General features: G+C 41.5%; 5 protein-coding genes across 9 annotated transcripts in view; 3 read left to right on the forward strand and 2 right to left on the reverse strand.

Moving 5' to 3' along the window:
- MICU2 (mitochondrial calcium uptake 2) overlaps positions 1-3745 on the forward strand; it is a 146186-nt gene extending 142441 nt beyond the window's left edge. For both annotated transcript variants that reach the window (XM_027652522.1, XM_027652513.1), the window contains exon 12: positions 1-3745. This exon is cut by the window's left edge and continues 2887 nt beyond it. The gene's annotated coding sequence lies outside the window, so the exon portion shown is untranslated.
- A 2015-nt stretch (positions 3746-5760) lies between these two features.
- Positions 5761-52921, forward strand: ZDHHC20 (zinc finger DHHC-type containing 20). Of its 2 annotated transcripts, XM_027652532.1 has the most exons (13): positions 5761-5933; positions 21766-21792; positions 26699-26793; positions 30789-30909; positions 32280-32349; positions 33551-33583; positions 34405-34525; positions 40583-40715; positions 42297-42423; positions 43687-43776; positions 44640-44755; positions 45178-45255; positions 47368-52921. In XM_027652532.1, the coding sequence occupies exons 1-12, from the start codon at positions 5816-5818 to the stop codon at positions 45213-45215; spliced, it is 1089 nt and encodes a 362-aa protein (XP_027508333.1). In that variant the 5' UTR covers positions 5761-5815; the 3' UTR covers positions 45216-45255; positions 47368-52921. The 2 variants fall into 2 exon arrangements, with proteins under 2 accessions (XP_027508333.1, XP_027508338.1); XM_027652537.1 differs by lacking the exon at positions 45178-45255.
- A 756-nt stretch (positions 52922-53677) lies between these two features.
- On the reverse strand, positions 53678-55244 carry MRPL57 (mitochondrial ribosomal protein L57). The gene is made up of 2 exons (XM_027652557.1): positions 55177-55244; positions 53678-54161 (listed from the first exon to the last, which is right to left on the reverse strand). Exon 2 carries the CDS (start codon positions 54154-54156, stop codon positions 53845-53847), a length of 312 nt encoding a protein of 103 aa, XP_027508358.1. The 5' UTR covers positions 54157-54161; positions 55177-55244; the 3' UTR covers positions 53678-53844.
- Positions 55245-55289: 45 nt separating this feature from the next.
- On the forward strand, positions 55290-66278 carry SKA3 (spindle and kinetochore associated complex subunit 3). Of its 3 annotated transcripts, none has more exons than XM_027652499.1 (9): positions 55290-55499; positions 56951-57015; positions 57929-58094; positions 60045-60459; positions 62171-62271; positions 63051-63241; positions 63447-63656; positions 63792-63910; positions 64762-66278. In XM_027652499.1, the coding sequence occupies exons 1-9, from the start codon at positions 55292-55294 to the stop codon at positions 64793-64795; spliced, it is 1509 nt and encodes a 502-aa protein (XP_027508300.1). In that variant the 5' UTR covers positions 55290-55291; the 3' UTR covers positions 64796-66278. The 3 variants fall into 3 exon arrangements, with proteins under 3 accessions (XP_027508300.1, XP_027508286.1, XP_027508294.1); XM_027652485.1 differs by having other exon boundaries at positions 55305-55499; positions 63444-63656; XM_027652493.1 differs by having other exon boundaries at positions 55305-55499; positions 60048-60459; positions 63444-63656.
- Positions 66279-73852: 7574 nt separating this feature from the next.
- SAP18 (Sin3A associated protein 18) lies at positions 73853-77145 on the reverse strand. Its single transcript, XM_027652545.1, has 4 exons — positions 77026-77145; positions 76670-76779; positions 75008-75130; positions 73853-74339 (listed from the first exon to the last, which is right to left on the reverse strand). The coding sequence occupies exons 1-4, from the start codon at positions 77137-77139 to the stop codon at positions 74183-74185; spliced, it is 504 nt and encodes a 167-aa protein (XP_027508346.1). The 5' UTR covers positions 77140-77145; the 3' UTR covers positions 73853-74182.
- Positions 77146-104374: the final 27229 nt, after the last annotated feature.

A 104374-nucleotide genomic window follows, 5' to 3' on the forward strand; every position in this document is an offset into this window, starting at 1 on the left:
TTTTAATATCTTTAATTGAAAGAGCTGTTTGTGTAAGTGTTTAGATAAACATTGTCTTTTAAAGAATGCATCATAATTTTAGTGTTCAGTGTTTTAGTTCCTTTTAGTCACTGTATGGTATTTGCAACCTGAGTGTCAGCATTACTCAACACAATTTTGTTAAAAGTTTATGCCAGCTGCCAATCTACTAAATATATCAACTACGACTCTTTTAAAATTAGAAACTCATCCTCTGAATGGAAATATATAGAAAAACTAAATAAAATGGATTTTTCTAAAAAATTTACCACATGTGGAACAAAAATGAATACATTGCACATTGCAGAAATCTCAAAAATTGATTTAATGTATTTCAAAAGGAGACACAAGGGCGAGTCATTCACAGCATATAACTCATTTATAGAATTTTAGTTGTTGTATCCCCATAATAATACTTTATACGTTTCAGTTTGTTTAAAGATACTTGTTTAAGAACCATTTATTCTTCATTTCCAAAGGAAGCAAAGGCAAACATGCAGTGTGATATACTAGAACTAACAGAAACTTATTGGTTGTTTCTAGAAATTAATTCTGGTGACTTCATTTGTACAAGCCTCTTTCTGAAAGCAAAATTCCCTCTGGATTCAAACCAAGTTGGCAGGTTTTAACAAAATAATTAGGAGTACATATTCTGCACAGAAGAACTGAAAAAGAAAAGCTTTATCACAGTGTTATACATCAAAAGCAAATCTCTCAATTACTCCATCTCCTTTGGTGTATTGTCGTGTTGCAGAGTTCAGATGGGTCACCACTGATCGTGCCTGGAAACACTCTGATCTGAACTCAGGTATTATCAGGATCTGTTGGCTTGTCAGTTACCCAGATGTTATCCAAAGGACGAACAATATGTCCATTCCTAATTTCAAGCTTTTGGTGGAGAATATGTAAGGTCTTTATCATTTTAGGGATTATAAATATTCTGCGTCTGGACTTCCAGGTGTCTCAGAGCTCATGGAGTTTTGGGTGTAGATACCAGACCATGTCTTGGCTCTGAAAAGTTTACAGATTACGCTTCAGTTACCTACAAAGCAGAGACAAGACAGTCAAATAAACAAAGCTAGGCCATGGATTGTGGTTTCATGTCCAGTGTGTATAATGAAAAAGGATCATTGTCCAGTAAAGGACTAGAATGGTAACAACCCTGTTACTTAGAGGAAGTATTATAAATTTCAGGTATATTGACCATACTTTGACTAAAACATAGAAATGGATTAATAAATGTACATCAAAATTTAAAAATACGGTTTTCTTCTCATGCAAGAGTTCGCACAGGAGGGTGCAAGCATGTCTCGTGCCTTCAGTTTTAATGTTTCGTATAAAACAGTCACAACTGGGTCAGGAAACTTCTCCAATGCAGAAAAAAATCTTCAGTCATTCTAAACAGAAAACACATGTCCAAATGATGCTGTGGTCATTATTTGTGAGATCCAAGATGACAAAACCTGTAGTGGACCTGGTCACAAGGGAAGCATGAAGATAAATGTGGTGGATGTAGACACACACTATGAGGCCACCAGAAACTCCTACAGAAACTGAAGATGTCACCCAAGAAGAAGTAGAAGGCCCTTTGCAGGACAGGAAACCTGAGAGGCTTGGCCATGCACAAAACTAATCAGTAAACATGCGCATGTCTCTTCACTCTCCTGCTTTTTGAAGGTTTCCTGTTGGCTTTGTTGATTAAACAATTCCTAGTTGGTTCAATAATTTAAAAAAATTGCGCAACATATGCGAAGGCAGATTTTCCATTAGGCTGGTGGTATTGGCTTAGTTAACAATGTTTTCAGTTCATTAACTGGAGTACCCTAGCACAGAGCTCTGCTCACTGTCCTCGGGAGCCAAGCTGCTGCTCCTGCATGCCAGCATTCCCCTGGAGCCTGCTCAACAGTGCACCTACCTGCATGCTTTTAGAACACCTCATGCCCTGAAAAGCAGAAAGCCATGTTTTTCCCCACCCGTGTACCCAATGTGAATTTAGGTTGGATATTAGGGAAAATTGCTTCGCATAAAGGGTTGTCAAACTCTGAAACAGGTTGGCTGGGGAACCTGGAAGTGGTTGAGTCCCCATCCTTGGAGGTAGTGAAAAGACATGTAGATGTCTTTTCAGTGGCACCTTAGGGACATGGTTTAGTGCTGGATATTGTGGTGCTGGGTTGGACTTGATGATCTTAGAGGTCTTTTCCAACCTAAACAATTCTAGGATTCTCTCCTGCCTCAAAGAGTGACCCGCCTCTCCATGCTGATCAGGTGGTGAAAGTAACGTGGAAGGCAATGGGCTGTGGGAGGGTGGACATGGCACCCTGCAGAATGCTCTTTATGATGGGCATTATGTTGGCCACGTTTCAGACACACAGGTTTGTAACGCTGGGAGGAGGGATATTCCATGAGGATTCTTCTCATGTGATTTCAAACACAAGCTAGCTGCTCTGCTCTGAAACATCCTCTGGAGGGCCTGGCTGTTCTCCATGACTGCAAAGGGCACACAGAAGATGAACCTCACTGGACTAAACCTGTACTTTGGGAATGCCACCTTTCTTCATTGTTTTTAATGGCCCCCAGATACAAGTACTTGCATTTGGCCACTTTTTGTTAAATTGATGTGCTATTTTATGTGAAGGGTGAAAACTCTTAGAGAGGAGCTGTTTTAAAACTGTTGTGAATTTGGACCTAAAGGAAGTAGATTCTGAAATCAGAACCATCCAATGACCAATTTCCTGGAGAAAGGATGTACTACAGAGGTGTTGCACCACAACACTGTATGTCTCAGGTCCACTGCTTTAGAGGAAATTTATCAGTTTTAATATTACCCTATGGAACAACTGGTAGCTCTAAATCACCCCCAAGAAAACCAATTGTTTTAATTTAACACTTGCCAATAAAGTGTTTGAAAATTCTTTTTTCTGGATACAGATTTTTTTTTAATTATGTGGCATCTAACTGTGTTTTAATCTACTTTGAAACTGATACTACTAGAATGACAAATATTACTGAAAACATTGGGTACATCTCTTAAATAATGCACAGAAGGCAATTCCTAGAGCAACAGCAGATGAGTCACAGGGTAGATGATTACATTTGCTATTGAAAAGAAAGGATAACAAAATGTGATGTGTTGCCACTAATCTTTAGAAAAGGAGACTAATTAAATAATAGGTCCTAAACTTAAAAGAAACAAACCTAGTAGAAGAAACAAAATGCTATTAGACTAAAGGAAAAATTCAGGAAACATGAATATCACTGAACAAAAGTAAACTAGGAAAGCAAGGAATAAATCAATATGGCTGAAATAAAATTTTTCAAAATGCTGTTTGACCAAAAATGCATCTTCACGATTTAGAAATTTGACGTAACACAAACAAGGGCAATTAGTGACTTGCAGTTGGTGTGTACAAGATTACATGAGCTTTACTGGAATGTGAAGAGCAAATACTTGCACAATCTCAGTTGGTTTTATGTCTACATCAGAAACATGAAGCCTCCAAAAAATTGACTTGTCTCATATTACAAGAAATAGAATTCTGAATGAGACAAATGATCATTTTGCATCAGTGTCCATCTAAGAGGCTGTTGCGATGCTTCTGCCTGGGGATTGCATGATTTTGGAATTCAAGATGAGCTACTTTGAGAGGAAAAACATACAAAAGCAAAACGGAGATGAAATTGTTGTAGAATGTAAGGTCTAAATAGTAAAGAGAGAAATTCTGAACAACTGGAGAGTTTGCAGTGTCTTGCTCTAGGACCAGTAAACATCTGGAAGACTGTGAAATAGACCCTGATTGGTGCTGAGGCTGCAAAGGGAAATATTTCACTTCTCTTATAGATTTTTTTCCTGTGGCTAAAGCAGGTGGGCAGCCAGAAATGGAGGTGTGATGTGAAAATGGACAGGGGACATTTTTTTTTCGCTATTTGATAGTCATGGGATCCAATGTGATTGTGGTGAGCAGCCATTCCCATGTGGCATTCTCAGTTCCTGTTCAGCTTCCCAAAATTTGCTCCAAATGTCATCATTTGTCCCTCCCCACATCTGAGGCGGCAGGGTTTGCACAAGCTGCACTGCAGCCATTTGAAGCCAGACAGGCCCTTGGTGATTTCTAGCAGAGCTTCCTTCATCCTGCTTGGTTTCTATCCAAGGAGCTGTTTTCTTCTCCAGAGGTCCTTGTAGAGATGTCCCAGGCGGCTTTCAGAAGTGGAAGATATTAGTTCCTGACAGCTGTGCCAAGGGGCTCCTCGTGCAGCATAACTCCTCAGCGGGGGGGGCGGGGGGGGGGGGGGGGAAGGGGGCTGTCTGGGTATAAATAATCCCTCTCTGTCACCTCACAACCACCTCGATGTTGTCCTTGTTTAATTCAGTTTCACTTCAGTTTCTGTCATTACGGAAACACAGCCCCGGCTCGGCCCCTCCTGCAGCCGCCAGATGGCGCCAGAGCGCCGCGGGAGCGGCGGCGGAGCCGGGGCGGCGGTCTCGGCACGTGCACCCCCCGGTCCGGGAGGGAAGTGGGGATTTTGGTCATGGCACGAGCCGTTCCGACCCCGGGATCCCACCGATAGCAATGCCAGAGTCAGGCTAAAGATTTCAGGCGTCGGAAACGCCCGCGCTCGAGAAGCTTGGGCCCCGCAAGGCAGCGCCGGTGGCGGTGCCCGCCGAGGTCGTGGCGGTGCCCGCCGAGGTCGCGGCGTGCCCGCGGCTGTCAGGCTCTACACGCCGTTCAGAAAACAGCCAATAAAACAAATAGCAGTAAGTTATTTATAAATAAATATCATTTTGAGGCACACAACAAGCTGTCTGAGCTCTGTACGTGCTCGGTGAGCGGGGAGAGGCAGCAGCCCGGCAGCGCCCAGGCAGGACTGCGCGGACTCGTCCTCGCCTTTGTGCCCCACACCGACCCGCCCGCCCGGCCAGGACCGCGGAAAAGAGCAAAAGTGAGCTTTAACACCAGCTTTTATGGCTGGGGAGGATCCCGGCCCGAAGCGGCCGGGCCGGTGCGAACACCCCTCCTGTGAGAAGGGGGGCGGGAGGTGGCGGGAGCCCGAAGTGCACCGGGAAGCGTGGCGAGCAGGTCGAAGAAGGTGGTCCTGTCCCTCTACTTGGCCCGAGTGAGGCCACGTCTGGAGTGCTGTGTCCAGTTCTGGGCTCCTCAGTACAAGACAAGTGGCTACTGGAGAGGGTCCAGCGGAGGACCACACGGATGATTAAGGGACTGGAGCATCTGTCTTATCAGGAGAGACTACAGGAGCTGGGCCTGTTTAGTCTAGAGAAAAGACTTAGAGGGGATCTCATTAATGCAAATCAATAGCTCAAAGGCAGGTGCCAAGAGGATGATGCCAGACTCTTCTTGGTGGTGCCCAGAACGAAGAGCAATGGCCATAAACTAAAACACAAAAAGTTTCACCTCAACATGAGCAAGAACTTCTTTACATTAAGAGTGGTACAGCACTGGAACAGGCTGCCTAGGGAGGGCGTGGAGTCTCTCTCTCTGGAGACATTCAAAACCCACCGGGATCCATTCCTATGTCACCTGCTCCAGCTGCCCCTGCCTTGGCAGTGAGATTCGACTGGATGATCTCCACAGGCCCCTTCCAACACTAACAACTGTGTGCTCCAGTGAGACGTTCCGGCGGTCCCAGGAAAGAGGCGGTAGCGGGCGCTGGGGCCGCCCCTCTCCCGCCCACTGCGGCCCGCCCAGGGCCCGCCCGGGGCCGGCTCCGCAGCGGCGGCCGGAGCTGCAGCCGCCGCCCGCCCGTCGCAGCGCCGGCGCTGCCGCGGTGCCCGGCAGGGAAGATGGCGCCGTCCCACGTCCTCAAGTGCTGCCAGAAGGTGCTGGCTTGGGTGCCCGTGGCCTTCATCGCCCTGGTCGTGGCCTGGTCCTACTACGCCTACGTGGTGGAGCTGTGTGTGTGTGAGTGCACCGGGAGGGTGGCGGGCGCCGGGAGCTGCCGCCCGGGCGGGCAGGACCCTCCGCCGCCCGCCTCCTCCGCTGCGCCGTGGCGGGCTCCTCCAGGCGGGCGGGAGGAGACCCCTGCCTCGGGCGTTCCCTCCCTCCGGGGCCGGGTTTACCTGTTGTCCTCCCGCCCTCAGGCGCCTCGTGGGGTCCCGGCCCGGAGCCGCCTGTGGAGGAGCGAGGAACGGGTCTGGGGGAGAGAAGGAGGCCCAAGCGGGGGGTCCGGGGCGCTTCTTCTGGGGACAAGGACCTCGCGAAGGCTTCAGCCCTTCGTGTCTCCCCAGGAGGGGTTTCCCCTCTCTGTTTTTCTGTTGTTCATCCCTCTTGCTGATATATCAAATAACTCCTTATGGGTGTATAGGAGTCTTCCCTCCCTCCTCTTCCCCCCTTTAATAAGATGCCCAGTGTCATTGAAGCATAATGAAGCTGGAAACATTCAACTTAAGCGGGCTGGGGAGAGGATTTAGGGCTTATGGGGTTTTGTCAGGCCGTGTCCAGGCTTTCTGGACGAGGGCTTGTCCTTATATAAATCTGACTTGCAGCCCGCGTCGGTCAGGGTGATATTTACCCTTTACTGCCTTCAGGAGGAAACTTCAGTTCGGGAGGATGTTGGCTTTCTCTGGGCAGCGTAAATGGAGTGGAACTGTGATGTGCAGTATTCATCAGACTTGGTAAAACTTGGAAGCAGCATAGGAAAACTAAGGAACGCGTTATTGAGCGTTTGGCATGTTTGAGTAAGGAAGCTGAAATGAAAAAAAAACAAACCTCAAAATAAGAACTATTTTAAGCTACATATAGGTATGCCTAGTATCTGTAAGTCCTTGTACTTGCTATTTGTGTAGACTATGTGCTTTGTTAGCCCTGGCTAGAAATAAAAGATTTGCATATACTTTATATCTGGGTAAACTTATAGGGACGTCAATTAGAAGTAATCAGTTACTTTTCTTTTTCTGCAAGGAGTGTTTTTAATAACTTTTCTGAATGCTGATGTTATTTCAGAGCCTTTTGTGTTTAGAGATGTGGACTGGAACATGAACCACAGGCAAAAAGTTACTTGGGCTTTAAATAGTAGAGATATAGTTGTAAAATAATGCTTGTTGAGATACTCTGTGAAATGTTGACATGAGAGAGTTGTTAATACGTCTGTATATTCAAAAATCGTGGTTAAAACTATAAACACTTGGAACCAAGTTTAAGACAATCTTCAGTACTGGAGGTATGGGTTGTTATCGCAGTAGTCCTGAAAGGGGCTTACATTTTACAGGTTTTCTGTACCCGTTACAGTCTGATCAGCATGACAAAAGGCAGATTAGGGCTATTCATTTCTTCTCTTAAGCAAAGAACAAAAACCAAGATATTAAGAGACTTGCCTAGGGTTGCACAGGTGGTCTCTGGCTGAACTGGGAGCAGAACCTCAAGCTCCCGAAGTCCCAGCTTTGTGTTTCGATCACAGAGTGGGTCAGGACTGAGTGCTGGTGAATGATTTCTCCTTCGTAAGCAGAGAGAAGCTGCAGAGAGCCCTTCTGAGTTCGTTAGAATGTCACTTGTGTGAAAATTATTGAAAGAGTTGGCTCCTATTCGTGCAAGAACTTTTGCAGCTATAAATCTGGTGCTTTTTGCTCACAAATCAGCTTTATTAACGTCTGCACATACAGACTATTAAGAAAAGATGTCATTTAATAAGAAAATTACTTAATGGCTTCTGTTACCGTCACTGAATTTTACAGTTGGTTTGTGTTTTTATGAGGTCTTTTTGGTGTGATGGGTTTTTTCCTTTGTGTGCTTTTCCACTGCAGTTGAGTTCAAAGTAGCATAAAAAGGATTTATAGTGGAATACAGGATTTTCTGTTTCTCTTGGCAGGTATGTTTACTTTCTCTCAATGCTCCTTATGTTCTATTTGTTCTGAGAACTACTGCACTACATACTATGAAGAAGAGCAAGGATGTGCCTTCAGCACACAGCTGATGAATGAGGTGATACTGGTCTCTGCAGATGGTCACATAGGGCGGGTGCAAAAGCAGGGCTTGTGGCTTTGGTAAAAGGCTGATGTGTGCCTGGTGAAGGAAAAAGAGATGGAGGAAGGAAAGCTTTAGAAAAGAGAAGACACAATAGAAAGTTTCAAGTAAATACTAAAAGAAAAACTGGAACCCCACAGACACCAGTACTTTTTCAAAAATTATACTTAAAGATCAGATAAATGTTAAGATGCGAAGCTAACAAGGAAATGGGAAGAGAGAAAGCCTTTATTTCCTCAACCATTTCTTCTTCCTGGTTTTTTTTTTCCTCCTTGTAGTCCTTCCTCGTTTATTAAAGGTTAAACATATATAGTCAGTTAGTAAATCAAGTGGGAAGCCAAGCTTACTGTAGTATCATAAAATATTACTAATAAAGAAAATGGTAAAGTTGGGCCTCTTGCTTTCATCACATCACCCTTTCCCTTTCAGTTTTGCTTCTCTGTGCTGCTTGCCACATCCTCCTCTGCTGCAGCAAGACATATTGCTCAATGTCTTGCTTTTGGTGTGTAATGGACTCAGTCTTACTCTGTAATTCACTGCCAATGTGTATTTAGTTCGTTAGGTCTCTTCTATAACCCTGAATTGTGTTACTTACATGCCAGCTGTGAACACTGAGGAGAATTGGTATGGATAAGATGAAAGGAGACTCGTGAGCTCGTCTTTTGTTTTCCTCCCTTGGAAACTGCCAGCGTCGTTATCTCTCTCTGAAGCTGTTGAACACTGGCTTATTTAGACCACTGTTGCTGTGTAGTTGTGATCCATCAGGTAAATTAGCTATTAAGCTAATTAGAAAGGTGAAAACAGCCAAATGTGTGTAAGCAAATGTGTGAATGTCAGCAGAGTATAAAAGTTCTGTGAACATGTGTAACTGAAGGAACTGCAAAAGACTCAAGGCAGCATGTCATTCAGAGGTTTAGGTGCTTTGAAGTAGAAAAACATGAACACTTTCTTATTAGATTATTTCTTCTTTTCATGCATAACTTGCCCACAGCTCTGTTTACAAGAAAGCACACCTAGCAATACATAAAGGGTGTTGTAAAATAGCTTTTTGTTAGTTTAAAACTATTTCATGTGTTCTTTCTTGTCATCAAAACATGTTTTGCTTGTAACATCGCTTTTGTGAACAATGGCTATACTATGCTGTTGTTGAATTGGACTGATTGTGTCTGCTTACCACATCTCTCAGATGCCCGGAGAGAGTGGAGCGCTGCTCTTGTGGTGCATTTTCACTTATGGCTGACTTGTATTTTATTATTTATCCCCTCTATTGTTTTTGTAGGTGATGGGCTCTAATACGGACTGGCTGGAGGGTGGTCAGAAGACACTGTTTTGTCACACGTAGTCAGAGTTGGTGGGTGAAGCCAGCCAGTTTCCTACCGTTTTGCTAAAACATTAGCAGACTTTGGTAGTGCATTCTGCACTGAGAAAAAGAAAAGTTAACTTTGGCTGAATTGTATGCAGATCTTAACTAAACTGTATTGGCTAGTTTTATTTAAAAAAAAAAGTTAATAACTAAAAATCTTGTTCAGGTTAGGTTTTTACTGAAAAACACAGTCCTAACTCTTCTCCTGGGGCAAGAGTTTTAAGGACAATGACTTGTTTTACCTATTTGCTAGGCTTGAGAATGTATGACTGTTTTCATGCATCATACTCTGCTAAGTATGGGAAAATGGGATTTTCAAAGCTATGGGAGTAACTAGTTATGTATTCTTTTCATAGCATCTAGTTGCAGAAGGGTTTGCTTTTTTTCTTAATAAAAGGTAATGTCTCGTGCATCTAAAATCCTGGCAAACAAAGCAGTTTGTAATTTAGAATGCATAACTTCATGTTAATAGTTCAAATTACACTCCTTGCTGTTCCAGGAGACTGCAATAGCTCTTGTCAGTAGGGAGATAGCTCTGATTTCCCCAAAGCACAATCCATATGAGAAACACATGGTGATCTGTTGTAATGCTTCCATCTGAGGAGTCTGTTGTATAAACAGAGAGAAGGTAACTCCATCTGCCTCCTCCAGAAGAAATCTCTACTGAAAATGCTAATGCAGTATCTCCCAAGCAATGGCAAGGTGATACAGCAGAGTGTCAGTAACTTCTGATTTCAAAGTACAGAAAATGCTGAAGTGTCAGCACTGAAGGACAACATTTGCATGTTAAGCATGTAAAAAGCATTCCCGTAGGAAAAGAGGGTTACCTTTGCAAGAAAAGGAAAGCAGATTAAACAAGTTAGATCATTAGTTACATTTAACTATGTTTATGTGCCTCTCAGGAATTTAAAAGTACAGACATCGAACCACTCTGAGTACAGTTAGTTGTGTTGTCATGTCTCAATGTAAGCATGCATATTATCATCTTAAATGAGATCCTTTTCTCTAACTATAAATAAGTAGAATTCCTGTTGAGGAATGGGTAATCCTGCTCAGACTGGATAAAAATTATTGGAAAACTAAGTGCTCAGCTTGAGTAGAAAGATTATTTTCTTATATGGTGCTTTGCACTGTATTGATCATTCTAGCTTATAGGAACAGGTGGGCATGTGCCTTTTGTATGGCATGAAATGTGCTCTCTTGCCAGTCCTCTAATGAAAAAATTGTTCCAAGTGCAACAGAACTAGTCAGCCTTGTTTCTTGAGGAGTTGTCTTGTGTCAGCTCTTTCTTCTGCCATCAGGACTCCATCCCTTTTTTTCCTCTCAGCCTTTTGTCTGCGGTGCCCGCCCCAGCCCTCCGTTGTCAGTTTTCCCCTGCATCTGCTAAACCGTTCCTGACAGCTCTGCAGTAGTTGGCATCTTTTCTTGATCCCTAGTTAAAAAGAAGTGTGATGCAGTGGCCAGTTTGGTGTTGCTTGGCTTGCCCAGGGGACGAGGCAGAGAATGAGCCATCTGAGCTCAGAGCAGCTGTTTGCTAACAGGTAGTGTGAGCTTGTCTCTTCTACCCTTCCAACAGCTTTGATGAAGCTTATTGGCATATACTTAGTGTGAGACCTCCACTGAGCCTCAACACTTGTCTGAAACTGGTCCATGGGCAGGATGACTTTGGAGGAGGGGAGAGAAGGGACTTAGGGAAAGCAAGGAGTTGACTAAGTGTCTGAGCTGAAGCAGGAAGGCTTCCTGTGGTTTTACATTCTTGTAGCTGTGATCACTCATTGCTGCAGCGCTTTCTGATTGCCTTTTAGGTGTGGATTATAAAGCTTTTCTTCTTGCTTTCAAAGGGCTCGGATAGTATGAGTATTTAAGATTATGGAAAATAAGTTCTCTCATATTTTTCTCTGGTAACAACAGTAGGAGGTTTGTGTATACCTTGAGTTACAACAGTGATCTAAAAGTCACTTTCTTTTTTAATCAGGGGCTTTACGTTACTTGGTCACTTCTGAGTCTCTCTTTTCCTACCAGATGCTGTGGATAAAAGGACCAGAATTTCAAGTGTATGCTTTCAGTAGACATTACTTTGAGGTCATTGACCCTCTGCATACTCTGAACTTCAGGCTCTGAAGTTTTGTTCTCTAGTGACTCATATTTTTATGAGTTAATGTAGACATGCTTTTCATAACAGAATACTTTTCAGTGTTAAAAGATGGATATCTGAGCTGAGTTCCTGTATACCTGTGACAGGTGAAACACTTGAATGACACTGTACCTACTTTTGGAACTTGAGACTGCCTATGATGGAAAATGGGAGTAGGATAGATTCTAACTGTCTGTCTGAAATTGTGCCTGTAAATGCTGGGGGTTCATGTCATGCATTTTTCATCCATTCAGTAGATCAGTGTTTGTTCAACAGTTTCCTACAACTGTAAGAGTCTGTGCTGGTTTAACATGTACTTTCCTTACAAGTGTTATAAACTATAGGTTCCTGAAACAGCTTTTATGGAGTTTTCAATTCAGTTGAATTGTTAACTCCTTCTCAGCTGGTGCATAATCTTCCTGTAACAGGATGAGTATCTGTTTTTCTCTCATTAGTATGTTTGAAATTTAATAGAAACATTTGAGAAGTAAGCACAGACCACTTTTTTGGTGTAAGCTGAATCTTCATCAAGGTGTGAATCATGTCTGAAAGGGATAATCAGGATGTAACAAATATGTTTGTTCTTTTAGCCGCTTCCCCAGTATTACCTCCTTCTGCTGTCACTAAATTGTTTTCTGTGGGATGTGCTTAACTTCTCCTGTTCCGGGTCACAGATTTTTCCCCCCCTTCTGCTCCCCCCCCCCCCCCCCCAGTCCTCAGTGGAGTGCCTCCTACCTAACCTTTGACTGTCTTCTCTTATCTGTGCTAAAAATCAAGTTCTTCCTGAAGCATTTCAGGCTTCTGCTTTTCCTTTTTTTCCAAAAGACCAAATGCCTCATCCATTCCTTATTCACATTCCCTTTTGGCTATTAAAATTGTCTTACAAGATTAGCAAAGAGAACTGGATCATGAGGCGCAGCTTTGCCTCTGCAGTTTCTGCAGCAGTCTCTCTGATGCTGTATATGGTGCAGCATTGTCTCAAATGTGAAGAACAGAAGCATTTTAATCATATGATTTGCAGAGAGATCAAGTGAGCGTTTTAATGCAGCAAGGGTTTTTTGTTTGTGGTATTTCACTTGTGCATCTTGATGTGCATTTGTCTGCAGAGTGGGTGATTTTTATGTGTCTGTTGTGAAGCGCTAAGCATGGAAAGCTGGCTTGTTTTGTTTTGTTTTTGTTTTCCTTTTTTTAAGCCTTTTGCAATGAAAAAAATTTAGAGGTGGAAGTAATAATTCGTCTGGAATTAGGCAAGCTGCCACTGCAGAGAGAATGAAATAAAATATAGATTAAATCTAATCTTGAGAGGAACAGACTTTGTGTTTGAATAGACCTAAACAGATAGTTACTGTATAAGCTGGTTTGCAGTTGTCTGTGGTAGACTTAAAACTTAAATGCCTCAGCTACTGCCTTGTCGTAGAGTGAATGTGGAGAACCTGTTATTTTACCATTTCTGTTGACAACTAGTCATTGCATTTGGCTTTGTCAAGTTTGGATTAAAAAAAACAGAGAAGTGATGTATTGTAGGTGTACAATGCTGCAATTGATTGTACACCTAGGCTTTCACCTCTTTGGTTTTTGACGTGCAGATTTACCCAAAGGTTGCAAAGGAGCCCAAAACTTGTAGCAAAATTTGGTTTCTCTTATGTTTTCAAAAGCCCTATGTAACTAACATTCAAGTTAGTTTTTTACAGTATCTGAAAAAGGTTGCAAGTTATGAATAGGATTTTTGTGGGAATGTTGTGTGTATGTGTATTTTTATCTGTTTAATCTGCTGCTCCTTAAGTTTCATGTTGGGGGGGGTTAAATAATTGTATTTTTTTTTAAAGATTGAGTTCAGCGTAGTAATTGCATAGAGATGTTACTTGCTGTGTTTCATGGTGGCTACCTGCTGACCACACTGTCCCTGATGCAGGCCAGGATGCCCCTGGCCTTCTTGGCCACCTGGGCGCACTGCTGGCTCATGTTCAGCTTCCTGTCAATCAGAGCAAGAGCAATAGAATACTAAATATTTATTAGGATTTACATGTCCAGTACATTGAAGGCAGGAGGTCCCCATCACTCAAGTTTCCCACAAGTAATATACGTGTTTATAAATGAGTGTTTTTTCGAAACAACTTCCTTAAAGGGCTGTGTTCAAAATCTTGACTTATTAATATCATGATGGGAGTTCATGTAACTTACATTACTGGCTGCTCTGTTGTTAATGTGTTGCTGGCTGAAAATTAGCTCTTATCATAGGTATGTCCCATATTTGATCTCAAGTGACAAATACCAATCAAACCTGACCAATGTTACTAAGTTAAAACTTAATTTGGGGAATCCAGTGACCTAATGCATGAGAGCTTGCTGGGCAGTTTGGTTTCTTCCATTACTCAGTGAACTTGGTGACACCAAAATCCTTCTCTGAGAAAACAGAGTGCCTAATATTTTGTAAGGAAATTTACAAGGAGATTTTCATCCACAGAGTTTTGCGAGATTTTATTCCAGTATTTGAGGAAACACTTGTTGCAAGCCAGACCAGTAAGTGAGTGAGGAGGCAAATGATTTTGGAGAAGTCTGAAGCCAAACATGAAGAAGGATTCCTGGTGAACAAAGCAGGTCCCTATCATGGGATGAGGGTCCACATCTGCAGGTCACAGCAGCTGTGTCTGGTTGGGGGGAGGGGTTGTTTGTTTTGGTTTTTTACTTTAAATATACTGACAGTATCTAGTATCACCTGCAGAACATCAAATCCTGTGCAGGGTGTGTACAACAACTCTGCCCAACATAATGATGACTAGCAGTCTGTCAACACCAGCTGATTATCCTGTTTGTCACTCCTGTCTCTCACAAGTGTCCTAGTAGTATCAACTACAGATCCACTGGAGTTATTCCTAACACAGAAAGCACTTTCACATATGCAGATACTTGAGTGTAGTGTTACTATGAGCTTGATCTGGCCAGCCTGAGTATAAATATGCCTCCTTAAAATGTAATTAATTAGTGGTGTGGCCATAAGCTAGCTCCACTCATGCTTCTGAGCTTCCATGCCTTTCTGCCGATTCTGCTTTTTCCTGTTCCCAATGTGCCAGAGAGAACACAGCTCACTGACTGGTGCAAGTAAGAGCTCTCTTTGTCTTTTGAGAAGAAACCAGGCTTTCTTGTGGCTGTGTCTGATAGCTTAAAGGCAATATTGGAAGCAATTTATGCACAGCACTTCCAAGCTACTGAGCGATAAAGCTGTTACTGTTACAATAAAGCAGAATTTTTCGTAAAGAATTGAATGAAGAAAGTTCAGTAATTGGAGTAAGCAGCTGAGGAAAAGTGTGTAGAAGTAACACTAGGGTTTAAAATCCATCAAAATGCAAATAGAATGAGCAGTGGTAATAGTGATTAAATAGATTAAGAAAATCAAGTTACATTAGATGTTTTTTGAGCAATTATGGTAAATTGAAAGTGAACAGTGCTTCCCGGGGAATAGTGTTTTCAGGGACTAACCTGGTACATTGCTGAAGATAAATGCTAACTTCACTTGCAGAAAAAACCTTTAGTTGTTTGGGCTGATAGATCTCTTAGCACATTATAGTTGGTGTGGACACAAGTGTGAGACTGTGAGGTTAAGACCTGGCAACACTTCCTCCTGTGTGTTAACCAGCTGTAACTTTTGATTTTGAAGGCATTTAAAACGTGCAGGCACTCTTGCTGAGAAGACCATTGGGAGACTTTTGGTATAACTTCCAAGAATATTTTGAAGATGCAGAGATAAGGAGCCATCTGTAGGATTTTGTGAGTTCCAGAAGTCAGCTGCCTTTGTAGCTGTGTTTTTGAACTGTGGAAGCGGTAGCATAGAATTTACTGTTCCCAGAATATATGGCAGAAATCGTTTCAGTTGTCATAGCTAAATTCATTGCTAAATGTAACTCAGTACCCAAGGAGTATCTTGCCTTGATTATGCTAATTTCTGCTGTAGCCTGTTTGTATTTATGCACATACTCTTTGCATTAAGACTGAAAAGACCTTGGCTAAATCAAAAGCCCCTTTATTATTGTGGTAAGAGAATGTTTTCTGGGCAGCAAGCCTCTGGCTGCTCTAAATTACTTGTTATAGTGAAAGAATTGTGTTAATATTGTTTTAACCATGCAACAAATTATAACGATGGCTGGTAACAAATAACAGAAAAGTTCTGCAGCGCAGCTTGAACTGCCTTATTTGAAATATGAATTCATTTTACCTGTCCCTGTGATAATGCTTCTCTGAATCCTGTAGCAGTGGGTATGGCCATCGTGGACGTGGAAAATTTGGTGGTCATAAAACACAGAGCATCCCCCTTTGCACCAAGGTGTCTCTTTTCCGGGTGCATTTTCTTCCTGCTTTCTCCCCACTTGTCACACACACACATTACCTGCAGTGCCTTTGAAGGCATCATCTTGTGATCACTTGAAGTGTCAAGGTAGCTCACTCAAGTGCTCTTGCTGTGCATAGTGTGTGTGAGGAGTTTAGGCTTCAGCTCATGTGCTTGTGGAAACAGCTGCACTGCTTTAGGGCATCGGCAGCCCTGACAGGGCTTCTTTTCCCTCTCATGACTGACTGTGCATGACCCAGGACAGCAAGAGGCCATTCACTGCCATTAACCCTTTTTCACTGCAGTTCCCTGCTGTTTGTGGTCATGCAAACTTACCTTCCTTCATTGGCAATTCAGTCCTGTCCTGAAGTGTCTGGGAAGTGCTCACTTTTGTTATGTTTGTCTGACATAGAGGAGCGGGTGGGTGGTTGAGACGAGTAACTGCATACATCCCTGCAGCAAGAGTTGTCCACCACAAGTCATGCCTCTGAGACAAGCATTGTGTTAGACCTGGGCCATGGTGCCCCTTTGCTGCAGATCAGCCCCAGGCAGTGCTGAGGCACACTGTGTGGCAGTGCTTGACTCCTCATGCCAGCACAATAAGAAGGCCTGTGGAGCCCCATCTCCTGCACTGCCGTTCTATAAAATGTTGCTTTCTGAATCACTTGGCAGTGCGCTGGGAGGGGGGATACCTGTGTCCTATTCCTGGATCTCTGGAGTTTAAAAACAAAGTATCAGTCTAGCACCACATGAAGATAAAAGAATTCTAGGCTTGTGCAGCTCAAATTTCTGCAGAAGACATTCATTCCAGCTGGTGGCGGTTGCGTGTGCAGTTCCTGGGCCCCCATAGCCTTTCAGCAGGGACCTGGCAGCATCTTCTTCCTGCGTTGGCTTTTGGCTACATGATGCTGTCAACTCAGTCATCTTGAGTCATTTGTCTAAAAACAACTCCCTGCTGCTTAGGGAGGAAAGCACCTTGTGGGTGCCTGCCAGTTGGGAAATAAGAAATAACTCCGTGTGGAAAGGTCACGGAATTAAGGCTTTTAGAGAACAGTGGAGAAGTGGTAAGGTCTTCATGCTCTGACGCTGCCCTGTAACAGAAGCCAAATGAGTATTTTCTCAGGGAAATTCACTCATTGTCTGTCCCACTTGCGTCAGTAAGTACTGTTTCTACCATCTTCTTGTGGGTGATTAAGGTCTGCATTTGCAAATGAGAATTATGTATCCATAAACCTAAGTTATATTTCCAGTAAAGTGCCATTTTCTGTTTTTCTGAACAAATGAAAAACTTGAGATGATGTCAGTGGGGCTTGCCTTTGCAGACAGGACAGTGCCTGTGGGGAGTTGCCGTTGACTTCAGTACTGGTAACTTCTGGAAATATATGTCGTGTGTGTGTATATATATATATATATACACAGATGGATATATATTATTTTTGTTAATATTTTTAACCCTTTTCCTTAAAAGCTGAGAAAAGTTAAGGCTGTACATCTGGTGAAGGGATGCAATTGCGCATTTATCACTCCTTCTTCCCACCCATGAGGAATGTCAGCCAGAATGTGAATGTTACTCTTGAAATTTGTGGAAAGGCTATAATAACCAAAGTGTGACTCCTGCTGGGAGCCATCGTGGGAGGGGATGGGGAACTAAGCATAGCTCTTCAGTAACAAGATCAGTTCTTGTCCTTTTCTATACTTCTATGTTAGTTGCAGTTGAATTTTTTGCTCTGCAGAAAGAATATCTGGCTTTGGTTGGAGCAGGGCTTTTAGGGGAGTAGGAAGATGTAATGTGGGGTTTTTTTCCTTCAAGGTTGAAGTGAAATGTCTCATCTTTTAGCATGCCTCTTGAAAGGTCTTGGCAGATCATTGCACCTTTTTGCCTCAGAATAGAGAGGTTTGGCTTTCTCCTATTATGCAGTGATTTGGAAGGTGCTTGAACACTTCCTAGCAATTCTGAAAATAAGCCTGAAACTGAAAGCAAACCAGCTCCGTAAAGATGCTTGTTTCTTCAAGATGTTGTGCAAGGTTTCCTTGAAGCAGCTTAAAAAATTCTCCAAAGTTTTCTGAAGTTGACACGTTTGTTGGTTTGTACTCCAAGAAGAATGCTTCCAGCAAATGACATTTTCCTCTACTTTAATTTGTTATTCATCTAACGATGGCCCTATGTCTGCAGGATTGTTTCCTCTGATAATCTGTAGGCTTCCACCTCTTTCATTCTTGTGACATAGGTGAGATGAGAGATAACGGGCAACAGTGTAAGGAAGAGTATCTAGAAAGGTGTAACCAACGACTGGGGTCGTGAAGGAAAAAGTGGTTTTGCTGTGAGGGGTGATGCTAGGTCTCTAAATCAAAACTAAGGCAACCGTTTCGTCTGCTAAAGACAGAACTGCAGTTTCTGCTTATCCTCTTAAGCAAACTGAGTTATAAAGTACATTCAAATCTAGCCTGATAAAAGGCTGTAATGTTGTATTCTGGAGGTAGTGTGCTGTAGGATGTGAATTCACGTACTTTGTATTGTGTGCTTCATGTTTCAGTGACCCCAAAGCAGTGGGAGTCCCCAGTGTGTGAGCTGCTTAGTGGTACAGGACCAACTGACAGTGTGTTGTACATCCCTAGACAAGCTGCAGCAGCATGAAGTTCATTCAATGTAGGCCTGTTACCCTGGGGAAAGAGAGACAGGCTTTGCTGAGCTCCTTCCTTAGGCTGATTTTGGAAACCCTGAGGTAGCCAAGGTAAAGCTCTCACTGCAGTCAGACCGACAGGGCTTGTTCACTTTGTTTGACTTTGGCTTGCTTGACTTGCTGTAACTCTGAGATGTTAAACCCTTTGAAATATGAGGCCATAGTGAAAACTTTGTGTGCCTTAGCCCCCGAGGGCATGCTTCTGAGCTCTTTGCATTGAAGTAAACTGCAGCTTTCACTGTCTAGTCGTGTTTTATCCTTCCCTTGCATACTTTTCTAGAACTTCATAAGTCTTCTTGCAAAAAAACCAGCAACTTAATATTAAGAAACCAACCCAAAGAATATTTTTCCTTTTCTAGCTGAGCAGTAGACTGATATGGCAATATATTTTAAAATCATCAAAGATCAGCTGTTTTGCAATACTTACATTTCTGAAATACGAACAGGTTTGTGTTGACTGCAGTACTGAAGGCAGTAACTTGTGCTGGTGCAGATATATCGTGCAAAGTGCTGTTGCATCCTGAGGTTAACATCTAAATCATATGCAGTGTTTATTTTGTTCAAAAAAATATCAATAAGCAAAAAGGCAGTGCTGATTTTTCCCCCATCCCATGCCCCAGACAAGAAACCATGTTTTAGAAATGCTTGAAGATGATACTAAATTAGTGGAAGCTGGCAGCAGTATCTTAATGGTTAGAAGAAAACTATAAGGGAGAAAAGTGATAGAGAGCTAAGCTACAGGCCAGGGATGGGGAACCACAACGGCAATGTCTTATGTGGTTTTGTTTCCCCTGAACCAGAGTTCAAAAGCTAGAATTGATTTCTTGGTGGTGTAAAGCTGCTTATTAGATGGCCAGCCTAGCTAATATTTAAAGGGGGGCTTTTTGCATAAAGATTGGATATTAACTTATGTGAAGGAAGGCTTTGCATTGCAGTATAAAGATCTTGTGAAACTGTTCGTGTGCCATTTGCTGAGTGCATTTGGACAAGTATAGTAGGGTTGCTGTTCGTTTAATCTACCTGACAATGGGCATAACAACAGTGAAAAGAATAGAAACAGAAAGACAACTTCTTCTGAGACAGAAGGGAACTGGACATCTTTTATTTCATTTGAAGATGATAAGGCAGGATGAAAATCACAAGTGTTTCAGTGTTGGCTTTTACCTCAAACTCCAGGAGTTTGTTGAACAAAAGTTGTTCTACAGAGTCGAGTAACTGCGTTCTGACCTAAGGGACCTAAGTATGAAAGAGAAATTATCTTCCTGGTGCTGTGAAGCTTTAATTAATTTTTATGAAGATTTTTTAGGGACTATTTTGATTAAGTCTCACAGGTGATACAATATTAAGCTTTCATTTTGTTTTGGTTTTACTTGTAAAGCCTGTTCATTATTTTGAGTCTTTAAACATCAAATTTGGTTTGCAGTTTTGTTTTGCGCTGAGAGCAGAAGTGAGGCTACAGACTAAGAAGTGCTTTAATCAGAATTACTTTAAAAAAATATATTGATGTTCTTCCATCCCATTAGAGGATAATAAAGAACTTTTTTATATTTCTTGTCTAAGGAAATGCATGTTTATCCAGCTGTGTGCAAAGGTGTTTACTTTAGATATGAGGAGTCAAAGACAACGTTTAATCTAAAGTACTTTTAGTATTTTTCTTAAGTTGAGCAAACAACCATACTTGGTGAGTTTATTTTAATTTTCACCTTTTTAATGATTTTTATCTTCTCCTTGCATTGTTGAAAAAGTGTTAACTGGAGAAATAATGCATCGGTAAAATTTCAAGCGAAAACACTCACAGGATTTGCTTTAAAAATAATTAGACTTCTGTAGCATGCGGTGGAGTTTGACTGAAACATTGGAGGAGGCTGTGCAAGTGTCCATAACTAATGTGAAATTAAGCTATTCTTTAGGGTTGACTTCCTTGAGTTTGAAGCCAACCGTGTTCTATTCTAAATGATAATTTCTTCCTTCCTTAGGTGGAAGGAACCAGAACCTTTTCCATTAACTTCATAGAGACTTCTATAGACAGAGAGAGCATGGATATTAAATAAAAGGGGGAGAAAAGGGAGGCAGGGGAGGGGGGGGGGAGGGGGAAGAAGAAAAAAACCCCAAAACATATCTGAACAAAAAGAGGTCATCTGTAAATTGAGATATCACTTCATTATGTCTCTTGCTATAAAAAGAGGCGCAGTTGCATAATATAGTTGCAGACCATTTAACTGTAGATATCAACAGGTGAGACACATGCCACCTCTGTAACCAGAGTAACCCTACAGAAGGAAGTCTGCAATACGTACTGAAGCCCTGCAGATTTAAGACTCTAGTGTGCATCAGGTAAAAGCTCTTTTGAACTGGGGCACTCAGGCTAATGACAGTCAAAATGTCAGAGCCAAGAGAGGGGAGACAGTGTGTAGTGAGGTACACTGCACTAGCCAGGGTGTGCTCTGTTAACCTTTTAGTCATGCTGTTGACCAGAAGCTTATATTTGCTGTGTAAGATGAAGAGTCAGGAAAAGATCCTTTCCTCCTAAAATTTCAGTAATTCAGTGTGCAAAGAAGAGATCCAGCAAGAGAAGTGATATGAGCAAAGTAAACCAGTAAGTACAGCAGCTCTCTGTTCAGTGTTGTACATGAACTGATGAACTAAGTGTGAAGGTTTTGGAGAAGCCTGCGGGCAGGAGGATGTAGTAGTCAGGCAGTATACAAGGTAGATTTGAACAGTAGAATTTGCTGTTGGCATGAAAGGAGATGAGGCTGTAGGAGATAGGGAAGTGGAGAGGTTTTAACTATGCCTGGAGAATTCAGGTCAGGGAAAAAAAGGTCAAAAATAGTATGTGACAGCAAGAGAGAAGTGATGGGAAAAACTAAGAGAAGGAAGTAGGTAACGTAACAGTTTCAGAAGGACTTCTGTAAGAACTTTTTAATTTTCTCTTTTCCAGTGGTACACCTGTTGGCCTAGCTGTTGACTCAGAAAAATGAGCTAGATACATATCTGAAGGGGGTATGCATAAAGTTAGTCTAATGATTGTCTGTGGAATGTGCTTGCTTCGTTAGTGCAGGGAACTGCATCCCTTCAGCTCTTCCAGTAACTCACCAAGCATCAAGGGCTGGCAGGAGGAATACTAGCTCCCGTTTTACCCCAGTGTTTGGTAGGGAGGCTCTATTAACACCCAAAGTATGCTCTGGAACAATCAACTACCTCATATATCTTGCTTTTAGCCAAACACTTGATTCAATACAGATTTACTTAACACTTTTTTTTTCTCTCTCTTCCAGTTACTATTTCTTCAACTGCAGAAAAAGGTAATTTTTTTTTAATTTTTTTTGAAGATGTGAAAGCTGCTTTGCACACAAGTCCTAAGGGACATAGAATATAAATGTGCTCCTTGATGTGTAAGCTCTGTATAGTGAGTAGATTAGTGCTAAGAAACAAGGCAAATATTGTACAGTTGAGTCTGTTTAGCTTCTAATATCACAAACTTGGGATGATGACAAGACCTGTGACTAATGCAAGTAAGGCAGCTATGATTTAGGTTTGCAAATATTTTTAAATGGGTACCTTGTAAGAACAGAAAAAGGAGAGGAGAGAAGGAACTGCAGCAGATCCACAAGTCCATTTTCTGTTTAGTTGAGTGACCTGAAAGACTTCTGGAAGATGAATTGTTGTTGAACTGCTTGCTATTTTCCAAACAGCTTACCAAATTCCTCGGAACCCCATTCTTTAGGACTAGTTAGAAATGTGCAAAACATAACCATTTCAAAAGTGGCTACACATTATAATTTTAAATTTCCAAGTCAAATGGTTAAGACCTTGTTTTGACAAATGTTACTTTAATCTTCATATTGGCTTTGGCAAATATGTGTCACGGTGGGTCGTACTTATAGAGATATAAACTGACTAAAAAAAATTCTAGCATATTATTGATGGGGTATTTGTTTGGGAGTTCATTTCAGCTTATAGGGGAACATGAGCAGTAGATTAAGCATAGATTTGACTATCCACAGAGGGCTGTTTCAGACTGGTAAGAGGTTCTCACCTCTTAGATATTTTGCAAAACAGCACAGAATTTGAAGCTAATCTAGCAGTTTTCTTCCTGGTGGGGAACATGTACAAGACCACTGTAAAATGAGGGAACCTTGGCAGGATTTGTCCTCTTTCATCTTCTAATGAAGAGCTCAAAGAGTGGGAAAACCTTCAAAGTATGAACTGTAAGCCATTCAAGATGTGAGCTTGTCTTACCCTGGATTTTTACATCCCATTTCACTTCTGGGCTTTACCTAGACTTCACAAAATTCAGCAGGTTGCTCACAAAATTCAGCAAGTTGCTGCTGTGCTTACTGTATATGCTTACTTGACCTGTATATGAATAAGTTTTACGTGCTCATTTCTTCTGGAAAAGCAAGATCCATGTCTCAGCTGAGGAAGCCTGGCAGAGCAATGATGTTGGTGTTACATAGTCAGATCTCTGGCTTTATTACAAATGCAGCACCTGTCTCACTGAACCAGGTGCTTCTAAATCTACCACAGAAGAAAAATGCTACATTAATTAGTGAGACCAACAGTGTCATTGGAACCTGACTGTTAGGCTTTTAATAGCTGTCACCTGCACGCTTCTTGCACCTTCAATTCTGCATCATATCATAGGCATCCTGTATGCTTGGATTTCTCAACTGTGAAGGTTGATTTTAAAATGAGATATGAAGTCTCTTCATTTGAAAAGAAAGCTGGCATAAGTTTTATAATGTTCTTATAAGCTAACTCCCAACAGCCAGGAGTCAACATCAGAAGAGTCAAAAGGCCAAAGTTCCAGCAACATTGCTGTGTAAATCAATAATGTGCAATCTTAGCAAGTGTATTTTGCTCCATATTTCAGCGTACTATGTTCAGATCCTTTTACCCCGGTGTGTAATTGCAACCTTTGATTAAATTAGCGGTGATTTCTTCACCCCGTTAAGGCTAATTTTTTCTTCATAATTTTATATTCTTGTCTGGATTTATATCCATTAGGATAGGGGAATAAAGGCAACTCTGAATCTCTCTTAACAATATAATATACTGCTGTTATATTATTACTTCTCTGTAATCTGACTTTGTCTTGGAAGTAATGTTAAGAATGATTCAGAAAAGGATGTTAAGGGCAAATCTTAGGAGGGGCTTAGCATATTTTAGGAGGATTCTGTGAACATGTCTTAAGACATTGTCTTCCTGAGGCCATAAATTACAGTCTAGTATGCATCAGTGCCTTTAAAGAGAATTGACTTCACTCGGTCACAGCACGGCGCCAAGAATCCTGGTTTGCCTTAGCTTAGCCAGGACTTCCTCATGACTCTGAGTCTGGCTAAACTGTCAGATATTGGGGTTTGAGGTTTTTGTTGTATTTTCCATCTAGCTTGTAAATACAAGAAAATGAGCTCACTAGGAATGAGCCTGGTTTTTATTTGTACTGGAAACAAGATGCTTCGGGGAGCAGTCTGCAGAGGAGATACTGCTACCCAAGGTGGAGGTTAGATGGACTGCTAAAGTAAAGCTGTCAAAAATGGTCTCTTCCCTCCCTCTCATTTCTTGGGGAGCACTGACTGTGACCTGTAATCACAGTAGGAATGGCAGCATGGGAGTGGGAAAAGAAGCAAGAATTTATTCAGAGTGGGGACAGTATGGTCTACCAATGGCAGGGTCTTTCCCTGGGTGGTGCCTGTCACTGGCTACTGAAGTCAGGCCCTTGGCTTTTGATGATGATGACAGATTGCAAGATCTCAGTTACATGAAGAGTGCAAGGGCACTTCAACAGCTGCCTCTTTCTAGTAAATACTGGTATCACTGGCACAGATCTGTACCCTTGCTGCAACCAGACATGGTACCTGTTGTTTTTTGTGTTGGGGCATTTATAGTCTGTGACAAGACTGAGGTTCTGTTGTTGGAGGTATTGTGTGTGCACTAAAAATAATCCCTCAAAAGAATCTGAATTCTGGGGGTGATTTTTATGGACAGAATAGAACTGTGGAAGTTAGTGTTGCTGTGCCCTGCTCTGCCCTGTATCTCATTTCCTCTTTCCTTCTATTCAATTCCTCCCTCCCTTTTCTACACCAAAGTCCTGATCTGTGCTACTGATTCCACTCCAGTTTTATGGTCCTTTTCTCCTCTCTTCCAAACCATTTTCTCATGCTTTAATTGCTTAACCACATTGTGTTTGAATGTAGATTATGTTTTTAATAAAAGACAATTTCTAGTTTTGCAGTGCCTAGTACAGTAATACACAAGTTCTTTCCTATCAGGATGACAGTTTTAGGATGGCTTTCGAAAAAGGTTTTGCTTCTTGAATTTTCAATCAGCTCCACAGCTGAAAATTTGCCAAATCTGTCTGTAAGGTTGGAGGAGTCGTAGGCAAAGGTAAAAAGCATAATTCTCTGAAGAAAGCTCAAATGCAGTTTGTTTTCATTGTAATAAGCCCCATGAAAATCCTGAAAGGTAATAAATTAAGACCACATCATCTGTGGCTGTGTACAAGGATTTTCTGAGCTGTGTACAAGGAGGTTCCCAAAGTTTGGAATAAAGTTTGGCAGAGCCAAATTCTGCCATCCATAAAGTACATCATACACCTTCTTAAAGGACTCTCTTCATCTGTCCAGAAAAGTAGGCCAATTTTCCTTCTTCTTGCAACAGAAGATAAGTGAAAATAATGTAAATATTTAATATGACTTTTTTCTAAGAGTTGCTCTTCTGGCACAATTGATCTGTTTTCTCTTGACAAGTGGTAAAAGAAACTGCTGGAGGAAACAAGATTAGAAGAGGCTTCCTGGGTCATAAAGTCTGGTCTTTAAGGCAACCATATCACACACATCCATTAGTAAATTGGTTAAGTTCCCTATTAAAGCCACCTACGTTTTGTTGCCACTGTGACTATAACAGGACTTTTCCAGGTTGTATTGTATTCCTCAGGTGATTTGAAGGAATGTAATAACACAATTTTTAACTCCCAGCTAGCATGACTAGAGTGCAGTCCTCTCCAAACCCTTGTTTGGGAATTTTGACTGTCATTGATGACCAGTGCCTTCTATAATGGCACAATATTGTGCTGTTTTTATTAGAAGTAGAAATTAAATTGAATTATGTAGGCCAGTAATCAAATTTATAATCTAGAACAGAATTACAGCATCATCATCTTTATCCAAAAAGGTTAGTCACTTATATGCCACAGGTAAAGCTATGTTCAGTTCTGGGGGGAGTTTTGGGGGATTTTTTTTGTTGTTGTTGATTTGTTTTTTCCCTTCAAAATCTGTTTTGGAAAGTTCAGCAAGGCCAGGTACAAAGGCCTGCACAGGAATCAAGATGATAATCCCATGCAAAGGTACAGGCTGGGCAGAGAATGGATTGAGAGCAGCCCTGAGGGGAAAGACATGGGGGTGTTGGTTGATGAGAAGCCCAGCGTGGCTCAGCAACGTGCACTTGCAGCTCAGAAGTCCAGCTGTATCCTGGGCTGCATCAAAACCAGCATGGCCAGCAGGCTGAGGGAGGTGATTCTGCCCCTCTACTCCACTCTGGTGAGACCCCATGTGGAGTGCTGCATCCAGCTCTGGGATCCAGAAGGACATCGGCCTGTTGGAGCAAGTCCAGAGAAGGCCTTGAAGATGATCAGAGATCTGGAGCCTCTCTCCTATGAAGACAGGCTGAGAAAGCTGGGGTTGTTCAGCCTGGAAAACAGAAGGCTCTGGGGAGACCTTATAGCACCTTCCAGTACCTAAAGGGCGTCTACAGGAGACTTGGGGAGGGACTATTGGCAAGGGCAGGTAGTGACAGGGCAAGGAGAAATGGCTTCAAACTGAAATAGGGCAGGTTTAGATTAGATGCTAGGGAGAAATTCTCCATTGTGAGGGTGGTGAGGCACTGACACAGGTTGTCTGTAGAAGTTGTGGGTGCCCCATCCCTGGAACTGTTAAAGGTCATTCTGTGATTCTGTGATAAAAACATATTATTTTCTTGAGAAATAGCAACCATCACATTTGATGGGGGGTTTTGTTGTGGGGTTTTTTGTGTTGTTTTTTTTTTTAAGTGAGCAGTCCTAGATTGCTAAGTCTACCCAGGGAAAAGTGATTAACCTAATTGTATCAGGTAATTTGTAGTGTAGTAGTTTAGCCCTCCTCAAAGATCAGGGGTTAATTGCTTGTTCCTTTCAGCTATATTCACCAAATTCTTACTTGTATTTTATTGCAGTTGTCTACCTTGTGGTTTTTCATCTGTCATTTGTCATGTTTATATGGTCCTATGGGAAGACAATTTTCACATCTCCTGCAACCCCCTCTAACGAGGTAAATATGTTAGAAAAATGTCAATGCCTTTTTTATAAATAGCTGAACTGTATTCAGTGATGAAACTCGTTGGCAGTACCGCATGATTCACCTTTCCCTTCTCATTATCTAAAATAGAACAGCATGACAGTGCATCATGAATGAAAATGATGAAGTTACTCTTAAAATACCATGTACTTTGTGTCATGACATTTCCTGATGTGAAATGTGGGTTTAAATCATCACAGGTTTGGCAGTCATGTACAGTGATCTGCTATGAAATAGCTTGCTCAAAACCTGGAATTTTTAAAACTGATAAATCCAGCGACAATGTTTTTATATTTCCTCTATAGGCAGTTTTGACCATTGTTTGGGTAAGAAAGAGTAGTAATACAGTGTATACTCATGACCTGGAGGACTGAATCCTTATATTAGTAAGTCAAGGGTTAAAACTTAGGGACAATTGAGAAGTGACTACATAAAGAAGGTTTATATAATAGCAGAAGAATGCATGATGACTGTAAGTTTTGTTTTGAAAAAGAACTGTATTAATTGCAGTAAGCCTAAAATGGATTACCTTGTTTTCTGTTCTCTTTAATGTGTGTGTTTGTAAGGATTAAATACTGGCACCAAATTTAAAATATTTCCCTTCTCTTCCTTGTTTTTAGGAAGTTTTTTAAACTGGCTAAAGTGTTTGAGGCTTTGGTTGCTCTGTGGGTGTTGAATTTTTAATCTGTTTTTGGCAAGACTGATGTTTAGTGCTAATGTCAACCTGAAACATTTTTGAGAAGAGTTAAACCCATGCTTCTAAGGAAAAGCAAACACTGCTCTGCAGTGTTTAATTATGGCTTTAAGGTCCTCTGTGTGCTAAAGCTACAGAATATAAAGTGTAAAAAAGCTAAACACTATTCTGCTGTTAAGCTAAGCACTAAAAGTAAACAAAGCTGTTGAAGGGTCTGGAGCACAGTCCAATGGGGAGCATCTGAGGGATCTGGAGGTGTTTAGCCTGGAGAAAAGGAGGCACAAGGAGGACCTTATCACTCTCTACAACTACCTGAAATGAGGTTGTAGTGCAATGGGGGTGGGTCTCTTCTCCCAGGTAACAAGTGACAAGTCAAGAGGAAATGGCCTCAAGTAGTGTCAGGTGAGGCTTAGGTTGGATATTAGGAAAAATTTCTTCACTGAAAGGCTTGTGGTGAAGTATTGGAACAGGCTGCCCAGAGAAGTGGTTGAGTCCCCATCTCTGGAGGTCTTTAGAAGATGAGCAGACGAGGCACCTGGAGACATGGTTTAGTGGTGGACTTGGCAGTACTGGGTTAATGGCTGGACTCGATGATCTTAGAGGTCTTTTCCAACCTAAATGATTCCATTAATTGCTAAACCGAAAAATTCAAAGGGACTTGTCTTCAAGGTGATTGTTTTTGCTTTATCTGGAATGGTTCTGCAAGAAAATTACAAAGTAATTAGTATGTCAGCTAATTAAAATGTGGTTGGAAGTGTGTTATTCCACTTTTTATAAAGCTATATATGTACTAGAGCTTCTCATAAAGCTAATGCTTAACAACTTTTAATGTCTGCTTGGATTCTTCATTAATAGAAAACTTTTTCTGACAGTACTTACCCTGTACTTACAGTAATGTTGTAGCAAGCTTTTCATATTCAGCAAGTGAAAGGGATGGTTTGGGCATATGGCGTGTGATGACTTCTTTGTATATCAGCTGTGGGGGGAAATCAGGTTTAATACAATTTTCTTCTACAGCTGGCTTTAAACAGAAAAAAGGAGGAAAAAACCCCACCATAACTACAAAAAAAAAAAGCACACAAAATTTTTTTTTAAAAAGCACAAAACCCAACCAAATTAAAAACCTAGCACCACTTTTTCTGTGTCTGGGCAAATCCCTTCTGTTCGTATACCAGTGAGTAATTTATGCTGGTTATACTTAAAAACAAAGCCAGACTTCAGAATCTCTCCATTGTGTGAGTGTGTCAACGTATATATTTTTAGTCATTCAAATTAGCCATTCTTGCAAAACAAATAGCATCCTGTGATCTTACTATTGAACTAAAAAAAGATTGTGCAGCTGCTGTTGTCTTGGTGTAATCCCTGTACATTTGTCATAAGAAAGAACAATCAACATTATACAAAGAAAGAGGAAGGAAACAAAGGGATTCTTTCTGTTTTCAATAAGAACTGCTGGAACCTCATTGGAAATTCTGTTTGCTGTATGGTAACAGACAACTTTTGATGTCTTTGAAGGTGTCCTGCCATTGTCCAAAGAGACTGTGGTCTCATGGCCCTATTAATTTCTGAAATTAAAACAGAAATGTAGCTTTTTTGAAAACTGAAATCCTATCCAGGATTTTTAGAGTAATATTGCAATGTTACTTGCACAAATTTTAAAAAGTTTTAAATCTTGTGATTTGGTTCCTTTTCTGTGCATTAATGGTTTGCCATGGAAATGTCATCTAGTAGTAGTACTCATATTTCTTGCAACCTCTGCTTGGTTGCAGGGCATAGAGACAGGCATTGAGTCAGCTGTCAGACTAAAATGGGTAGTAGGTATGAAGGCATATCACACCACTGTTTGCTGGAATGATGCTTTACATCTGTCTTAAACTTTTGATGTGACCATCTCCAGTTTTCATACTTGAATAAATATCTGAGTGATTAAGATTGAATAATGAGGTGAAGCTCTTGGTGATGACTGAAATGTTAAACTTTCATTTCACCCTTTGCATAGATTAATTCTAGTGTCCAGTTATTAAAAAGGGCATTATTTAAACATGTTTCATGTTTCACCTTTGAAGGGTGGGTAGGTTCAATAACTGAGGTGATGCTATATGTGACAGGAGGCTTAACTAGATCCTGTGAGCTATGAGGCAGCTTGTTTGCATTCTGGGTTGGGAAATAGCACAGAGAAATTGCAACACTGTCTTACTGCTCCCTCTTTTCTGTAAGTGGAGTCTTCATTGTTGCTTGCCAACTGACTGTAATCCAAAAGAGGAAAAACTACAACATGAGGGAAAAATCCATGTGAACTAATCATGCACATGTTTTTGGTAGGACAATACGGTCATATTAAATCACACTGAGCCAGTTTTTGTTCCAGCTGCACACATAGCATTTTCCACTCATTACCATGAATACTTTGTCTGTGTTTGCTCATAAAAAGGGCTCTTGTAGTCCATGCAGGAAGCTCAGACTTTAGAAGTTCTTTGAAACAGAAAAATACCAAAAGAAATAGTGAGTTCAGCCCCCACCACAAGGGGCCTTGTCAGCACACTGGGTTTTGTAGGGCTTACTGGTAAATATTATTTCAGCAGATACCAAATTAAGTGCTTCACAAATGAGTAAATAGTCTCCAGGTTCTTCTGGTAAAGGCTTACATTTCAGTGAGGTTTCAGCAAGAATGCTTGTCAGGCTTTACTTTAGAATTGTAACTCACTCTCAAACTGTACAGGCTTTGCTGAAGTTGCATTCAATGCAACTCATGAATTTTGAGACTAGTCTTGACTACTCCTAAGTAAAAATTTCAGTTAAACTCTTTTAGCTTCTATGCTGAAGTGATGAAGCCCACCACAACCCCGCTACCTGCCTTTTTTTCCCCCATCTGATTTGTACTCCTCTCTACATTAGAGAGGAAGTGGGATAAGGGAACTTTAATGCCTTGTAGCAGCAAGGGACTGTTGTGCCTTCCTCTTGTTCACAGATCACTTAGTTCATGCTTATCAGGAACTAAAGTTCCCACCTTAAAACTCACTCTGAGTCTTTACCTTCCCTTGTGTTGAAGAGAAAATGCTATAGATAATGGAACAGAGATAAAGATTATTTTCTTTAAAATACATCCAGGAACATCTTGGACTTTTAAGGATCTCCTGTAATTCTTGTAGGAGTCTTTTTTTCTTTATGTGGCACTTTTTGGTCAGTGGGTAAGGGCGTCTGAAAGATCTTTTCCTTGGAACACAAGGTAATAATTAATCTCTTCCCTCCATTCCATTTTCTCCATCCCTTCTAGTTCTGCTTGTCAAAAGCTGATAAAGAACAATATGAAAAAGAAGAGAGACCAGAATCCCAGCAGGAGATTTTGAGAAGAGCTGCCAAAGACTTGCCTATCTATACGACAACAGCATCGAGAGGTGAGATATAAAGATCATTCTATGCTCCTGAAGTTACTAGTTTTAATTCAGTGAAATTCATTTATGTCACGGAATGATCAGTCTGTTAAGTACATATTGCAAACACCATGACCTTGTTTTGTTATTTGTTTGGGCCAATGTTTAATTCCCCCAAGAGAAACTGCAGTCCTTTTTCTGGCGATCTCAACATAAAACCACTATTTGGAATTTAAAAAAAAAAAAACACCTTCTAGCAAGCTGATGAGGACATTTATCTCTAGTTGTCACTATTAAAAATAAATACAGCAAAGAAATATAGCTAACACAGCCAGGGAAAATTAAACTTATTGCTCAATTTTATAATCACTTTTGTCCCCACTTTAAACTTCTCTTTCTGAGTTGTTTCGGTTCAGCAGGAGGAGAAATGTACTGAAGAAATGTACTGTACTTTTACAATGTACAAACAAATAAATGTTATTTCATTCCCATCTGTAATTCAGTACAGAGTTAGTTATGGGCTATTTCTGTATTTGCCTTTAATACATATAGGCATTTTTATTTCAACTTATATATGAATATCTGTGAAAGTGCTGTCTTATGCATATGTATATTCTTTGAAAACCTATAGCTTTTTCATATATATGTATCTCTCTATATATATCTTTTTCTAGCAACCCTGTAGAATTTTCAAAAGCATGGACTATTTGGAATAACTGTTACCAAAATTTACTGTGACTTTTCCAAACAAAATCTAAGGACACCTGGCTCTTTCGAATACAAGCCTCCCTTTAAGGGAATCCCAGTCTTAAGTTCCTGGAATGGTCTGGGAAGCTGTTGCCAGCTCTTATCAGTACTGTTCAGCTGGAGGTGTTGGCTTTCCTCCTCCTTTCAAACTGCCTCTGCTGGTGTCTTATTTCCATTAAGAAAAGCCTGAAGGCTTGTTTAAAAATATCCAGGAAAGATGAAGAAGAACTGATTTACTGAACAGTCTACTAGATTGCTGTTTAATAAAGACGATAGAGAAAGCCATTTGGAAGGTTGGCTTGCTGAAAGAATGTTGTTTCACAATGGGATGCCTGAGTACCCTGTGCAGAAGTAAAAGGGGATCAGTCCCAGAAGATGAAGGATGGGAAGACTTGGGAGCCAAAGAGTAAATGAAAATGGACTCAGTACTGTATAGTCATAGTTTTTTTTAAATGCTTTTATATCTTATATTTCTTTAAAAAAAAATCGAAACTACATATTATATGAGAGTAGGCACATGACAGTCTTTGAGAACAGGTGTGGCAGGGAATGGCAGGAAGCTCTTGAAGATTCAGTTCATGTTAAGGGGGAAAACTTTTATTAAACTGAATCAGTTCTAATGACTTGACCCTTGCACTTGAATGCAGCAATCAGATACTGCGATCGATGCCAGCTAATCAAACCTGACCGCTGCCACCACTGTTCTGCATGTGACGTGTAAGTTACTGAATCTGAAATTATGGAGTTTCTCTCTCCTGCAGTCATCACTTTAGTGTGTTCATGTCTTCAGTGTGTCAACCCTTGCATAGCAGTTACGATTTGTTCTCTCTCAAACCCTCAATACTTGGATTTCATGAAAGAGCAAAGTTCCTTCTGTTGGTGCAATATTATGGTACAGCATCATTGTCTAAAATGGCAGAACTTTTTAAGAAACCTGCTTGTAGCTTTTTGAAACAGAGCTTATATTAAAAAATAAAGGAACTAAAAAGTAAAAAATCATAGACTGAAACTAAAGGCTTGAGATACCAGCCCCAGCAAATGCATATTATCCAACTCTTTTATCTTGCTTCTGCAGCCTTGAAACAGATGTGTGCTACTAATAACACTAAAAATCTTTATCTCAGAGATTGACAGTGGAATCACATGCCTTAACCATTCCAAAGACATCACTGCTATCTATTCCCTGTTTTCATTCTGAATCATCAGAGAAATCTGTACAAGCACTGAAAACTGAGGCTATGCATGAGACTTCAGTAGGCTGAACTTGAGGAAATCTAGTTAACTGAGGAACTTAATACACATCTTTTGGCTAAAATCAAGTTTATTAGCAAATACAATGAATGTCTCTGTCTGAAATGTCTAGTATCTGTCCTTACAGTAAAACGTGATTAAAACGGCATGTGGACTGTTCAAATTATCCACTGTGCTGCTCTTTTCCTCAATTAGCTTAAAAAAAAAACCCTAGCAAGCAGCAAAAAAAAAAAAAAAAAAAAACAAACCAAACAGTAGCAGATACAGCCCTAAGGTAGACTTAGTTGAAGTGAATGCCAGACTAACATACTTATCCACACAGCACTGAAAGGTCCTTTGGATTTGTTTCCTCTCAGTGTGCACATAAAATTAGTGTGGCTTAATGAACTGGTACGTGGTGTTGCTCAGTAATCCTCCCCGTGCTAATTTAAGAAGCTCTCTTCATAATTTTTCTGAATCTCAGTTGGTCTTCTTGGGTGAAAAACTGGCTGCTCTAATATAGAGAATTGGCATTACTGAGAAGTACTTAGAAAAGATACAGTGGGGCAAAATACTTCAAAAAATAAATAAATAAAAACCAACCCCCAAGCCTGTAGAAGCTAAAATTATGTGTCTTAGAAACAAAATGTGGTTTTTGCTTTAACTTGCTGGAAATTATCTCTTTCAGATGTGTACTAAAAATGGACCACCACTGTCCATGGTAAGTTTATTTAAAAAAAAAAGAAAAACCTCAGTATAATAATAATGAATTAGATGCTGCTTCAAAAATGCAACTGTGAAGTAAAATTTGATTTTTACAGAATTTCTTTAATATGTGAAAATAAATCTTGTTCCTAATGTGTGTTGCAGTGTAGAGTTGTAAGCCCACTAGTCCAAATCATGCAGTTTCTTCTTATGTAGGAGAAACTTTGGCTTTATGAGACCTATGAGAAAAGACATTTATTTATTTTGTTTGCTCTGGTATTTTTACCAGGAGAGGAGATACTCTCTACAGTGTGAAAATCAGTTTTTGATTATAGATGATACAAATGATCCACTCGGATAGTTACTCTTCTGCAGTTTGTATTCACTGGTTGACACTAAAAATATTATCTGCTATCACTATGAAAAATACTGCTATCAGTAGTTGACTTAGAGGTGAGTTTGTAACCAAAGCAACATCCGCTGAAATTGATGGAGAGGTTTATTTTGCCTTCCATGATGACTGCAGTTAGTTCATAGTGTGAGATACTTCCTATGCAGACTGTATGTATCATAACACTTTGCCAGCTTGTGTCCTGTCCTGTAGAATCATGGGGGCAAAATCTATTTGAAGGGCCCAGATCACTTTGCTGGAGGAAAGAGATTTCCTTCAACATAGTGGCTTAAAATGCTTCTGAAACACTAGTGCCAGGATGTTTCGGACATACCACTTGAAATCATACACATTATGCTCTGCAAAAGCTGAATGTATTGTGGGGTTTTTGTTTGTTTTATTTTTTGTATATCCTAGTAACCTCTTTCTCTTTCCCCTCCTTCTAGGGTGAATAATTGTGTGGGATTTTCTAACTACAAATTCTTCCTCCTGTTTTTAATGTATTCCTTACTGTACTGTCTGTTTGTTGCTGCTACAGTCTTGCAGTACTTCATAAAGTTTTGGACAGTAAGTTCTAAGGCTTTTTTTTTGGTTGTTGTTCATTTGTTTAATCCTGCATGTGTTATTGGAGGCTGCATCAGCATGTTGTCACTCACCATTTACTCTGTTCTGTGGTTCATTATCATTAACAACATCAATCAAAGTGACTGAAACAGAAGAACCTTCCAAATATTAATAAATTAAATGTATTACACTGCCCAGGATGAGTTAACTGGGGGAGAAAGTTTGGATGAGGATACTGTGCAATTTCTCTGCTCTGTCAAAATTGAGTGGCACAGCTTGGGTTTTTTGAGACTATTGGAATATAGATATGTAGATAAAGAAAGAACTGACCATCAAACAATTACATATGTGTGTGTGTGTGTGTGTGTGTGTGTATATACATCTATATATAACAATACTGACAAATGTGAAATATAAGTAACAATTTTATATCTTCCTAGACTTGTCTATGGACAATCTGCTTCCAGATAAGGCAGGCTAATTTCTTGGGAACTGACTGAGCTCTGTTTTGGAGTCCCTACATAGGCATGTCTAAACTTAATTTTAGTAGCTTTTGTTGATCTGATATGGATAGAATGCTAAGATATGTACAGTGTGAATGCTGTACATCTTCCTTGCAGCTATTATCAGTTGTCAAATGATTGATACACATATGTGCATCTTAGTGGATTTAATAACATTTATGTCAAGGGCAACCATCCTTGTATGTCAGTCTTATTTTCCTCCTATCAGTTTTGTTCCAGTCACATTCCAGGCTGAACAGTGTCTTCTGTACTTGTTCCCTTTCATCTACAAAAACTTGTACTGTACCTTCCTATCTCTAGGCTGAAGTGCTAGTGTAGGAATTCCCTTTATCTGTTTCCATTAACTAGCATATGAAAAATGACTCTTAGTGGAAGGGTCTTTATCACATCTTTCTCAGTAAATAACAGCACATATTTCTTAGATGCCAGTTGCTGTCAGAGTAACTTGGAAAAGCAGACATTGTCTGCAGCAGTAGAAGTAATCTTGATTGGAGCAAAATGTTGCTGTTGTGTCAGGGTAAGAGAAGCTTGATCATGTATTCAGGATAGCTGTACTTTGAGACAGTTGGCATTAGGTAAGATAAATGGTGCAAAAAAGTATGTTTGTGTTCATCTGAACCTGTGGGTCTGATCTGCCAAAGTACTGTGTTTCTATTAGTCTGTCAGTTCTTTACAGAGGCCTGTCACTGGAGAGCAAGGAAGTATGTGGGCATTGAGCTGTCAGTACTGTGAGATGAAAGCCATAAATATGTTTGTCAGTCTATGCTGTGGCTTGACAGATTCTGCTGTTCAGTCTTGCTTGACTATAAATAGTTAAATTTTTAATTTGTGAATGTGCTATTCCCAAACATCTGCCTGGCTGCTTTCCAGTGCTTTGTATGCAATTTCTAGTGAAACTGTAGATGCGCTCTTACATATTTACCTGTCAGTGCCTTCTCATCTTACTTCGTAAGTGTTAGTGCAACTAAAGTCCGCAGGACAACTGAGTACAAAGAACATTTAATACCAGCATTTGCAGCAAGACTCTTCCAAAGCCTATCGGACATGACAGTGAAGTGGACTCTTGAGCAGAGGAAGTAAACTTAAGAGGGATTATTTTTTTATTATTGATTTAGTTGTTAGAAATGCTTCCTGCAAGAATGGGCTACTTCTGAAATGCAACAATAGACAGTGTAGTTGTGTGCTTGCGCTTCTTGCTTTCAGTTCTGGATATTTCCAGTACGGAATCTGGTGATGCCCTGATCTTGCCATTAGAGTAGATCTCTGACTCACTTTACTCATATTAAGTCACTCAGTCCACAAAGCCAATATTCCTCTGATCTTATAACCACCTGATAAAAGTATATTCCAAAAAGAGACAGCAGCACCATAATCATGTAGGCTTGCAAAATATTGTATGTGTCTTGTATGTAAGCTTTTAGACAAGTGCTGTTATCTGCAGAATAGAATTCTGGAAGCTTCTCTTTACGTCTGTATCCAAACCAAAGCAGAATGCTGCTGACATATGCTGTCTGTAGACTGCTTCAGTATATTGCTAGTGCTCAGCTTTGTCTGCTGCTGTATCAGACAGATTGCTGTTTCGACTTTTGAGTCTCTCTAGATGTTGCTTTTCCCCCTAAACTTGAGTATCAGAAATGGTATAACTTCAGAAGATTTTTTGCTTCCTCATAGATGCTTTACAGAGACCGTGCAACAAACTGCTGGATATATTTAGTGTTGGGAAGGAATATGGACTGCTTCTTGGGGAGTGTAGCCTTGGTCACTTCAGAACTTGTAATGAGGTTGTGGAAGTGTATGTGCTAACTACACAAATTTAGCAATCCATTGTTTTGCATTGTGGATAATATTTGCATAGAGACATGATGCGCATACGCAGATACTTGGAAATATTGTGACATGCACATCTACTGAACTCTTCTGTTGAAGAACGTGCACATGCAAGACTTTTACATAGCACCTTTCATGTTCTATGCAGAAGTGCTGAAGAAAGGTCCTGATGCTGTTCATACAGTGGTGCAGCAACCACACTGGCCAGAAATGTTTACCACAGCTTGCACCCTAATGCTGCTGTTAAAATCTGTTTTGTAGATCAAGGAAACATGACTGATTTCTTTATTTATATCATAACTACTTTTCCTATACTCATGTAACTTTTATTTCTACCTAGGAAATTGTTAAACATGAGCAGATAACACATCAGTTTAACCAAATGTATTTGACACAAACACCAGCACTGGCTGAACGCCCAGTCCTTCATGCCTTGTTTACATAGTGCATGGTGGTGCTTCCCAGCTTATATTTGTATCTACTCTTTTTCTTTCTGCACTCCCTACTCCTTGAAACTGTTCTATTTTCCAGTTGTTTTCAGTGTCTTTCATTGTCCTCCAAATTAATTTGCAATCCTGAGTATAGCTAATTCAAGGATGTGATATGTGTTCTGGGTGGATGGCACATGCTTCTGCAAAACTTCCATTGTATTAAGAGCAGCACAAAAAAAAAACCTCATTCCTCTTGCACATACACTAGGGATATAGACCACGTCTAAGGGTTTAATCAAGCTCAGACAGCACTTTTTTGTTTGGGGGTTTTTGTGACCTGACACATGCTCAAATGACTCTGTTCTTGTGAAGGGGTTTGTAGGGGACTCTTTACAATAGGGACTGGCTTCAGTCTATTATGTGTGCTAAGTAGTTCAAATTTTATTGTGAAAATTGCTTCCTTTTGTAAGCTCTACAGCACTCTCACCTGCGAGTCTGTGCTTCTGTGCTGTTCTGAGCATAATGACTTTAAATAACCCACGTGTGAAGTTTCACTCTCTTTTCACATGCTGGGGCATGTGGACCGCTACTAGAACACCACTGTGAATAAGCCTGTTAAACATACTCAAAGACTGCAGGCTTCTCTCCAGGAAAAACTGGCCTTTTTTCAAAGATGCTTCAGTTCTGCAACTCTCATTCAAGAACTTACCAACCAGTGGCTGAAACGGGGTAGTCAGAAGAGGTAAATGTTCCTTGGGGATCATGCAGATCAATCGTGCATGATGCAAAAGACCCTTCTCCAGGTTGATAGAGCTGCTGAATTAGGAAGATACAACTGAAATAGATTTTCTGGCCCACAGAAAACACAAAGACTAAGCTGCTACTGCTCTTCGAGCTTCAAAATCAACTGACCTGAGAATTCTTTGTAGAGAACTATTTTGATTAAATATGCAATTCCAAAAGAGTCATAGAAATACAGGTCGCAAAAATCAATTAGGAAATTGAGGAATAGCACAGTGTGCTCTGAGGCAGAAAAAAATCATTATCGCTTCCACATGAAGTTTGGAGTATTTTGCTAGCCTGCATTTCAGGGGATCACATAATGCAACATGTCCCTACTGCAGGGGGAAGACAAAAATTGTAAGTAAATAAGTAATACAACAGGCAGTAAAATAAGGAGACTGAATTTAGATGGCAGTTTAGAGAGCTGGACTCTGCTTACCATTTGCTTATGTAGCATGATCTGACTGTAGCCAGCATTTTTGAAAACAGTGTACGTCTGCCAGACTCCAAGGTAGATCCCTGGGCTCTCCCTAGGCTTTCTACACAGATTAACGTAGCTTAAAACCCATACATCTTGCCTACAACAGATTCACTAAGTGCTAGCATCTTAGCTAGGATGGCTACCACTCTTTAGGTGTAAAGTTTGGAATTTAAAAATGAATTTAAACTAACTTTTCCTGTTTCTTCCTTTATTTTCTTAAGTACTGGTTCAATTTCAGATGTTACGCTAAAGATACATCCTAAAAACATTTCTGTATTGAAGGAAATGGGGAAGAATTACAACTGTACTGATGTGCTATGGGGTTTTTTTAAACAAAGAAATATGTGCAAAGAATGGCAATTTATTTTTTTATGGTTTTGGCTGAAGTTACATCTAATGGTAATAGATATGTTCTGAAGTCAGAAAAAAATTCTAATTAATAAACCATTACTTTATACCTCAGGAGTATTCTGAGCTTTTCAGACCTTTATGAATGGTTTCATCCTACAGAATATTCACATAAATCTTATTTGTGATGGAAACAACTAGCAAAGAAGGCACTTGGTGTAGTTGTGCTGTTCAAGCTGAGGAACCGCATGAAAGTGATCCAGTTACAATCTGAATAGCAGTACTTCCATGCTTCAGTAGAAAATTTCATGCCTTTGAAGTTATTAGTGTGCTCTTACATACTCTTTCCTCCGTTCTCTTGGAGAACAGGGGCTAAAACTGCTGATAGGCGTTGGAACTCGGCGCGTCCAAGAGCACATTTGCACACCAGCCATTTTGTTCTTATCAAAGCCTGTGCTGTTTTCAAACGCTTCATCTTAACATAATACTAGTGTTTAATAAATTGTCTTTGTTTGCGCAAAGCTTTGCCGCAGGAAAGCTGCAGAGAATTGTCCAAAGGTAAAATCCAATATTGCTGTAATTATTTAAATGCTGTAATTTTACTAGTCCAGTCGTTAATGGTAGCTATTTACACCATCACAGAAGGAAGGAGACTTGTAATCTGTTGCCTGTGATTACAGGCAGTGTACAGGGATATGGATATACCTATGTGCACTTGATCTTAATTGAAATGTATTTTAGTCTAAAAAGAAAGTCAGCCTTAGATAAATGGGTATACTCAATGCGCTAATGGAAAAAGTAATGGCAGTAATGCCAACTAAACAGCTGAATAAAAATAGCCTCTCTGCTTTCATAGTGCTGTTAAAGGTCAACTGCTTAAAAGTATTGTGATTTTGAGGCTATAGAACTGGAATAGTATTGTTGCAAATCCCAATGGCCTTTTGAAAGCAGAAGCCTAAAAATAATTGGGGGTGGAATCAACTATCTGATATGGGTGTTTTTTCTGTAGTGATTGTTCTGAAATTCTTGTTTTTTACATAGATTTCTGGTGAATCACTTCTACCTGATCAGACATGGCAAATTTGTTTCACTGCGTGCATGCTCATTGTTGCTTAAACTGTAGAGGTCATCAAAAATTGAAGATCTATTCCATATCTTGTCTAGGACTTGTTCAGTCTTAGAAACATAATATGACAACTATTTCCTTTTTACATTCATTACACCAGTTCAGAATTAGGTTCAGTATTATTACCTTGCCAGGAAAAGGTTTGGATGGGTTTTTTCCCTTTTTTTTTTCCTTCAAAGGAAATGATTTTGGAAATATTTTTCCCATATCTCTGTGGCTGTTACTGCAGTTAACATTGTTTAGTATAGGAAATGTTTTGCCTTGCCCCTTACCGTGCATTTAAAAACCACAGATGAACATATATATGCACTTGTGCTGCTGAACTCGAGGGGAAGGAGCACTCATGAGATTGAAAGGCTGTTGTACACCAGTTTAACATGACATGAAAGGAAAGCTGGGCTTGGTTTGTTTTATTTTTCTATTTGAAAAGCGAGGTGAAAGACCTATAGCAGAGTGGGTGTGGCAGAAAGTGTTCAGCCACAATACTGTGTTACTTACTGGGAAGTGTTAACATATTAACCTTTCTCTCTTTCTCCACAGAATGAATTGCCAGATACCCATGCAAAGTTCCACGTACTGTTCCTTTTCTTTGTGGCAGCCATGTTCTTCATCAGCATACTGTCACTCTTCAGCTACCACTGCTGGCTAGTTGGCAAAAACAGATCAACCATAGGTCGGTTAATGGGAATATGGAACTTTTTCTTGTCCAGAAAACAGTTCAATGAGAATATGATGCCTACATGATATACCATCAAATATAAAAAAAAATTTTAAATACTAGGCAATAAGAAGCAGATTTGGTGGAAGTAATTAAAGGTGAAAGATATAGGGAAATAAAGCCTGTGTAGGGTTCCTCTGCTAAAGCCAAGCATTCAGATTTATGATGGCTGTTCATTTCTTTTGTTTGTATTTTTGAGACCTCTGCGGCACTGTGCATTTCTGTTGAGTTTTTATATCGTGTGAAGTATGTAACCCAGTTGCTACTTGCCACTCTCTTCTTCTAATATTTTGAGTAGCTGGGTGGCCCCAGCCAAGTCAAAGGCTCTAATATGGATATATACAACATTTTGAACTAGTTCCAAAAGAGTATTCTTATATCCTGTGAAAGAATATGGACCTCATTATTAGGAAGTGGCTCGTAAAAGCAGTGTGATAAAAATGTGCACTGATGTGCACTGATGCACATTTCCCAAATTTCTATGCCTAAATGTTTTAAATGGCATTGATTGACATAACCAAGTTATGTGCATTAGTTAAAATATCTGAAGTTCTTGCTAGGAAACACTTGGAAGGGCGTGGTGGGACAGGGACTGATGGATATTTCTGCAACTGAATAAGTCAAAATCTTATATGTTTCAATGGAGTTTAAATTTCTAATTTCAAAATAAGTGGGTTGATTAAAAGTGAAATAATTTTCTGCTTGCTAGAATTTTCTGCTGGGGGAAAAAAAGGAATTTTTTTGATTGCTTGACAGGAGACTTGAATTCTTTTTCGATATATCTACAGATAAGGAATATTCACAGTTTCTTTTTTAGCTTTGAAGAAAACTTTAGCATATTCCTTACCCGAAAGTCAGTGGTCATAATTGGCAACACAGGACTTTACTTTTTGGATCATGATTGTAAAAAGACAAGATATTGGTATGGGGAGAGCAGTGAGTGCTCTCACTTCTTGGCCAAGTAGTGGACTGAGTAGAAAAGTAGTGGTGGTTTGCTATAGTTCATGGTGTGTCTGTTTCTAATAAAATAGTTTTCACCTTTTTCTGTTAGCACAGGATGCTCTTAATTCAACTTCAGATCGTGACAGAAGTGGAAAAACCTCTTCTGTATGGGCTTAGGTCCAGCAGTGCTTATGGTAAATTCTAAAACAGAAAGTCTTCTGCTCAAAGAAGGTTTCACAGGCCAGAGGGAGAGCTAGTCACCAAGGAATAAAGGATGTGCTGCCTTTGGCATGCAGATGGGACTTAGCTTTGTTTCAGACCTTATGTTAAATGTAGAGAGAGAAAGTTGACAAGGTGTCTGTTCTGCTTACTTGATTTTCTTACCTTTCGTTTCTATTTTTGTCACTAACCTGTGATTTTTTTCTCTCTCATTATTTGAGATTACTTTTTTCTTTTTCCCCTCCCCCCATAACACACATCAAGATCGTCTCAGCTTGTCCAACAATGTTTTCATAGTAGAGAAGTCTGAGTATGTGTATTCATGTTCTCTTACTCCTTACCAGTTTAGAGAGATTCCGTGTTTTTCTTTTACAGAAACATTCCGTGCACCCACATTTCGAAATGGCCCTGATAAAAATGGGTTCTCTCTTGGATGCAGCAAAAATCTGAGGGAAGTTTTTGGAGATGAAAAGAAATATTGGCTACTCCCTATCTTTACCAGGTATTCAGTTTGAATAGGAGTGAATAGGGGAATAAATTGATTTCACAACTTTCACCTTACTTCCTCTTCCCCTAAAAAATAAAGTACAACTGAAAAGCCAACTTGTAAGTCCTGTACAAATGAATACTACTGTAGGGAAAATGTGCAGGAGAAAACTGTCAAACTCTGCACAGGGTTTTCAGTCCAAGACAAGCAGCTTGTTGACAAGGGCCTTTTAAATACAGAAGTTTGGAAAGCTCTGAGAATTGTATTGCAAAAACTGTACACCTTTTGGTGGTAGTATTAGTATCTGATTATAGAGCAGAAATCTGCAACTTAGAGGAGAGAGAAATGCTTGAACTTCAGCTGCACCAAAACAACAACAATTTGAAAACACCCCCACTTGCCCCTGAAAACACTTGGCAGCTTTCCTTTTGCTGTCAGCTTTCCGTTTCCTTTCAACACTTTCGGTATCAAAAGCTGTCTAAAAAAGTACAGAGCAAAAAAAAAATCTGATATGATGCAAAATGCTGGTTTTAAAACTCAGCTGAGCCAGTGTTGGGGAGTCACAGACAAGCTTGATGAAGAAAGACTGACCTGCTCACCACTCCCACCACTACCGGAATTCAGCAGAACAAAGTAGGAGGTGTGTTCCAACACTACTTTTGTGGGGCTGTGTATCAGTTTAAAGTGTTGGTGAACCTATTTGTGAAGCTGAAGTCTGGTAGCAAACAGCAGAGGTAATAACAAGATCTTAAGTTGCCGCAGCTGTTTGCTCAGCTACCATGTGATTAAAGACAGAAGCAATGCTGTAGATGAGTCAGTCTGTTTTGCTACCACATTTTATCCTGATAAACTTGCTTTAACAGAAGGCTTAGCTAACTTCAGAATTACGGCTGGAGGGGAAAGTATGGCCACAAAATGTTATTTATGATACAGCTTCTGGGGTTGTAAATACCAGCAAGTCTCACCATGTGTGCATGATGGTTTGGGGGAAGGCTGGGGCTACAGTCCACAGAAATACATTCATGGTTCTGAAATACACAGACTCGTCCTGTGCTCAGCAAACCATGCTGTAACCATAGGGTGGGAATCAATTGAGCTCCAAGATTTGATTAACTGATCATCTGAGTTAGTGGTAGAACTGCCTTGCTCAAGTCTGGAGTTCAACACTGCACTCGGGTAATTGATTCAAGTCTGTAGCGTTTGCCTTTTGCATAGGTCCTTGTTCAGTTCATTAAAATCAACTGCAAACAGTGATTTGAGCCTTTGTTTCTCATTTAGTTTGGGTGATGGGTGCAATTTTCCAACTCGTTTGGTGATTATGGATCCAGAGCAACTTACTGTCTCAAGCCAAAATGAATCTGCCAAAAGGTAAGTATAACATTTAAGGTGCTGATTTTGTAGTTTTGTACTTCATCTGGAGAAAAAAACGGTTTCCAAGTTTTTTAATTCTTTACATTTCTTGTCATCTTCAGAGTAAGGTGCTTCACAGAAGGACAGAATGGATTAATACTAAAAAATTGACAGTTTCTTGGCTTTGCTATAATAGAGGATATGGCTTTATGGAAACACTAATAGTATTTTCAGTGTATTTTCAGGAAGCCTGCTTTAGATTCAGAGAGACAGGAGTATGTGCAGCTTGTGGGGGTGTTTACGTTTGCCATTTTAGAAGTCTTCTGTACAGTTTGGTGAATTCGTAGCTGAAGATTGTTGTCAACAGCAGTCACCTGACTTACCAGACATGAGAGGATTCAAATGCAATGCTGAGAAGTTGCTTCCAGTACAATATAACCTGTGGGATTTACACAAGAACAGGACTCTTGTGCAAATAGCACATTATCCTTTTGCACTCAGAAGATTGTTCAGAAGAAGGCCTGGGCATTTATGTGGGATAAGATGGCATTTGGCTGTTCTTCCAAATGGTACTGGTTAGGTTTTCTTTTTAACTGTGTGGCAGCGGCACTGTTCTCAGTGTGCCATTTCTTGTGTATCAAACTGTGCTTTTTTTCCATCAGAATTTTGAGGGGCTTATGTGAGGTAAGGGTTTCGACTGATGACTGCAACAAGGCTATAGGGGAATTAGGGTTGGGGAAAGGATGCTGTTTTCAGTTGGCACTGTAGGGGTTTTTTTTGTTTGTTTGCTTTGCTGTTAAGTAACTTCACTACTCTAGAAATGTCTGAAATAAGCAGCTACTGGTATTACAGAATTGCTGTTGACTTTGCTTACTTTTCAGCTCTGGATCCAATCAGTCCTTTCCTACTCGACCACTCAGTGAATCACAAAACCGATTGCTAGCCGGTGATTGTCAGTGGGTGGAAAGTGGCCCTGAAGAGGCAAACGTGAAATCAGGTAGCCTGAACTGTAAACATTATGATGATTCTCCTATGGTTTTGTTTGTGGTGGGGGTTTTCCTTTTTTTTTTTTTTTTTTTTTAAGGCCTAGATAGTCCTTAGGAATTGGCTGGAGTCATTTAGAAGAAAAGTTGTTCCATAGAATAAAGTCAGCATGTTTACAACTTATTACTAACTTGCATCCCATACTCTGTTCCAAACTTAGTTATTACATTAAGTAGATGGATAGATAGATAAATAGATAATTCTCACTTTTGCACTTCAGTTCTGAGATATGGGATCTTTTATGTTTGATTAGAGGGAGGAAAATATTTTTGTAAAATAGGCACAATGTGGTTAATGTGCTTTCTGGTTTGAAATCTTTGCTATTTGTTATGCAAATCTGCGAAAACACATAATTGAGATTCTCTCACATTCTAGGTGCAAAAAAGCATATTATAGTTTCATTGGAAAGCTGATCTCAGCTTATTACTAACCAACCATCTCAATGAGAAACAGGTAAGACTAACATAATTGATTGCTGTTTCTGTATACATATAAAAAACAACAGACATCTTGAAGTCAAAAATCAGCTAGTCATGGAATGCAGAGGAGTCCTCTGATGTTGGATGAGTAATAGAAAAGTCTAAATAAAACTCAGAATGGCTGTCCAGAAGACAAGAATGGGAGTAATGCTGTAGTACAGGAAACATGGGCTGGCTAGGTCTGGGATGAGTCAGACTAATCCTTTAATTTAGATTGCGTGGTGCTGGATTTGTTACCTGATCAGGGAAAAGAATCCGATGTTAATGCAATTTCAAGATGAAGTGCTGCCTTTTTTTTCTTAATCATATATTGGTGGACCATGCTCTGCTCTTACGCTTTAGGAAGCTGTGTGTGCACAGGGAAGGAACAAGTAAGTGTATACAGGTGTCTGCATACAGACTGCTTCATCACGTTTGGAACTGACAGTGATCTTCTGTAATGTTTTTACAATAAAGTGCGCCCACTTTGCATTTAGGAAATACAGTGAGTGCTGGTGCGTGTGGAAACTTCCCTTGGTTTATTTCCAGTGACTAAATTAGACTTGTTTTATGTTGACTTTGTACTGTGGTGAGCTTATAAGCTCCAATTAATTTTTGCTCTCTGGAAGAGAAATCATATTTGGTCAACTAACAACTGTTGATGCTGAGAGCTGAGTCCTTACTCACTGCCTTTTTTTTTAAACTATTTTTGGAGGGAGGTTGGGGGATATTCTTGCAAGTAATTCCCATTTTCATTGGAAAGAAATTTAAGTTTGGTGAGCTCAGTAATTTTAGGATCACTTTTTTTTTCCTTTCCTTTTTTTATTTTTTAATGAGCCTTCTGACTTAGAATTATTTTGGGGAGGAGTTTGATTTGTTTTCAAGGAAAAAAATCTCTCTGAAAGTCTTTGTGGGTGATGGTGTGATATTTGCACAAATATTGGTCAGCCTGCTCAGTGTAAACTCATACAAAACCAAAATCAGACTCCAGTTAGTGGTACTTCTGAAAATCTGTTCAACCATGAGAACTCACTAGTGGTAAGTTTCCGCTTTGCACCTTTTTCTAATACTATATAAATCTGCAAAACAATGTCCCAAGCAAGGGATTCCTTTCAGCCTCTAGCTATATAAAACTTAATCTGATCTAAATAGGTTACTAAGGCTTTTCTGTTCTTCGTAGAAAGGAATGGATGTCTTCTGAGAGCAGCTCATCCCAGTAGCCTTTGATATAGGGTATTATAGAAAAGTCTTAATCTTTCTTTCCACTGACCTAGAGAGGGAGCATAAATGACTGGCTTAAGCTAGACAATTAACTGGTAATAGTTTGAGATGAATTTCCTTTCTATCCTCCCTCTCTTCCTAAAGTCACTCCAGATTTAATGAAGGAAGAATTTGTACGTTGTGTCACACTTGCCTAAACTGCAGTAGTTTTAAAAGTTGTAGAAATAAATAGTGCATAACTACGCCCACTGCAAAGCATTTTGGGTATATCTTACCTCAAACTAACTCAGTAGCACAATGTTCAGAATTCAGTTGGATTTGATCGCAGTTTCTGTAGGCTGAGGTGGTTCCAGTCCCTACTGTTGTAAGCAACTGTGCAGTAGCTGCGAGATCCAACATCTGTTCAGTGCACTTTTGTATACCCTGTAACAAACTAAGAGTTGTATTTTTCAATTTTAGGCCTATAACATGCAGCAGAAGCAAAGTCATGGCTGACAAGTAAAATGCCCAGACTGTTCTAGTGAAAAGAGCTTGATTTGCAGAAGGCCAATTTCCCAGTCTTGCCTAGGCAAATACCATTTGTGTCCTCATATCTATCAATTTAATTCAAAAATTAAATTGTTGATCGGGGTTCTGAGGGACTTTAGCCACAGGTCAGTGGTGATGGATTGATGTTCTTAGCACAGATAATCTTCTAAAACATAAGAGGTTTAAAACAGAAACAAAACAAACCCACACCTCTCAGAATGCTGATTACCTTCACTGCTGTTCTCAAACAGAAGTCTGTAAATCACGTTACCCAGCTACATTCATGTAATACACTATGATCTAGTTTTTTTCAAAACTATTGGAATAATTCTATTTATTACCTTTTTTGTTTCACTAGGTTTCTGCAACACATTTTGAACTTGAATATTACTTAATTTTGTTTCAAAGAAGTTGAGCTGGAAAAAATGGAACATGAACATTTTAGGAAGAGACAAGAAATTCAAGTTTCTGCACAGTACAATGGATTCTTGTAAGCACTATTGCAGAGCAGGGAAGTTAAGACAGATGCCTTAAGATTCTAAATGTGCATTTATGCAACACTGAATTATATACTGCTACCAAAGGGCCAGATCCTGAAGTGCCCTGCGTGGATGCACAAGGTCCAGAGTGGGAACTATGCATTTTTATTATGCTGCAGTGGTGGGGGTAGATTGCAGAGACTCCTACCTCCTCATGGGCAAACTTCATACCTTAGGCACTGCAGAAGTCACTTCCATAGCAGGTCTCCAGAGTACAGAAGGAAACATAAAAGGAGAAGGAAGGAAAAAAAACCAAAACAAAACAAGAGAAGAAGAATTAGCATAAAGCATTAGCTGGTGAATCTGAAGTGCGAGTATACATCGTTCAGATGCGAGGTGATGGGGAAGGGACTGGATGATGTCTTCTTCCCTCCTCCTGTTAACCAGTCTACCCCATGATCATAGCTCTCCAAGTCTTTCAGGACTGAGAGTTCCTTCTACTAGCTGTGCTTTGGAGTAAGGCAATGCCAACAGTGTAAAAGCCTTTTAACTTGGGTGTTGCTTTTTTGCTATAGCATTGAGCCTCCTCATCATTTTAACTTGATTTATTTAACCATGTCAAGAACAGAGCTCAAAGAAGAAAACTTGGGGTTTAGTTGAAAAAAACATCGATTATTACTTTCGAAGGTCTGTCTGTCAGCATACAAAGAGAAGCCAATCCAAAAAGGAATTAATTGTTACATTTGGTGTTACTGTTTGCAGTGTTTCCTGTGAGGCAGCAACAAAATGGTAAAGTACCCCTGAGAAAAACCTTATTGCAGTTGTGTGATGTTAGAAAATGGAACCAGAAGAGTGCTGCTTTTTCCATGGGTCTCTTGATGGTTTATAAATACTGTTTTATACTTTTGTTTTATCTTTTTAATAAAGGCACAAGGTTTTATTGGTTCTAAAGTACCATTTAAACAAATATCAGGTACTTAGAAGAAAATCAGTCTTGAATCATATGTCTGTGTTAGCACACTGAAAAATTGCATACTGTAGTGTCCCACTTTCAAGTCCAGTTTAAGTGATGCTGGAATTGCTGAAGACTGAGTGCTTTGTGCAGTGATATACATGTTCACAAAAGGCAAAATGTATTTCCTCTGTATGGAATCAAGTCCATCCATAGCTCAAGACCTACAGCAAACAACATAAGGGTTTTTATTTCCTCACTTCTCTGTAGAGAAAACTGCTAACTCATCTTTGAGTGGTATTGGAATTTTGCACCTGGAAAAAGTGACAAATACTGTTTTTCTGTCTTTAACTTTTCTGATGTTCAGCTGATGCTGATTACAAATATACATGAGCCCTTTTGATACAGACTGCAGGTAGTAATCGAGTTGTTGATCTAGTCCAAAGGAACCTGTTTGTTTTGTCTCCCAGACTGATTGCTACTTCCGTTAAATATGTTTATGATGGAAATACTAAGGTATGGAGTATACTCTGAGGTTTAAAATAAGGTTTTTTTGTCTTTGGAAATAATAAACTTTTCTTAAATATTCGTCTTCTGGAACAAGAACTCTTTGAGAATCTATGAACACGATTTGGTCACTGTTGGATGTTCTTGAGACAGAAGTAATGGTCCAAACTTGCATGTTTTATAAAAGTTGCATAATGTTTCTTCAAATTTGTACGAGAAATTTTGCATTTGCTTATTTCAGAACTTACAAAAACATTTGCTACACATTAAACTGAAAGGTTTACCTTTTTTCTTCTCAAATGTCAAGTGAGATGTGCTCATCTGAATATAAGCTCTCAGCAATACTGCATCAGCAAAATTTCATGGGATAGATAACAGAGAGAAGACTGCAATTTCAAATGGCTTATTCTGAATACCAAAATTTGCAGCCCCAAAAACTGGTGGAACTGTAACGGAGGGCCTGGGATATCATCTGGCTTTTACTGCATCAGTGCATTATAGGTGAAATAACACATCCATGCACAGACATCATCTAGCAGGACTATAAGCAAAATGTATGTCTCATAAGTATCACTGATTCAGCAATATGGTCTCTGCTCCCCCAGCCACTCCCCAAAGAGCTTGATATACCCCCATATGAATGTATATATACTGTAGGCTAATATCAGTATAACTTGGTTGATTTCTTAAGTCAGGACCATGAATCTACAGGAAAAACTGTAAGTAAACAGAGTGAGCTTAATTCTGTGTGCGTTCTCTAGCAAGCACTGGTCTTGTGAAACCAGTTCTTTGTATATCTGAGGGACATTTTTGTGGCTTTTCATGAAGAACTGATGCTTCTGACATCTTTATGCAGATCACAGGAATATTTTGTCCTAGATTTTTTTCATATTTGAGGTGAGAAAAGGAGGAGAGCAGTGGGCTTTAGGATACTCCTGAGGCTGGAGTTACTGTTGGTGTAAAAGTAGGCATTACTGAAAGTCACTTTGACAAAATGAAACACAGTAAAATAATTCAAAATGATTCTTTCAAATTCACCACCCCCGAGCCCCCCCCCTTTCTTTTCCCCTTGGGGAACTGGTGACTAAGAAACCCCAGGCTGATACAAAGGATTTAAGTTCTCTAAGGTAATTGTATTGAACTCGAGGGCATGCCAGTGAGTGGGAGAGGAGGTTAGGTTTTCCTGGCAGGCGTGGACTTTGGAGGAGGTATCCTGTCCAAAGCAGCAGGATGACATCTTCTGTCTTAGAGTTGTGTCCTGACAGCTCCCTGGCTTGTGCTGTGTCAGACAGGCAGAATGAGGGAGCAGGATGGCTGTTCGGCTGTGGGGTTGCAAGCAGCCAGGGCACTGCAGCAACAGCAAGTAGGTACTTTTGGCCTGTGCACTGAAGAGCTGGAAACTTCTAGTGAATGCAGTGAGGACAACTCTACATGTCCAGGAGATTGGAAGGGAGATGGATCCTTAGAAAACAACTGTTCAGGGTGTTGGGCCATGTGGCATATACTGTTTTGTGCTTTAACCTACTCTGTATCATGGAGTCTTGAAAATACCTAGATTGTCACTAAAAACAGCAGCCCTTAAGCTTTTAGATCCATTAAAATATTTACTATTGCAAGCCATACATAGTAGTTACTGTAGGATAGTTGAAATTACCTGCAATTAGAAACTGCTTTTGTATTTCTTACTGCTTTTCTCTTTTAAAAAAATCCACACACTCAAAGAGCCAAAAAATGGCATTAAATCCTCAGTGTGAGGACAAAAATCTAATGTAGAGCAAGATTTTAGTGTGATTTCCCCTCCAGAATTCTGAAATGTCTTGAAATAAACCTGTCCCTGTGAAGATGAGGGGAAATCCATAAATAGAAATGACTTAAAACTACACAGCTAATACTGTTTTTTTTCTTACTCTTATTTATTCACAGCATGTACAACATAAAAATCATTGCTGCACCTACCAAAGCCGTATTTATGGGAGGAGGGCAGGGAAAGGAGTTGGCATGTGTCATAACTGACTTCCTTCAGTGTTATTCTCAGACTGCAGTGACATAACTCAGATGTGTGACAAGCTTTGATTAAAAACCCCCATTTTAAATATTCGGATGGGTTTTTAGAGGGAGTTTGGGCACTACTCTTTTTAGTGATTTGAATAGAGATTACAGTAACGTTTTTGTTAAAGCTGCCCTTTGAGTGTGGAATTTGCAGGTACCAAGCTACTTTTGGTGTGCTATTCTTATAAACCGGTCAGTTTTCAGGTACTGTTTTTTTCCTTTGTGTGGCTCTTCAGTATTAATTATAAATCATCTTTTGGGTTGGGAGGTTTTGATTAATTTCAGTACCATTCGGTATGCACGCAAAGGCCTTCATGATCTCTCTGAAGTATGGTTCAGTTGTAGCTAACCAGAGCCCCAAGAGGGAAACAGCAGCGTTTGCAAGCAGCGTTTGTGTCTGGCAGATTTACCAAGAGATGTATTGACTCTGATGTGGATTGACCAGAGCTGCCTGGATCTGGAGCACTGACTGACCAGGTTTATTAAAAATATAAAAATAAAAGAAATAATACAAAACAATGACAGCTTTGAGCTCCATAATCTATGTTCTCTGAGGACACCCTCTAAAATGGAATCTAGCAGGGGGATTTGGATCTGCATTTAGAGAGGCTGCAAACAGCAGCTACTTGAATGCAGAGCACATCAAGGATGTGTCTTTCCCAGTACCTAAAAAACAGCAAGGTATGCAATGCTAGAGGCTCTTCTATCCCTAAATGGCACCAAAGAGAGCAGCTGCACATGAAGTGATTTAATACTGAACATATTTACTACACTCATTTCTATCAATTTATTTTGTATATATAGCTTTTTATACACATTTTTCTTAATTACGTAACTGTCATAAAACATTATGAAGTTGTAGTTTGTTTCAATGCTGATTAAAACTGGTGTTTGGCTGTTTGTTTTCTGCAGCAATTACTTGAATCTTGTTTCCATTAGGTAGTGAAGTCTGATAATGTTTACAGGATGGCTTTCTTTGGTTTGGGGGGGTTTCCCCATCTTAATTCCCAGCCCCTGCCCCAAGAAACAGAGAGCTCATGCTGAGCAGTCAAGCAGATGCGTCAGGGATGAAGTATTTGGATCGCACTTAATTGTTACCAAAGCATTCATGGTGACATGCAGAGTCCCTTACGTTTACATTGCTTAGCTGACCACTACACGCTTAGTGTAATCCTCTGATTTCCCCTGTCCCTGAGCCCGTTGTTATCAGCTTTGTCGTGGAAAACCTAAATCTTTCTGAATGACAATTTACAATCATAAAACTATCCCAGAAAGAGGCAGCATTCCTGCTGTTAAGTCTGCCCCCTTTTGAACACTTAAGATGAATGAAACATCCCTGGGTTATCTCTGCAATTGCTTTTGTATTTGCCAGCAAGGGTCATCAACATTTGCACTAATCACGACGTCCCAGCTGTTCTGCTTCCACATGGTTATTTTTAATTGTGCTGCCTAAACTTGTAATGAGTTGTATTTAAAGTTTGGGGTGATGTGTAAAAGAGACATGTAATAAATACGCACTTACTGTATTTTTTTGTATGTTACAGATAGGACTAGTCCTATGCACAGAGAAAACATTGCCATTTATAGTTTAATACTTGAAGTAACTTTTTAAACGGGCTTTTCTAAAGGAATTAAATACAAAATCACATTGCTTTGCCTGGAAGTTCCTTCATGTTTTAATTGTATTCGCAATTTCCCCGTATGTATACTTTTCCATAGAAGTTCTCTTACGCCGTTTATAACCAATGGAAGTGCATTCAAGATTTTGTACATCAGTGTTCAGACCTGTTCATACTTCTCTGAAGTACAGTTCATGTTTAAATAAAAAAGTACCATTTTAAGCCTCTTTTCCAAAGTGATATGAATGGACTTGACACTTGAATTCATTGCTGAATGCAACATCAACTTAATAAAAGTATGTGAAAGAATCTGAAAATTGCTCAGCTGTAGCATGTATGTATTAGATTAGTGAAAAAAATTGCCTCCCTGGGAAACACTGTGTAACTGTTCTAGTTTTTACACTCCAGCTGCAACAAACCTAAGATTACACTTCTTGACACATCTTCCAGCTCACTGGGTCTTGAGGGGAAATATAAAACCCGACTTGTGGCTAATTATATTCCTTCAGGACACTAAGCCTGACTTAGAAGTCAGTCACTCAAACAGAAAGCAGCCATGTTCCTTTTTGATCAGAAACAATCTGTGTAAAAAGGCAGCAACACCCAAGTTGACACTGACGTGACACCGACACTGGCATTTAAATTAAACAATTCTTTCCATAAAGCTTTTAAAAAAGGGAACGTTTTATAATATCCCATGAGTTTCAGCCTCCTACCCCACCTCTGTAACTCTAGTTCACCCTGGTCCTTGCATGCCTGATGGCAATTGCCATCAGTTGTGTCTCAAGTGCTGCTGTACACAGAAGAATCCCTTTCAGAAGGGGGAGCTACCAGCAAGAATTATCTGGCCAGTGGCAGCAGAGAATCCCCTTCAACACAGCAGGTGTGTTCTCTAGGCTTTCAGAAGGAAATTAGTGATGCTATAAACCTAGGTTATATATAAATCTTTACCACTGCACCTGGTAACTCGCTGTTTTGAGCCCTGAAGAACAGAGGACAGGCAGATGGTAGAGAGTCACACAAAGAACTGTCCTTTTCTAAGAAGACAATAATAACAAAATATACAGTGTTCCACAGGACTACTTTTAATGAAGCATTCTGTACACTGTAGCAAAGTCTTACTTCTCATCCACCCTAATTACACTGAATTACAAAACCACCATAATAGGTACACGGGCAGATCCCATGGCAGTGTATGACATATGCCAAATATAAATATGCTGTGTTATTCAGCACGTCCACTTTTTTGTCACATTCAAGTGGTTTAAATGATCACTGATGTATCTGTGCTCAGGAAACTTGGCTTGTTTCAGGCGTTTGAAAGCTTCCCACTTGGCACGTCTGTGTTCCGTGTTGTGTTTGTACTCCTGCTCCCGGGTCAGGTAAGGCCGGCTCAGCCAATATTCATTCTCTGCTTCAATTTCCAGTCTTCGGACCATTGCTTGCATCATTGAAAGGGTAACCTGTCTTGGTCGCCTGTACTTCCCAATCCACTGGTGTCCAGGAATTCTCTTTCGGAGTAATACCGTTGTTAAAAACATTGCGCCTCAAAACATAAACACAAACATCAAATACTCATTACCTTAGGAACAAAAGTAAAAGTTTGACAAGAAAAATTAAAAGCTCTGAACACTCTCCACTGCTTTTTAGCTGGTTTGAAGGTTCAAGTTCAGAACCTGATACAACCAACACACACAACAGGCAGCACAACGCCAGACATACTGGAAATTTAAGATTAGAAAAAGGAAACCTGAAATATTTATGTATCTTAAGAATTTATTCAGTTACCCTTACACTGCAATTAAAGCATATCCCCCACAGATTATTTAAGAGAAATCCAGCCCCGAGGTACTCCAGAACAAAGGGTTCCCTTCATTCATGCCCTTTTCGAATAGCTAACTGCACTGTCAAAACGAATTATTTCTAGGTCTGTCCTCTGGATCCAAACCTGGCGTTTCCTCAGTATTAGCTTCTGAACCACAGTCTCTCCATAAACTTAATAGTATTCAATCACCTAGTTTTGTATTCTGACTGGGGGAAATCTGGTCAGTAGAGAAAAAGAACAGTCTGTATCAGACCGACTGGCGAACATGGAAAGCACCAAGACTGACACGATACACGGGGTGCAGCAGAGGCAAGAGAGGCCGAGTTACATTTAGACTTTACAGACGTGCTCTTCATTAACCTGTCTTAGTCCTAAACACGCCTCCCAGGTCTCTTATTACACTGTACTCCATGAACTCGTATCACAGAATATTCTGAGTTGGGAGGGACCCACAACGATCACTGAAACCAGCTCTTCGCCCTGCTCAGGACATCCCCAAGAATCACACCATGTGCCTGAGAGCGTTATCCAAACGCTTCCTGAACTGTCAGTCTTGGGTGCTGTGACTGCGGAAGACAGACGAGCACTTTACACGGCACAATCCAGCAATGGCGCAGAGAGAAGCCACCCTCCCCCGTTCCCCCGGTGCGGACGTGGCCCGATTGAGAAGCGAAACCGCGGGGCTCCGCGGGGGCAGCGCTGCCCCGGGCCCTGTTCCCAGCCCGCCCTCACTCACCTGGAGGCTCCGGCAGCTCCGGCCCCGCGGCGGGAACCAAGATGGCGGCAGGCGGGCGGCGGGCGGGGCGCGGCTCTCGCGAGGCGCTCGCGGGGGGCGGGGCCCGGGCACGCCAATGGGGCGCGCGCTGGCGGCAGTTCGAAGCCTTTTCGCGGCGCGCGCGGCCTGGCCCGGCTCCCTCAGGGACGGCCCGGCCCGGGACCTGCGGAGCTCCCCCGCCATGGACGTGTCCAGGGCCTTCTTCAGCAAGCTGCGGGGCCTGGCCGTCACGCTGGAGAAGGAAGTTAAGCAGCTGAAGGAGGCCGTGCGCAGTGAGGACGCGGGTAAGCGCAGCCCGTGGTGACGGGCGGTACCGCCTGGGACCGGTGGCCCTGCAGGAGTTCCTCCGGATTCCTTCCTCGACTTGCGTTCCCGCCTGCCATTGTGCCCCTGTGCTCCTCTGGTGGGTGCGGGGATGAGCCTGGGAATAGCTCGGGAAGGAATCGTTTGGGCTCCTGCCCACGTTGATATGTTTCTGAGCTCCTTCGCGGCTGCTGTGGTGGTTTAGCCCCAGCCAGCAACCAAAGACCGCACAGCCGCTTGTTCCCTTCCCCACCAGCGGGATCGGGGAGAAAATCGGAAGGGTAAAAGCCAGAAAACTCGTGGGTTGAGATAAAGATAGTTTAATAGGGAAAAAAAAAGCCGCGCACACAAACAGAACAAAGCAAGTAATTAATTCACTGCTCCCCATGGTCAGGCAGCTGTTAAGCCATCCCCAGGAGAGCAGGGCCCATCGTGCATAACGCTGGCTTGGGAAGACAAACACCATCTCTGCAAACGTCCCCCCCGTCCTCCTCTTCCCCCAGCTTTATATACTGAACATGATGTCACACCGTCTGGAATATCCCTTTGGTCAACTGGGGTCACCTGACCCGGCAGTTTCACCTCCCAGCTTCCCACGCACCCCCAGCCTCCTCACCAGCACGGCAGTAGGAAAAGCAGAAAAGGCTTTGGCTCTGTGCAAGCCTTGCTCAGCCATAGCAAAATCATCTCTATATTGTCAGCTCTGTGTTCAGCACAAATCCAAAACAGCCCCATACCAGCCACTGCAAAGAAAATTAAGTCTACCCCAGCCAAAACCAGCACAGGTGAGGTTTTTATTGCAGAAAAAAACAGGGTGAACACGACAAAATGGGAATTGTGTTCTTGCGCTTCTTTTCATGGATTGATACAGGAAGTTCCTCCTATAATGTGTAATCTAAACCTGCTCCCTCTTAGTTTGAATCTGTTCCCCCTTGTCCTGTCACTACATGCTCTTGTAAATAGTCTCTCTCCATCTTTCTTGTAGGCTCCCTTCAGGTACTGGAAGGCCACCATTAGGTCACCCCTAAACCTTCTCTTCTCCAGGCTGAACAATCCCAATTCTCTAGGCCTTTCCTCCTAGGAGAGGTGCTCCATCCTTCCAGTCATCTTGGTGGCCTCCTCTGGACTTGCTCCAACAGGTTGATGTCTCTCCTGTGCTGAGGACCCCAGAGCTGGATGCAATGCTTGAGGTGGAGTGTCACCAGAGGAGAGGGGCAGAATCCCCTCCCTCGCTCTGCTGGCCACACTGCTTTTGGTGCAGCCCAGGACAAGTTGCCTTTCGGGGCTGCAAGTGCACATGGATGGGTCATGTCCAGTCTCTCATCCACTAATACAGGAGATTGCATTCTGATGTAGAATGTACTTGCATGCTAAAACACTAATGCACTCTTTTTATTTTCCAAACCTTTTTATGTGAACATGCATATCAAAGACTCTGAAGATGAATCTTCAGCAAGGGTCTTGCATGACCTTCATTGTGAAATCGAAACTCTGAAGGTAACGCCTTAACTCATTTCCTTCTTGAAAAATTGTGGAAGTGTGTGTGTGTGGGGGGGGGGTGTTTTCCATAAATGTATAGTTCTGTTTTGATCAATAAGCCACAATTCTACTTTGTTATTCAGCAGTTATGACCCTTGTTTTCACTCACCTCCAATTCCTCATAATGGCTGTGGATATCGGGGTAATGCCCAAAAACCTGTGGGTGACCCAAAGTAGTTTAACAGTGTTGATTAGTTTTGCAGCCACTATTGTCACTCAGGTTGTCAGGGGACAAAGGTAACAGGGAAGTCGTAGCTGTGCCAAGGTGTAAGTATGAAAAGGATTCAGGAGTAGAAGGTCCCAGTAGAAGAGGTAAGCTTGCTTCTGTTCAATGACTGGCCCTTAGAATAAAGTCAGTCTTCACAGAAGTGTCAGTACCTTCAGCCATTCAGTTAAACTTGTCAAGAATGTTCTCTGTTTCTTAAACAGAAGTAGGAAAAATGGGTTATAGAAATGAGAAAGTGTAGAAATAATTGAGGGTTAAGCTAGGATATAAGCTCGAGGTTCACCTTTTACTCTACACTAATTCTTTGTACATGTGGAGTAGAAGTCCAGACTAATTGCTGTCATCTCATATTTTTGTGGAGTAAAAACATATTTTTGTTTGCAAAGTGAACTGTCATGCTGTGAACCGTCATCATAATTTAACTTTTCTAAGTTTTTATATACTCATGGCCTATATATTCCTGATATTCTGTAGGTGTGTATATATACTGATAGTTTTCAGGTATAGATAAGACCTAAATTAGCTGCTTCGTCTGAATTGCAGTTGAATATTTACTCCCAAAACGCTCCATGTCTAAACAACTACCATGTGGTGATTTGAAAACCAGTATTTCTCTTTTTTCGTTTCCCCTCTCTGCCCCCAAAGGAACACGTTAATGCCAGTTTTGGTAAGAGTTGCTCTGAAAACCAAGCAGTTCATGAGTTTATGAAGGCACATGAAATATTGGTGCAAAGAAATGCAGCAGATCTTGGAAAAATAAGAGAGCTGTTCCAGAAGTATGGCTACAAACCACCTGTCAAAGACTCTATAGGTAATATTTCTTGGCAATACAGAATGTGAAGAAAAATATAATTTTATAAAACGTTTCTCTTTAGCTATGTGTATATTTCTATTAATTAAGAGATCAAGTACATCTATATTATTTGCTTTATAATAATATTCAGAGGGTAAAAGATTTTGTTGTGATTGGTGCCATGAGAATAATTCAAAACACATACACTTGGAGTTAGATCTCCTGGCATGGTTTTATGGTAGTATGTGTTGGTTGTTTTATTTTTTCAGTAATAATTATATTCAGAAAACATGCTAGCAAGACTGGTTTCATAACGCAGAGAATTACGCTGCTTCAGCTTCTCACACTTGAGAAAGTATTGTAGATGCACCTCAGTTGGTTCACAATCATAAGTGAGGGTTCTATTAATTTAAATCACCACAGAGAAAATCTTAAAACAATGTACTCTTCAGCACAAATGAGACAGTAGAATTATGTACAGGGATTAGGTGACATGTGACAAGCAGGAGTGGCTTGATCATTGGAGGGGAGGGAGATCCTTAATCCAGTAAGAAAATGCACACACACCTGTCTGAAAAATCCAGGTGTGCCAAATGAGTTTAAAATACTACAGCTGTCAGTATGACACATACCTCTTTGAGTATCAAGGGCCCAGTCAGCTTTCAAAAAGCCTTTGGCAGGGCACACCTTCACCTTCTCTCAGCATTATCCCACCATTACAAAACAAAATTGTGGCCATGGACCATATTGTTGTACGAGTTAAGCTACTACAGCTGTTTTACAAAGATAGGGCAGAAGGCTCCGATTGTTATAGTACCTTTGTTCCTCTACTCTCTCTACCTTTAAATAGCTCCAGACAGAGCTACAAGGTTAATTTATTTTTTAAGATGTATTTTTAAGCTAAGTGCATCTGAATACACGATATCAATGCACATAGAAAGGTATATTACTTTAAATAGCCTCCCTCCCCTTACCCACTTCACAGAATCAGTTAGGCTGAAAAAGACCTGAAATCATCGAGTCCAACTTATGACCAAATACCATCATGTCAACTCTACCATGGCACTAAGTGCCATATCCAGTCTTTTCTTAAACACCTCCAGGGACAGTAACTCCACCACCTCCCTGGGCAGTCCATTCCAATGTCTAATCACCCTTTCTGTGAAGAAGTTCTTCCTAATGTCCAACCTAAACCTCCCCTGGCACAGCTTAAGACTGTGTCTTCTCATCCTGTCACTTGTTACCTGGGAGAAGAGACCAACCCCCAGCTGGCTACAACCTCCTTTCAGGTACTTGCAGAGAGCGATAAGGTCCCCCTGAGCCTCTTCTTCTCCAGGCTAAACAACCCCAGCTCCCTCAGCTTCTCCTCATAGGACTTGTTCTCCAAACACTTTCCCAGCTTCATTGTCCTTCATTTATTATATCATGCAGAAATTCATTAATGTTTTGGGGTGTTTCAGTTTATCTAACTCCAAAAATGTACAAGTTACACATTTACATATTTTTGCAGTGGACTCTTGTTATCCAAAAAGCTATCTTCTTTCACAAGTTTTTAGTTGCTGCTTCATAACCTTTCTTCAATACTGATTATCTGAAGAAGAAGCATTCTAGTACTGTGCACCCTTTGCTCTTTCCCCAAAAACATTATCATCTCCATGCAGGAAGATGAATTCTATGAAAAATACTCTTGTGTAAAAATCTTTCAATTTCATCTTTCTTAGAAATAATATTTATCAGCAGAGTGAAATTCAGTAAATGTGTGACTTATATTATAAATATAGCTTAGCCTGATACGAGGTTTTGATATGTGTTGCAGTATCAGGTTCAGTCCTTTAAAACAAATGAAGGAATCTATTTTTTACAATAATAAATGAAAAATTTTGAATACTGGGGAATTGTCCCAATTTATTTTATAAATCTTAGAACAGAAATTCTAACATAATTTTTTTCACTTCTTTTCTTAAAAAGAAGAAGAGGAAGGAGTTAACGGTGAATCAACAGTGTCTGCCCAGAATAAATCTGATGAAGAAAAAGCAAATGATCTTCCTGCTTGTACTGAGAAGCCACTGTTGCCCAAAACCCTACTGCGTAGCCCCCAGCTTTCTGATTTTGGGCTTTCACAATATGCTTTCTCCAGGCCTTGGAGTGCAGTGAAAACACAGAACACAACAAATGCATATCAACAACAGTCAAAGAATGAGACTCCACTGAAAATACAAACCCCCCGTACTTTGCCCAGAACACCAAAATGTAAGCTGAAGATGGATGGGTTTGAGTTTGCAACACCAAAACTTGAACACTTTGGCATTAGTGAACATACCATGTGTATGAATGAAGATTATACGACGTCACTTATTCATAAAACTGCTCAGACAATCAAAAAGTAAGTACGTTACTGAAGTTCAGATTGTTCCTCTACTGAATTAGGTGTACTAATTTCTTTCTGCTGTTGCCCTCCTCTTTGTCTTCAAGCAGGTGATAGGGTGATATCGACCAGCTGGTTGGTCCTATGTCTTTATTCAACTCTCTACATGTCTTTTCACATTCCCTGCAATGCAAACAGTGCCAAATGCTGCCATGAAATGCATCTGATATGCTCCTTCCCTTGACTGCACCACGATAAGAATCTTCCATACACAATGTATTTACAAAGGGAAAACACGCAGTATGTTTGTTTGGGATCTTTTGCTTTCCTTAACCGTGGGTTCAGCTCTGGGGATGTGTTGTCTGCACAGCCAATTGAAAGGTTTCAGAAGCTTTAGGAATATAAACACAGTAAACAACTTGCAAAGCACTCAGTAAAATGCCTCACTGTAGAAGCACTGTGTTGTCTCTTACATAAGCCCCACCTTCAAACAGTTTGCTGGTTTTGCTCCAGTCTTCTCTTGAAAAGACATCTCCGGATTTTCAGTGTTCTAATTATGAAGAAAAAAATTGCAGCAGTGAGGTAGAAAACATCTTAGCAGTATAACTATTTTTCTATACTTTCGAGGTAAGGTAAAAGTAGTCAATAGGTCATGCTTTTATAATTAGTATTAGCAACATGTTCAATTTTAAAAGCTGACAGTAGCTAAATATTTGATATTTAGAGAAATCGCTCAAAAAACAAGAATTGTATTCATGAAAACCACTTTAAAAATTCTACTTATCATTCTTATTGTAGAAACTAAAAATGAGATGGTTTCAGGTATCTATAATACTTCCAGGCAAAACTGACTTCAAAAGTTACTTTTTTTTTTAACCCAAAGTTTGAGACATATTCATCTAAGTAAAATATACAAAATGGTTTGTTGGGTTTTTTTTAAGCTTAGGCATTTTGTAGAGAAGCTCTAAATTTGGTTCCCATAGCTAACTTTTTAAACACTTAAAATCATTTTCTTATAGACACACTTTTGCATATAGTTTAGGTAAGCTTCCACTTTTTGCCTGGTTATATGCCTCTTAACTGCATATGTCATTCTTCTGCTAGAATATCTTGGATATGAAAAAGTAATTTTAAAAATTTCAGTTTCCAATATTGTAGAATTGATATTAAATGACTTTTCACTCTGAAGTTGCTACATTTTCTTTTAAAATAATTTTGGCATTTCTTCTTTTAAATAGTTATGTAAATATTATAATTACTCTAAAGCTCTGTAGTATTTGATTAAGATAAGTAATCTTATTCAAACTTAAAAATTCATTTAAAAATCTTTTAATGTTCACAATACTCTTATTAGTTTTAAAGCAGCAACGATTTCCTCTTGTTGCTTAGAATTTTGTAGGTAACAGGCTGTACACCTAACACAGAATTGGTCATCTGGGACATCTGTCCTACCCTGGACATCTTTTTGTTTGGTTGATTTGGGTTTGGTTTCTTCCTAATGCCTCAGACTGAAATCTCAGAGTATTTGATAATTTGTGGCTGGACTGAACATTTGCATACTACAAATTGCTGCAGTAGAATCATAGATGAAAAAACAATCTTTGAGAAAATTAATTTTTGACTTTCATGTTGATGAATGAATACTAGAAACGTGATCAGGCTGACAGTATTCCTTCAGTTGTGACTTCTTCATAATATTTGAGAGCTAATTGAGGGGTTTCGTTTTCAGGTTGGTTAAAATAGATGATAATGGAGGGGATGTGCCAGAAATGACAGCCAGGGAAATCACGGTTACTTCTGTGCCAAAATCAAATGTGAGAGCTGAAAATGGTAAGTTAAAAATACATGAAATAAATATACATATGCACTTTTTTAGAGGATGCATGTGTAAATGCATTATAGACACATGGTAAACTTCAATTGTGTTTCAGATTAAATATAGTTAATTCAGGCCTAGTCATTGTAGGAGTACTAATGTCTAAAAAATGAAATGTTGATGGCTTCTGTGGGAAAGTTTCTCACTTCAGTATAAATCTTTCCTCATTCTTCTCATATCCAGCTGGAATTATACAGAGGAATTAATCATTTTGTAACTGCAGCTTATCCTTATTTGAAATAAAAATACTGTTTTCCCAACTTAGCCTTTTTTTTTTCTGAGAATACCTGTAAGATCTCTTTAAAGACAGGAAAGAAACCACTTTGAGAGAGGCTAGTGAGATAGTAATTTAGGTCTTTCAACAGTAATGACAAAGAGCGAACTTCTTTGAGAGGAGAAATATGTTCTTTTAAAAATCTGTGAGAATCTTGGGACAAACAGTGGCAATTGGATACATGAGAAGGTAATGCGATGCCGATTTAAGCTGAGCTTCTTCAGTTACATTCAGTAATGGGACTAGAATGATTACCTTTTTTTTGGCATTTGCTGCTTTTAAGGAGTACTGTAATTTGGATGGATCAAACAAAAAAATATCAGCTAAAATGATACAGGCATTTTAGAAGATGCAAATCTGTAAAAAGCTTAGACTTAGAAATTAAGCTGGAACTGGTAATATTTATATATGTGTGTGTGTTTATGTATGTATTTTTATTTATATTTTACTCACTCTTAGTATCAGCAGCTGACTGGATGGCTTCTCCTATGGTAGTTGTGTTCTGTACTCCTGATGTGAAGGTCTCTTCCAAAACAAACAGAACAGTATTACCAAGGTCACCAGAGACAATGGAACTGCCTCTTCCCAGTCATACAGGAACACCACAGTGTCCAAATTTTCAAACAGGCTGGCTAAAAAAAGAAGCTAAGGTAGTAAATAGAAACTATGTCCATTTTCACACACTTTGCCATAAGCAGTTTTTAAAAGGTTCATTTGGGATTCTTTTCCAAAACTGTTTTTTCTTCTGTAACTGTAGAAGTTCTTTGTGATGGTAATTTTTTAAGAATATTTACTAAATACTTCAGCTAACATAAGTAAATTAACTGAAGACATTTAATACCTCTTTTGCAGCAGCAGGTAAAGCCAGAGGGAAAGATTGAGTCAGTGACAAAGAGTGATGCAAAAGAGAAACAGTACAAAGATAGCGTTCCTTTTGCTGTGAGCCCTGATGCGTATCTTAAACATCTGGGAGACCCTTCTCCTCCCACAATAAAACACTATGACCAGTTACTCGATACTCCTCCACCTCCAGAAATAACAAGGATACCAGATGATGTTCTACAGGTCAGCTAATAAACTTTTTTCCTAAATAATTTTAATATCAAAATAGTAAAACTAAAAGTGCTTTGTTCTGTATGTAATCCATCTGTTTTGAGTTCTTAGATAATTCTTTTTAATCCCATTTAATGTTTCCTGTAGATTCTGTCCAAATACAATCATAAGGTAGGCTCTTCTAAAGCCAAGGAAATGGAGATCAAGGCAGGAAATACTACGAAATGTGAGAATGATTCCACTGATTACAGCAACAAAGAGAACAGGTATGATTGCATTTTACAGATTTGGTTGCATAGTTTAATTTGTAGGAGCTACAAAGATGCTTTAATGCATTTAGAAATCAATGCAGCTGCTTGCTCTTCAGCTACCAGAATAGCTCTTGCTTCTGTGACTAAATAACTGGATTTTGGGATGGTATCTGACTGCCTGTTTGTAAAGAACAAATATTATAGTTGATTGTGTGTTTGAATCTTCACAACTTAAAAAAAAAAAAAAAGGAAGGTAGCGTTTTACTGGTTTATCTGTATTTATATTTTACTTGGTGGCTATCAAAGCACCAGCAAATGCTTTCTTCTGAATAAATTTAGGCAATAAAACTAAGAAAATTGGAGAAAAGCACACAAGTGAGAACTGATTTCACAGTTTTGGCAAAGACAAAAATTTTTGAAATGCAAGGCTACAACAAGTATGACTAATCTTTGAACAATGGAACAATAGCTTTATAAAGAACAACACCAATTTGAATAAAAAGAAGTTTTTATGACAACTTTATCAAGTGTAGATATTCCTGATTGAATGTAATATATATTATGCTTGTTGATTATCTGTTAAACTTGGAGCCTGTACGGATTATTTAGGTAAGAGGTAAAAGGAACATGTATGGAGTCAAATAATAATCACAACAAAGCAGAGTGAAACTGATACAATTTGGTATCTTGCTATACTTGGGAGTTGGAATCCATTTGATTAGTCAAATAGAGCAAAGCTCTCACTTTAGCTGACTCTCTTTTTTTTGTTATCAAGATAAAAAAGACAAGTTTTCAATATTTGTGTCTTCTGCTAATTCAAAATATGATTGAAATAAGCTCATGAACTCATCTGGATATATTTGCAGAGGATATCATGGAGTTTTCAAGCCAAACATCTGAAATCAAGCTGAAGACTGCATTGAGACTGTTTCATGTTTGTGGATCTTATCACTGAATCATAACAAGTTCAAAAAGCAAAAGGAAATACTGGTGGGAAGAAAGAGCCCAAAAAAGCTTTTTTAAATGAAGAAAAATTCTTTATCCACTATGTGGATAAACTTGTTTGAAATAACAACTTGTGCTTAATTTCCTACTGACATTATTGGCAAAATGTTTTGAGGGTTTTTAAATATATTATGCTTCAAAGAGGAATGGAGAACGAGGTAGTACTTCAGTTGTTTATTGTGTAGGCTTGCATTGCAGTAGGCTGTAGATAGAGCAGTTGGGTTGTCATAAAGGGGAAGTCCAGTGTATTGCCCCAAAAAGTGGGTATCTCTGGCTCTTCTTGTGACACTGTACATCTTTTCAGGGCTGAGTTTGAAGTCTAGTACAACAGTACTGGGTATCTTCAACAGACCTAAGTCTTTTTTTGTTGGAAGAGTAGCTCATGCTTTACTGTTTAAAGCACTTCTGTGCTTTTGGTCACTTCTGCAGCACTGAGACCTACATGACACATTCCTGCACCTGGCTCACTGCTACCTCCCTGTCAGAAGGGCATTTCCCACCTGGCTTCTTCCTTAATATACATTGGCACAGTATCAGGTGCTATGCATCTGGTTACTCTGTAGCTCTAGAGGGTGACTCTGGCTCGAACGTGAATTATTTGAAAAGGTATTGTGCAATTGATACTGGTTATATATATCTTCAGCTGCTGGAAGAATTTGCTGGCAGGCATTTGGTGATTGCTTATTCTCCTGCGCTGCTACCATGTGTATTCTCTGAGTGGTGGTGTCACTTCTAAAAGGGCACATGTGCTCCTCTAATAGCAGACCAGGCTTAAGTTCTCAGAGCTGTTTGGCCGTCTTTTGCTATCTAGTAATCATAGTAATTAGGATTTTTTTTCTACCAGCACTTTTACTGTTGTCCACAAGAAACCCCAGTACATATCCTTGTTTGGAGCCAGGTTGCTCTTTCCGGCATCGGCTGTTCTTCTGAATGACTCCAGGACTGCTCTGACCAGTTGTCTTCCTCTTGATGACTGAAATGTTGTCATTTATATGAGGGCAAACATGCAACACGTGAGAGGAGAGACTGTCCCAGGAGATGAGGATAAGTGTATGCTTTTCAGAACTCAGTCTGCATTTTTTTTGAAATCCTCAGTGAAATATGCTAACATCTGGAGATGCCCAGAGGTATTTCTCCACTTGCTTAGACAGACTGCCCTTGTTAAAACTTACCAAGTAAAGGTGCCTTTTTCCTGCTATTGTGGTCATTCTCCAGGATAAGCGTACATCAAATTAACTGGAGGTGATTTTCTGCTAGTTCTGACCTGAGCACACTGTCATTTTAAATGCTAGTTTCTGTTTAAAAATACCTGTGTATTATGTGTCAGTCTGTGAGCTTGATTAAGTTTTGAGTACTAAATAAATGTGTCTCAAATGCTTGGTGGCTGCTCTGAAACACTTCTTTGTTCTACCCAATTCCTTCAGAGAGTGAAGGCCAAACCTGCTTCCAGCATCTTTAAAACCACATGGTGGTATGGATTCTAGTCCTGAATTTCATGGCCTTGGAAAGGTACAAAATATTCTGCTGCAGAGCAAGAGTCTTTCAGCCAGACAGTTTTACCAGCACTAAGCAGGAAGTGTTTCACAGTCTTAATTCTCCCCCCTACAGCACTTCATGGCTACTTTCTTGCCCTGAAGCAAGTCAGATATTCTGAAAGACTCTTTAATGTGAAACGGAACAAGCAGCACTACTGTCCTGGACCTTGCTGTATTCCCCCTACCTGCAACTAACAGAATTCACGGAAGGGCTTATAGAAGTCTTTCCCCTAAACTTGAGAACAATTCAGCACTCTGCTGTCTTTTCTTCCCTCAGGGAACCGTGGAGTTGTACCTAGCAGTGCTGGGCTTCTCACTGTAAGCCACTTGCATCATTCTTCTTGCCTATTAACGTTTTCTGCTATATTTCATAGCTATTTCGTTAACTAATATTAAAAGGATTCAATTAATACTATGAGAAAGAAATTATCTTCAATATGACAATTGAAATCTTAAAATCTTCTGATCTGCTCAAGCTATTATAACATGATACAGGCATGAGACTTTCTGGTATCTGGAAATGAAGTTCTACTAGTTGGTTTTGTTTTTCTTGCCTACAATATTACCCTAATACACATAATATTGTTTGTACTTGTATTTTTTTTTTTTATACGAGGAGCATTGCTCTGAGGTAGATATAATCAGAGCAGCAAAACAAAAGCAAGTTTGAGTTTGTCATGCTTCACTTTTGACAACCTTTTAGGTTTCAGGAAGGCCTAAAGAGTAGTTTGAGTGCTGGGGGTAGGGGAGGGAAATGACAAGTGAAAGCACTTGAACAGGCTGCCCGGAGAGGCTGTGGAATCTTCTTCTCTGGAGGTATTCAAAACCTGCCTGGATGCAATCCTGTGCAACCTGCTGTAGCAGGGAGTGTGGGACTGGATTATCTCCAGAGGTCCCTTCCAACCCCAACCATTCTGTGATTCTGTTGGAAACTTATCTGTATTCCAAATAAGCTGGAGAGAGAAAGTTTACTGGTTTGTTTTTTATGTTCTTGGTTTTTTCCTGCTCAGATCAGTTCTCACACAGGTGGCCGTCTGATATACTGGAACAACCAAGGATCTAGCCATGGGGCTGGAAGAGGGTAAAACTCCAGTTAAGCCAGTGTTGCTGCTGGAGAAAGGCTTGTCCTGCTGCACACTAAAGTAATAACCTGTCAGAGTGGGAATGATGCAAAAGAACTTAAAATTTACATGTTGGCTTGTTGTGGGGGAAATCTCTTAACAGCATTGGCCTGTCGGTAAGTACAGTTTGGATAAACAGTAGCTAAATAAGTAGCAAATGCAGTAGTTTGGTGAGAGACGGTCATCACCTGAAAACAGGCAAAATTGACTCAGTTCTGTGTTGTGCTTTATTTAGTTTAGCTGGGGGCTGCTTCCACTAGAGGCTGTTTCCCCAATTCTTTCGCACATAATCTAGGGGCTGTGCAGTTTTACAGTGGATTTGTTCCATTTGCCAAGACACTGAAAGGCTAACTGATTTTGTTTTCTCTTCTAGTTTGTCCTTCCCAACAGTAATCTCAAGCTCAGCTTCTGCCCATGTGAGTGCTACATCAGATGTAAGGGAAGGGTGAGAATGGGGTCACATCCTCTTGCAGTAGCCAGCTGTCAGGGAAGATTGAATCCAGTGCAAAATTGCACTTCAGTATTTTAAGGACATCGGGGAAGTAAACAAAAAAGCATAGCCTTTAGTTTTCTTTCATTTTCTGTGGTTCTTAATCTTTTTTATTTTTTTTAAGTATATCAAATGTGTCAGCTTAACAGAAGCTTCTCTCCATAATCCCATTTGTTGTCAAAGAATAGTTCTCTCAATAGTTCTGCCAAGGAAGTCGCTTAAGGTGGTCAGTGCTTTTTTATCTGGGAAATACTTTGCCTAAGGTTGAACACAATTATAGCTCTTGCAGTGAAATGAAACTTCCCAGATGGTTGTCAAAGGGATAATTGACAAGCGTTGCTTTCAGTGCTGCCCATTGTGCTTTTATGGATGTTTTTATAAATCACTGGAGCAATAACTACATTCCAGGCTTCCTTGTTTTTTTAAAGTGCCATGGACACTTTAAATTTTCTGTAAAATGTAATATTTGCTTTGTTCCCTCTTTTCACTATTCAGATGTTCCATTACTCCTGGTAGGTAGTTTCATGTGCTCCATCAACAGCTGTAGCTGATTTTCAATCTGCCTTCTGTTTTGGGAGTACCTTGTTGTTTCCCCATGGGACAGTAATACAGAAATTGTGGCATTTATATGGAGCAATGACAACAGCCAGTGGCTGCGCTATGGAATCACAAGTGTGTTAGTCCACAGGAATACAACTTTTTATCAGGAAGATATTGGTTGGTGCTGGCTATATTATCTATCAACTTAAATGTAAAACCTCATGCTGTCCTTACAGTAATACCTAGTACCACAAAGGTTGACATCATTGTAGGGAGCTGACCAGATCCATGAATTTCTTTGATCTTGTTTTGCCTAATTAAAATTGAAGAGTTTTAAGTAGCACAAATGCACATTCATGGGAAATGTCCATGGAAGAAGACGCTGTGTTACATGGGCACTTCTCCTGGGGAGAGACCAAGCAAAGCATAGTTTGCAGAATACCCAACAGGAAGGTGTTCAAATGCTTCCATAGTTTTTGGCACAATGTATTCCTGGCTTAAAGCCCTGTGGCTGTGTTTCCTAACGATTGCTTACGCAATTGTTGTAAGGCAGTCTGCGTGGTCCCACCTTTCTTACCCCAGCTGCAGGTCCCACACCATAGGTTGTCAGTTGTGTCACTGCAGTTGTGGCTGCAGGGGAATCCATTCCCACTTGCCCAACCACCAGGAACTAATTACTGTTTTCCAAGATTAAGTTGTTCATGGACTGTGCACTGACCCGAATCACTGTCTGCCTGCAAAGGTACTGGCAGTTTCTGAGGCATGAGAAGGGAAAGTATGGGGGAGTAGAAGCTGGGACATCCTCCTTCCCTGCCTGGATGAATTGTATCCTGTCGGTCCAGCTGCTCTGGAAAGGTTGCCTAACACTGTTTCTCCATGAGCACTTCAGTGGCAGCTGAAGCAATTCCTCTTCTTCATCCCAGCACCCAACATTTCTTCTCACAAACTCCCCCCTCCCTGGGTCAACTGCTTGGGTGGTTGTGCATAAATTGGGCTGGAAGGAACAGAGCTGCTAGGACAAACCTCGCCCTTGGAAGAGGGCCCTGTAGGTACAGGGGTGGTGTGGTTTGTTCCTGACTGGCGTGGGCTGCTGTGGCGCTGGTAGGATGTATGTGCCTGTGCTTCCCTTCTCCCTTTCTTAGCATAGGCCTCCTGCCCTCCAGTGCAGTGGTTAAGCCAAAGGCAGCAGGAGTGCAGCAAACTTTCCAGCAGGCCCCAGGACAGAAGTCCACACAGCCCCAGCTGAGCAGGCAGGTAGCCGGGGGCTGGTGCGAGACTGCCGCATGCTGGGTGCTGTTCTTCAAATGCCCCACCAACCACTACTGGGGCTCTCCCCTCCTGTCCTCTAAAGCCTAGGCAAGGTGCAGAAACACAGTGTGGAGAACTCACACGTCAGCCAGCACTCAGTGGAGCTCACCCAGAGGCACCCTTGAAGCTGTCACTTGCTGAGTGCACTGGATTTTCTTGCTGAGTGTTGAAGAGGTCAAGTGAGTTTTTGGGCCAGGTTGTCTCTGCTTGAAGCCTGTCAGTTCTGTGAGACTAGAAATACCCCAGGGAGGGTCCCAAACACCCTAGCCCCTCTGAACCCAGTCCTTAGGCATTTTTGGGCCTTGCCCCAGTACACCAGCCAGGCATCTCCTCCTCACCACTGATGTGTCTGTGGCCAGGCACAGCATGGGCTGTGCATGACACCACACGGCTGATTTACAAGGCACACTCCTCAGCAGGAACGGATACTATTTTTTTTTTAAACCCAGCTGATCCGCTGCTGTAATGTCCAGACACAAGGGCTGAGACAACAACAGCAGGTAATTGGATTGCTTTGGTTGTGGTAGGGTGCACCTTAGCTGTTGCATTACTCATAGTAATGTTCTTTGAACATTAGCATAGCTGTTGTCATTCATTTGCTCTGACACAACAGGATTTTGGAGACCTCCTTGTTTTTCCATGCTTTCCATTACAAAAGTAAGAACTTGCTGATAATGCTTAATATTTTCCTACTGCTTCACACCTGTTTCTGCTTTTGACCAGAGTTGTAAAGTAAAATGTAAGTCCCTCCACAACTGCTCCAGTCAGGAGGCAAAAATGGTGCTGGAAGGAGGAGTGTGCTTGATTCTGCCCAGGTTATTGACAAAGTGTGTGAGTTGTCCTCACTCCTTAACTAGGGAGGTAATTAACGCCCATACCAGTTCCTCCACCAGAGACACAGGCAGTCTCTCCCTGAAGCGTCGCAGAAAAACTTTTAAAAGGCTTGTGCTGCCACTGCAGGGAAGGCCAGGGCTGCACCTCTGGGGCTGTAGTGCATTCCTGTACGTATGTACATATGTGTGACTACACCTGTGGTGGAGAGGTGATGAAATCAGAAGGAGACTATGAAAACAGAGTTGGTTTAGGTGGATAAAATGAGGGGGCAAAAAAGTAGTTCTAAGAACCAAGTTTGCTTGGGAAAGCATGGCAGACAGTCCTTCATGACAAGCCAAACCTGGACACACAGGAAATGCACACCAGAAGGAACACAGGAACATGAAGCCCCATCTATGGGAGCAGAGCAGCCTCCAGTAGGTGCTACTGAGGGTAAAAAAGGAGAAATTAGGGGATGTTGCCTTGGTTTCTGTATCTGGGTCCATCTGACTGTGCTGCACCCCACAGGCAGGACATGCAGTGCTTCTCCTGGCCCTGCCGGGGACCCCAGCTCACTGGTCTTGCTGCTGCAGCCAGAGGAGCCAGGGTACACAGGGGCTGGAGACCTGCAGGAGTGGTCCAGATATGCGTCACCAGTTAGAGGCAGAGAAAAATAGCCCTCTGAGGAAGGACAGTGATGGGGTGAGGCCTGGAGGGACACCTGCAAGGGAGGTGAGGTAGGTGTGGTATCCCTGGCAGGGCCTGGGCAGGAGGTGAGAGCTGTCTTGGCTGTTGTTCAGGGGGTTTACCGCTAAGAACTGTCAAAGCCAGGAAACCTTTTTTTTGAAAGCTGTCATCCTTGTTCTTTGTCTTATGCAGCTGGGAGACAAAAAGCTTTGGAAAGGGCGGTTACTGGTGAAAGTGCAGACATGAAACAGAATTGTGTCTGTTATGCCTTTAAGCATCCAAGAAAAAAAAAAGGAAAAAAGTCATCCAGCTGCCTTGATGAGGAACAAAAATTCCTCATCAAATTGCTGCATACAGAGAAAATCATGTGGATTGACAAATCTGGATGTAATGTTGTCTACACCACTTCCTGGGCATACAGGATTACTCATTGTTAATGAATTTTGAGATCATGTTTTTATTTCCCAAAACCATGTTCTACATATTTTGCTCTTTTTAGGGACTTATATCCTTCAATTTTTATATTAGCTTTGAGAGAGACAAACCAAATTCACTGTGAGTGAATTCCTTCCTATGCAGTAGGAGCTCAGCAGGTGACAGCTTTCACTTCCCATTCACTTCTTGCCACATCTGGATGGTTGTACCCTGGTGCTGTCTGTTTTCACAACTGCTGTCGTTGGCCTGGATTGCCTAATGGATTTTTGATGTAGGGAACTCCTAACCTGTACTACACTGAGCTCTCAAGTGTCTTTTCCCATAACAATAGGCACAAAAAAAGTTGAACTCTCTCCACTTCTGCATCACCTTTCTGTGTGAAGTGCAAGTGTTTGAGGGCAAATCTCATTCCTGAGGTGTTTATCCCAAAGCAGCTGAGGAGATCAGCTGAAGTTTATAGATTCTTGGCAGTCAAGGGAAGGTGAACTCCTCACCTAAACAGTCAAGCTGTAGTATTTGCTACTGAAGGCAGTTCTACATGTTCATTTCCTGGTGAATTTGCTTCACTGGCGACCACATATAAAGCCACGAGGTGTTTCTTCTCTGCCAGCTGAGCAGGCACAAGCCTTCACTGGGCCATGTCTCCCATTCCAGCAGCAAAGCCAAGCTGCCTCCCAGAGCAGCTGAGTCACTGACACAGGCTCATTTGCCGCTGTTGCCTTATATAATGACTACATTTCATTTTGAGAATTATCCTTAAATGCAATTAAAGCAAAAACCAGGACCCAAAAATGAGGAAATGTCCATATTCCTACGTACTCCTAATGGCAGGCCTTTGGTGGGAGCTGTACAATTCTGTAATTATGTGCCAGTTACTGCAGTGCTCACCTCATTCATTCAGCAGGACAGAGGATGCCCTGTGGCAATCAGTGAGGCCACTTGGCAGTAGTCTTCACTCTTCTGTCTGTGCAGGTCTGTAAGGTGCCAAACACCGGACAGCTGAGGCAGCAGGCAGGTGTGGCAGGGTTCCCGAACCTGACCAAGCCTGCCCCTGGTGACACAGAAGTCACTGAACTGTTCCTCACAGCAGCAGTATCGTGGAGCACCTCTACCTCACACCAGAGGTGACTGTATCCTGGCAAACCATCCCATCCATCCCAACTCTGGCAACACTAGAGCAACTCCACTGCCACTTCCAGGTGCAGTCCTCTATAAGCAGCATTTATAGTGTATTTCCTTGAGCTCTCTTTAAAAAACTGGGGAACACTTTTCAGTCTTCGGGGGACAGTGACTCAGACACAGGTGATTCTGCGAATGAGAGACATTCATGAAGGCTGAAACTGCAACTCCTTAACTTAGAAGCCAGAGGAGGACAGAAAAGTAAGCCATGGGCAGAACTGAACCTAAAACCCCCAGGCTGTACCACACCAAGGGACTCCTGAGAGAAAAAAAAATAAATACATATAGATCCCAGCTCAAGACACAAAGCACGCCTTGTCCTCAGCAGACAGAACACTTACTTCAGTCTTAGCCTCTGCTCAGGCCTCAAGTAAGGAAGGTGAAGGCTCTAAGGGGCAACTGTGGCTTCTACTCCTGCTCCTGCCTTTCTTTGAGCACACAGGGGCTCAATGTGCAGGAACCAAGTGCCTGGCTCTGCCCAGACCACCTGGATGCTCCTGGTCAGCCGAAGACCAGAGGCACCCGTGTGTCTCAACATCTCCCCCTGCAGGGACAGAAGAAACTGGCAAGCGCCGAGCTAAGAAGCCATGGGCCCCATCCTCCCCATACTGCACTGTTTTGCTGGGAAATGCCCCTTCTTCATCCTGCTCCTTTAAGAACATACCAGGCAACACCACACAGACCCACAGCCCAGTTTCTCCATGGAAAACTGAGACCCCTGAGCTACCCCCTCCTCCATTTTTCAGATTCTAAAATCCAAATGCTAAAACCTCTCAACAACCCCCAGCTTCACTGGTAACTTCTAACACAGAACCATGAGCCTCGATACACCACCACACTACCAAAAGATTAATAACATCAATCTTTATTCCAAACAAGACAGAACTACAGAACACCTGTAATCCTCCTGGTCATATTTTACGGAAGTCTTGAAACATTGGACACACTAATTTACTATTCAAACTGCAACAATCAGGGACAGGATGACAGCGCTGCTAAAAATAAGTGTTTCTACTAAACAAATAAACTAAAAGTTAAGGTTTAAGAGTTAACTTTCCTTTCTGATGCTCTGCTTTGTTTTCAGGTGCTTAGCAACAAAAGCAAAAAAATAAGCCTGCTTTAGAACAGCAAGTAGGAATAAAGAGAATATGTAACCATACAAAGAAGCAATAGTTTAGTAAGGTCTCATGCGGCTTGATGGGGGAGGTGCGCGATTCGGAGGAGTGATCGCTATATCCAGGTAGTCTCCTATCTGGAATTTCTGAGACTGCAATGTCATGGAATCATCTGTGCCCTTGCGGCCCGACATGGTGCTGCCGATCTCCTTCACCCTGTGAGCAGCAGAGGAATGGCAAGTTAGTGATCAGTGGCCGGTCTCTCCAGGTGTCCAAAACAGGAACAGTATTGGCTCACAAACCCCTTCTCACACCACTCTGCACCCTAGGTGACATTTGCTGTGTACACAAGACACTGGGGTTTTTCTCTGCAGAATCATGTGCACCAAGAAAAGCTACACTAAATCCTCTTTCTGACAGGGCAGAAGGTGGGGGAACCTTCTACCCTGTTATTATACTAGCAAGAATCCCTTGCCCCATACAGACGCAGCACAAGACACCACAGATTCCAGAGCAGGGTATATCCACTGGATGCTGACAAAGGTTAGCTCATGCCATTTTGGAAGAGAGTTTGCAACAAGATCATTGCTGTAACTCAGGTGCAAGACCTACCAGGAACAAAGCATTACCTCCAGTTGGAGGTTGGTGTTCTGGCTGGTCGCCAATACAGCGACCAAAGCCTTCAAGCACACGGATCCACTGTTTTGGGAACACATTAACAGGGATGGTCACCAAGCACAATTTAGAGTTTGTGGTGATTGTCATACAGAACTTCAGAAGTTTGGTATATGGGTTCTGAACTTGAAAATCAGTGCTAATGAATAATAATTTACTGCTCTGGTGCCCAAAATCTAGTAGTAACCCAGAGAAGAAATGCCATTTACCTATAGCCAGGCCTCTTGAGATCTGTAAAAACAATTGCAAAATTGAAGTGTGTGCCCTTCTTCCGTGCTTCTGGGTAAACTTCTTTCACTAAGCTGGTCAGCTCTTTCAGAGTTGCATCCATCCTAGATTGAACAAACAAACCAAAGTGCTTCATGTTCTCAAAAGCAACAGTAAAAAAAGCTTCCCAAAACATTTAAGATGGAATCAATGTATTGTGACAACCATATGTTTCCTTGCCTTTGAACACTCAATATCTACACCTGAAAGTGAGATCTGAAACGTCACTGGGAGCCTCTGATTTCGCAACTGCACCACATGAGAAACAACACATTTTGATCAAACAGTCAAGTCTCATGAAGTCACTCTAGTTATTGGTTATAAAACCTGGAGAATTCACTGCCTACTGTACAACACAGCCTAACGCAAATGTAGCTTCTACCTAGTGTCTGATTTACCATGGTATTAAGACAAATCTCTTCACCTCTGTATACATTTCAACATCTGCTTTTCCAGTTCTCTAAGAAGAGCTACCATTTAAACAGCAGGAGTCTATTTATTTTTTAATGCATTAATGCGTTTATACAAGGCACAATGTAAGAGTCTCCTCACCTAAGTTGACATCTATATTCAAATAGTTTATTGAATATTAGTGGAAATGTAAAAGCAGAAAGAAATTAACAGTTTTCCATTTCTGCCCTAGCAGCCAGCACTCCTCTTCCCAGCCTTCAACCAGAGCAGGGATAAAGCTCATTTCTAGAATTTCAAATACAAAGGGACTTAATCATCACAACTAAAGCATCTCTAATTATACAGACTGTACAGTCACTCTGAGCCTCAGGCAACCAAGGGGCAGTGTGCTGACAGACAATGCCCATTCTGACTTCTGCAGATGGCAAACAGCTCAGACACCACCAACAGTCTGGACAGAGTCCATAAATCCCACTTAAAAGTAAATTAGAACTGCAAGCTTTAGTAGCCACAAAAATGGATTTATTCAACTACACGATGCACAAGTTACAACCATGCCAGATACCATGAAAAAAAAAGAAGGTTTAAAAATGAGCATAATTCATTTTCAAAGGCATTCTTCAAAACGCTACAAACAAAACCTAACATGTTTGCAACAGAGACTAAAGCAGTTCTCCAAAATAAATTTGAAAGTATTAAAAAGTAGCTCTCTGTTAAAGCACTGCTACCTGACCATGCAAAAATAATCACATTACTCTGCTCTCAAGACTTAAACCAACAAACCATTCACACATCTGTTCAAGCCTTCTGGGACAACTACTTGTACTGGAAAAACGGGGCTACTGGAACAAAATTTAAGCACTAGGGGAGAACCCCTGCACTGAACAGATGCGTTGTGATAACCAAGGCCACAGCACAAGCCACTGATGTCATGCACCCGTAACTGGGCAATTTAGCCACACTAAGCCTCAGTGTGCAGCCAGGAGCGCTCAGCCCAAGTTGTGCTCCCAAGGACGCCCCTCTCAGCTGCCAAGGCACAGCCAGAACCGCTCTACTCCAGTGGCAGCAAAACCCTCCTCAACGTTTCCTTCTCCGACCGGTGCCCACCCAACTCCCTCCGGCACTCGAGGACCAACCACGTGAAGCCCCGCTCGCCTCGCACCCTCGACGGGTGTGGATCCGGCGTCACTCACCATGTGTAGATCTGCAGCTCGCTGGAGGGCACGTTGCCGCGGGAGAACTCATCCATGCGGTGGTGCCGCCCATTGTTGGTCGTGAACACGCGAAGCAGCAGCGGGCACGTCTGCGGGGCGAGGCGGGCGTGAGGGGCCGCGGGGATGGGGATGAGGGGCCGCGGGGATGGGGATGAGGGGCCGCTCGCCACGCCCGTCCCGCGCCCCGGCCCCCCCGCCCCCCCGCCTCCCCGTCCCGCGGCCTCACGGCGTCGTCAAACCCTCACCACCACCACCCCGCACCACCGGTGCCCACCCCGCCGCGCCCAGGAGCGGCCGGAGAGGCAGCGCGGCACCACCACCCCGAGCCCGGACACCTTCTCCCGGTCGATCGGCTTCTCTGGCTCCTTCTTGATCTCCTCCTGCGTCACCCGCGACTCCACCGCCATCTTGCCCCGCCGCTCCCGGATGTCCTGCCGCGCGCCGCCCATCTCGCGAGAGCAGGGAGGGAGGGGCGGGCCCTGTGGGGCACCGCCCTCAGTCCTTGGTGCGCCTCCCTGGGCGTGAGGGGACAGAGTTAAAGGCGTGTCTCAGGTCCGGGAACAGTGCGATCGACCGCTGTATTTAGCAGTCGAATGAAGTAAATTAGGGGGAGATCATATTTAGAATGTATTTTTTTTCCCCCTAATATTGCATTCAGGAAAAGATCAAGCGCCCAGGCTTCGCATTTACAGTCTTGGTTTTTTCCACGAGTGAGATGATCTTTTAGGTTAAATTTAAGTCTGTGTTTGTGTCTCACAAAATAGATGGGAACATATAACATATATGAAAAAATACATAATACGTGTTTCTAATGCGATAGCTTCAAGTGTTGAAAGTTGTTTGTTATGCAGAATGGAGGGAAGAGGGGTTCGTTTGTTTCACAGAATTTACACTTAGATTATTTCCTCGGGTGCTGTGAATTTATCTCTCATTTCAAGGGAGAAACTAAGTTTTGCTGTAAAATTATGCAGAAGTGAACATTCCTGCAGGTGCAAAATGAGCAAATATCAGGGACTCACGGATTTGCGGATGCTGGGAGGGAGCTGTGGAGGAGGCTGCCTGATCCACACCCCTGTTCAAAGCAGGATCAGCAAGGGCTGGTTGCTCACGGCCAGGTCTGAGTGGATTCTGAGCATGCCCAAGGATGGAGACCCCTGGGCAGCCTGCTCCAGTGCTCAGTCACCCTCGCAGTTATAAAGAAAAAAAAGAAGTTAATTTGTTTTTCTTATGATGTTTAAATTTCTAGTATGGGCCCATTCATTGCCTCTGGTTCTCTGATGGCGCATCACTGAGAAGCCTGGCTGTCATTCTTTGCTCCTTCCCACCAGGTATTCATACACAGTGAGACATCTCTCTCCAGGCTGAACAGTCTCAGCTCTCTCAGCCTATCCTCGTGTGACACATTTTCCCATCCCTTAACCATCCTGTTCAGCTGTATTTGAAGCTTTATTATTGCAGCGTTCCTGCACTGCTCACAATGCTCTGTTGATGCTTTCAGCAGAGTACAGAACAGAGCTATGTGCCACTGAAGCTGTGTCTCGGGGTCCCCAATGTGCAGTGTACTTCTCAGAGTCAGGAGGCTTAAGGGCCCACTTTCCCACGTGCAAGTCTAGCATCAGAAATAAATACAATAAGTTCTGCACCATGAAAAAAAGCAGGTGTTTGTTAAGGTATTGTAACTTTGAAGCACCTGTGCTCTAAGGGTTGATTTCACATTTCCAAACACTGTAGATAAATGTTTCGAATGTATTATTTATTAAAAAAATAGGTAGGGGAGAAAGATATTATAAAACTATATTCCCATATGATGTTTCTGCATTCATCATAAAGAAGAAAAAGGGTTATGAATCCATACTACATATATGAAAAAAAAGCTCTCGAAGTTCACCTTAATATAACAAACTGCATTTTGTTTAAAATGTTAACTTATGGCTTACCTAATACAAGACAAAAGAACTAACAATCTACTAGAGTTCACCGTCAGCTTTTACTAACTTCCATTTATAGTAGCCTGGATAGTGTTGCATCATTTTTACTCTACATTAAGTTATAGTTACCAAAGGGAATGACTCAGCCTTGCCATCTTTTTACGGGATTTCATTTCCCAGGCAATTATACAGTTTATTACACTGCTAAAATTAATTATATCTGCACTGATAATACACTTTTTGGGCTAAGTGTATGAACCACCATTTCTGAAACAAAAGAATTTGTGTCTAGAATCAGGTATCATAAGTGAACAGCTGTAACAAATAAAGCACAGTTCTGCTCTGAATCTGAGTATTTCCTTCTGCTAGAACTTTTGGAGTGGTTTATTTATGTGAAAAATTATCCTAGTGGGCTTGAGTTTTAACAAATTTAAGCATTAATTAATTATTCATTAACTATATTAACAATCACAATTTATTTTTAGTCTAAAATCTTAGATTCTTATGCTACATATTTGGAAAAGAAGGTTGAAAATTATTTGGAAATGAAAATGCAGTTATGTGATCCATAACCTGGACTGTGAGGTGTGGGTTTTACTGGGGAGGGTGCTGTCTGGTTAAACAAGGCGTAACACCATAAACTGGGTTCCCACCGGTTTAGGCTGAAGTCCCAAATGTACCTTAGTTAGTCCAAGTGCTTGCTCTTGCCAAAGGCGGGGCGGATTTAGCTCCCACTGCCGGTCCTTACTCTCAGTCATGCTGAGGGCTTTTCCCCTCCCTTCTGCCAGGTGTGCCCTCACTAGATGCTTTCAAGAATAAGTTACGTTCCATAATTTAACATAAAACTTTTCATTGAGGGGCTGATTTTCCGTCAGTTTCTTGCATTTGACACTTTCTAAACTGATTCCATAATTGCTACACCTGGCATAAGGCGAGCAGTGGAAAGTGCGTGTCCAGGAGCAGCTGGGAGACAGAGGGAGAGGAGGGGAATAGGGTATGTCCCTTCAGTGACAGTGAGGTGGTTCATTGCTTTACCCTCCCTTCACATTTTCCTAGGTTTTTGGGGGTGAGGGGTCCCCTCTACTTGTTAGGGATGCTGTGTTCTGTGCAAACAGTGTATATATGTGCAGTGCAAACACATATATAGTGTATGCTATAGGGAAAATGAAAGCCCCTCACCGAGGTAGTGAGGCAGAGTTAGACTGCGTATAGGAGCAAGTCTCTAGCCTTTGTTGTTGTGAAGGAGACACCCAAAATACGACTCAAACATTTTCAGATATGAATGCCTGTAGAGCACTGAGACAAGTGGTTCAGAAGTGTGAATTGCCTCTTTAAGAATTGTTAATACACGTTCTTATGGAAGTGGTTATTTAAATAGCGAACCGTTAATTGTTTATTGGAGCATCTAGGACAGGTATGAATGAGACAGCATGTTGGTGCAACTAGGATATGGGACTGGGCAAAGCTAACATAGCCACTTAGCGAAGAGCACTGTGAGTCAAGTACCCCACTGGCCTATGAAACACTTGCCGTAAGTAAATTGTGATTGAGAAGGAAAAACAAAAAGAGGAGTTGATAGGGGATGACTTAAAACTTTCTAGACAGAACAGAAAGATGATAGCAAATAAAAAATGTCCTTGGAAAGATACATAAAGGAATGGCACAGCTGAGTCTGGGATATCAAGCATGGAAGCAAACCTCCAAGGAAATAGAAAAATTGTAGCAGATGACCAGAACAAGTTGCTCCGAACATACGAACATATCAGACCCAAAAGTGTCTGGAAAAGACCAAAAGAATGCAAGTTCAAATAAGCTGAATTATCCTCAGCCTCTGCAGCACGCTAATTCCAGGTTCCCAGGGCTCCCAGGACTTCTGGGTTATTGGCTACATTTGTGAGTTATTTCTAACAAGGACTACATACAGCTCTTCAATTTTTCATGGTTATATATGTATCCCATAAAGGATATCAAACAGAGAGGACTTGGTCTTTATCTTGATTATGGAAGGCAACAACACCATCAACTTTAAGCACCTTTACAATCAACTGAGTGAGCAAAGTCTCAAATTTGATGGAGCTTCTACTGCAAACCAACTTTAACTGGTGGAAGAAGAACACAGGCACAATTTCTTTGCAAATACAATCACTGGTATCTCCTATATTTTGTGTCATGGTAACATCAGGGGTTTGGTTTAGGTTCAGAGTGCTCTGTGTGAAGTGGATTTCCTGTGTTTTGTACCAAAGCTAGTGTGAATTTCAAGAATCCTGTAGTGCTGCTAGAAAATGGCACTGCTTTCATTTAATCCTCAGTTTTTGTTCACTGTCCTGTTTTGAATTTAAATGATTTGAGCTCAGAAAATGCACCATAACTCTTGGGCTTCTGTGATCCTATTCAACTTGCACGTGAGTTAGCAGGTGAGTGAGTCAGTGTGGTACAGACTGGCTGAAATGGGCTGTTCCTTTGTGATGTAGAAAAGGATTCTGTCACTGTATGTGTAAAGCATGCAGAGACCCCCCAAGACGGTATCCTAATTCAGGAGCACCAAGACTTGGCTATCTGGGAGGAATGTATACTTCTGTATAAATTACGTATATCTTTTCTTCCTTTTTTCTTTTTTTTTTTTGTAAAGTCATCAGAAGGACCACAAGTTAATAAAAATGCTTTGAAGATTATTTACTGTATACGATCTCACAAAATGATTTAACTGTTAACATGACAGTAGCACCATTCAGTCTGTGCAGCCTTGTGCACACTCCGTGGACACAGGCGGCGTATGCAAGGCAGAGCCACTGCTGTGCCTTGTAAACAAGCTGCCTCCTGCAGTGTAAGACCTTGATTAAAGTTGAAAGTTGCTTGTGTTGTTGCCAAACGTTATTATTCTGCCATTCGGCTGGAACTATTCCACATCAGGTGTTTCCTGAAAGCATCCTCAGGATGCTTTTTTTTTCAGTTTCAGAAAAAATTATTCTAAGAATAACATATTAGGCAGATGAACATTATCAATTCATATTTCTGTTATTCTTCTTCATTTTAAATACTTACAGCAGTTTGTCAGACAACCTGCAGCATCCACATACCTTTGAGAAAGAAATAAAATTTGGCAGAGATGCTTACTCCTGTGTCAGAAGTGTTCTCATAAAGCAAATACACTTAAATGAACTGTCATCGTCTTTTAAAAAAGAACTTGTGATTTCTCTGTAGTCAGCTGAGACTAATATTGTCCACCTGGGCATGTGAGGGATTCAGAAGGATGTCCACAGTGCTTCTGAGCTCTGTGGCAGGCCTGGGCATGGGAGCTGGGAACAGTGGGGCTCTTCCTATTTTTTCTTAGAGCGCTACTCCCTGCAGTGGGCAGTGACAAGGGATGCAGGCTATGACCCTGTCACACATCCCCTGAGCAGTGTGGGGAGGGAGCTGGAGAGCCACAGCAGTTCAGGCCAATCCAGTGCAAAACTGCTTGCAGTGTAAATCAACGAGTATGTGTTTTGCAAGAGAGATCCAGCAAAAATTGTAATGACTGCTTGAATTTTACCTGGAAGAGAAAGGAACAAGCTGGAACTTACAGGTGCCAGCAGAGGAAAACAGAGTTTCAAGTAAAGCAAAAGTAACTCCTGGTCTGTCACGTAAATTTCGTTTCTTCTCTATACAAATATCTATGAAGGTGAGATGGTGAGGTGTACTAAATATTCTATTGATTTTTCCTGGTGGAGTTGTAGTCTCAGTTACAAAATATAAAATTAAGGAAGAAACGTTGCCAGAATCTAAACCTGGATTTCATTAAAACATGTTGTCATTCCTCTATAAAATACATCTGCTACAATGTTCCAGAAACTGTAGACACACAATAGAGTAATAAACTGCTTTTATAACTTGGGTAATACTCTACCATAGATTCCTGATTCCCCCCCTACTGTTTGTATGAAATTACCTCAGTACAGAAATGTTCATGCACTGTAAGGGAGGAACAAATGGGTTGTCATTTCAGTAAGTGGAAATTTTAAAAATTGTGTATGAGATGTGTTTTACAGAGAGGACAACCAGCATCAGAAGTTGGTCAGCCTGTAATTCACTGCAAATAGGCTGCCAGCACTCCCTGGTAGCTATGTTTTCTGGTTTTCCTTCACTGGGGCAACTCCACTACTGGAAGCAGTCATGAGAAACCAACCCTGTGTGTGAAGGTTACTTTCATTGCTGGTGCTTTCCCTGCTTGCAGGTGCTGCTGCCACCTGTTGAGTAAACCAGTTTTCCCTGGGTAATGCAGAGGCTGCCTGACCTGCAGCCCCTGCCACAGCTGCTTTGAGGGCAACAGCTCTATTGTCCAAATGCCCTGCAGGGCAAAGCCAGCGTGCCCCCTTGCAACATCATCATCTGGAAGAGATGCCCTTAATATTCTCTTCCATGTTTCCTGTGCAAACAAATTCCTTCCCTTCCTGCTTCCTGGAATAATGTGATCCCATCCTTGAACACGACACAGAAGTCTGAGAAGGGGGTGAGTGTCTCCATCTAATAGACACAGTCCTGCTCATACTTTGGTGGGAATATTTCCATGAATAAGTGTTAGCAGATTAGGTTGATGGTTCTTTCAGATTCTTCCCCCAAATATCTGGGGTTTTTTCCTTCCCATGGAAGAATAATATTAAAATACTTAAACTTTGTCTCCTAAAGTAGAAAATTCCAAGATATCCAACTGAGTGTACCAAAGCATATATGTTTTATACACAGCTCTCTGGCTGTGGTTCTCTTCAGCATTCCGTACATCTTTAGAGGTTTTCAGTCTGTGGCACACACTGTTCCTATTGAAAATTGTAGGTGAATAGAGGTGCATCCTGCACACTCAGAATAGGTATTTCCTTTTGTTTTCTGCCCCAGTATGACAGATCTTAACACAGAAAACCTCCCATGTCTGTGGCATTTCACACTGATTCTCTAATGATGAGAGAACTGTTGACAAGTAAATCCTCTCTGGGCAGCCACAGTAAGAGGCATGTTTTTTCTGGCTTCATTCAGAGGCTCAGAGTGCTGCAGAAAGTTTATGAGAGCAATGCCTATCCTTCATAACAAAGGCTGATGTCGTGTAAGCCATTAACCTGTGTCCTGCCTCCAGAAGGATCATCATAAAGAGTCAAGCAAAACTTTTCTCCAAAATAAGTAGTTCCATGTGGCAAGCCTTGTCAAGCACAAAGCAAAGCCACAGCACCCTGAGACAGCTCAGCTGCCTCACAGAAGTATCTTTTGTGGCTCTAACTTTGTCTCTTTTTCTTTTTTCTTTGGTTTTTTGTTGTTTTTTTTCTGAGTGGCCACTTATGACCAAAATGTTCTGGCTGCGATAAATTACATGCAACATATTGAATAGTTCAATATAAAACCAAATTTTCTGAATGCTATGCTTTATATATTGCAATATCAATTAACTCTGACAATGTTTTTTACAGAAAGGAAATGTCCATCGCTAGGAATTTACAATATGTGATGTTTGAATCCAGAATGAATTCTGACAGCTTGGTTACATTAAGCTCCTCAGAGACACAGAGCTTAGTGGAAACACTGACATAATCTTAATGGTAATGGCAGGAGTAGTGCCTGAATAGGCATAATGTAAAGTGGAATCACTTTGGCTCCCCCAGATCACAGTAACTTCAAAAGAAAAGTTGATAGAAAATTTGTGCATGCCTATTTCTTGAACCAAGAAAGAATAATCTCTCTGTGTACCACTGACTAGCATTATCAGCTGTATCATATTCCGTTTTGCACATGGCAGAAGGCATTGGGGAAATTCAAGGGACATTTTGTTGCAAATGTGTGAAGTTTGCTGCAGAGCAACGAAAGCACATTGGGCTTGTAGATGAGCGATTGTAAGGGCTCAGGGAGAAGTGCACCCAGCAGCTGGGGTGCTGGCAGGAAGAAATCAATGCTTTTACATGTCTTGCTGTTCCTTCCCTGTCATCTCTCTTGGCAGAGCTGGTCATGGTGAGCTCTCCATAGACTTATTACAATGAAATGGCTTAGCAAAGGCTTCATAGTTAAATAGTTTACAGTAATCCTGTTGCTCTTGCCTGGAGTGGGTGAGTAGGGGATCACACAAGCAGCTGTGCTGGCACATCAATGGGCCAGAGGGGATGGTAATAAAAGGCATCCTCCTTGCAGTGGTTCAGCTGGAGTCAGAAGACAACATCTGTCCATAACCTAATGCTTTCAAATGACACGCTGAATGATGTGACAATTTATGTGACAGCATGACAGACTGTGACATTTCAGATTGCTGTGAGCAGCGCTCTTTGTGTTCACAAGATGTATAAGAAAGGGCAGCACTCCAAAAATTAAATAAGTGCCTCACAGACTTGCTGAAGGAAAATTCCTGCACATGAAGAAAGGGAAAGGAAAGAAACTATTTAAAAAGTTGATAGGAAAAAAATAATCTTAGGTTGATACTACTTCATAGTTAACTTTGTGCTTTTTTACCCCTATTACAAAGCTGAGAATAACTCAGAATCATTTCTACAAAACTTCGGGGCATGGAAGAGCAGGAGAAGTGGCACTTCTACACCTTAGATTAGATTTGTTCAATGTGAAGCAACATAAAATAAGCTCTAGTTGATTTGGGTTTGAGGAATGTAAAGGCATAATAATTACCAGCTGATACACCAATTTAGTGCAGGTGTTAAGAGTTTTAAAAGATAATGAGTGATAATGACTCAAAGTTGTCTTTAAAAAGAGATCCCAGATTTTTCAAAGAAATAAATACTAAAAAAGAGACTCCATTATATGAAAGGAAGTGAAAGTTTCAAGGACACAAAGTGCAAAATTCTATTCCTAGAGGTATGGATAGATTCCCTGCCTGTTAGAGACAAGTGATTACTAAGCATGAAGGCTTGAAAATATAGAAGTGAAATATTACGAACACAGGGCACAGTTACTGCTACATACAGATTCTGATGTATGGGCTATATCTTAAAATGTTGTTGAAGTTCAGCAGTCTGGCTGTTGATCGCTTCTTTCAGGCTTGGCTTTACCCAAAAAAATATGGATCTGCTGCTCAAACATACTTCAACTATGCTTTCAGAATGAGATTCAAAAAGGATTTTAGACCAAAGATGAAATTATACACTGTAAAAGTAATCAATTGGCTTCTGATTAGAAACCATGAAGACTATTTAGAATGAGAGATTCATGAGTGTCCATCCATCTTGGGCTGCAAACAAAGCAGGAAGATTTCTGTGTTTGCGTTAACATAGTTGTAGTTCTTCTTTGAACTATGGACAGTGAATGCAAATGATTTGGTGTACGGAGGCATTACATGTTTTTCATTATATGTTTAGGTGGCAGATGAAATCTTTGGTCACTCATGGAGAAGTTCTCACTCCATTTGCACTCAGGGGCACCTGTATTTTGATGAATGCTTTTTCATCCCACATTCTTAGAGCCTCTTTTCTTAAGTTGTAATTTTTGGTGGTGACAGTGGTGGAAGACCACCAAGAATGGGCTGTGCACCTGCTTCTGGGAGCTCTGCAGCTCATCCTCCTCCTGCTCTGCAGATTGTGAGTTGTAGGGCTCAGTTAGCTCTGTACACATACTAACAGTTGAACTGTGGGGGATTTTACAGTTTCTTCAGGCTGCTTGAATGAGTCCTGGCTTCTTGCTGGGACAGCAATCCCACAGCCCCAGCCACCAGGATTGTAAGTGGCTTTACTGCAGGCTAGCTAGCAGAGCTAATAGATGGTAAAAGGTACTTGAAAGCAGCTGGTCCTTGGCAAGATTGAAAAATGTCAGGTGCAAGTGTTATTGGTCCTACCTGTCTGTCACTGATGGAGCATCAGGAAGGCTGCGGGACAATAATGAAATGTGAGAATTATATTTTGTGCACACTATTTCCTGGCCCAGCCAGGAGCAAAGCCAAAATTGTGACAAACAGCAATGCAGTCTTTTGCTACTGTCATAGCTTTTAAAAGACTTCCAGAAAATATGAATCCTGCTTCCCTGAGTGTAACAATGTGTATCTAATCCCAAACTACCTTTTTTTTTTTTTTTGTTGCCAAATTATAAACAAGCCCTCTGACTTCTTAGGGAGGAGCATGCAGAACCCCAGGCTCTCTGCTTGACATATGTGTGAAAATCTTCACTCGCTGGAGCACTGTAGCAGGAGAGGGGTGAGACAAGCACAGTGCAGTTGAGGTGTCCTGGCACAGGGAGTGTGGCCATGGCAGGTCCCCAGGGAGTTTGAGCCAAGGCACATGCCTGTCGAGCCACACCAGCACCTTCATAGGGGGCAAACTGGGACATTAAACTCCCCTCACTGCATAGCTGATTCAGCCCCTGCACTGTCCCCATGCAAGTAAGTAACATATTTCCCCCCTCAAATTATTTTGCATTTCCCTAATGGGTTCTTTAAATATCCATGGCACAAAGTGCAAAGGAAAAACTGCTGAAATTTGGTCCTGCTTAGGGTAAGGTTACAATATGAAGGATATGAGGCAAGTTATCATTTCACTGTGCTTTACTAGTGCTTGTAATTTACATCTCATTGCTTTCAAGGCCTCTGCTGGCAATATTTCCTTCTTCTAAGAATAGAGCGTAAAGGTATTTTAAGAATTCTAGTTGTTGTACAATTAATAGGGTAACACTTTGTACTGAGTAAAATAATCTGCTTGTTTTGAGCAGTAACAGTATTTTGCATGTAAAAAATGGGTAATGGGGAAGAATGTTTTATTGCCAGCACTTTTCCTTACACTGGGATGAATCACTTACATTCTTGGCAACCAAACTCAAATTCGCAAGAATGCTCAGTTTGATCAACTTCCTTCAAAACACTAAGCTCAAAGTAAAGAGGAAAAAAGAGAGAAAGAAACTTGGATGGGCTTGGATGAGGAAGATATTACAAGATGGACATCCAAGCAGGAAGACAATAAATCTAGTGTACAAATTGTTTAGCCCAAAGCAAGTCACTGACTTGCTGTTACAGGAGGGTCCAGTCTAAATTAAGAGGGCAGTGGAAGAGGGGGGAAAAAAAAACAAACAAGGAGGAAAAGAGCCAGAGCAGAGAAAGAAAACCCTGCTGATATGGCAGACATGGCAGATGTTGTGTCAAACATGAGTTTATTTGCTAACAAAACTATGAATTTTCAAGAAAAATTACCACCCTTCCCTTCAGATTGGAAGAGTGTCCTCAGAAAAAAAAATAAGAGAATACAGTCAGTTTAGGCATGAGGAAGGTGCCCATGTTCAGGCCATGGTTTCACACACCAAAGGCTGAGGGTTCTGAGGGACCTTCTTTGGCAGCAGTGCGAGGTTAGCCAAGCCATCCCCTGGTTGCTCCTCTCCACCTGTACCATGGACCCCACCAAGGTAGGGATGGCACTTAAAATGGTCCCTTTTGGTTTTATTCTAACAGATTATTGTTCAGCTGGATTGGTTCCCTGGGCCAGTTCACCAAGCAGCTACCCATGGCACTGCACAACATACCCAAGTGTCAGTGGAGAGAACGACAGGGGTACAGGAACACAGCGGAGAGGGAATGAAGAAGTTGGACAGGCATCCCTGCTGCTACTGTGCCACCTCAGCTGCAGTCTTCAGCACAGCACTGGTCTAAGGGACATTTGGTCCTGCTGCTCCTTTCTGCTCAAAGGCAGTCAAATGGCAGCCTCAATGAAAACAGCACAGCTGATTGTTGGCTGAAGTAAAAACAACCCAAACAAAACCCAAAACATTATTTAGTGTGGAATTTCCCTTTTTCTAGGTTATCCTGTGGTCATGCAAACAGCCGTGCCTCGCTATAAAAGCATGACTGTGAGCAGTGGTGGAATCCAAGTAGGGAAGTACTGTTCCCTAAAATAACGCATTTCTTCTGTGTATCTTTAGATTTCCCCCTGCTCTTCACCCCAGTGCTCTGCCACCCTGCACCTGCAGTGCACACGGTGGCTGCAGCACCTCAGGATGCTTAAGATAAGCATGAGTGTGTCTAGGGCTGCAGTGCCTCTATCCAGACTGTCCCCCCAAAGCATATTTGGCATTTAGTGGGGAAAAAACAACTGGGGAAGAATGAGAAGGTATAGGCTCAGGAGGGCTGTGCCATGCTGCAAAGGATAAGTACAACTCAAAGCAAGAACCAAGATACTACAGGAATGTTGGTGTCTAATACCCTTGGCATCACACAATTCCTGTTGTGTGTCCTCAGGATCCCAGTTTCAATGTGTTGACTGCTTCTGTCATGCTCTGTAGTGCCCTAGCAGTGAATCCAGTATTCCTCTCCGATTTGGTAATCAGATATGTTGCTTATACATGGTAAATCTCACACTTTTGTGACACTGTAAAATTACTGTGTATTCATCAAGCAACTATATCCCATTCATAGAATAAGATCAGAGCTTCCTGATCTGGTTTCCTGCACACAGATTGTACAATAGGTCAGCATAGGTCCTGGGGATATGTCCAGGTTTTCCACATGTGTAGCCTTCCTATCCATGCTCCAGTCCAGACAATACTCAAACATCTCTGCAGGCAATTTTTCTGGGCATAAAAAGAAAACACCTAGCAAATCTGGACACAGGATAGCCCCAAGTCAGAACCTCTGACAAACATAAAACACTGGACCAAGCTCCCAAGGCAAAATGTGTGGCATCTATGCACTGGCACTATTGGACAAAAATCTGCCGTAACGAAGAGGTACAGCCTAAACTAGATCTTTCCCAGCCCTATTCCCTGTAAGGAGGGACTGGTTTGACTCTCCCCGGCATGAAGCACAGTCTGTTCTGCAACCTGCTCACTCTTTCTCCTGTCTTTCACCGGAATGAGTGTGAAACGCAGCGCAGACGCTGCTCCCAAACCAAGGGGGCTGGGCACTGAGAAAAGGGAGATTTGTATGCAATGAGCCTGTGTATTCATGCATCAGAGAAACTGTGGTGGCAATGGTGTTCTCTCATAGTAATGCAGAGTGAGACGGAAACGGGATGAAGTTTTTTCAGGATTAAAATAAGCAGAACAAGAGCGAGTTGTTGTTTTGGGGAAAAGGAAAGCAGTTGATGTCAAAACGTTTCACCGATTTGGCAAAAATGCCACGCTGGCCCTGCCTGCAGCATACACGGACTTCAAAGGCATTATCTTGAATAAGGATTAGAGAGAGCCAGATCACTGCTTCCGACATGTGTTTAGCTGAGGTCAAATGATATGCAAGGCTATACCCCAAGGGTGTGTTTTCCTTCTGATGCCAAGTTGCTGACACCTCTGCCTGCAGGTTTGTGGGTTCAGTCTTGCTTTAGCTGTGTAGACCCAAAGGGAACTCAGTTCTGACCCAGCACCCACCAGGAAGAGTGGGTCACACTCTCACAACCAGTGACTTCGGGAGCGCCGTCCCACAGTGGGAACACTCTGAAACAGCGGTGAGCCGGTACTCAGGAGGGGCGTGTGGTTCTCAAACAGGATGCAGGCTGAATAACCCTCCATTCCTGAAGAGGGTGGTCCCCGAAGGTCAGGGCTGCCTTCAATGGTGTGGCAGTGTGAGAGGAAACTGCCTCAGAGGGTGCTTTCATAATGCTAGGACTATGAATAAATTCAGCTAGTTGTACTCTGGGTTCCCAAGTGTTAGTGATCAAAATTGTGAATAGGAGAATAAGGTTAGGAAAAGAACAGTTCTCCAGCTAAACTTTCATTACAGGATGAACAAGGGGTCCTCCTTCCCCTCTCCCCCCCTTTGTCTGATTTCAGACAAAGGGCTTTGCATCCCATGTAGGAGCTTTCTTTGCTGCCTGGGAGGAACACAGGGATTATAGGTGACACTAATCTGATAGGGCTTGGCTCACAGAGTCGCATAATACCTGGGGTTGGAAGGGACCTCTTGATGTGATCTAGTGCAAACCTCTGCTCAAGCAGGGTCACCTACAGCAGGTTGCCCAAGACCATGTCCACTCAGATTTTGCAAATCCCCACTTATGGAGGCTCTGAAGCTTCTCTGGGCAACCTGCTACAGCTCTGAATGGACAGGCAATGATCAGAGACCTGATGTCAATCCAGATTATTTTGATGCTTTTCACCTTTACAGTAAATTATTAAAGTACAACCTGAATAAAGGTACTTGATACTCATTGACTCTGGTTCTGGTGAGGCTGGGTATAAAGCAGTGTGGGACAAGACTGATCCATACTTAACCCAGTTGCATAATTATGAGAAAAAGACAGTCGAAGAGACAGTTGGGTGCTACATGGGATTAACACACTGTGGCCCCGTGGGAACTCCCCTGGTTCAGGATAGGGGTGACCATTAATCCAGTCAGTGCTGTGCTAATTCAGTGGAAGGAGGACCAAGGGTCCCCGAACCTGTAACAACAATAAAGCCAGAAAAACAATGGAGATTTTTCATCCTTTAAGGCACAAAGAGTTTTCTGGGAATATTCGTCCCTTAAACTCCAGAAGACAAGGGAACAGACAGGGTCTTGCTTTCTGTTCCCATGCTTCCAAGCCAGCACTTTGCCCTGACAGCCACAGTTACCAGGGTATCCTCTCAGTTCTGGCAAGAGATTTTATCTGAAATCTTAACAGAGGCACATTTAGACTATTCAAGGCGGTTTTATATTGCTCAAGCTAAAGTCAGTGAAATGTTTTAATTAGCAAGCAAACACAGTCTGTCACTTTCCTCTGTGTGATGCACAGAAATCTGTCTGCTTCCTCCCTGAGTACAGCACAGCATGTCTAATCCACTGGCTACTATAATTAGGATAGGGTAAGCATTTATATGGCACTATAAAGGTGAACTGGGTGCTTTGCAAATACAAAAACACTAATCTCATTCCCAAAGAATTCAAAGTCAAATGTGGTCAAGAAAAAACAGGGAAAAACTGGATCCTTCAGAGACCAAGAATCACCAGGGCAGGTCTGAATGACAGATCTGGAGAGGGAGACTCCTGGGCTGAATGACTGGATGCCACTCAGAAACACTAGGGTTTCAAAAAACTTTCCTAATCTTCCATGGACCTCATAAGTGACCTTCAGGAGCCAGGGACTCTGTGCATGTAAATCTCCCTGTAAAACTGGTATTACTTCAACACATTCAGCTTCCACAATAAAGGCAGGCTATGGAACAGAGGCTGGGAGGAGACTAGAGGTACTGTGGCAGGATAGCATCAGGAGACATTCAGGAAGCAAGAGTGGGAACAGGGGTAAAGAAGAGAAAAACCTCTAAAGAAGGAGAAAGCAGGGAACCAGTGGCAAGAATAAGAAACAAGATGAGATCCTTTAAGTGTGTGTGTATGAGAGAGAATGTAGATTAACAACCTTTTGGTTAGGCTAAAGGGAGTACAGAAAGCCTGAAGAGTAGTTGTCAGTGAATTACAGTAGCTGAAACAGGTGATGGCCAGAGCATAGAGAAGACCTGTAGTCATGGTGATACAAAAGCAAGAACGGCTTCAAGAAGAAGTACTGAGACAGAAACTAAAAGCTTCAGATCGGGTCTTTAATGAGAGACCAATGATGTGAAATAAAAGGAAAGAAAAGAACCCAGAAAAAATAGAGGAAGTAATGAAATCTGATTTGAAAGAATTGATTCTTTTATATTGAAAAAATCAGCTTGAGGTGTAATTAACATGTAATAGTGGCAAGGACTTCAGGAGAAGAAATTAAAAAAGCCACAGTGATCTGAAACTGGATAGTCATGGACAGAATAGAAAATCATTTCCCCTCTAGAAAGATGCAAGCAGAAATGGTGAGGTGCCATCAGGGGAGGCAACTGGAACAATCAGCAGTGCCATGTTTCACAGGTCACCAGACAAAAAACTTCAGCTACACCGATACTGACATTTGGTGCACTCTGTGCACCTCCTGTCACTTGCCAAGATGAGGATTTAGTGTGATGTTTCAAATGGACATGAAGTGACAACATTCCAAGTGGCCAAAAAAACACTCATTGCACACAAAAAGTTTTTGCTTGCATTTCACAACATTGCACAAGGCTTAAAAAGTAACTTCCAAATTTGCACACCCATATCATTGTGTACACAGAGGATGGCTAAAGAGATCTGGTGTGCACTGAAATTCATGTCATAGCCTGAGCCTGCCCTCTTGCTCCATACACACCAAGGGGTTGGCATTGTGGAGAGTGTTTGAGCATCTGGAATCTTTGAGAAGAAGGAAATAGACAGAAGAGCAATTAGACTGATCTTTTTAGGCTAAAGGGAGTACAAAGGAGCATGGAGAGTAACTGTGAATAAATTACAGCACTTGAATCAAGAAAAGGCCAGAGCACAGAGAAGATTTTTAAAAAGGGAAAAAAGAAAGATCCACGGAACTACAGGCCAGTCAGTCTCACCTTAGTCCCTGGCAAAATCTTCCTGGAAATTGTATGGAAAATGAGGTGGTTAGTGATGGCCAACATGGCTTCACTAAAGGCAAATCATACCTGACAGATTTGGTGGCCTTCTGTGATGAGGTGACAGAGTTGATGGATAAGAGAGTAAGAGACATCATCTATCTGGACTTGTGCAAAGCATTTGACACTGTCCTGCACGATATCCTTGTCTGGAGAGACATGGATCTGATGGATAGACCACTCAGTGAATAAGGAATTGGCTGGGTGGTCACACTCAAACAGTTGTGGTAAACAGCTCAATGTCCAAGTGGAGACCAATGACAACTGCTGTCCCTCAGGGGTCGGAACTGTGGCTGGTGCTCTTTAACCTCTTTGTCAGACACATGGACAGTGGGATTGAGTGCACCCTCAGCAAGTTTGCTGATAACACCAAGCTGTGGGGTGCAGTGATGTGAAATACCATGCTGGAGGGAAGGGATGTCATCCAGAGGGACCTTGACCGGATTGAGAAGTGGGCCCATGTGAATCTCATGAAGTTCAAAAAGGCCAAGTGAAAGATCCTGCACCTGAGTCAGGGCAATCCCAAGCACAAATACAGACTGGGTGGAGAATGGACTGAGGGTAGCTCTGAAGAGAAAGGCTTGGGAGCATTCATTGACAAGAAGCTCAACATGTCCTGGCAGTGTGTGATTGCAGCTCAGAAAGCCAACTGCAACCTAGGCTGCATCAAAAGCAGCGTGGCCAGCAGGTAAATGGAGGGGATTCTCCCTCTCTAGTGTGCTCTTGTGAAACCCCACCTTGAGCACTGCCTCCAGCTCTGGGGTCTCCAATATAACAAGGTCTTGTTGGAGTGAGTCCAGTGGAGGGCCATGAAGGTGATCAAAGAGCTGGAGCTCCTCTCCTATGAAGACTGGCTGAGAGAGTTGGGATTGTTCAGCCTGGAGAAAAGAAGGCTCCAGGGAGACCTTATAGCAGCCTTCCAGTATCTAAAGGGGGACTACAAGGGAGCTGGAGAGGGACTTTTTACGAAGGCATGTAATGACAGCACAAGGGGAAGTGGCTTTAAACTGACAGAGGGCAGGTTTACATTAGATATTGGGAAGAAATTCTCCACTGTGAGGGTGGTGAGGTGCTGCTACAAGTTGCCCAGAGAAGTTGTGGATGCCCCATCCCTGGAAGTGTTCAAGGCCAGGCTGGATGGAGTTTTAGCAACCTGATCTAGTGAAAAGTGTCCCAATCCCATGGCAGGGGGTTTGGAACCAGGTGATCTTTAGGATCCCTTGCAACCCAAACCATTCTATGATTCTATTATTTGTAGTCATGGTGATAGAAAAGCAAGGGCCACTCGAGTTGTTTTGCATGCTGTCATGAGATGCTGCTTTAAAACAATTTGTTGTGACCTCTGTGTCTCTATTCACTTTGATTTACCGTATAACAATATTCCTATTCATGTGTTTTTCACATTCGAAGACTTAAAGAAGACTTTACTCATTTAAGTTACAGACTCATTATAACCAAATTCTGTATTTTAATTATTTGCAAATCATATCCAATCCACAGTTTACAGACGGGTGATGAATAAAAGTTCCACCCTAACATTCAGAGCCTTTTTGTTTTGATTCTGGAGTTAAGATTTTATGAGCTCTAGCACAGTATGCAAAGGTAACATACAGCAGAGGGTAAAAGAAAATAGCTAAAAATTGAACGTATGTTTAGGACTGCTGTGATGCTTTTTAGACAAGGACCTGTTTATTCCTGAAGTGAGCTAAAAGCAGTGGCTGGTGTGGGAAGTTAGTTCAAAACAGGTGTGGGTTGAAAAATTGTGTGGAAGACTAGGAGACACGCAGTGATAATGGTAGTCATTAAATATGAACACGTGGTGGTGAAGCATTTTTGGAGGGGAAAGTCTCAGTTTTGATGCTGTTTTCATGCTATATTATTCTCTGATGATATTCTAGTAGAGCATTGTGGACAGCTGAGTCCTACTTTCAGTCTCCTACTGTGGTGGATTGACACTGGCTGGATGCCTGGTGTTCACCAAAGCCACTCTATCACTCCCCTTCTCAGCTGGACAGGGGAAAGAAAATATAACAAAAAGTTGATGGGTTGAGATAAGGACAGGGAGAGATCATTCACAAATTACTGTCATGGGCAAAACAGACTCTACTTGGGGAAAATTAATTTAATTTATTATCAATCAAATCAGAGTAGGATAATGAGAAATAAAACCTAATTCTTAAACTACCTTTCTCCCACCCCTTTCTTCTTCCTGAATTCATTCCTAAATTCTCTGCCTTCTCCCCCACAGTGGTGCAGGGGAACAGGGAATGGGGGCTGCAGTCAGTTCATCACATGTTTTCTCTGCTGCTCCTTCCTCCTCAGCAGGAGGCCCCTCACACTTCTTCCCTGCTCCAGTGTGGGGTTCCTCCCACAGTAGACAGTCCACCTCGTACTTCTCCAACATGAGTCCACAGGCTGCAGTTTTTCATGAACTGCTCCAACATGGGCTCCCCACAGAGTCACAAGTCCTACCTGCTCCAGTGTTCGCTCCTCTATCCATGGGTCCGCCAGTCCTGACAGGAGCCTGCTCCGGCATGGACTTTCCACTGCCTTCTTTGGGCATCCCCATGTTCTGGCTTGGGGTCCTCCATGGGCTGCAGGTGGATCTGTGCTCCCCCATGGACCGCCATGGGCTGCAGGGGCACAGCTGCCTCACCATGGTCTGCACCACAGGCTGCAGGGGAATGTCTGCTCTGGCACCTGGAGCACCTCCCTGAACTCCTTCTCCTTCACTGAACTTGGTGCCTGCAGAGTTGTTCCTCTCACATTTTCTCACTACTCTCTCTGGCTGCTGCTGATGGGCTGAGCCTTAGCAGTCTTGAAGCTAGCTGGCATTGGCTCTGTCGGACATGGGAGAAGCTTCTGGCAGCTTCTCTCAGAAGCCATCCTTGTAGCCTTCTCACTACCCGAACCTTGCCATGCAAACCCAATACACCTACAGTGGTCTCCCAGAATTTTCCCCAAAAAATTTTTATGGGCTGCAATCCTGAATCTGATTTCAATAAAAGTTTCTCTTTAAAATGGACGTGTGGCACAAGATAAGTCTCAACATGCAATTTTCTGTTTCTGTTGCAAAGGCCACATGATACTTAACCCCCATCCTTCCATCCTGCTTGTGATTATACCAATGGAATTGTAGAATTTGGACCAAGTTACTTTATTTGTGCAAGTCACTCACCTCACGGACAACAGTAAATACCCTCTGTGGGTTTTCTGGTGTCCTTCTGTGCTGATAAAGCTATGTAAACAAGCGCAAAGCACACAGGATCTTGGCTCTCAGAGTACACAGAGGTGTGACTGTAGTTTTTCCTGTACTCAGTACCATTCTCTCTCCCCCAAGAAAATATGTGAGGCTTGTTGACTGGAGCTTCTTATGCTGCTTTGAGATGTCTTGCCAAGTTGTATGTTATCCCACTTCCTTCCTGCAGGCAATCCAAACATTGGAGGCTTCCCCTGGAGCCCTGCCCCTCACAACTGCACCACACAACTGCTCAGCTCTCAGGCCCTCTCTTAGAGTGCCAGAAATGTGGTAGCTGAGCGCTGGGCTCAGCATGAGCTCTGAGAACCTGCCACTTCTGTGGGCAGAACTTGAGCAGGAGAGTGCTGCAGCCCAGCTGTGCTGTGAGATGCCGTGAGACGGCATGAGCCAGCGGCTGACACCTCACCCGCTGCAGCTCAGCACCGTCCTGCAGATGTGGCAGGTATGTGACATAAGGCCAGCTCAGTTGGCACGGTCACCATGAAAAGCTGATTTATCTAGGAAAATGAGATGGAGCAATAGGCTTATAGCACCACTGGAAAATTACTGTGTGTCAAAGAGAGGCCTAGCAGTGAGGATCTGAGTTTCTGCAGACTAATTAGGGCAAGACCTAAGTATTACGGGTTTACTCTAGAGCTTTGTGTCTGGGCAATATCCTGTAACCAAGTTCCCAAAACTGAGACTTCTCCTCTGACTCTGTATTTTGCATCCTTCTGTAATATTTTTTGTTTGTTTTTTTTAAACTGACAGTATGATCTAGTTGCTGATCATTATTCAGGAGATGAGGATTCTAAGATTCTGGTCCTGGCTTTGCCATTGAATTGCTGTGTTCCTTGTGAACATTCACGCTTCTCTCCAACTTCTCTGTCCATCTTCTCTGCAGAGATGTAATTAATGTCTGCTCCGAAGAGGTGGTCCCTTATTATAGGTTTGGGGTTTCTTTGATAGCAATTGCAGCCTTCTGGTGCACCATCACATATAGCAAGGTTAACTGATACTTTCCCCATGCCTCTCTTTTAGTAGCTGTTTGACACATGTGATTGCCTTGCTTCAGCATGGTCTTACTTCTAGTTCTTTTTTAATTTATGGCTACTTCTGTCACCTATTTCCCTCACTCTTTGATACAAAAGCAGATTTTTTAAAACCAGAGATATAAATAGGAGTTTTTAAAGAACTCAGCACTTCTGTCTATAGCTGACATCTATCTCTGTTTCCCTGTTTCCACTGAAGTCTTATTCAGTGTATCTAGAGTATATGAATGCACATAGTTCAATCTCCTACAGTTTGACTTCCATGTTTTATATCAGCTCATCCGTTTTTCCTTGTGCATTACTGATGTCAGTCTGCAATCTGTCTAGTTCTCTTCCTTTGCACTGTGTCTTTTTCTTATCCATGTACTTCCTTGCCCATCTGTACTATTATTTTAATTGTCTTTGAATGCACATTAATAGTGCTTCTGAACAGATGCCAGTGCCCCTTTTTCTGTCCCATTCCTTCCTTTACTGTTTCATGTCCAGTTTCTCTCAGAATTTAATCAGTTGAAAATCATTACTGTTATTTCTTTTCCTTTAGAGCTGACTAAGTCATAATAACAAAGCTTACAGGGACAGATCCAAGTCTTGTTCGAAGATCTTATCCAAAGCTTATTACCATGGTCACTATTTTTTTGATAATCTTCCAACTATACTTCCCTCCTTTTACAGACTCTGGCAGATCCAGCAAAATCTCAGAAGAGGAATGGTTTCCTCTGAGATCCACATGGAGTCCGAACCACACATTAAGCTGGAAACCCAAAATATGTTCAATTGATATCTAATCTGACACTTTCTTGTCCTTTTCTGAAGTATCACTTTTCCTTGTATGGTTTTTGATAAGGCAGCCCATTAAAAGTGCTAACTTGTGACTCAGTTCTACCCTTTAGTTGGGAGAGAACCATTTGTGTGTTTGTAAGCTGAGATGGTTATAGTCTGTCTAGTCTTTTTTTCCAAGGATACTGGACTACCAGCCCTCACCGGTGAACTCCTTTTATTAGCATATTTATTCTCTCTAGCCATACCTTATTGTCCCTGCTTAGGACAAGAAGGATCTTGATAAATTTTTAAGATGTCAACACCTTGAGGCTTCCTGAAATGGTCTTGTTTTTTTGCTCTGAGAATAGTTAGGAGTAACTGTGGTAAAATGTCCGTGACTCAGTCTGGTTTGCAGGCAAATGGATGCAGGTTCCTAACTAACCCTCGGGATGTGAGCTGTGTGCATCCCCTGCTGTGACTGCTGCATCTCTGTAACATTTTGTCTTTCTGTTCGCAATTATCCATCAGGTTTCTCTGGTACAGGGTCTAGTAGATGCCTTTCTATTGGTGCTTTCGGGGAATATGACATTTAGCTTTAGTGACCAGGCATTAATTGCAAGATGGTAACTAACTGGAAGTACCCATTTTCAAGAAAGTTTTGTTCACTGCTATTTTGGGCTTCATATGAGTAAATTGTGGTGTCTGTCACATAAGTAATTTTTATCTCTTATTCCAGGGTCTTATCTAAAAAAAAATCTCAAGTTTCCCTTACATATGAGCTACTCAATGGACAAAGCTTGTGTCATCCTATACTGACATAATGACTTAATTCTATATTTTCTGTGAAATTAAATACTATTTTTTCTGCTTTCCAGATTTCAGATTTTCCATTAACCAGCTATGTCACAGGAAATAGGAGATTTTCTTCTCCTGCTCTCAAAGCTGATAACAGAAAATGATAAAACAATGGATTCAGGATAACAGTTGAAACATATTAAAGGCATCCTTTCCTTCATAAACTCACTTCAAAATATGTCCCTTATTGTAAACATGAAAATATAAATTCCTTATCTGCCAACAATTTTTAAATTGATAGATCAGTCTAATGCAAAATGCAAATTTGATAGATACTTTAAAAGTAAATGTAATTTTCTCAAGTGTAGAGCTACATGGGGCTTTAATACCAGGCCTTCTAAATAGGTACAGTACATTACTGGAGAAATGAACACAGCTTTCTTTTAAATTGATGTTAAATTAAGATGCTGGACTTTGAGACGTCAATTTAACATGACAATAGGTCACAGAAGGACCTATTCATCCAGAGATTTCCTAGCCTTTCCAAGACAAGGGAATTATTCCTCTTTCTTTACAGACAGGGAAGCTCAGGTGGAGAAGTGAAATGGTTTGCTGTCAGTCCCAAAGTGGAATAGGGATGGAGAAAAGCTGATCTCTGTTATCTTTGGCTCAATAGACCTGGCCACCACCTCCTCCTCCAAAATCAACATGAAACATTTCCATGGAGTGTCACTGTTCTGAAACCTTGGATGATCCCTAAAGGCCCTTGCACTGGGGTGTGTGTGTGTGTGTGTGCATGGGGCAGGGGGCACTTGTAGTCTCCATAAGCTATACACATGGCTCATTCCTCCCCATGTGCTCTGGTGATACTTTCCCATGCTGTGCTCCTCCTGGAGTTTCCTAGCCTCAAATCCTCACTTTCATACCAGTCACTCTGGGAATTCCTTTGTATTTTCTGCTCCAGAGTACCGGAGAAGAAAAGTGCCTCATTTGTTCCCTCAAGGTAGGTGTTCCTCACAACTCCCTCATTTTTTTTTTCTCCCCACACAGGCATTTTGGGAAACTACCCTTGTCCTCACCAGTTCCAGAGTCTCTCATTTTCTGCACCAAGCCAAGAGCTTTGAAAGCTCATGTGTTCCTCCCACACCATTTCTTTCTGTCCAGAGGGTGAATCATTCAGAGCATCTGTGGCAAGAAAGACAAAGCTGTGGTGGAGGTATTGTTATGCTGGGAGATGCTACTGTGCCAGGTCATTGATGAAAAGATAATTACAGGTCAGACTGATGGTTGCTTGATGCCCAGACCAGATGCCAGGGCTTCACATGTCCTGCACTACCCCCTTCTCTTTTGTTCCAGGATCAGAAGGACACTGCCTAAAAACTTTTCCTAAAATTTCAGAATTGGTTGGCTGTGATATTCAAAAGCCATCTGCATTGCATCTGAACAAAGTGATGCCATTATGCTGATTGCAGGGACTTGAAAACTTCAGCTATTCATTTCCAAACGAAGAGCACAACTGGCTCACACTGGTGAAATTCCACACAAAGTCCCGACATTCCTCTAGTCCTCTTGGGCGCTGCTGGGCTCCAGCTGCAGTCAATGATTGATACAAAGTGTGGGGCTGGAAGCAGAGTGCATATGAACGTGGGCCCTTGTGAAATTCAGTTTTGAACCTTCTGTGTGAGGGCTATAAAGGCAGTCTGAGCATCCAGGACGCCTTACCCAGTTACCCAGAGTCTGTGTTCATGTTTCTCTGCAAAGCTGAGGCAGCTTCCCTATCAGATTTGTTCTATTTCACCTCCTTTGTGCTGAAATAAAATGAATTTCTGAAGTACTATCTCTTGTGTTCACTACAACTTTGCCACCCCAAAAGAATGCTGTGATAGATCCCATAGACATACTCCTGAGGAAAAAAAAAAAAGAAAAGAAAAAGCATATCTAAACCGTACATCCACTGAATTATTGAAGCAGTGAGAATAACTTTGACTGCCACAAATGCAATTTTGCATCATGGTAAAACATATACATTATTTTCACATATAGGTTGCATCGCCTGTACTGTGCTGGAGGACTCATAACTCCTGTTTCAAATTGGTTTTGCATTGGTGATTTTGGAAGAATGATTATGCAGTATCATTCTGCAAAGAAAATCTTTATTTTAAAGCAAGAACATTTTGGTGATTTTGCTAAGTCTTTTTTCCTTGCACATAATTCATTTTGTATTACACTGGTTTGTTCTAAACATGTTTTCCTAGTGAAGGACATCACTGTCAGCACATTCTTTGTGCCTGTATGCAAATAAACACATATCTTCACATATCCACAATCATTTCACGTGTGTGTTTTGCTCTTTTTGAAGAAGACTGGCAGAGAACTAGACATTGCTGATGATATTCTTACTTTACCTTCCTTTTTCACGTTTTCTGAATGGGTTCAAGCTTTTATTTGCTACAAGTACTGTGTAAAGAAAAAGTTCATCCCACCCAAATCATAATTATTTGGTTGCTAGGAGTATTTTTAGCAGCACGATTTGGTAATTGTTTCCAAATACAATAGTTTAGAAAGAGTCACACTGTGGCCCAGCAGTGAAATGAGTACTGGGAAACAGTGAAATGAGTACAGGGAGGGAATGAGGCAACTCACAGCATTATATGCAAGGGGATGGAGCTGCACAGATCTCCCACATCCCTCGCTGTTTCAGGTGGCTGGAACAATGTGAAATGGTGGAGCTGTGGTCTCTCCCACTGTGCCCACACAACAGGGCAGGCAGCTGCTCAGGCAAGTCAGAAGGTGAGTGCTGTAGTCGCCACAGATCCAGCATCTGTCATTCACTGAAGCGGAGCCATGAATAAACACACTGACCCTCACTCATGGTAGATTACTACCTCATAGTCTAGCCTGTGTACAGATTTGCTGCTCACACAGACAAATGGTATTGCTCTTTTTATGTAGCATATTTCCTTCTGGAGATACCTTACAGTGGAAGAAGATAGGTGGGAAGAAAGACTTGACAGTAACCTCCAAAGAGATGACACAGTAATCTAAAAAACTTACAAAAATCAAATCATGTTTTAACCCAGTTGTTGTATCATGCTACAACCTAGCTGATTTCAATTTCCCTAGTATTTTTGAGGAACATGATTTCTTATAGTTTGGGTTTCTAAAGGTTAAAAGCAGAAATAGTCTCCTCATCTGTAGCGGACCAGCTGAATACAGGCACTTCCTAGAGAGCTGATGCAACCCATCTCACCTGTTCTTGCTGCTCTGCTGGAGGGAATTCTATCCCAGCAACTCTGTGCAAACACATGAAATTCAGAAAGTGCAGCTGGATGAAACCAGGAAGCGAAATAGTGCAGCTGAGTCTCATTCCCAGATCAATTGGAATGCAAAAGGAAAACAAACCTTTCCAAAGGAGAAAAATAAATGAAAAGATCCGTTTTACCTAGATTTAAGAATGTGGTTGGCAAGCAAACCTTACAAAAGAGCATATTAGCACAGAGTAAGCAAATTTTATCTTGATGCTGTTTCTTTAAACTAGCCTGAACTTTGTTGGGAAAAGGTCTCAAACCATTGAGCAATTTCTGGTTTGGGCAATCTTGTTGCTATGCTTCATCGGATAAGCACAGCAGTAATTCAGAAAATGAAGCCATGCTGCATCTGTCATATCATCTAAAATTTACTTCAGTTTTGCAGGTATTTGAAGATTGCAAAATGAACCATGTTATCCTGCAATATACTGCCGACATTGGAATCTGGTCTGAACCTGATGGATTTCTGTAGCTTTCCAAAGTCAGAGTCTTTCCCCCCCGCCCCACCCTGCAATATATTCCAGTCAATGACACTATTGAAATTCTGACAGTAATTTATATACAGTAACTGACTGCCTTCAGATGAGGTGCTAAACAATTTATCTGCATCAGGCTGCATTTTTCTCATGAAATGTAGTGCTCTATTGGCCGTCACTTCTCCTCCCAAACCAGAACTTTTATAAGCACTATTTTTTTATAAGCACTTTTAATTTATAAGCACTATTGACAGTTTTGCATGGAAGGCATGGAAAAGATTTATGATAAACAATCTCAGAGAAACATCCTTAGATAGGACTGCCCATGAGTAACATTACTTACAAAAATTGTGTCCATGGCTTGGAAAAGGCTGTAAATATAGTTACCATCCTGGAAAGACAGTTATGCACAGACTTCTCTTCATATGTGCTCTCAGTCCAGTTGAAAACACTGGGACTAGTCACATGACTAAAGATAAACATGTGTCTCAAGTGTTTGCAAGACTTACATTTTCCCTGCTGAACAGAGACTCTATAATGAGCACCTCTCAGCTTTGCAACAGAACTTTAAGAATTTTGAAGAATTTCAGGACTGCAGGCTACTTCCATGTTAATGATCTAAAGATATATGCATATATATGGGAAAGTTTACTTTTTTATTTTCACCGTGTATCAGTAACCCTTGCTAATGGCTAGCACAGGTATCTGTCATGCTGAAGGGTCAGAGCCAGTCTCCCAGATCCAGACATTACTGTGTTTGGGTATGTGGGGATTATTTCTCATGGACAATTGTCTCTATTAAAGACCATAATATTTCTGCTTTCATGAAAAACAGTCTCATATGGGGGACCTTATCGGTCTCTACAATATCTGAAAGGAGATTGTAGTGAGCTGGGGGTTGGTCTCTTCCCCCCGTGAACAAGCAGCAGGACAAGAGGAAATGGCCTCAGGTAGCACCAGGGGAGGTTTAGATTGGATATTAGGGAAAATTTATTCTCTGAAAGGGTGGCCAGGCATTGGAACAGGCTGCCCAGGGAAGTGGTAGAGTCACCATCCCTGGAAGTGGTCAAAAGGCATGTGGATGTGGCACCTGGGGACATGGTTTAGCGGTGAACACAGCGATGCTGTGTTAATGGTTGGACTTAGAGGATGATGGATGATCTTAGAGGTCTTTTCCAATCTTTGTTATTCTATGATTCTTTTTCCAGGCAGCTACATCCATAACTAGGTCAAACATGAACTTTGCATCCAAAAATCTTTTGCAGCTTGTGTTCCAGATGTGAAGTGCCTGTCTGCCCTCCTCTGGTACCTCATAGCCTCCTTGTCTCCTTACCATGGTGAAACAGCATGAAAAACAAGTAATCCCCCTTAAAAACACCCAAGCAAACCAATGCCTCCATGTAGGCATTGGTAGTGCTGCCTTTTTGTGCGCATGGTTAGTCCAGCATGGAAGGAATAACGGTAGGAATAAACAAAAATGTTAATTGAGTTTGGAGTGTGGGGTGAGTGGACAGGCACCTCCAAGCCGCCTCCCTTGCCCAGAGAGCTGTAGATGCCTTATCCCTGAGATGTCCAAGGCCAGGTTGGATGGAGCTTGGAGGAACCTGGTCTAGTGGAAGGTGTCCCTGCCCATGGCAGGGGGCTTGGAACTGGATGATCTTTAAGGTCCCTTCGAACCCAAACCATTCTGTGGTTCTATGATTCTACCTCAGCCCTTTTCATCTCAACAAGTGGAGGAAGTGCCATTCCCTCACCACCTCAGTCACCCCATTCTCCCGCCTG

This window comes from Corapipo altera, unplaced genomic scaffold (genome assembly GCF_003945725.1).
Source record: "Corapipo altera isolate COAL_440 unplaced genomic scaffold, ASM394572v1 0, whole genome shotgun sequence".
Lineage (NCBI taxonomy): Eukaryota > Metazoa > Chordata > Aves > Passeriformes > Pipridae > Corapipo > Corapipo altera.

What these genes read in the sequence shown, in the direction of transcription:
- ZDHHC20 (XM_027652532.1), top strand. Translation starts at nt 5,816, where the DNA reads ATGGCGCCGTCCCACGTCCTCAAGTGCTGCCAGAAGGTGCTGGCTTGG. An exon ending in CTGCAACCCCCTCTAACGAG is followed by an intron (nt 26,794 to 30,788) that starts GTAAATATGTTA and finishes CATCCCTTCTAG; the next exon opens with TTCTGCTTGTCAAAAGCTGA. An exon ending in CACTGTTCTGCATGTGACGT is followed by an intron (nt 32,350 to 33,550) that starts GTAAGTTACTGA and finishes TATCTCTTTCAG; the next exon opens with ATGTGTACTAAAAATGGACC.
- MRPL57 (XM_027652557.1), bottom strand. Translation starts at nt 54,156, where the DNA reads ATGTTTTTAACAACGGTATTACTCCGAAAGAGAATTCCTGGACACCAG.
- SKA3 (XM_027652499.1), top strand. Translation starts at nt 55,292, where the DNA reads ATGGGGCGCGCGCTGGCGGCAGTTCGAAGCCTTTTCGCGGCGCGCGCG. An exon ending in GTGAAATCGAAACTCTGAAG is followed by an intron (nt 57,016 to 57,928) that starts GTAACGCCTTAA and finishes CTGCCCCCAAAG; the next exon opens with GAACACGTTAATGCCAGTTT. An exon ending in TACAGCAACAAAGAGAACAG is followed by an intron (nt 63,911 to 64,761) that starts GTATGATTGCAT and finishes ATATATTTGCAG; the next exon opens with AGGATATCATGGAGTTTTCA.
- SAP18 (XM_027652545.1), bottom strand. Translation starts at nt 77,139, where the DNA reads ATGGGCGGCGCGCGGCAGGACATCCGGGAGCGGCGGGGCAAGATGGCG. An exon ending in GAGCTGCAGATCTACACATG is followed by an intron (nt 75,131 to 76,669) that starts GTGAGTGACGCC and finishes TGTTCAATCTAG; the next exon opens with GATGGATGCAACTCTGAAAG. An exon ending in CTCAAGAGGCCTGGCTATAG is followed by an intron (nt 74,340 to 75,007) that starts GTAAATGGCATT and finishes TGCTGCTCACAG; the next exon opens with GGTGAAGGAGATCGGCAGCA.